The 144179-nt window shown below is 48.3% G+C and overlaps 1 protein-coding gene across 1 annotated transcript; it reads right to left on the bottom strand.

Annotated features, from left to right (window-relative positions):
* Nucleotides 1–15144: 15144 nt before the first annotated feature.
* On the bottom strand, nt 15145–111847 carry CLIC5 (CLIC family member 5). Its single transcript, XM_088467259.1, has 6 exons — nt 111521–111847; nt 58737–58846; nt 54922–55047; nt 43620–43726; nt 18941–19122; nt 15145–16771 (listed from the first exon to the last, which is right to left on the bottom strand). Exons 1-6 carry the CDS (start codon nt 111578–111580, stop codon nt 16604–16606), a joined length of 753 nt encoding a protein of 250 aa, XP_088323385.1. The 5' UTR covers nt 111581–111847; the 3' UTR covers nt 15145–16603.
* Nucleotides 111848–144179: the final 32332 nt, after the last annotated feature.

Below are 144179 nucleotides of genomic sequence, written 5' to 3' on the forward strand. Positions count from 1 at the left end.
GCCAGGCTGCCGTCGGGATTTGAATCGCCGGCTGCTTACCTACTACACCCGCCTTTAAACTGTAATATTCTAGTCAACTTTCTTTTTATCCTGTTATGAATATTGAGTATCATGACATGCTACTGTGCCTCCATATTTGTATTTCAAAATCTTCAATAAATTTTACTTGCATAAAAAAAACAACAAATAAAAAATTGTCTTTTCAGTAAATGTGCGATTTAGCCACAGAAACACATCGATGTTGATTGATTTGCATCAATTTTCCTCAATTTAAAATTGATTAAAATCGACTTTTATTTAAAAAAACAATCCTATTAGCAGCGTGACATCACCAGTGGACTGGGGCTTAGGGCCTGATTCATACCAGCTCGCGAGCGCATAGCGCTTGAAAGCGGGTCGATGGTGGCCGGTCCAAAAAAAAAATTGGGACGCCCTGATTCAGAGCGAGCGCATGCAAATAGCGTGCGCCTCTGAATCAGGCCCTTAGTACCTATCAGCAGGGTGCTCGGGTACTGGGCTGGATGCGCAGTGGATGTGCGAGTGACGTTTAGTCCACACAACAAGTAACTTGGACAGGTGGAAGGTTTATTAACTAATTAGATACAGGTGGCATTAGACTTAGGGTTTATCACAGGTACAGGTTGGATATCACAGATATGGTGCTGGATACAGCCTGGAGCTTCAGGTGTTGAAGTGCACTGGCTAGTATTAGTGCATATGCCCTGGTGGCGTGCAGTGATATGCTCCCTATGGTAAGCATTGGTGACACGTGTATTGGGACACATTATAGGGCTTTCTATAGCTCTATGGAGTGGAGAGTCTCGGGCGCGTACATACAGTATGTACCCAAATGGAGAATGATGCGAGATAAAGGTGCACATGTGTGAGAAGGTGTTCGGCGGTGAGGACAAAGGTGGGTGTTCTCCTGTCCCCGTCATCAGGTGGTCCGGTGGCGGACGACACTTTCTGTGGCGCTGTTGTGAGCGTTGTGTTCTCTGGCACTGATACAGACGAGCCTCAATCTGCAAGGATTTAGGCTTCTCCAATGGATCCGCGAGATTTTAAAATTGGTGCCAACCACAAGCCAGTTGCAGCTCACATTACCAGCAGCCAGCCAAGAGCGTCTGCAATGAGGGGCGTATTATATTAGATGCTGCAGAGCAAATCAGATCAAGCCGTTGGCAAAGAGGGACGGGGAAAGACCTACAGCAGAAGAGCTTCGGTGCCTGTGAAGAAGCCAGAAGACAGCGTGTTCAAGCTAGAAGATGACAGCCGCATTCATTGATGATTCGAAGGAGGCGGCAGAGTTTTGATGACAGCGCCAGGTAGGCAGGACTCAAGAGAAGCTGAGGTCCAGAGAGGCCTGCAGTGGTGGAAAGCTGTATGAAGCTCCTCACTGTGGCCTTCATACTTCCTCTCATACTGGTAAGAGGCCTTGGGCCACCACCACTTACACTTAACCCTCCCTAGATCCCAGGGTTGTTGGATGTTAGGCTCATGGGCATTAGTCAAGCCTCAGTCCTGTGGCTGTAAATAGGCAGGTGCTAAGCCTGAGCCCTTGGTGAGTGACTCTTGCTATTAGGCCCAGGTCATTCTATTCACAGTAGGCAGATGCCAGGCCTGAGTCCCAATAAAGTGAGTCTGGGCACTAGGCCCAGAACACAGTTATAAGTTAGGCGGGCACAAGGCTCATGCCCATAGTTATTAAGCCTGGGCAGTAGACCCAGGTCAACAAACAGTACCCCTGTTAGTAAGCCTGGGAAATGGCTTCACCGCCTGAACGGGTGGGATTCTATTGGGAGAGTTGAACACCAATGTTTGATTGTGCGGTTGATTGTGTTTGTCATGTCCGTTCTTTAATGTCACCACCAATTTCATTATGAATTGGTCAATAAAATTTGACATTATTTTAAAACGCCAGCACTGTGTTGTCTGTATCGTTATTTATTATTGTTATAGTATTTTGATTATTATGTTTAGCGTAGGGAACATGGAGGGGAATGCACGCAATACACCGCTAGTGAGTTTATAGCCCATGAGAACCTTTATGTTTGTACTGTCTCCTTCTGTCTTTCTTAACTTCTGGGTGGACAGTGGTCCTTGCTCTCCATTGCAAAGTCGAGTTTCCATCTAGTGTGACAGCACTCATAGGTTAAACTAGGGCCGAGAGTGCCAGGGATAATTTCCACTTAATCCCAAAATCTCTTTTTTTGTAAAATTCGGATCGGTGGGGTGTTGAGATTGTCTCAGAGGTAAGCCGGCACTCACGGATTGTCTAGTTTTCCAGGTCTGCTCGATTGTCTCCAGTGACTTGTCATTCCAGGTTATTCAAAATTAGATCAACAAAATAAACCCTAGCGCAAACCTAAGCCACCGATTTATGTATGTCCACCGAAATTAAATAGATGCAGCGCCCAGCTTGGCAATACTGTTTTGCCAAATGCACCAAAGAGCAAACAAGATAGATAAAGAGATATTCACCCAGGGAGCGCAATTAATACATTTATTAAAATATACAATTTAACATATAATTAATAATTAAATACAGAGAGCAAAATACACATAAATAAATAAGTAAAATCTATATATCTCCGGTACTAAAATATATATATAAAAACATAAGTCCATAAAGTCAACGCTGAGTAAAGCGCCTATGGCCCTCATTCAGAGCCACTCGCTATTTGCGGTCGTTCGTTCTAAAACAAGGGGTGGCTATTCAAATGAACCGTTCGCTGTTTGCGGTCTGTTCACGCCTCTATGTCTGAACGAGCGAACAAAACTTGCGTTCGTTTTTTTAAAAAATACGCCCCCTGGTTGCTCGCATCCTACGTCATGTCCACTATTTATTAGATTAATCGAGTACATCGACCAGGGTCTGAGCTGCTCGCTATACTTGTGGTTGGTTTTTGCTACCACAATTTTGCGAGCAGTACTGGCTATAAAATAACCCAGTGACGTGGTCAATGACGCTGCTGTTTTAAATATGCACACCCATAAAACGCCCGTTTTGACCTTTAAGCACGCCTGCGATCGGATCTCCACTCCCCGTTTTCAAGCACCTTCCCCTGTTACCACCCACATACGCCTCTTTCTGTCACTCAAATTATCAGGCATTCGCTATTTTGCGAGCACATGAATTTCGGCCGCACTGAGTTGTTCGCGCATGCGTATAACGATCCGTACGCATGCGCAGTTGGGCAAACATCGCTCGGAGCGAACGAGCAGCGACTTGCGTCCGGCTCTGAATCAGGGCCTATATCCTTAATTTCACTCCGCTGTTGGGATCAAGAAATTTGTCATACTGCCGAAAATTCAAACTCACCAGGTGCAAAGGTGCAAAGTGCTGTGTTGTAAATAAACTTGTTAATATGTCACGTAGCACTTGTCGGAAAGTAGAGGGAGGTAGCTTGGCTTCACTGTAATTATTAGTCTCTATGCTGTGCTCGACTTCCAAATTATAGGCTGTCAGTACTGGAAGGGAGAGTGGCGGACCACATGCATAATTGACCCGGCACTATGCTCAACTTCATGCAGTCTCGTATAATGCAATCAGCCAGAAAGAGGGGAGGGGTGATCAGATCCTCTCTTACCCTCCTTTTAGAAGCCAGCACTCTCGTATTATGCAGCCACGGCAGTCCCATTGTGGTAGGCATAGCGCTTGGTCTCACAGTGTTTTAAAGGACAAATCAGTTTCACCCTCTGATGCAACTGCCCCTGAACATTGGCAGAGAAACTGGTTAGGACTACTACCCTCCAGGATTCCAGCACCTGGTACCTTGTCAGGATACTAAACATATCCCCGAGAAAGTGTGTGTGTGCATGGCCAGAGTTTTGTACCTAGCTCAACCAAATTTGGCGTAGTGGTGCAGTTTGACCAGGGTTTGGTTTTTAGCTATGTTCAAAGTTTGTCAGGGCCATGGAGGTCTAGTTGATGCCCACCAAGTAGGCCGTGGAGTCTTTGATTTTAAATTTTGATTTATACAAGTTGCTCAGGATGTCTTCCAGTGCCTAAAACTGCACTGAAACTGCACTGAACGGAAGGCAGTGGGGGGCAGGCAGAGCTCCAACGGAAGAGCAGTGAGTCAGAGGTCAACTGTCAAACTGCACCTGCACTGACAGTTACTAATTTCCTCCAACTGTCACACTGTACCTGCACTGACAGTTACTCATTTCCTCCAAGCACATTTTCATATGCCATGCTCTGCAATATAAAAAATTAAGGCTGCAGATGTACTTCAAGGTCCATTCTTCAACCCGGGCAATGCCAGGTGTCCCAGCTAGTATAAATATATACACTCACGTAAATACTGTATACAGCCAAGGCCAAAAGTTTTGAGAATGACACAAGTATTGGTTTTTACAAAGTCTGCTGCTTCAGTTTTTATGATGGCAATTTGCAAATACTCTAGAATGTCATGAAGAGTGATCAGATGATTTGCAATTAATTGCAAAGTCCCTATTTGCCATGACAATGAACTTCGGGCCTGGTTCAGGTTGGTTCGCAAGGCTGCATTCGCACACACCCCGCTCGCTGCGAAAATATGCTAATGAATATAATCGCACGGCAAATGCAGCTCTATACCAAGACGCCCACCACTGTATAAAGCCACCCACTTCCCATGACATGCATCCGCAAGTCAGCAAAAACATTGATAACATCGAGTAACATCGGAACCATCCGCACAGTTGTGTTTGACTTGACCCTACCGCACAAACTTTCCATCGCCATCTAGACTTCTGCCAGTATATGCTATCACAGGGGCTTAATTATGCATGCCCCTGTAACAGCGTTTAAACGCCCAGGCACGCCTGCGTTTCTCTGACCACCTCCTATCACCACCCTCAAACGATCAATTCCTGGCAATCACTGTGTGAGGACTCTGCGTGCTCACTGCGATCGCTTCCCGATCGCAGTGGCCGGTTCATGCACGTGCACTGCATCTTATACACATGTGCAGAATGCAAACATCGGCTGGCTGCGTGCGAACGTAGCCTTGCGATCCAACCTGAATCAGGCCCTTAATCCCCAAAACAACTTTTCCACTGCATTTCAACACTGCCACAAAAGGACCAGCTGACATCAAATCAGTGATCTCTCTCGTTAACACAGGTGAGAGTGTTGACAAGGACAAGGCTGGAGATCACTCTGTCATGCTGATTGAGTTAGAATAACAGACTGGAAGCTTTAAAAGGAGGGTGGAGTTTGAAATTATTGTTCTTCCTCTGTTAACCATGGTTACCTGCAAGGAAACACGTGCAGTCATTTGGTGACAAACAATGCCTTTTCCAGCATGATGGAGCACCTTGCCATAAGGCAAAAGTGATCACTAAGTGGCTCGCAAAACATTGACATTTTGGGTCCATGGCCAGGAAATTCCCCAGACCTTAATCCCATTGAGAACTTGTGGTCAATCATCTGACAAAAAGGTCTAAAAACACTGAAGCAGCAGACTTTTTGAAAACCAATACTTGTGTCATTCTCAAAACTTTTGGCCATGGCTGTACATGCACTAGACACTGATACAAAACCACTAATGGGTTAAAACATATTTTTGCATTTATTTCCAGCCCGTCCTCTTTCAACAGCAACATATAGTAACTAACTACAGGTTGAGTCTCCTATATCCAAAATGCTCGGGACCAGGGGTATTTTGGATATCGGAATATTCCGTATTTTGGAATAATTGCATATTATATTAAAATGTCTAAGGTATAGGGCCCAAATCTAAACACAGAATGCATTTATGATTTATATACACCTTATGCACACAGCCTGCAGGTAATTTTATACAATATTTTCAATAATTTTGTGGCTCAAACAAAGTTTGTGTACATTGAACCATCAAAAATCAAAGTTTTCACTATCTCAGTCATGCTAAAAATATTCCGTATTTCGGAATATTCCGTATTTCGGAATATTTGGATATGGGATACTCAACCTGTACTATTTTTTTTAAATCAAAATCTGGCACAAAATCCTAGAAATAAAATGCATTTCATTGTGCTGCCCCCAAGTGGCAGAGCAGATGCAACTGCTCCTGTTCAGGAGGTAACAGCCCTAAGACTTGTATAGTCCCACATAGTATTCCTTCCATATTATAGGATCGCAGATCCCTCAGTTTCCCAGCATCCTGCATACTTTGCTGTTTACATTGCAACGTGGAGCGCTGCTAGCAGATCATTAGGCGACCGGCACCTCTGCTGTAGAAATGATTAGACAGTGATAGTTTAGACTGCAGATCTGGATGGAAGAAGGTAGGGTAGAGCAGAACAGACGTGTACGGCCTTTGTGTGTCAGCATTATACCTTGATACTGGCACACACAATGAATTCCACATGGAGGTGGCTTGTGATGAATAAGCTCATTCTCTTTCTCTCTCCCCGGCTACAGAATGTAAACCCAGGGCAAGAACAGGAATTGAGCTGGAGCCAAAAGAGTGGGCCAAGAGGCTACATATGGAACCAGCAAATCACAGAGCCGTGAAGGATGTTAGTGATTTAAAGTTATGTATAGCAAAGTCCAAATGCTGAAAAGAATTCACAAATGGGAAGGTAAGTAATGGAGAGCGGGACTGACAGAGAGAGCGCCTCTCTCCTTTCCTGCTGACTTGCAGCCAACTTTCTGTCTCTCCGACTTTTCTTGAGAACTGTTCAAATCTCAGCGTAAAACCTTTTTAACGTGAGAAAGAGAATTATTGTGTCAGCCTCACTTTTTCTAATTTATTTCAAAACCCATTTCTCTGAGCACTAATCTTCGGGGGGGGTAGGAGGGTTATCCAAGTTGCTTTCATTTTAATTATTGGGAGGCTCGTAAATTGAATCAAGTTGCTGAAATACGGTAAGTGATGTATACGTATGTTTTGAAAACAGACTCGCAAACTATACAGTAATAAGTGCGTGAATTCTCAGTCAGAATTGTTAGGAGGTCCTGTAGAGCAAGGGCCGATTTACAAACGAGAAATCGTTGGGGCCTCAGCTGCTCTGATTGTCAAGCGTCTGTACAGTCAATAACGGCAGAGCCGCATCGATGGCGGGGAGTCTGGTGCCTCTGCCAGGGGCACAAGGCCGATGGGGCGGTCTCTGTTACCACTACATCTGTCCGTCTTGGGAATCAGTAGGTAACACCGCCGTCCGCATGATTCAAATCCTGACAGCTAAAAAGTTAAGTATAACTAACCCTATTCTCCCCCTAACCATCCTTTAAGGGTGCCTAACCCTAACCTCCCCTCCTAGTGCCTAACCTTAACCACCTCTAAGTGCCTAAACCTAACCCCCGGGTCCCCGGAGCCTAACCCTAACCTCCGCCCGGGGGTGCCTAATCCCCAACCCCCCTTCCCTTAGCCCAAACCTAACCTCCCAGGGGGGGGTGCCTAACCCCAAGTTCACCCGGGAGCCCTAAAATCTAAGACCCCGTGGCTGTCCGCGCCCGGCTTTTCTTTGTTCGGTATGCCAGGCGTCGGGCTCCCGGCGTAGGTCTAATGACAGGCATTGGGATTTCAACCGCTGGGGGGTAGAGTAAGACTGCCCAGTGCGCTGCAGCACTGATTAACAATGGCCATCAGATACATCTCATTACAGGCGCACTGCCAAGAAATTGTAAGTTAAATATATTACAGATGTAACAGAAGTGCAACCTCGCGCTGGAAAGAAGCAGCTAATCTCAGAGCGCCAGGTTCCATCGCAGGGCGTCTTTTTTTGCACCTTTTCTGTCGAAAATATGCCTTTGTCGCATGCGACTACAAGGTACCAGGGGACTGCGCTGATTAATTTGATTTGCGACACTTACATATCTGTGTGAGACTGAGGTCCTGATTCAGAGCCGGACGCTCTTTCAGAGCGCTCGCTCTGAATCAGGACGGCATTTATTTTTTTTTTGAACCAGCCTCCTGTTAACCACCCACAGCTATAGCAAGCGTCCAGGTGATGGTCACGATGGTCTCGACCATCGGGCTTGCGATGAGACCCTTGTGGTAGGGTCTCGTCTGCCGCAAGCCCCAGTGAGCTTCCGGCTCTAATAGAGCCAGAAGCTCACCACTGACATCACTCGTGATGTCAGTGGGGCCGCCCCCAAACAGTAGGCGTTCCTTCGGGAACGCCTCCGTTTGGCAAACCACCCCCTAACCCGCCCACAAAACGGGGCGAGCTGTCGATAACATCGACAGCCGCCCCGTTTTGCTGCGAGCCCAGGAGCGACGGGACTGACGTCGCTCGCTGGGGCTCGCGCATGCGCACGCCAGAGCCGGCTCCAGCATGCGCATGTGCAGTGGGGGACCATTGACCCGCTTGCGAGCGCTGTGTCTTCTGGTGACACGAAAAAGACTCCCGGCGGTAGTAGAGTCACATGGGACTTGGCGGCTCACTCACACCAGGCGGCCGCATAGCATATTGAGGCTAGATGCTGGACGTGGTTGAAACAGGCTTGGCTGTGTCAAAGACTTCAGGGCTGCCAAGTCCTTTTGTTTCTTTTCCCCACTAGACCACCAGGGTTCTAGGTCCGATGGTATGTTAAGGCTTTATTACTGTGGCACCATAATGGGCAATAGGCCAGACACATCAAGGGTATTAGGCCCAGTATAACCATTAACCCTATAGGCACTGATTTAGGCACTATTAGGCAACAGTAAGCCAAGGCTGTAGAGGGCATTGGGCCCTAGAGATATTGTTTTGGCCCATGTTAGGTGGCACTAGGCCATGGCTCAGAGGTCCTGATTCAGAGCCGCTCGCTCTGACAGAGCGCTCGCTCTGAATCAGGGCCGGGCTATTTTTTTTTTTTGAACGGCCTCCTGGCCGCTCGCATAGCTGTGGGTGACTACCCACAGCTGTAGCGAGCGGCCAGGAAGATGGTCGCGATGGTCAAGACCATCGCGACCATCGGGCTTGCTTCGAGACCCTTGTGGTCGTTTCCGCAAGCCCCAGAGAGATTTCGGCTCTAACAGAGCCGAAATCTCTCCCACTGACATCACTCGTGATGTCAGTGGGGCCGGCCCCAGACAGAGGCGTTCACATGGGAACGCCTCCGTTTGGGCAGCCACTCCCCCGGCCCGCCCACCATCAACAGCACGCCTCCTTTTTTGGGGAGATCCGGAGCGACGGAGTGCCTCGCGCATGCGCACTGGCCCACCATCGACTCAGTTGCGAGTGCACAGCGCTTGCGACCAGGTCTAAATCAGGCCCAGAGGGCATTAGACCCTAAAGGTATTGTTTTGGCCACATAGGAGGCGGCATTAGGCCAAGCCATAATGGGCACTAGGCCCTATAGGATTGTATTAATTGTATGGTTATAAGCACCATTGGTTAGACAGTCAGGGCCCCACTAGGTAGGCTGTTGGCAAGTCCCTGCATCCCCTGCAGCCAGGCCCCCATTAAAGGTAGGCTGTTGGTAAGTCAATGAAAGACCCCACAGTCAGGCCTCATTAAAGATAGGCTGTTGGTAAGGTACCGGCTTGTGTATTAGATTCTGTAACTGTACTGTTGCAATGTTTGGTAACTGTTACTGTATTATAGTGTGAATGCTTTGTTGGGAAAGTCTAGGAGTAGTGTGTTAAGGGAGTGCACTACACCCAGCCTGTGATATTGTTGTTTTCCACAAGGTCAGCTAAACTTGGGCCTGAGGTGTGAATGAGTATCCAGGTTATTGTGGGTGGCACATGCTGGGGAGAAGAGGTCAGGGTATTGCAGCAGTGGGATTGGGCTGTTCCTTTGTGTTTATTTGCAGGTGCCGAAATCAGGATCATTCATCCATCCAGTGATCATGATTTGTGTTCCCTGTGTATCTGTGTGTTATCCCTTTCCCCTTCCCCATGGGCGTTTTCATTTGGGTTGTACCCCGGTGCACGGCCCTTAGGTGTAACCAATCTGAGGTTAAAAGTGCTAATGAAGACCATCCACTGACCCCAGAGCGCTTTCCTTCCCTTGCTGGTTCCAGGAGGAGGTCTACGTCCAACCTGCTTTCCAGGACCATCAACCAGAGCGCCATCGGCAGCTTGAAGGTGAGCGCCAGTGGCACGACTACACCTGCACAGCAGCCGGCTTCTGCACCGCCCCTTAGCCACTCCTCCACAGGGGAACCCATCACAAATATTGGGGCCCTTTTATGGCCACTAGGCAATGTTTACCCACACTACGGATTTGTTGAAATATGGAGCGTGCTACTGCGCTGCCTCCATGAATGGTCCTTAGTAGAAGCATTCTTCTGCCTAACCAAGATGGCCGCTGTTTGGCCTTCTGTACATGCGCGGTGCCATCTTTTCTCTGTGTATGAGCGTCGCAGTGGGAACTTTCTCCCCCATACCGCTCCACACACAGTCTCCTCTCTGAAACAATGTACTGTAGAAGTTATTTTCTGGTGATCACCATGGACGCATTTTGCATCCGATGCATCCCGCCACCGATAGTAAGCATAGCACCGGTTAGTAACGCCGTATGCTTGTACCATTGCGGCTAAGTTGCAAAGGACCGCTCTCCGCGAACATCGGAAATGCATAGAACTCTGAATCAGGCCCTACATGCGGCAGGTTGTCTAGTTTAAAGGGGTTCCGGACTGTAGATAGACAGTAATTAGATAGACAATGTATAGGTAGACACCAGATGTTAGACAGACAATAGGTCGACAGGTACAAAAGGTCGGCAGGGACAATAGGACGACACACTAAATGTTGACATGTAAGAAGGTCGACAGGTACAAATGGTTGACAGGGTCAAAAGGTCGAATTAAAATGGTTGACACAAAAATGGTCGACGTGCTCTTTTTTGTTAGGGTTAGGCACTTACTGGAGGGTTAGGGTTAGGCACTTACCAAGACGGTTAGGGTTAGGCACCAGGAGGGAGGGTTAGGCATTAGAAGGGATGGTTAGGGTCAGGCACCTACCCTGACAGTTAGGGTTACACCAGGAGCAAGGGTTAGGGTGTAGATTAGGGCAAAATAACTGAAAAAACTGTGTCAACCATTTTCATGTCGACCATTTGTACATGCCGACCTTCATACACGTCGACCTTTACTGTGTCGACCTATTGCCCCTGTCGACCTATTGTCTGTCTAATATCTGGTGTCTACCTATACACTGTCTATCTAATTACTGTCTATCTCTTATATCACACCCGTTTATACTGTAGAATGAATAAAAAGACAAACTGAAAATACAAAGTGTTCTGAAAAAAAAAACACAGTATAATTAGTGAGGGTACCGTATAAAAAAAAACAGTGATATTAATGTTGAGATGTGACCAGCGCAAATGTGAAAAAATGACCTCAGCGCAAGTGTGAGGAAACCCCCAGCAGTGATGGGGTCACACTAAAACCTCCTGCCAGGTTATAACCTGTCACGTTATAACCTCCTGCCATGTTATAAGTTCCTGCAACATTATAACCTCCTGCCATGATATAACTTCCTGCAACATTATAACCTCCTGCCTTGTTATAACTTCCTGCCACATTATAACCTCCTGCCATGTTATAACTTCCTGCCACGTTATAACCTCCTGCCATGTTATAACTTCCTGCCACGTTATAACCTCCTGCCATGTTATAACTTCCTGCCACATTATAACCTCCTGCCATGTTATAACTTCCTGCCACATTATAACCTCCTGCCACGTTATAAACTTCCTGCCACGTTATAACCTCCTGCCATGTTATAACCTCCTGCCACGTGGAGTGAAGCGGCCGTGCATAGCCACCAACGCCATCATTATGCCCGTTTCCATCTATCTGCCCTTCTGAGAAAGCCAGCGCTCTGCAGACCCATGTGCTGGAACTGAGGACACCTCTGTGCAAATACACAGCCCCAACAAAAGGGATTTTGTACTGTTGGTCTGTCCTTTGTAAGTGAGATTCACAGACACCACCAAATAGACCCCAGATTATGTAGCACAGTCCTGAACTTGTCATGTGCAGAGGATCATGACCTAGTAGATTTGGTGTTCCTCCGAAGTGGCGGATGTTACCTAGGGGCTGCCTAGCAGTGGCAGTGACTTCCCATTGGAAGCGCTCCATGCTAATCACAGAACAGGCAGTCCCAGAGGAGGTGTTTTGTCTCTCTAGGGCTGCCATAGCAGAGAGAGTGCTCCCGATGGGAAGCCAGTCCTCTGCTATTACCGCAGCCCTTACTAGCTTCTAGTGGCTGCAGCCGATGCACTCCTTAAAAGCCGGTACCTCTGTGTCTGCGCAGGTTGCAGGCTCTGCCTGATACATCCTGCTGTGCAAGTCCCTCTGGCGTCCTTCTATGAGACAACGCACCTGCCACTGGGGGCGCTGGGTGGGGGATCTGATTGATTCCTTCCCAGAGGGGCTTTGCAAATAGAAGCCCATAGGCTTCTAATAGGCAACGCCATCTAAAGATGGCATTGCCCACCGCATCCAAGCCCCGGAATATATCGCATTCCGGGGCTCGGTGCATATGAGAAATTTGGCCAAGCTCCTGAAAACTGCATTTTCGGGGGTTTGATCGCATTTCTGACATTGCTGCATCCCGCCCTGATCATCATCATGTGATTAATTATTATCCATATGTTACTGAATACGGCATTCACAGGCCCTATGGTGTATTCACTACATTGTATTACTGTGATCAGTCTAGTACATTATCATGCACTACCAATATATACTACACTATGGGGCATATTCAATAGGCTGCGAGAATAGCTCACCTGCGAGGTTTTTCCTGCAGGTGCGGGATTTTTGCTATTCTATTAGGTGCGTGTTTTTTTTTTTTTTTTAAAAAGCTCGAGGAGGTTTTTTTCCGCGCACATCCTGAGTAAGCGTGATTTTTCCTAAAATCGATGATTTTAGGTAAAATCACTGGGACTTGATCTGACACCCCCACGGCACCCCCCCCTGAGGACTAATTAAGCAATTGGAGGTATCCAATTACCTTAATTAGTCCTTAATTGCTTACTTCCTTCAGTGCTGTCTTCTTCATCCTGCGTCGGAAGCCGGCTATTCAGCAGCAGCCGTGTGTATGTCAGTGTGTGTGTGTATGTCAGTGTGTGTGGTGTATGTAAGTGTGTATGAGTGTGTGTGGTGTATGTCAGTGTGTGTGGTGTATGTCAGTGTGTGGTGTATGTCAGTGTGTGTGTGTATGAGTGTGTGTGGTGTATGTCAGTGTGTGTGGTGTATGTCAGTGTGTGTGTGTATGTCAGTGTGTGGTGTATGTCAGTGTGTGTGTGTATGTCAGTGTGTGGTGTATGTCAGTGTGTGTGGTGTATGTCAGTGTGTGTGTGTATGAGTGTGTGCGGTGTATGTCAGTGTGTGTGGTGTATGTCAGTGTGTGTGTGTATGTCAGTGTGTGTGGTGTATGTCAGTGTGTGGTGTATGTCAGTGTGTGTGTGTATGAGTGTGTGTGGTGTATGTCAGTGTGTGTGGTGTATGTCAGTGTGTGTGTGTATGAGTGTGTGTGGTGTATGTCAGTGTGTGTGTGTATGAGTGTGTGTGGTGTATGTCAGTGTGTGTGGTGTATGTCAGTGTGTGTGTGTATGAGTGTGTGTGGTGTATGTCAGTGTGTGTGGTGTATGTCAGTGTGTGGTGTATGTCAGTGTGTGTATGTCAGTGTGTGTGGTGTATGTCAGTGTGTGGTGTATGTCAGTGTGTGTGGTGTATGTCAGTGTGTGTGTGTATGTCAGTGTGTGTGTGTATGAGTGTGTGTGGTGTATGTTAGTGTGTGTGGTGTATGTCAGTGTGTATGAGTGTGTGTGTGTATGAGTGTGTGTGGTGTATGTTAGTGTGTGTGGTGTATGTAAGTGTGTATGAGTGTGTGTGTGCATGTCAGTGTGTGTGGTGTATGTCAGTGTGTGTGGTGTATGTCAGTGTGTATGAGTGTGTGTGTGTATGTCAGTGTGTGTGGTGTATGTCAGTGTGTGTGGTGTATGTAAGTGTGTATGAGTGTGTGTGGTGTATGTCAGTGTGTGTGGTGTATGTCAGTGTGTGTGGTGTATGTAAGTGTGTATGAGTGTGTGTGGTGTATGTCAGTGTGTGTGGTGTATGTCAGTGTGTGTGGTGTATGTCAGTGTGTATGAGTGTGTGTGTGTATGTCAGTGTGTGTGGTGTATGTCAGTGTGTGTGGTGTATGTAAGTGTGTATGAGTGCGTGTGTGCCCCACTGTCAGTGTGCCCACGCAGTGTTTGTGTGGCCCCACGGAATGGGCGCTGGGAGAACTACATCTCCAAGCGGCCCTTGTCCGTCCTACCAGCCCCTGGAGCCTCCCAGGAGCCCCTGGGACTCCCAACAGCCCCCTCTCCAGTAAGAAGAGAGAGGGGAGGCCACCGGGAGCCGCAGAGACCCCCGGCCAGGTAAGTGAAGATTTTTTTTAATTTTTAAATTACGCAGCGCGGGGTTTTGTCAACTGAAAACCCCGTGACTGGTATTTTTGGAATGGAATACTGCGGGTATCGGGAGCACGCATACCCGCGTTATTTCTAAATTGGGCGCAAGGTTTTTGCCTCGATAAATCTTGTTGATCTATTGGCTGACCACACCCCTCTGGTGACTGACCACACCCCTCTGGTGACTGACCACACCCCTAAAGCATGGGCCCCTACCACTGCAGTCTGCCATTGGGCCCTTAATGCCTCAGTCTGACATTGACTCTATTCTACACTTAAACCACATCTCCAGGAATCAGTATGAAATGATCAATGGAGGATACATATGTTTAAGTTGTTTTTGTAGCATGTTCCATAACATTTTTAAATAACTTGACACAATGCTCCTAAATGTTTGCTGGCACTTGCTTATCTCAGGCTGGCTGGATATTATCTTGACCTAAGAGTACAACTGCAGAAAAACTAGAGATGAGCTTTTCGGTTTTACTCGGATCTTAAAAATGGCATCATATTGGCTATCCGGTTGTCACCTGTTTTGGATATCCAATAAGAGAAATCCGAACTTGGCGATAAGAACCGAATAAAACCGAACCCGCACATCTCTAAAAAAACCCATCTAATTTCTTTAGAAAGCTCAAAGCAAATATATACGTATATTATATATATATATATATATATATATATATATATATATATATATATTTATTTATTTGTTCACATTCTAATGTAAGATATTTTTCTATTAATGTTTAGAAACCTCCGGGTTTATAATCTCCTAGATTGCTATTTTATTTCAAAACAAGTGCGACAAATCATAATATAACAATATTAGTTCAAAAGAATTTATTAGATGCTTGTATACTGCAATTTAGCCAAAAAGGCACAAAAAGCTTTAAGAACAGTAATTAGTGCCTACGAAAGGACTCTACAAGCCTCGCCGGTGCCAATACTTTTCTTTGTGTCGCAAAAACCTTGACATAATTCCACTAATATACACTGCGTACTCAAACCAGATATAGGACCTCATTCAGAGTCGGTCGTAAGCGGCCGCTCGGTCGTACGCCTAACGACTGAGAAACTGAAAAAGGAAGCGATCGCACGGCCGGTCGGTCGCAACCAAAGTGACGCCCATACATGAACAATGCTACCAATGAGTGATAGCAGCTAGCGATCGAGTCAGTCATTGTCAGTCGCTGTATGTTAATTTTCTTCTGATGGTTGCGGCCGCTTGTGTTGTGTGCAAATTACACCAAAAATTAACAAAAAACGCCTAGAATAAGCCATCCCCAAGAAATTTATTTATTCTTATTATTCGCTAATGCAAACGCAGCTGTATCAATTACATGCCAATTAGCAGTGTTATTAGCTACAACAAACGATTATTAGCTGCTTGCATTGTGTGGCACAAAATGGAAACATCACTCCGAACATCAATAACATTCGATAGTATCGATTGTACTCTGGGGCTTGAGAGAGCACATACCCAACCTCAAGCTGTACGATCAGCCAGGCCTCTAACCTGCTCGCAGAGTGACATTTTACTACTTCCGGCCTTCTATGTCGGTCGTAGCAGGTAATTTATGTACGCCCCTAAAACGCCCTCAAAACTGTGAGGAACGCCTGCGTTTTCAGACCACCACCCCCGTCATCCCCCACAAACGGCCTTTCATGTCAATCAACTCTCGGAAGCTACTTCCTGCTCGTAAGCTGTACGATCGACAGCATTTTGGATCGCAAGGTCTCGTACGCACATGCGCACAACTAACCGTACGCACGCGTGGTTTGGAAACATCGGATGCGTACGACCGAGCGGCCGCTTACAACCGACTCTGAATGAGGTCCATAGACCACTCTCCTAATATAGCAGGATGCTGCAAAATGAATATACTGCCAGTAGATATACAGAGTAGTCTAAAGAATCCTGTATGTTATATAATTACCTATGAAATAATACATTTTATAAATCACTATTAAAGGAATCTGCTTACATTATAAAAAATACTTTATATACGATAACAAGTATTGCCCTAAGAGGATTTGAATTTATTATAGAAATTAGGTGCGGTGGATCTTAGTATCATTGTCTTTCATTTCAATATGATTGAGGCAAATTCCTTTTAGGTTTTCCTCGGAAACTGATGATCGCAAGATGGCGATGCTGGCAAAACTGGGCACAGCGCAGGTGCGTCTGGATGCGTAGATGGTAACGTGGTTCTCCAATAGAGGATCCATCTTAAGGCAACAGTGACAGCAGTCTTTGGGGGGGAGAGAGCGCTTTAGACGGCGGTTAAGACTTGGAGAGTCTTCTTCCCACATCGGCATAGGCCAGTTCTGTCTCTTTGTCCGCGGCGCACGTGTTGGTGAACTCGTCTCTGGCGTACGCGTTTTTCAGGTAGCGCCACACCCCCGTCATATCCGCTGGGATTTCGTAGTTTTTGTATTTCTTTGCCACAACCTAATAAAGAAAACATATCAGTAATAGGTTATAAGCTTCACCGCAGTAATGTGGCAATCATACATGACGATGACTATGAGAGTGCCTGGTTATGCTTTTGTCAGGGGTTTTCTATCAGAGGAGAGGGCCTGTGTGCAATCTCCGTACCCCCCTTCCCGTCCCTTACTGCAAGGAATCATATCAGCGCAGAGCTGCCGAGTCTGGGCCTGACGCAAATACCGTCTAAACTGCGTCTGTGTACAAGCAAATGTGCGAAAATATGCAGATGTCACCAATGCTGGAATTTGTATTGAGACGCCCACCAGCTGCATTTGCAGAAACGAAACCATTGGATGCACATCGGTCAATAAGCCACCATCTGAGCAGGGACGTGCAGTCAGGGTAGGCAGAGCCTCCCCTGTCATACTCCCTGTCAGACTGCAGAGTTTTGATTATTAGAATAATACAAAGAAGATATTTATAACTTATAAACATCTTCTTTTTATTATTCTGATCGTTTTTTATAGGCAAAACTCACCAAAATTGCAGCACTCCCTGGAAATACAGGGAAAGACGAGAGATGAGGCAGTAAGAGCTCAGCCTCATCTCTGATTGATCAGACACTGCCTGGAGCTGGGGGCTGGACCACAAAGCAGCCAATAAGACACACAGAAAAATAACTTTTGGAGGCATGCCTCACTGTGAGGGGGTGTGCCTTGAACACTGATGGACACCGCTGACAATCAGGTGACCGATCCAGGAAGTAGTCAGGCACCGCAGCTCAAGACAGGGAATGTGTCACATGCCCAGCTGGCTTCCAATGACCTGACGGCCGCCTTGTATGCCCTGAAACACGCTACGGTATTGAGTTTCTAATATTTTTCCTAGCTGATCACATAAAAATCAAGGAGTGGCATTTGAATGCAGGGGTTGGTCCTAACCAAAATAAACTCACTAATGTGTAAAAATACGTTAATTGAAATAAGTGTTTAATTGCCTGTCCTATCCCTTTGGCGAAAGCAAACATATATAATAGCCCAAGACGGGTGAGGAGGATCTGTAAATTAGAGCATTAGTTATCCCAAACTGATATATTCAGCAGTAGCTTAGCTAGTGGCCATAGGACGCAGGGGGAGATGTATCAAACCTTTGAGAGAGACAAAGTGGAGAAGTTCCCCATAGCAACCAATCAGCTTCTAGCTGTCAATTTATACACTGTGGTAGAAAATAATAGCTAGAAGCTGATTGGTTGCCATGGTCAACTTTTCCACTTTCTCTCTCTCGAAGGTTTAATCCATCTCCCCTCCAGTGTGAGGAATGTTGTAGTTTGTCAGATTCATATACAGTAGAACAGACTCTCCTGTCACTGCACACAGCTGGGTATGCACTATACGATGTATCGTGCGATATTTCATTCCGACGTGGACCGGAACAATATATCTTTGACAGTGTATAGTGTGCATGCCCGATTCGGTATTCACGACGGTCGATCATCGCATCCTCCTATCTGCTCGTCAGATGGGACGATGCAATGAGCGTCGCAATGCAGTCACACACAGTATGTAACGATACATGGCGTCATCGCAGACCGGATCATGCAGTATGTACGGTGCACGCAGTGTATCGTTACATCGTATCTTACGGTGTATACCCAGCTTTGGTGATATTTCAGCTTGTAAACCCTATATAGACAGCGATCTATTTAGTTTTAAGTTTTGCAACATCCATTGTATCCAAGAAGCAGTGTAACATCAGGGGAACGATGAGGCGTGCAAAGTCCTTCATGCTGCCTATAAGGTCATTGAATTGTTTGGCTTTAAGTATTTTCTACAATGTGTTGAATCTATTTCGTTGTACATTTCTCCTCAGAGCCGAAACTAGACTTTTTGGTGCCCTGTGCCAGAAAGATCATTGGCGCCCCCCTCATTTTTCAAAGGGACATAATGCACCCAAAAAAGGGCCATGGCTTCATGGGGAAGGGCCAGGGAAGAGATAGAAGAGGCCAGGAGATGCTGGGGATGAAATAATAATGATTTATGATAATAAACAGAAATTTGACAGGCATAAACAGTGCCCCCTGACCTGTGGTGCCCTGTGTGATGGCACCGGCCGCACTACCCTAGCTACGGCCCTGTTTCTCCTCTCTAGAGAACCTGACAAGATTTCCCATCTGACCATCTCCGTACTTACTTTGACCACATGAAGTTTGGGTAGAAGGTTGCAGTCAGCCAGAGTCAACTCATCGCCGTCCAGGAATTTCCTCCTAGATACCTTTTCCTCCTCTCGACTGTTTGCGTCGATCTCCTCAGTGATAGGCGTGTTCAGATAATCATCCAGTTTCTTCAAGGCTTTCGTCAAGCTTTTCTCTAGCGCTGTGGGAGGAGTCAGAAGAAATGAGCAGCGTGAATCACCCGCTTTACAATTTCCCACACTTCAGGTCGTACTGCGTATGCGTCAAGTTACGTTACTAAACTCTGCCATTACAGTCCAGGTTTTGAGGATATCCATGCTTGAGTCCAGATGGTTTAATCAAATTGACTGAGGCACTAATTAAGCCACCTGTGCTCGAGCATGAATATCCTTAAACCGTGGAGCGTAATGGCGGAGTTTGGGAAACTCTGGGCCAAATAACAGGCAGGTGTAGCTACAGTAGCCATGAACAGGCGTCTCCTGCAGAATAGCCGTGGTCCTGGTCCTTCTCATGAAGCCATCTAATGAGATCTTTTACATGACAGTTCACCATATACATGAACGGACATTGGGCTATGCTGCTCCTGCATTGCCTGCATGGAAATATACAAATATCCGCTTGAATGCATCATCAATGCACTTACACCTACCCCAGAGGTTCCCAAAGTCCGCCATTACAGTCCACGTTTTAGGGATATCCAAGCTTGAGTCCAGATGGTTAAATCAAATGGATTAAGGTACTAATTAAGTCACCTGTGCTCAAGCATGGATATTACTAAAACGTGGACTGTAATGGCGGACTTTGGGAACCTCTGACCTACCCTATAGTACTGTGGGTGCAAAACATACACCCACAAACAGGAGCATCTGTGTTATTCAGCAATATATATTGCAAAGTTCAATTCTATTTAAATCCACTTAACATGTATAATAAAATATACAGCGCTATGATGTTTCATGAACAGTTTATTATGTCTAATCTTAGTGGGACTACAGATAACCCCTGCTTCAAAATGACCTGTACGCTCTATACAAGGAAAGCAACACACGTAATATGGAAACGTCGCTTATTTGAACTTGATCCATGAACCTTCCTGATAGTTCTGATAGGAACATCTTGTAGTACTGTTAATGCATTCAGATTAACAAGAGGTGGGCTTTATGTACAACTGTTTAATTTACAGCCTCCCATGAACATGTTGATTAAAGAGACGGTTATTGATGTCAATGATTGCACAGTATGAACAATGCGTGTTCTGTGATTTCACACGTGTGTACACAGGGGTTACCTGTAATTATCTACAATTAGGTGCAGCGGAGAATGTTGAAGTTGCACACATTTTTCTAGTCTCCTGGCACAGGCCTGCAATCATCTGCATGCGAATGGTTAGACGTACTTACCGATAGGAGCAGACAGGCCGTAAAGCAAACAAAATACTACGGGGGCACCTCCCAGGCACACAGGACTAAAATAACATGTTTCATGTCAGGGGAGGAGGGGGGTACATTTCCTCTCCTTATAGTTTTACAGGATCTCTCATTATTTGTATGAAAATATCAAGAGAGAAGGAAAACATTAAGAAACAGGCAAAAATATTTTCATAGCAACAAAAGTCAAATTTTTTTTCTTTTTTTTATAATAATTTCATATGCAGAATTCACCATTAGGTTAAGCTACCCCCCCAGCCTCCTGTCTTTTCAATAAAAACACCTCTTCAATGCCCTGCACATTGAAGAACTAAGGGAAGGTACGCGTGGCCCCCGTTCACGGCTGTTCTGCTATGAACGGGAGATAACACCTAACTTCCAATTACGGCAGTGGGACAGATCCCTCAAATCGGGATTCTGGGAGGGGGATGTAGTAATGAGACCGGTAGCTGGCATTACATACCCATTCCGCTGGGAGGTATGTACAGGTACAAGTCGTCTTATTTTGCTAATTAAGGGGACCATTTATCAAAGACTTTCATCATACGAAATGAGTGATAAATGTCACTGAGTATGATAAATGGTGCTTAACGCCTGAACAAATGGATCTCTGGCATATCTGCATATATTGCCTATGGTAGAAATTTGGCACAAATCAGGTCATGCCACAGTCACCAACATGCCGAGGTGCTGCAGTTACACCAACAGGCCCCATAATGAACCAATCAATGCTATTCATTATATTATACGCCATGGCAGCCATTTTTAGGCCACACTTGCGATATCAGCCCTTTTACGATATGGTGCAGTAACATTTGGCAGCCAGCTGATGTCGCTATACCGGATAGTTCCTGACCTATTCTAGTCTCTCACTGAAAGCACCCCATAAAGTCTTACACTCGTTGGTTGAAGTGCAGCACACCCTGTCTGTGCAGGCAATACAGAACAGAAACTACATTTGTATATAAACTTGTGCAAGTAATTATATTCACATTGATATATGTATACACAGAGCATTATAGGTGGCATGTACAATAAATCTATGGAACATGGCAAACGTATATGACATATGCAGTTATTAATCCCACATGTCCTCCCCTCCGAGTGTCTGGGACTGACGAGATGCAAGGCTTGGGATGCAGATTACACAGGGATTTCGGTCTGTTCAGGCTGCTCCCTGCCTCTGTGCAGGTGTCACATGCTGTGTGGATACAGGTTCACATCTGGACAACAGACCTTAGGCTCATGACCCTGTGAGCGCACATCTATACAGTTACAGGAAAGGGAAGGTACCTGCGGGTGTCTGGCAGAGCCCCAGCAGCCCGCGGCTATTTTACACCATGGTGCCAAGTTGCGGGCAGTGCTCACATTGGCAACTGCCCGCATTCTGTACCCATGATGACCCCGACGCCTAGGGCTTTAAAGGAGCACGCTGTACAGACAGCTATTCCTCCTCTTCTGATGTAAATGTGCAAGTGACCGTCCATCTTCTAAGGGGCGATAATATACAGTATTATGTGATTGCTAGCTTAGTGGGTTTCAGCTGTGGAGAATACTGTGGGAAAACGGTGGTGGTTCCTATGCCGCTGTGGGTGTGGGCAAAGCATTAAATAAACCAGCCAGTAGCCAAAGGATCTTTTCAGCCTCCCCTGTGTAGATGCTGATGAGGCAGAGGATAAATGAACAAGACGACTAGGCAGAACTACATGTACCAGGAGGAAGGCTGCAGGCTGTTACTGTAGATGCAGAACCTAATGTGCCCGCCCCAGTTCTATTGCACTAAGTACCAGCATTGCCCTACATGGAATCCTATATGAGGAGAGGCATTAGGCCACTGTCTAATGTAGGCTCAGTCACCTTATTACATTCGGCATCATGTTCTACAGTTTAACCAATGGAGTAAAAATGCTACATTGTGTCATTAACAGGGTCAGTCACCTTCAGGCTCAGTTATCATCAGTCTCCCAGTCACCATCGAGTTCCCAGATAACATAAATGCCCGAGACAACATAAGGGACCCAGACACCATCACAGTCAGTTATCACCAATGTCCCAGTCACATCAGGTTCAGATAAATAATCTAGTGTCCTAGTCACCAACAGGACCCAATCACTACCAGGGTCAGACAACTAATCACTGTCCCAGTCACTTCAGGCTCCTAGTTATCATCAGGATCACCCCAATAACTGTTACGACATTGCCATCTGCAGATGGTAGTAACATATTCATATATCGAAAAAAGTTTTAGTTTTGAATAATGATTTTTTAAAATTGAATAAAGGCTTTCAAATGGGATGCGGTCAATAACCCGACTGTCGGAATCCCAAAAAAGGTAAGTAGCAGGGCTGAGGGGAGGGTCAGGGTTAGGCACTATGGGGAGAGTTAGGTTAAGGGTGCAGGGGGGAGGGGGAGGTTAGGTTTAGGCACTAGAGGGAGAGGTTAGGGTCAGGCACCAGGGAGGGAGAGGGGGAGGATTAGAATACTGACTGACAAGTGTCGGTATCCTAAACCTGTCGGGATGCTGGCCTCGGGATTCTGACTGCCGGGATCCAGTACCCAACCCTTCCAAATATTTCTACATTTTTAAAATAAATGGAATTTACACCTATCAGAAAGGCGTGTTTGGAGCGCAAGCAGGGAATTCTGGCCAACTGAAAGCTCCATTACGTGCGCATATGGGGTACAGGTGATCTGAAACGGCAAAAGACCTACACAAAGAGGGAGTGAGAGAAACACAAAAACACTGGTGGGGGGAGGGCAGGCAAGAAGAGACAGTGAGGCGCCGCCAGCTGGACAGATATGTACACATAAAACATACATACACATACTGTATACAAAGTGTGTGTTGTGTGTGGGGAGGTGACAGAGGCATACATGGGGAGTCAGAGGGAGAGAGAAACACATAAAAACCTGAAACACCCTACGCTCTGCTTCCATTTGGGTTCTGCTAGGCAGCATCTAAATGAAGCGCTTCATGTACAAAGTCCTTAAAATCAATAGTAGTCTTGACCACAATCAAATTAATTCACATCAAAAGAATAGCTTTTTAATGTGAAGCAGCAGCCAGCCCTATACCTGCTGTCCCTGACACACAGTGCTTATGCTTAATAATAATATACCTACAGTGCTTAATATGGTCTGCAGCCAGGTGCCTAGGCCTTACCTGAAGCTGTCAGGACCATCGGAGGAGTACAGTGCAGTCACCGTGAGAGAGTCACCGGAGCAGAGGTCCATGGGAACTTGCTGGGAGGAGTTACACGCGGCCGCAGAGATTCGCCCATCGCTGTTGCTAAGAGGAGCAGCTCCCATCACTAACACAGCCCATTCGGAGCCCCTAAGAGACGGAGATAAAGATCTCCGTCTCAAACCCTCCCAAAAAATGGTCAGTTGCGGTGATGGATCGGTGGGCAAGGGAGGTTTCTAGGCAGAGCCGTAACTAGACTATTTGGTGCCCTGTGCCAGAGCTAGCATTGGCTCTCCCCCCCTTCCCATTTTTTAACTAAGGACTTAAGATGGTGCACCTGAAAAAGGGCCATGGCCTCATGGGGAAGGGCCAGGGAAGAGATAGGGGAGGCCAGGAGATGCTTTGGATAAAAGAAGAGGAAGCTACAAGTGAGAATGATAATATACAAGAAAATTGAGAGGCCCAAACAGCACCCCCTGCCCTGCGGTGCCCTGTGCCATGGCACTGGTCGCAATACCCAAGTTACAGCCCTGTTTCTAGGTACTCAGAAAGCCCCCCCTGTGTACGCTACTGACCCCCAGTAGCTGCTGTGCAAGCGTCATTTGAAATGATGGCCCCTTTAAAACATCAGCCAGATTCACCTGAATCTCGCCAGTGCCTACAAGTTGAAGGCTATTACACTTCTCAATGTTACCCGCCACCCCTATACACTAGTATGGGGGACAGGATTTCATCAAGCTCGGAAAACTGAACATTTGACTGCTGGAACTGACGCCATCTTTAGATGGCGCTAGCCCGCTGAGTCCCGTTACTTCCTATTAGAAGTAGATCTGGTTAGTGAAGAGAGATCCTTTTGCCTCTGCCTCTTCTGACACTAGGGGGTAAATTTACTAAGATTCAACTTGGTCCCGATTTGTCCCATTTTTCAACTCGGATAGGATAATTCAAAAACGTTCATTTTTTTCACTTAAAAAAATTGTGAATTTACCAAGATCCCGGTTTTGACAGGATCGTTTTGATTGATGGTATATTTGGTCGATCCTGTCCGTTTTGAAGTCCCGATTTAACCGCCCGAATTTCTCTCCCGAATAAGCAGGCTGCACATATCAGTGAAATATGGGCCTGATTCAGAGCCGGACGCTATTTGCGCTCGCTCGTTCAGAAAAAAGGGGTGGCTATTCAAATGAACCGTTCGCTCTTTGCGGTCTGTTCACGCCTCTATGTCTGAACGAGCGAACAAAACTTGCGGTCGTTTTTTGGGTAACTACGCCCCCTGGCCGCTCGCATCCTACGTCATGTCCGCTATGTATTAGATTAATCGAGTACATCGACCAGCGTATGAACTGCTCGCTATTCTTGTGGTTGGTTTTTACTACCGCTACCTTTAGAGCAGTTCTGACTATAAAATAACCCAGTGACGTGGTCAATGACGCTGCTGTATTAATTATGCACACCCATAAAACGCCCATTTTGACCTTTAAGCACGCCTGCGTTCGGATCTCCACTCCCCGTTTTCAAGCACCTTCCCCTGTTACCACCCACATACGCCTCCTCATGTCACTCAAAATAGCAGACATTCGCTATTTAGCGAACAAACGATTTTCGGCCGCACTGACTGGTTCGCGCATGCGTATTACGATCCGTACGCATGCGCAGTCGGCACGAACGAGTGGCTGCTTACGAGCGGCTCTGAATCAGGCCCTATGTGCAGACTGTTTTTTTTTTTTTTTTTAAGGGTTCCTTTTTTGTTAAAAAAATGATGTGAGGTCCCCCCCAAATGGTTAACCAGCACTGGACTTGCCAGCTTGTCCTGGTACCTAAAATTACAGGGAACAAAATGAGTAGGGTTCCACCATAATTTAGGTACCAGCACCAGGCTGCAGGGCCAGACCTGGTTTTAATTATAGAGGACAATAAATTTGTAGTGGTCTCCCTATAATTAAAACCAGCACCAGCGTTCATTGGCCGAGAGAGGTCAGCCAATGAACGGCTCCTCCTTTGAAGTCAATGGTGGGAACTGCAGAATGAACTTTAGTAACCTGCGGCTCTCCATTGACTTCAATGGAGGAGCCGTTCATTGGCTGGCTGAGATGGGGGCTAAACTCTCTCAGCCAATGAATGCTCAGATACGGCTCTATAAAGGCTGAAGCCACGTCTGGGCGTTTCATTCGGGAGATATCAACCATCCTGGTTGGTATCTGTTGCGTGGATCGCGATTTTAGTTTTTTTTGTTTTATGAAGACCTTGGATGCCTACTTTGGATAAGGGGACCAGTCCTGGTAATGTAGGTGTGTGTGTGTGTGTGTGTGTGTATGTGTATGTAATAAAACTGTACTTTCACGGTGTGTGTTGTGTGTTTTTTTTACACATTTCTTTACAGGTGAACTACAGGTACCAGTGGGCCCTTAATGCCCCGCATGCTGGTACTTGTGGTTCTCTAAGTACCAGCATGCGGGGGAGGCTTGCTGGGACCTGTAGTTCCACTGTAAAGAAAATGTTGATATTTCTATTTTTTACACACTACATACACTATCAACCCGCCACCCATCGCCCTACGGTGGCGGGGATAGCCCCAGGCTATCAGCCTAGGCCAGGGGTGCCCTGGAGATGGGTACCTCTTTATTGGGGGGTCCCCAACTCCCCAGGGATCCCTGGCCAGGGCTGACTAGCGGTCAGGACTGATGCTGCGGCTGGGTTGCCATGGTGAAAGGGCACCCCTGGCTGTGGCATCAGCCCCCCCGCTAGAAAGGGTCCGGTGCTGGTTTTAATTATAGGGGGACCCCTACGCAATTATTTTCCCCCTATAATTAAAACCAGGACTGTCCCTGCAGCCTGGTGCTGGTACCTAATTTACGGTGGAACCCTACTCGTTTTGTTCCCCGTAATTTTAGGTACCAGGACGAGCTGGCAAGTCCGTGGCTGATTAGCCTTTTGGGGGGGGACCTCACGTCATTTTTTTTTATTAATTAACCCTTAGAACACACTTGCCATTCAAAAACATACACAAATCAAACTGATTTGTGCATGCTCGATTGCAACTCGCAGCTGAGGAGATGGTGCATTTAATAAAACTTCTATTGAGTCCCCGATTTGAGTGTAAAACGGGCAACTTTAGCAAAACGATTAATGGTAAATACCCAATTTGTATAAAAATAAGTGAAAGTACTTCCGAATTGAGGTGATGGTGATATCATTTCTATTGTTCAAAACGGACGAATTTGCGGCATTAAACCACCTGATTTCAACCTGAAAAAATGAAGAAATCACCCGACTTTAATGATAGTAAATTCCCGATTTGCAAAAAAGTGATATCACCTGAAAATGTAATTCGAGACCATCACTGATCTTAGTAAATTTACCCCTAGTTACTCACATCCATCACCTTAACTCACACGTGCGCAGTAACGCTGCTGCCACGGTAAACTTTCACTACTTGTGACAGGGCTAGGGATACACACACATACAAAGATAGTGCCCGAGTCAGGGATGGGCACAGGGCCACTGAAGCTGCGTCTAAGGATGCAGCCACTGGTTTCGGCACATCTAGAAAACAGCGCTGACATGCTTTAGTTTCTGAGATGTTCCGTGTCGCTGCCCCTTCCCCACCCAGAAAAAGCCTCAGCATGACAATCAAGCTGCGCCTTAGGGGGCTCTGCGACCATTGTTACAGACACTTATCTGCACAAGCGCAAGTACAGATCCCGCGCAGATCGCCAAACATCGGAGTTGTACGTAAAGCATCATATTTGCGCAACACTCTAAATCAGACCCATAGTGCCACTTTCTTTGATTCTTCGCTGAATGCTGCATCCTAAAATAATAAATATTTCTATAACAACGGCAATGCTCGTTATCTGCAAATGAATCCGCGACGGGCGGACGGGGCTCTAAATAGCAAAGTTGCCTGTACGTATACACAGCTGTATTCCAGGTAGAGGAGTGCTTCTCGCTCCTTCCTAAGGTCCCCTGAGGTCAGTGGTATTTAAATGTATTTTTTCCACATGTGCTGATGGCCAGATTAGGGCACCAGACCCAGCGTCAGGAACGTGAACTCCTCGCTGAGGAATAGGATTAACTGTCTGAGTTATATAAACATTGACAAAACGCCTATCAGAATGTAACGCTGCAGCCAGAAAAATGTGCATTTGCACGACGCTTTCTTTCCAGATCCAGGAAAAGACACATTCAATCCAGGACAGAAATTAAGTCGGAGTCATTGACCCAACGCCAAGCAAGTGCCAGTGTTGATCCCATAACATCTGGAACAATAACATGTGACAGCTGCCGGAGAGATGATCAAACTCTCCCGAGACAGCTTCATGTACGTCCGTAACCCCTTCTCTAATTCAGGTATACAAAGTGCGCACATACGCTAAGATGGAGGGGCTCATTCTCATCACACCTTTTAGGGAGGCTAGTAAAGATCGGGATTCTAGGGTGTGCCATCTATGTATCCAAATAACGTGCAGCTGCATGCCGCCCTAGGTGGCAGGAAAACGATAGGTGAGTGAGAACACATATGTGTCACATTAAAATAATGAGCAGTAGACAGTACCGTTCATTCCTGCGCACTCCGTCACTTACCAACGCCGCACGCCACCTTCATTCATGATCCCTTATAGTAGGCCAGTCACCTGGTACATTTTTGTAATGGGCCTATTCAATATTAGGGGCCTGACGTGGACGCCTTGCAGATCCCTCTGCCGCCTCCGCACTGTGACACCGGCGGCTGTGTGCTGCAGGTCAGTAACGCGGCTACTTATTATCACAGCAGCTGTCCCCGCACCAAAGCATGACTGACTCGCTCCAGTAGTTAAGTATCCACTCGTGGCGAGTTGGACACTTAATCATGGGGGGCCATCCGGCACCCGATGATGAATAGACCCCCTCAGACCCATAGGCAATGATTAATCCTATGTACTCTGCCACGTACCACGTCCCACCTTCATACACAATGATCTCCCTAAGGGAAAATATTTACCAAACAGTTTTCAGTGTTTTGTTGGGGTTTTTTTAGGGGGAGGGGACCCCGCAAATACTAAGTATCCCCAAGTTTTAATAATGGGGCGGGGGACAGCAACAGATATCTCCGATATATGATGCTGTCCCTCCATTTTTGTTCACAGATTACATTTTCCATGAGATCCCTCCCCAGTACTCACTGCTTACACATGTGCGGCCTGGAGACCCTGTAAGTAGCCATGCTGGTCCTACACTCACCTAGTTATTGTACCTTCATACACACACCTGGTAGCCCTCATACACACACCTGGTAACCCTCATACACACACCTGGTAACCCTCATACACTCACCTGGTAACCCTCATACACTCACCTGGTTACCTTCATACACACACCTGGTAACCCTCATACACTCACCTGGTTACCTTCATACACACACCTGGTTACCTTCATACACACACCTAGTTACCTTCATACACACACCTGGTAACCCTCATACACACTCCTGGTAACCCTCATACACTCACCTGGTTACCTTCATACACACCTGGTTACCTTCATACACTCACCTGGTTACCTACATACATCCACTTGGTTACCTTCATACACTCACCTGGTAACCCTCATACACACACCTAGTTACCTTCATACACTCACCTGGTTACCTTCATACACACACCTGGTAACCCTCATACACACACCTAGTTACCTTCATACACACACCTGGTAACCCTCATACACACTCCTGGTAACCCTCATACACACACCTGGTTACCTTCATACACTCACCTGGTAACCTTCATACACACACCTGGTATCCCTCATACACTCACCTGGTTACCTTCATACACACACCTGGTAACCCTCATACACACACCTGGTAACCCTCATACACTCACCTGGTAACCCTCATACACTCACCTGGTAACCCTCATACACACACCTAGTTACCTTCATACACACACCTGGTAACCCTCATACACACTCCTGGTAACCCTCATACACTCACCTGGTTACCTTCATACACACACCTGGTTACCTTCATACACTCACCTGGTTACCTTCATACACACACCTGGTTACCTTCATACACTCACCTGGTAACCCTCATACACACACCTAGTTACCTTCATACACTCACCTGGTTACCTTCATACACACACCTGGTAACCCTCACACACACACCTAGTTACCTTCATACACTCACCTGGTAACCCTCATACACACACCTAGTTACCTTCATACACTCACCTGGTTACCTTCATACACACACCTGGTAACCCTCATACACACACCTAGTTACCTTCATACACACACCTGGTAACCCTCATACACACTCCTGGTAACCCTCATACACACACCTGGTTACCTTCATACACTCACCTGGTTACCTTCATACACACACCTGGAAACCCTCATACACACACCTGGTAACCCTCATACACTCACCTGGTAACCCTCATACACTCACCTGGTAACCTTCATACACACACCTGGTAACCCTCATACACTCACCTGGTAACTCTCATACACTCACCTGGTAACCCTCATACACTCACCTGGTTACCTTCATACACACACCTGGTTACCTTCATACACACACCTAGTTACCTTCATACACACACCTGGTAACCCTCATACACACTCCTGGTAACCCTGGTAACCCTCATACACTCACCTGGTTACCTTCATACACACACCTGGTTACCTTCATACACTCACCTGGTTACCTTCATACACACACCTGGTAGCCCTCATACACACACCTGGTAACCCTCATACACACACCTGGTAACCCTCATACACTCACCTGGTAACCCTCATACACTCACCTGGTTACCTTCATACACACACCTGGTAACCCTCATACACTCACCTGGTTACCTTCATACACACACCTGGTTACCTTCATACACACACCTAGTTACCTTCATACACACACCTGGTAACCCTCATACACACTCCTGGTAACCCTCATACACTCACCTGGTTACCTTCATACACACCTGGTTACCTTCATACACTCACCTGGTTACCTACATACATCCACTTGGTTACCTTCATACACTCACCTGGTAACCCTCATACACACACCTAGTTACCTTCATACACTCACCTGGTTACCTTCATACACACACCTGGTAACCCTCATACACACACCTGGTTACCTTCATACACACACCTGGTAACCCTCATACACACTCCTGGTAACCCTCATACACACACCTGGTTACCTTCATACACTCACCTGGTAACCTTCATACACACACCTGGTATCCCTCATACACTCACCTGGTTACCTTCATACACACACCTGGTAACCCTCATACACACACCTGGTAACCCTCATACACTCACCTGGTAACCCTCATACACTCACCTGGTAACCCTCATACACACACCTAGTTACCTTCATACACACACCTGGTAACCCTCATACACACTCCTGGTAACCCTCATACACTCACCTGGTTACCTTCATACACACACCTGGTTACCTTCATACACTCACCTGGTTACCTTCATACACACACCTGGTTACCTTCATACACTCACCTGGTAACCCTCATACACACACCTAGTTACCTTCATACACTCACCTGGTTACCTTCATACACACACCTGGTAACCCTCACACACACACCTAGTTACCTTCATACACTCACCTGGTAACCCTCATACACACACCTAGTTACCTTCATACACTCACCTGGTTACCTTCATACACACACCTGGTAACCCTCATACACACACCTAGTTACCTTCATACACACACCTGGTAACCCTCATACACACTCCTGGTAACCCTCATACACACACCTGGTTACCTTCATACACTCCCCTCATACACACTCCTGGTAACCCTCATACACACACCTGATTACCTTCATACACTCACCTGGTTACCTTCATACACACACCTGGTAACCCTCATACACTCACCTGGTTACCTTCATACACTCACCTGGTTACCTTCATACACACACCTGGTAACCCTCATACACACACCTAGTTACCTGCATACACACACCTGGTAACCCTCATACACACTCCTGGTAACCCTCATACACACACCTGGTTACCTTCATACACTCAGCTGGTTACCTTCATACATTCACCTGGTAACCCTCATACACACACCTGATAACCCTCATACACACACCTGGTTACCTTCATACACTCACCTGGTTACCTTCATACACTCACCTGGTAACCCTCATACACACACCTGGTTACCTTCATACACTCACCTGGTTACCTTCATACACACACCTGGTATCCCTCATACACTCACCTGGTTACCTTCATACACACACCTGGTAACCTTCATACACACACCTGGTAACCCTCATACACTCACCTGGTAACCCTCATACACTCACCTGGTAACCTTCATACACACACCTGGTAACCCTCATACACTCACCTGGTAACTCTCATACACTCACCTGGTAACCCTCATACACTCACCTGGTTACCTTCATACACACACCTGGTTACCTTCATACACTCACCTGGTTACCTTCATACACACACCTGGTTACCTTCATACACTCACCTGGTAACCCTCATACACACACCTAGTTACCTTCATACACTCACCTGGTTACCTTCATACACACACCTGGTAACCCTCATACACACACCTAGTTACCTTCATACACTCACCTGGTAACCCTCATACACACACCTAGTTACCTTCATACACTCACCTGGTTACCTTCATACACACACCTGGTAATCCTCATACACACACCTAGTTACCTTCATACACACACCTGGTAACCCTCATACACACTCCTGGTAACCCTCATACACACACCTGGTTACCTTCATACACTCACCTGGTTACCTTCATACACACACCTGGTAACCCTCATACACTCACCTGGTTACCTTCATACACTCACCTGGTTACCTTCATACACACACCTGGTAACCCTCATACACACACCTAGTTACCTGCATACACACACCTGGTAACCCTCATACACACTCCTGGTAACCCTCATACACACACCTGGTTACCTTCATACACTCAGCTGGTTACCTTCATACACTCACCTGGTAACCCTCATACACACACCTGGTAACCCTCATACACACACCTGGTTACCTTCATACACTCACCTGGTAACCCTCATACACTCACCTGGTAACCCTCATACACACACCTGGTAACCCTCATACACACACCTGGTAACCCTCATACACACACCTGGTTACCTTCATACACGCACCTGGTTACCTTCATACACCTACCTGGTTACCATCATATACTCACCTGGTTAGATAGATAGATAGATAGATAGAGAATTTTATATGGCGCCACAAGTGTTCCCCAACGCCTTAAAAAGTACATAAACAAATTGTAGACAAGTCACTTACAGAACAATACAATACAGGACCGGGACATGGATAATATACATTGCTACATTAGCAACCATAACACCCAGATAAGCAACAGAGCATAATCAACCAAGTGTTAGGTGCCCTAGTGGTGAGTAAGAAGTTGATGAAACTAAATAGGGAGAAGCACAAGAGGGTAGAGGGCCCTGCTCGTAAGAGCTTACATTCTAACAAACAGGTTTGACAAAGATGGGGTAGATAGAGAGGAAGGAGCATGTAGCAGGGAGTTAGAATGATAGCTGGAAGGCTTTGATGAGGTAGTGGGTCTTGAGAGCCTGTTTGAAGGATTGCAAAGAGGTGGAGAATCTGATGGGGAGTGGGAGAAAGTTCCAGAGGTGGGGAGCAGTGTGGGCAAAATCTTGGAGGCGGAAGTGGGAGGAAGTAATCAGCTGGCATGAAAGGCGGCGTGCATTAGTTGAAGGAAGAGAGCGGAGAGGAGAGTGAAGGGAGATGAGATCAAAGATGTATATAGAAGATTGGGTGAGGACTTTTTAAGCAAGTTCTAAAAGGGAAAGGGAGCCAGTGGAGGGCTTGTAGGAGAGGGGAGGCAGATAAGCCGTGCAGCAGCATTAAGGATAGACTGGAGAGGAGAGAGATGGGATTTGGGGAGGCCAGATAGGAGGAGGTTACAGTCGTCCAATCTGGAGATGACCAGTGAGTGTATGAGTGTTTTAGTAGCATCCTGCGTGAAATAGGGTCTGATCTTAGAAATATTTTCGAGATGGAAACGACAGGACTGTGAAAGGTTCTGGATATGTGGTTTGAAGGAGAGGGAAGAGTCCAGGATAACTCCAAGACAGCACACTTTGGGGCTAGATGGGATAATTGTGCCATCAATTAATAAAGAAATAGTGGAAAATTAGGTTATGTGGGAGGGTGGGAAAATTATCAGCTCTGTCTTAGACATATTAAGTTTAAGAAATCGCTGGGACATCCAGGAAGAGATAGCAGAGAGACAGTTGGAGATACCAGTCAGAAGAGAGGGGGAGAGATCAGGGAAGGAAAGGTAGATTTGACTATCATCAGCATAGTGATGATGTTGGAGGTCAAAAGAGCTGATGAGTTCACCTAGAGAGGAAGTATAGAGGGAGAATAGGAGAGGTCCAAGAACAGAACCTTGGGGAACACCTACTGTAAGAGGCTGTGGGGGGGAAGAGGAGTCAAGAGTGGAAACTGAGAAATATCGGTCAGAGAGGTAGGACGACATCCAGAAGAGGGCAGTGTCACATAGACCAAGGGAGTGAAGGATATACAGCAGGAGAGGGTGGTCCACAGTGTCAAAAGCAGCAGAGAGATCAAGGAGAATGAGAAGAGAGTAGTGGCCTTTGGATTTGCAACAAGGAGGTCGTTGCTGACTTTCGTGAGGGTAGTGTCAGTAGAGTGGAGAGAACGGAAGCCGGACTGAAAAGGGTCAAGGAGGAGTGGGAGGAAAGAACAGCGGTAAGGCGGTTGTAGACAATCCGCTCAAGGAGTTTGGAGGCAAAAGGAAGAAGAGAGATGAGTCGGTAGTTAGAAAGAAGGTTAGGATCTAGGGTAGATTTTTTAAGAATGGGGAAGACAAGGGCATGCTTGAATGCAGAAGGAACAGTGCCTGATGAGAGGGAGAGGTTAATGAGGTGGGTAAGATGGGAGCAGGCAGGAAGAGAGAGGAAGCAGAGGAGGCGGGAGGGGAGAGGATCAAGGAGGGAGGTGGAAGGGGGGAGGACCAGATGAGGGCCATGACTTCCTCTCCAGATACAGGGAAGAAGGATCTTAGAGTTGGTAAAGTTGATGGGGAGGGGTGATCTGGGAAAGGAGGTGGAGAGCTGGGGGACTGGTTGGATATGATGTCCTGATGCATGGAATCAATTTTAGATGTAAAGTATGTAGCAAAGTCAAGGGCAGAGAGCATGGAGGGGAGACGAGAAGGGGTGGGCGAAGGAGGGAGTTAAAAGTGTTCAAGAGATGCTGGGGATTAGAGGACTGAGAGGAGATGAGGATCTTGAAATATGACTGTTTAGAGAGGGAGAGAGCAGCACTATAGGATGAGAGTATACATTTGAAATGGAGAAAATCTGCCTTAGAGTGTGATCTTCTCCACTGTCGCTCAGCGGTTCGAGAACACTTTTGCAGGTATCTGGTGCATTTGGAATGCCAGGGTTGAGGAGTAGATCTGCGAGTGTGAGTAGTGATCGCTGGAGCGACAGAGTCCAGAGCAGAAGTAAGGGAGGCATTGTATAGGGAAGTAACTTGGTCAGGGCAGGAGAGAGAGAGTATAGGGGAGAGAGAGAAGTGAGTCAAGCAGGGAAGAAAAGGTAACTGTCGATAGCGTCAATGTGACGCTTAGTGATGGTGGCTTTTGGAGGTAGAGGAGGGGTTGGATAGACTGACAGGTTAAAAGAGAGAAGGTTGGATTATAGAGGGAAGGTCTGAGGAGAGAAAGTGAGGGAGCCAGGAAGCAAAGTTTTCAAGGAACTTAGAGGGAGGGCCAGGGGGACGGTAAATGACAGCTACTAGGAGGTGTACTGGGTGGAAGAGGTGTATAGCATGGACTTCAATTGTAGAGAATGTAAGGGATGGTTCAGAGGGAATGGGTTGGTATGAGTAACTAGGGGATAGAAGGACCCCAACACCACCACCATGGCGACCCCCAGGTCGTGGGGTGTGGGAAAAGGTAAGGCCCCCCAGAGGAGAGAGCTGCAGGAGATGTGGTGTCAGAGGGTAAAATCAGGGTTTCAGTAATGGCTAGGAGATTCAGGGAGTTGGACCAGTTTATTACAGGGGTTGGGACCAGTTTATTACAGATTGACCTGGCATTCCAGAGGGCACAGAATAGAGGGACGAAGTTTTTTGGAGAGATGTGAATGAGATTATCGGGGTTGCTGTAGCGTGGAGGTGAGATTGATTTGGGGGACCGAGATGAATAGAGTGTAGCGATGGTGTAGGCTCCTGTGCAAGGAGGGGACCTTGTAGAAGGTGGGCAGGGAGGGAGATTATTGAGATGTGGATGGAGGTGGGGTGAAGTGACATGGAGAGGGGGGTGGGAGGAGGGATTAGCAGTGAGGTAACCCCGGTGAAGTATAAGAGAATGAAAGTGGAGTAATGGGAGATGATGGTGAGGAAGGCAGACAAAGTAGGGGAGATAAAGGAAGAGGAAGTGGAGGAGACCAGGGGGAAAGGATAAAGGTTGAAGCAAGGGGCAGGACAAAAGATTAGGTAGACACTGAGTGAAGGGGGGAGTTGAAGAAAACATGGTCATGGTAAGGATGAGGTAACTAGGGGAATAAAAAGTAGAAAGTAGGAATGAAGAAAGAAAGTAAGAGAGAGCGCAGATTTCCAGAAATGTAAGTAAGAGTACAGTGTGGGAGAAATGTGTCTGCACAACAAAGGTTTATTATTGAGTATAATCAAAGTGGAGATTTGGTGGGAGCAGAAGTTGAATAATAAAGTAGACAGTGGTAGGAGCTAGATGATATAAGATTAGGCAAAGGAGATAAGGTAAAAGTACATTATTATAGAGGTAAACTGACATAACACAGATACAGTATACATTAGGATTATATGTAAAGCACAGAGCCAGCAGCAATAGTAGGAAGGGAAGCACCAGGTTTATGCAGCGACCAAACAGGGAGTTCAGCGATGAAAGTCCTGGTTATGTATCCTCAGGATCTAGTAGTAAGGAGACTGTGACCTCACAATTGTTCATGTCCAATTAATGGTTGGGTTGTTGTTTGTTTATAGACCGGTGAGTTTTCTTCTGTTTCACTTCTGTTGAACGCTGATAGAACGCCACTAATCGATTTCAAATGTAATTGGCACTTTTAAATATGGCACTTATGAGATAGCGGACTCCACAGATAGATGGATAGATAGATAGATAGATAGATAGATAGATAGATAGATAGATAGATATGAGATAGAGATACTAGAGAGCTGTGTATGTTCTGCCCACAAGCTACACTACAGTATGTCACCACTGGAAGCTGCTGGCATGAATGTGCTCTATTTGTTTATCTTGCTTTAATCAATGTATAATGAATGGAAAAGTCAGCAGACACGGGGAGCCGTGTTGCTCAGCGGAAGGGAGCTTTCATTCTCCGCTATGATATTTTTCAATATACTTCCTGATCCATTAATTACTGTCAGACCTGCCAAAGATTACCAAATTGCCGGGACCGCCCCAGGTTCTGTACATTTTTCTTCCCCTGAAAGTTTTATGTACTTAGAAATCTCCGTATTTAAGGCCTGATTCACTACGGAACGCAAGTGCTACTGTAATTCATTGCGATCACTATACCGTCGCAGCACAACATAAGGACGCCCACCTTACCTTACACATATCCGTAATGTTTACCAAGACTGCGAAACCATCGGTAACATGGAGTACCATCGCAGCTTGCACAAGCTCTGACCTTAGTCAAGAATTGCTAACCTCATTGCACTCTATGAATCCTCAAGCTGGTATGGCATCGCAGTGGATAATTTATGCACGCCCCTGCAACGGTGTTCAAACGCACTGGAACGCCTGCGTTTCCCCAACCACTCCCCCGTCACCACCCACAAACGGTACTTCCTGTCAATCAGTCTGCGTAGTCACTGTGATCGCAGTCCCGATCGCAGTGGCTGGTTCAGGCATACACAGAATGAAACAATTGGCCGGTTGCGTGCGTATTAGCAACTGCGTTCCTTGCTTAATCAGGCCCTTAGTCCATACCGACCTATTGTGCTATACCTGTAATTCTCACTATCTGTTCTTATGATTTATAATGTATACGTTAATATATTGGAAAGTAGAGTATTAAACATACCAAAATATACACTTAGGGCCTCATTCAGAGGCGGTCGGAGGATGCAAGCGGTCGCTCAGAAACTGGGCGGCCACTTGCATCCTGACCGGCCACCTCTGTTGCAGTCGTTAGGCTGTGGGTTAACACCCACAGCTCTAACGACCGCTCGGGTGATGGTCGTGATGGTCAGAGAACATCGCGACCATCGGTGCTTACGACGAGACCCTAGGGTAGGGTCTCACTTGTCGTAAGCCCCGGAGAGCTTCTGTCACATCACTAGTGATGTCAGTGGGGCCTCCCCCAAACGGCAGGCGTTCCCATGGGAACGCCTCCGTTTGGGCTGCCACCCCCTCGGCCCGCCTTCCAAACGGGGCGAGCTGTCAATCAACATCGACAGCTCGCCCCCTTTGGAAAGAGACCCGCTACGACCGGCGCTGTCGGTCGTAGCGGGTCTCACGCATGCGCACAAGGGAGCCGACTCCCTCATGCGCATGCGCACTGGCAAAACATCGAGGCGGCCGTGCGGTCGTAGACCGTACGGCCGCCTCTGAATAAGGTCCTTAGTGTGATGGGGAGTATGGTACGATGGCAGTTGTGGTGCCCCAAGTGCTATCCACGTTGTAACGCTTGGGGTAGGCAACGTGTGGCACTCTAGCTGTTGTGGAACTACACATACCAGCATGCCCAGCCACAGTTTTGCTGCAGGTTTTCAGTGACCTATTCATCAATGGGGTACTGCCGAAGCCAGAGCGGCTATCAACATTCTCTGGGGTGTCTCGGCAATAACACCTACTTAATAAGTATGGCAACAACAGCAAGTTAATGAAAATAAATGCTATTTAAAAATAGCATCTTATTTATTGGTGAATAGTTATTAAACCAACGATAATCCCAAATGATCGATCGCAAATGTCCAATGTTTCTGGGGACTGCGCATTTGCTGCGATGTCACTGAGACCCCGGTCGCAGTAGCCTGGGTGCGTCAGCCTGATTGACAGACTGCGGCCGTTTGACGGCGAAATGGACAAGGTGACGGTGTCCGATTGCCCTGTTTTGTCATCAATATATTTTTATTAGGGTTTTGTTCGGATGCCCCTGTGTTGAGGCCAGGGTCTGCTTCTTCCAATGGAGATTTCCTGGCCCCATAGAGGAGTTCCGGTGGCCAGTCTGAGTAAGCTTACTCAGATGGACGATGATTGTCTAAGGATGCAGCACTCTGATCTGCAATGGCGGCAGGGGACATCTTTTGCCTTCAGACGCCCCCTGCGGCAGTAGCATTCACCTCTGAACCAGGCCCTATGTAAATTATTCTGTGCGGAAAAAAAAACAGCAACCTGAGCAGCAATAGTGCAATTGTTATTGCAGTCACCAGTGGTGCACTGCTGCCCTCTAGTGTCCTAAGTCATATCTGCAGTATAGTCTGTTGTAAGATATTCTCTTGAAATTCTACAGCATTGTATTGTACAAATCAGGGCCGGCTTGAGGCATGTTCGACCAGTGCGATCGAACAGAGGCGCCACCCCATAGAGGGCGCACCCATCCCAACATCCCGATTTCAGCGGGACACTCCCACTTTTCGGGCACTGTCCCGCTGTTCCACCCGTGGGCTGCAGTGTGAACCTGCGTTCAGCAGTGCGCTAGCTAAATAAGGCCCTGTGTATCCTGGCAATATAGAAAAATGGCACAATAAGAAATGTAATTATTAATAATTATAATCAAGGGGCAATTTATTTAACTGTTAATTGGTGTTAAAATGCATTAATGAGGGGGGGCAACATTTATTATTTAATGATGTGGGCACCACTTATAGAGCAATAAAATAATAAAATATTGCCACCTTCATAAATATTATTTAATATTGACTGTGTGCAACCTATGAACCAGTGATGTCATTGTCCTGTACAGGAGTAACCCAGGCACATACAGTATACTACTACTGGGCTGCACAGACATTAGCATTACTGTCTCACAGCACTGAGGTTGCGTGGGTTTACTCCAGGTAATCCGGTTTCCTCCCACACTCCAGAAATATACTGGTAGGTTACTTGGCTCCCATCAAAAATTAACCCTGGTGTGTAAGTATGTGCATCTACATGTGGTAGGGAATATAGATTGTAAGCTCCACTGAGGCAGGGACTGATGTGAATGGCCAAATATTCTCTGTAAAGCGCTGCGGAATATGTTTGCGCTATATAAATAACTGGTGATAAATAAATAAATAATGTTCTCTCCTGGTGTAACCCAGGCACATACACTACTGTTCTCTCCTGGTGTAACCCAGGCACATACACTACTGTTCTCTCCCGGTGTAACCCAGGCACATACACTACTGTTCTCTCCTGGTGTAACCCAGGCACATATACTACTGTTCTCTCCTGGTGTAACCCAGGCACATACACTACTGTTCTCTCTTGGTGTAACCCAGGCACATACACTACTGTTCTCTCTTGGTGTAACCCAGGCAGATATACTACTGTTCTCTCCTGGTGTAACCCAGGCACATATACTACTGTTCTCTCCTGGTGTAACCCAGGCACATACACTACTGTTCTCTCCTGGTGTAACCCAGGCACATATACTACTGTTCTCTCCTGGTGTAACCCAGGCACATACACTACTGTTCTCTCCTGGTGTAACCCAGGCGCATACACTACTGTTCTCTCCTGGTGTAACCCAGGCACATATACTACTGTTCTCTCCTGGTGTAACCCAGGCACATACACTACTGTTCTCTCCTGGTGTAACCCAGGTACATATACTACTGTTCTCTCCTGGTGTAACCCAGGCGCATACACTACTGTTCTCTCCTGGTGTAACCCAGGCACATATACTACTGATCTCTCCCGGTGTAAACCAGGCACATACACTACGGTTCTCTCCTGGTGTAACCCAGGCACATACACTACTGTTCTCTCCTGGTGTAACCCAGGCGCATATACTACTGTTCTCTCCTGGTGTAACCCAGGCGCATATACTACTGTTCTCTCCTGGTGTAACCCAGGCACATATACTACCAGGGCCGTAGCTAGGGTAGTGCCATCGCACAGGGCACCACAGGTCATGGGGCGCTGTTTGGGCCTGTCAAATTTCTGTATATTATCATTCTTGCTTGTAGCTTCCTCTTATTTCATAACCAGCAGCTCCTGGCTTCTCCTATCTCTTCCCTGGACCCAGGGCCAGATTAACAATGGGGCGGATGGAGCTACAGCTCCAGGCCTCCACATAAAAATAGGCCCATTGTCATGACAACATGATGTTGACTGGCCATCTGCTCTCCACACAGTCGGCCATAAATCATTAGTAGTAAAATTGTATTTCTATTTACCACACAAAATGAAGCATTTGTTTTTCTTTTACATATTTATGGAGACATTGGGGCTGAGAGTATAGGGGTGTACACGCCCACATGGCACTGGTCACACCCACACAGGACTGATCACACCTACTCTACTTCTCATAATAGGCCATTGGTCATTTTCAGCTCCAGGCCCATGTGGCCCTCAATCCGGCCCTGCCTGGACCTTGAAGCCATGAGCCTTTTTTTGGTGCATTATGTCCCTTTGAAAAATGAGGGGGGCGCCAATGCTCTTTCTGGCACAGGGCACCAAAAAGTCTAGTTACGGCTCTGTATACTACTGTTCTCTCCTGGGGGGTATATTTACTAATGTGAGAGTTTTTAGAAGTGGACATGTTGCCCATAGCAACCAATCAGATTTACTTAACATTTAACTAGCACCTTTTAGAAGAGAATAGCTAGAATCTGATTGGTTGTTATGGGCAACATCTCTACTTCTAAAAACTCTCACTTTGTAAATACATCCCTTGGAGTCAGCCAGGCACATACAGGGTCGGGATGCATCAAGGGGAAAATGTGGTCAAACCCCGAAAATACGGGTTTGACCGCATTTCTCATATGCACCAAGCCCTGACTTGGTTTCGGTGGGTAACGCCATCTTCCTGATGGCGTTACCCATAGAGGGCTTCTATCGGGAGTGAACTGAGAGAGGGATCCAATCGAATCCCTGCCAGCACCCCCCACGACGAGTGCGTACTTCTGTGCAGGCGCAGAAGGACGTTGGAGGGGCTTCTGGGTCATAGACCCGGAAGTCCCTCCATCGTAAAGGGCCACTCTTACCAACAGAACGGTCCTTTCGCGGGGATTGACGTGCATACCGGCATTCATGCGATGACCGAAGGAATGCATCGCGTCGTGAGTGCTGATCCGGAATGCATCTATATGGGCAGCTGTGCAAGCTACACGTAGTGCCCCTATTTTACAGGGAACATTTTACATTAGTGATTTTAAGGCAAAATTTGTCCAACTATACTTGAGAACCAGCATGTAGTATTAACTAGAAGAAAGACTCAGCTCCTTATTGCCATCTGGTGACTATAAATAGTACTGCAGCACTTGGATTTATCCCCAAATGTACATCTTTGAAGTTTGTGGGGATTAAAGTTACATGAATGGCTGTACCCCCCAAAAAAAGTGCCTATGATATTGCAAACATTCCTGGCTATAACCTCAGTTTATTTAATGTGCAGCAGCAAACAGCCGGCCAACAGGATGAATGCACCATATATAGGGGTACTAATTACACAGGCTCGGGCTTGTTGGAGGGGCCGGAGGGGGCCTGGGTCTGCCCTCCCCTCCCCCTCTTATCTATCAGCAGCAGCCACTCCCTCCAGCCCAGCACATGCTGCAGTGGGGTGCTGAGCAGCGGTCTCCTCTGCCTGTGTGGGCGTGGGGGAGGGAGAAGCGATCACACTCGCGCATCCCTCCACCCCTTCCGGATTTGCCCCTGGACGAGGGGCTCATGGCACCCCCCTGTCCAACACACAGGCTCTGCAAATATCTGTAGGGGCCGCACTGCGCACCCGCTAAAATCCCTTAGTGATGCCGCTCACAGAGAGGGTTTCTTTGCAGAGTGAGAATCATTTCCAAGCGCAGATTCTTCCTAAGCAGAGAACCAGTCACAACGACCCAGATTACCCGTTCACACTGCATATTTCAACCTGGACCTTTCACATTGCACAGCAACCTGGGTGGCTGCAGCGCGTTCACGCAAAATAACCAGGGTTATGGTTGTAAGTGTGAAAGGGGTATTAGTGAGACTGTGACACGGACATACTGGCACCACATATAACAGCGGGAGTGCCACTGTGCCACCTCCGCTGGCCGCACTACCTCACTGCCATCACTGCATGCACCATATTAACCCGCTCCTGGCTGGATCGGTCTCCCTTTGCACGTTCCTGCATTGACCCCGCGTGGTCTCACATCTTGTTGCTCTACCTCGGTAATAAAACAATCCTTGGTTACGCTATTCACCATGTGGACTGACCTCCATCACACACCACTGACGCCCATCAACACAGGTTCTGCCAATATTCATTATTGTGCTTTATAATCTATTTTGATCATGCGTGAATATAGCTCGTCTTTCTGTGTGTGACTTGCTGCCAGCATTACATCCCTTCTAACGGACATTATAGACAGGCGGCTTCCTGCTGGCTCTCGGTGTAACGGGGAAGGATTCCTTGCAGACAGATTGTGACAGAGCCTGTTCCTGAGGAAAGGGTGTGATCTGACATTCTGGTATAGTTTAATTTCCACAAACAGTTTATTTTCCAAAATGATAAAAGCCTTCCAGGAAACATTACAGTGCTCCCTCTATATAAGAGGGCTTCCACCTTCAGGTTCCATTTACTGATCTGTGCACACCCTCCTGCAACTTGCACTTTTCTACTGATAGCATTGACGTACACCTGAGGGGACACAAATTACACCCCTGAAGGAGAATAACAGCTTTATTTACTTGTTACATAAATATAGATGAACAACACAGGGGTCTGTAAGATAGGATTTTTTTTATCATTTAACTCCCTGTGTTGTACATACACTATAGACAATCTCTCCTTTACTTACCAGAGTTATCCTGCTGTTTAGTGTTCTTGATGTATGCTGAGAATTTGGAGAAAATGTCGATTCCGGCTGCGTTTGACTCGCGGTGCTTTGCGGCGAGCTTCGGGTATCTGGTAGGGAGACATAAGATTATCAGCAAAGTTATGTGTTTGTAAAAGCAATATACTGTATGTTACACTCATATAGTGGCTCATGCTGTGCTGGGCGAAATGCGCGTCTACAATGCAAGTGTGGAACGCGCCCCGAATAAAAGGCTCATGTTACTCATTACGCAGAGCTGATACAATATGGGTCCAGCTCAGAATTGGTAGCACAGGCGCCTGCTGTACTCTTGGAGTGCGCGGTAGTATGTGCGCCCGGTTTACACCAGGCGATGCGGCTTCACAGTGATGGTCGTCAATTCTAAAAATGACAGCACACAATTCACACACAATATAGTACGGCTGGACAGTGATATGAGTACCTAATAAAATCGCTTTCCCCATGCAAAAGGAAATGAGACCGAAACGCAAATACAAAATTTGTTTTTATTGACTTCTCATGAACATACACAATACAGTATGTGAATTTATATGATCATTTGAAAATATACGGGATTGCTGCGGAATGATTCCTGCTAGTCTCGCTGTAGTGATGTGTCTAGATCACAGCGTCAACATCGCTAAAGTATTAGCGGAACCACCGATCGTCATGATCATCAACGGTTCACATTTTGCACCATGGATTGACCCTCACACAAGTGATCCATCTCCAAACAGGCACATCTGCTTGTGGCCAGCGTGGGGCGCACTGGTGTGAACACGACCCTTATGCATCCTTGCCTACACTCCCGGGCTATCCGGGAGACTCACAATTCTCAGGTGAATGCCCCCGACGCCGGAAAAATGGGCAGGTTTCCTGGTGACCGCCCTAGACCAGCCTCTTTTTGAGTGAAGTGGGCAGCCCGGGTAGCTGGATGACGTGATTTGCATTAAATGACGTCATCGTGACCTCGGTAATTGCGGTATTGTATAGTGAGGATGGGGCCAAGACCATGTGATTGCGGTGTCACCGCCCACTTGACTGCACCACGCCCCCCTCCAGCTTCGCCGACCTGATAAGTTGTCAACTAGGCTCTTACTATACTTTGGCCAAACTTACATTCCCTCCTGGAATTTGTGTGTTTTTTTCTTGACAACTGGAGAGGAGCCCAGACCAGCATATGCCTAGGACACCATGGGGACTGGACTAGGCATATAATAATTACACAGTGACTTCCAATATTCAGATTATTTTTATTATACATTTCACTGCATTGAGGGACAATTCCTGCAGCCGGGTCCTTGGCAAATACTCTCTTAGCAAATCCCTGTAGTTGCCCAGAACACTTTTCTCTAGGGAGCAGCTTACAAGATGGCTGCGTGGACGGGACGAATGGGAATGCGGCAGCACAGGGCGATTTCTCACCTGGGAAGCACAAACTGTGAGGGCGAGACATTTCTTCTCCACGGTTACTTTGTCCTGACAAATGTTACTATAATAATAGCCTGAGAATCTAGGTAAAGAGACAAACACAATAGCTGGATACGATTATGTGATGTCAGTGGCCCTGTCCTCTGTCTCCGCAGGTGTGTCGTTCATACAGGTTAACCAATCACTGGACGGACAGGATTCTTTACCTTCCCTTATACTGCAGCTGACAGGTCGGTGTTTTCTCTCTGATACATTTGTTGTTGCTTTTTATTCCAATTTATTTACTAGGTTTTGTTTCCGTGGACAGCGGACATCTGAATTCCCAGCAGCCAGCGGGAAGGGGGGCGCTGCGCATGGCGTAGATGGGACAGACCATCAGTTATTATATAGATTCTGAACTGGTAATGAGGATAAGTCTGATGGTAACATTTGCAGCACATTTCCACTTTGATCAAAACTTTTTAGAAGCCGAGTGACAGCTGCCACGCTGACCTCAATGGTGATCGGCAATAGTGCAATAAAATGCCAGGCAATGATAGGCAACCAGATACACTAGTATATAGCTTTACACATCCGAGCAGGCACCGGTGTCCACACTGAATTAGTCCGTATGCACTTCTTTACTGTGGTGATGAAGGTGGGACATAGGGCCTGATTCAGACCCGCTCGCGAGCGCACAGCGCTCGCAAGCGGGTCGATGGTCCCCCACTGCGCATGCCGGAGCCGGCTCCGGGGGGCACATGCTCGAGACCCGGCCAGCGACGGGCGCTCCGTCGCTACGGGTCTCGCACCAAAGCGGGGCTGCTGTCGATTGTGATTGACAGCTTGCCCCATTTTGGAGGCGGGCAAGGAGGGGTGGCTGGCAAAATGGAGGCGTTCCCGAAGGAACGCCTGCCGTTGGGGGCGGCCCTACTGACATCACGAGTGATGTCAGTGGGTGAGCTTCCGGCTCTATGCTTGCGGGAACGAGATCCTACCACAAGGGTCTCGTCGCAAGCCCCGATGGTCGTGACCATCGTGACCATCACCTGGCCGCTCGCTAAAGCTGTGGGTGGTCACCCACATCTCAGCGAGCGGCCAGGAGGCCGTCTTTAAAAAAACAAACAGGGATGCCCTGATTCAGAGCGAGCTCTCTCAAATAGCGTCCGGCTCTGAATCAGGCCCATAGAGCACATATGAAACCGGCTCCACTATCTATGGCCCGGCCACTCTCTCGCTATGTTACACCATTACGTTTTTCCTTCCAATAGTGCTTCATACAAATCTGACAGTAAGACACTGGGCTCTTTAACTGCGGTGTTGGGAAATTATGGCTGTGGCAAAAATTTAAATTTACCTTTTTTGGACATGTTTCTGTGCCCCCATAACATGGGCACATTGGACCTCATTCAGAGTCGGTCGAAGCGGCCGCACGGTCGTACGCCAAAAGGGGCCATATATGCAAATGATTCCCTCGCAAGTTGCGTCCCTAAGTTCGGATCGGTAGTTGGCCGACCAAGGGGAGGAAGCGGTCGGAAGACAAAAAAATACGCCCCCTTCTCGTACGCATTACACGTCATCTCCGGGCATATAAGGATTAATCGAGACCATTGGCAACCATTGGAACTGGTTGTAGAGCTTAAGGTTGACCATACCCTCTCTTAAGCTCTACGATCATGTCAGTGTAAAAACCTCCCATGTCACATGTGCCATGACGCTACTTTGTTAATTATGCACTCCCATAATCCGTATGCACTTCCATAATCCGTATGCACTCCCATAATCCGTATGCACTCCCATAATCCAGATGCACTCCCATAAACCGTATGCACTCCCATAATCCGTATGCACTCCCACAAAACGCCGTTCGCATAATTAGGCACGCCTGCGTTTGGATCTCCACTCCCCCGTTTTCAAGCACCTTCCCCTGTTACCACCCACAAACGCCTCCATCTGTCACTCAAACTACCGACCTGGCTGTGTTCAAGGAGAGAGAAATTTCTGATCGTAGCGGCAAGTTTGCGCACGCGCATTGCGAACTTTACGCATGCGCAGTATAGCCAACATCGGTGGCGTACGACCGTGCGGCCGCTTCGACCGACTCTGAATGAGGTCCATTGTGTCTGCAGGAAGGCAGGATGCAAGGGATCTACATTGGGTGGAGAATAAATTGAATGGAGATAAAGGGCCTGATTCAGACCCGCTCGCAAGCGCAGGACGCTCGCAAGCGGGTCGATGGTCCACAGCTATGCGAGCGTCCAAGAGGGCGCTCCATATTCAGGTAAGAGGGCCCTGATTCAGAGCGAGCTCTCTGGTCAGAGCGTCCGGCTCTGAATCAGGCCCAAAGTCCCAACCAGTCAGCTCCTTACTGCCATGTCACAGGCTGTGTTTGAAAAATGACAGTTAGGAGCTGCTTGGTTGGGACTTTGAACCTTATTCAGAGTCAGTCACGAGCGCCGATGTGCTCGTAACCGACTTGATGGTTAGGCCTGCACACGCGCAGCGGCCACACTGCACATGCGCAAGCCCCGGATCGACAGCTGCCCCCGTTTGGTAGGCGGGCTGGGGGGGTGGTTTCCAAAACGGAGGCGTTCCTTTACAAACGCCTACCGTTTTGTGGGCGGCCGCACTGACATCATCACTGATGATGTCAGTGGGGAGCTTCCTGCTCCATCAGAGCAGAAAGCTCCCTGCGGCTTACGAGTGCCCAGTCCCAACCTTAGGGTCTGGTCGTAAGCCCTGATGGTCGGTCGTTAAGCTGTGGGTGGTAAATCACAGCTTAACGATCGACAAGGAGGCGGCCGTTCAGGATGCAAGCGGCTGCCCTGATTCAGTGCGACCGCTTGCATCTAACGACCGCCTCTGAATGAGGGCCATTATCTCCATCCAAGGCTTAGTAAATAGACCTCTTTGTAACATACTGCTCACCAGGCACATGGTATAAATATGTGTATACATATACAGGTGAGTGTGCACGTGTCCCATAATGTATGACACCTCTACCAATCTCGCCCTCAATTCATTTCCCCACCACAGTTCTCCCTCTACCTCCATTTCTCTTCCCCACCACCGCACCATCCCCTTCAATTTACTCTCCCACCCACCATCCCGTTATTAATTTCTCCCATACAGACTTTAAGGTGGACACTCACTTGCCCAGCACCTGATGCAACGGCCGATGGTGCAGATGAACGACAAATTGGGCACTTGGGTACACACTGCATGATCCGGTGACCGATATGGAATTCAGTGGCACCACTGACCTTGCCGGCGTCGGCAACTGGGTCACTGCGTCGTCCGTGCATGCGTGACCTCACTGTTGGCTAGCGGGGTCACGCACAGTGAGTACATACTAGACGATGTGCCCCGATTTGTCGTCCCGATCCGCGGGATCGGAGGCCATACCGTCTAGTGTGTACCCTGCGCTAGATTCTCTAGGTAGCCACTTAGTCTGTCTGTATGATTGTAGGACCTCTAATAAAATTCAGGTAACACCATAATGGGACTCGAAGAATACTTGCCCTGCACCTCCAGTTCGTGTGTGACCCTTATCTGACATAACTATTAATAGACTTAAAGGAAAGAAACCCCCCAGGGGCTGGGATACCATGCAACATGGCTTTACCAATCTATTGCCTGTGAACAAAGCACGTCCTATCGTTATATTATTCCAATAAGCAGATAGACTGTGATTAGGGCAGAGAAAGTAAAGCAGATTCTGTCCGCTCATCGGAGTCAGCTGTGCATGGCCACAGGTGTGACTACAAAGGGCTCCGCGTGTTCTAGACATCTCAGCGAGGATGAAAGGCGGTCACACAATAAGACGGCAGACAATAAAAGGGACATACCGCCATGAGGATGTGCGACAACAAGTGTCAATCTAGTGAATCACGCTGAAAAGGAACAAAGGAAGACTGACGAGATATCGCATCCAGTAGCGTGATAATGGGAATACATAGTCTGGTTACTATCTAAGAATATAAATCACCAATGTGACATACAGAGGGAGATGTTACCATAGAGAGCAGCTGCAGAAATCTGTAACTCACTAATAAATTATAACGTGCATAGATCCTGGATAAAAGCACATTTATATAAAACAAGAGTAGACACCAAAAAAACAAAAAAAGACATATAAACAGCACTAACAAATGGAATAATAAATCTAAATGACCAATAAAGTATTATGGGCTTTGATGTTCCATCAATCTTTATAAAAACATATACACGTACTGTGCATGAATAAATGTGCTTAGAAAGATACTGTATGCATACTGTAGGGTAAGAAATAATAATAAGAAACAATAATTGTACCACCAAGGGATAAGATAAAAACAGGGGTAACGCCTTCTAATGAGAGATTGTAGCGGTACAAATCCAATTAAATGCTATCAAATAATAGTATTAAAAATTAAATAAATTAATACATAATATTTACAATACAAATGCTTAATTAGTATACGTATGACTAAATTCTTGTAGACCTGAGATCGAATGTACGGCGGTCGGCGAAGAGTATCTTGCGTGTTTTCCCACTGCACATACTCTAATAGCAGATGCAAGTACGGGCGAGGCAAAGTCATGCGTATATAGGGCCTGATTCAGAGCCGCTCGTAAGCGGCCGCTCGTTCGTTCCGAGCGATGTTTGCACAACTGCGCATGCGTACGGTTTGTAATACGCATGCGCGAACCAGTCAGTGCGGCCGAAAATCGTTTGTTCGCTAAATAGCGAGTGCCTGCTGTTTTGAGTGACAGGAGGAGGCGTATGTGGGTGGTAACGGGGGAAGGTGCTTGAAAACGGGGAGTGGAGATCAGAACGCAGGCGTGCTTAAAGGTCAAAACGAGCGTTTTAAGGGTGTGCATAATTAATACAGCAGCGTCATTGACCACGTCACTGGGTTATTTTATAGGCAGAACTGCTCGCAAGATTGCGGTAGGAAAAACCAACCCCAAGAATAGCGAGCAGTTCATACGCTGGTCGATGTACTCGATTAATCTAATAAATAGCGGACATGACGTAGGATGCGAGCGGCCAGGGGGCGTAGTTTCCCAAAAAACGACTGCAAGTTTTGTTCGCTCGTTCAGACCTAGAGGCGTGAACAGACCGCAAAGAGCGAACGGTTCATTTGAATAGCCACCCCTATTTTCTGAACGAGCGAGCGCAAATAGCGTCCGGCTCTGAATGAGGGCCTTAGATCGCTTAGAAAGATACTGTATGCATACTGTAGGGTAAGAAATAATAATAAGAAACAATAATTGCACCACCAAGGGATAAGATAAAAACAGGGGTAACGCCTTCTAATGAGAGATTGTAGCGATACAAATCCAATTAAATGCTATCAAATAATAGTATTAAAAATTAAATAAATTAATACATAATATTTACAACACAAATGCTTAATTAGTATACGTATGACTAAATTCTTGTAGACCAGAGATTGAATGTACGGTGGTCGGCGAAGAGTATCTTGCGTGTTTTCCCACTGCACATACTCTAATAGCAGAAGCAAGTACGGGCGAGGCAAAGTCATGCGTATATAGGCCCTCATTCAGAGCCGTACGCTCTGAGCAGAGCGCACGCTCTGAATGAGGGCCGGGCTCCATTTTCATGGAGCGTCCTCCTGGATGCTCGTATAGCTGTGGGTCACCACCCACAGGCTATACGAGCATGCATTGCGATGGTCGCGATGGTCGAGACCATCGCGACCATCGCATTTGCGAGCCGGAGCCTGCGGTTGAGGTTTTCAACCGCAAGCTCCGGAGTGATTTTGGCTCTATCAGAGCCAAAATCACTCCCACTGACATCACTAGTGATGTCAGTGGGCCGGCTTTTGACGGGAGGCGTTCCCGTGGGAATGCCCCCGTCAGGGAGGCACGCCCCCGGCACGCCCACCAAAGGGGGCGTGCTGTCAATCAACATTGACAGCACACCCCCTTTGATCGGACACAACGAGCGAAGGACTTTCCTTCGCTCGTCGCGTCTGGCGCATGCGCACGACGGAGCTCCCTCCGTCGTGCGCATGCTCAGTCCATAACATCGACCCACTTGCGAGCGGACAGCCGCTCGCGAGTGGGTCTGAATCAGGCCCATAGATCGCATATACACATAGGCCTTAAAAAGGTGCACCTGGGCGATAACGGCCCTTCTTACATTGGCAGAGTTCACCGAGGGCATGCTGACGGGACTGTGGGCTATGGTATCATCGGTGGTTGACATCAACGGTATAAAACCATCGGTTGGCAACCATCGATGGTTATCCCTGCTTTAATAATTGCCATACAGTGAGCCAATCAAAGAGTGGAGGTGGGGCTTCGCTACTCATGTCGGGGGAGTAGCTATGCTCCGTTTCCCAGCTCATTCGGGAAAAAAATAAAAAACATTGCGTTGCTCTGTACTATTGATGGCAGAGAACCATTGGATCTCCGCCATTGGTGTCAAAACCATCGCCCATCAGTGGTTAACCATCGATGTTTGTTGAACATCAATGGTCGATGGCCATCCCTAGCTGGGAGGCAGGTAGAGAATGCTACCTGGCCGCTCTGATTATATGCAATTCACAATCGGAGCGGTCAGAGAGCACCTTCCTCTGCCTGCCTATGCACACTCCATGTAGCGTGCGGTTTCTCACTCTATGCATGGCGCTGCCGGCTGAGAGGCTCACCGGACGCTCCGATTGCGGATTACACACGATCAGAGCAGCACTTGTTCCCCTATGTAAGCATTCCCCAGCACTTTACCAGCATAGTGCCCCCTGTTTCCCAGCAGTTACATCACATGTTGGCTTGAATCTACGTCAACTGGTCCGAAGCAAGTGATTGGATGAGAGGTGCAAAATGCGAAGGCGGGGGTATCACTCAGTGATACTTCAGTACAAAGTGACCTGCGGGTATCAGGCATATACCAACTGCCCAGTGGGCCCATACATTAAAATGGCCCCTGTTCCGGAGCTGCTGACCGCCATGCGGAAATCTGTAGAAATTCCTAGCTGATTTTTAGCAGTTGTTTTATAGCTGCTGATAATAATGTGTGGATTAATATATGTTATTGTGTCGTTATTAGGCTCCGAGGTCAATGACCTAATGTTAAAAGTTATTCGGTTCTCTGATGTCATTTTATTGTTTTACTAGTTATTGCACTGGGCGCTATATAACAAAAAAAAACAGGGTTACTCTATGTCTATAACCTTGTTCTACTGAGAAACCCAGGACCTTATTCAGAGTCGGTCGCGAGCGCTGAGTGCTCGCAACCGACTCGATGTTGGTCCACAGGGCATGCGCACAACGGAGCCGGCTCCGTCGTGCGCATGCGCGAGCCCCCGCTAACGACGGGTGATCTGTCGTTAGCGGGCTCGAAGCAGACGGAGCGAGCTGTCGATGTTGATTGACAGTTCGCTCCGTTTGCTGGGCGGGCAGGGGGCGTGCCTGCCCAAACGGAGGCGTTCCCGCCGGAACGCTAGCCGTCTGGGGACGGCCCCACTGACATCATCAGTGATGTCAGTGGGGAGCTTCCTGCTGAAACACAGCAGGAAGCTCCCTGGAGCTTAAGGTTGACGAGACCCTACCCTAGGGTCTCATCGTAAGCCCCGATGGTCGCGATGGTCTTGACCATCGCGACCATCTCCCTTAGCGGTCGTTAGAGCTTTGGGTGTTAACCCACAGCCTAACTACCGACATGGAGGCGGCCGTTCAGGATGCAAGCGGCCGCCCTGTTTCTGAACGACCGCTTGCATCCTACGACCGCCTCTGAATGAGGCCCCCAGTGTGGTCTAGTTACAGTATGAGAGCTCTAAGGTACAGAGGAAGCCAGCCCAGGAGCGAGCCTCCCCCCCTGACTGACCATCCCGGTGACTGGTTACATAAGTGGTTCCCAAACTCGGCCCTCAAGGAGAGTGATCTGCGCTGTGTTCTCACATCTGCCGGGTCCCCATAGTAACGGAGGCGCACAGACATCATTTGTTCGTCTCCCTCTCCATCCTCCACACTATAAGAACGTGCCCCCTGCGTGTCTCTGTGAGAGACTGTGCCCGAGACACTGCCACCACTGCAGGTGCGGGATACAGAAACCGCGCGCCATCCGCATTAACTCCTGGCTACATTTGTACATACTGTATGTTTCTGCAATGTGCTTCATTAACCCTGCGTTGTCTCACATTCTGAGCTCTACCTGGTTAATAAATCAATCCCTGGTGAAGCTATTCCTGATGTGGACTGACTTCCATCACACGACACTGACATGGGCGGTTACGGGATGGCTGCGCTCAGGATCTCGGCGCCGGCCTCCCAACAGGGTTAGGATACCGATACCTGTCAGTCAGTATCCTGAACTTTCCACACTCTCAGGGCCTGATTCAGAGCCGCTCGTAAGCGGCCGCTCGTTCGCTCCGAGCGATGTTCACACATCTGTGCATGCGCCAACCAGTGAGTGCGGTCGGAAATCGTGTGTTCGCAAAATAGCGAGTGCCTGCTAATTTGAGTGACAGGATGAGGCGTTTGTGGGTGGTAACAGGGGAAGGTGCTTGAAAACGGGGAGTGGAGATCCGAACGCAGGCGTGTCAAACAGTCAAAACGGGCGTTTTAAGGGTGTGCATAATTAACAAAGCAGCGTCATCGACCACGTCACTTGGTTGTTTCTTAGCCTGAACTGTTCGCATGATTGCGGTAGGAAAATCCAACCACAAGCACTGCGAGCACTTCAGACGCCTTTCGATGTACTCGATTAATCAAATAAATAGCGGAGATGACGTATGATGCGAGCGGCCAGGGGGCGTCTTTACAAAATAGCGAGCGCATGTTTCGTTCGCTCGCTCAGACATAGAGGCGTCAACAGACCGCAAAGAGCGAGCGCTCAATTTAAATAGCCGGCCCCTTTTTCTGAACGAGCGAGCGCAAATAGCGTCCGGCTCTGAATCAGGCCCTCAATACCCCTAACCCTTCCTGCCCGGTGCCTAAACCTAACCTCCCCCGTTAGTGCCTAACCCCTAACTCTCCCGCTAGTGCCTAACCTTAACCCTCCCCTAACCCTGCTACTTACCTTCGGGGTCCCTATGGTCGTGATGCCACGGCCAGTATTTTGACAAATGTCCGTCAGCATTCTGAACGCCGGAATCCCCACAGTCGGGATTATGACCGCATCCCCACTGGCACCAGTCCATCATACAGTAGGTTCTGACAATATTTAAGGTTATCCATGTGGCTTAATTAGCACCTTAATCGGTTTGAAAAGTACCCGAAGCCGGCATCCCGACAGGGTTAGGATACCGACACCTGTTGGTTGGTATCCATTCCCTCTCCCTACCCTTAACCCTCCCTGCCTGTAGCCTAACCTCCCCTCTAGTGCCTAAACCTAACCCTCCCCACCCCCTAGCCTCCCCCAACCCCCTCCCCCCCCAGCAGCCTAAACCTAACCCTCCCCTAGTGCCTAAGCCTAACCCACCCTGCAGTCTAAACCTAACCTTCCCCTCCCACAGCCTAAACCTAACCCCTCCCTAGTGCCTAACCCCAGTACTTACCTTTGGAATCCCGGCAGTCAGGATGTTGACCGCATCCGAAATATACTGATGTCTATAAACCAGGTGAAGAGGCTTTAACAATTTTTAAAGCCTGAAATTAACTTCTATTTAGATAACCAATTCTTATAGTGCCACTTTCCCGGCTTTGTCAGTACTGCATGTGATGCAACACTTTTGCTACAGAAACCTCAATGTCCATCCAGAACATTTTTATCAGCAGCAGCAAAACTAAAACAAAACAAACAAGCAAAATAATCAGATAAATGTACAATAAGCTGTGTTCTCTCTCTCTGCAGGCTGCGACTGCTGGACTACAACCCCCATCGTCCCCCCTCATCTGACAGGTTTGTGCCTAGTACACTTACTTTGGTGGTGCCAGCGACTCCTCAAGGAACTCCTCTATCTTGTTCACGTCTGTCTTGACCTCCCCGTTATACGTCAGAAAGGGCGGGTGAGTGCCCGGGGCGAGGTTGTGAAGGTCCGCTGGCTTTCTGTAATGGTAGAGAGGAAGGTCATCAGTGTCGGGATTGTCATTCAGCACATTTCTACATTGTGTATCACTGCAATTTTTATTTGAAGAGGGATATGTATCAAGCATAGCAAATAGTGGAGAATTTACCCATAGTGACCAATTAGCTACTAGCTAGCATTTAGGAAGTACATTCTGTAAAATGATAGGTAGAAGCTGATTGGCTGCTAAGAGCACCTTCTCTACTTGTCCACGTCTCCACTCTTCAAAAGGTTTCATACATCTCTCCCAAAGACTTTTATATTTGTTATATAGCAGTTATAAGATGCATAGATCCATGTTAAATAAGACAGTTTACAATTATATTAATAATTCTTAAGGAATATATTTATAGGGGAACTCCAGACATATGCTAATCTAAATCCTACACTCCACGCTTACACCATAAGACTAGGCGCAGAGGCTGTACACCATAAGACTAGGCGCAGAGACTGTACACCATAAGACTAGGCGCAGAGACTGTACACCATAAGACTAGGCGCAGAGGCTGTACACCATAAGACTAGGCGCAGAGACTGTACACCATAAGACTAGGTACAGAGCCAGTACACCATAAGACTAGGCACAGAGCCTGTACACCATAAGACTAGGTGCAGAGACTGTACACCATAAGACAAGGCGCAGAGACTGTACACCATAAGACTAGGGGCAGAGGCTGTACACCATAAGACTAGTCGCAGAGCCTGTACACCATAAGACTAGGTACAGAGCCAGTACACCATAAGACTAGGCACAGAGCCTGTACACCATAAGACTAGGTGCAGAGACTGTACACCATAAGACAAGGCGCAGAGACTGTACACCATAAGACTAGGGGCAGAGGCTGTACACCATAAGACTAGTCGCAGAGCCTGTACACCATAAGACTAGGTGCAGAGACTGTACACCATAAGACAAGGCGCAGAGACTGTACACCATAAGACCAGGTGCAGAGACTGTACACCATAAGACTAGGCGCAGAGACTATACACCATAAGACTAGGCGCAGAGACTGTACACCATAAGACTAGGCGCAGAGCCAGTACACCATAAGACTAGGCACAGAGCCTGTACACCATAAGACTAGGTGCAGAGACTGCACACCATAAGACAAGGCGCAGAGACTGTACACCATAAGACTAGGGGCAGAGGCTGTACACCATAAGACTAGACGCAGAGCCTGTACACCATAAGACTAGGCGCAGAGACTGTACACCATAAGACTAGGCGCAGAGGCTGTATACCATAAGACTATGTGCAGAGACTGTACACCATAAGACTAGGCACAGAGCCTGTACACCATAAGACTAGGCGCAGAGACTGTACACCATAAGACTAGGCGCAGAGGCTGTACTCCATAAGACTAGGCGTAGAGACTGTACACCATAAGACTAGGCACAGAGCCTGTACACCATAAGACTAGGCGCAGAGACTGTACACCATAAGACTAGGCGCAGAGCCTGTACACCATAAGACTAGGCGCAGAGCCTGTACACCATAAGACTAGGCGCAGAGACTGTACACCATAACACTAGACGCAGAGCCTGTACACCATAAGACTAGGCACAGAGCCTGTACACCATAACACTAGACGCAGAGCCTGTACACCATAACACTAGACGCAGAGCCTGTACACCATAAGACTAGGCGCAGAGCCTGTACACCATAACACTAGGCGCAGAGCCTGTACACCATAAGACTAGGCGCAGAGACTGTACACCATAAGACTAGGCGCAGAGACTGTACACCATAAGACTAGGCGCAGAGACTGTACACCATAACACTAGACGCAGAGCCTGTACACCATAAGACTAGGCGCAGAGCCTGTACACCATAACACTAGACGCAGAGCCTGTACACCATAAGACTAGGCGCAGAGCCTGTACACCATAACACTAGGCGCAGAGCCTGTACACCATAAGACTAGGCGCAGAGCCTGTACACCATAAGACTAGGCGCAGAGCCTGTACACCATAACACTAGGCGCAGAGCCTGTACACCATAAGACTAGACGCAGAGCCTGTACACCATAAGACTAGACGCAGAGCCTGTACACCATAAGACTAGACGCAGAGCCTGTACACCATAAGACTAGGCGCAGAGACTGTACACCATAAGACTAGGCGCAGAGGCTGTACACCATAAGACTAGGCGCAGAGGCTGTACACCATAAGACTAGCCGCAGAGCCTGTACACCATAAGACTAGGCGCAGAGACTGTACACCATAAGACTAGGCGCAGAGGCTGTACACCATAAGACTAGGCGCAGAGGCTGTACACCATAAGACTAGGCGCAGAGCCTGTACACCATAAGACTAGGCGCAGAGCCTGTACACCATAACACTAGGCGCAGAGCCTGTACACCATAACACTAGGCGCAGAGCCTGTACACCATAAGACTAGGCGCAGAGCCTGTACACCATAAGACTAGGCGCAGAGCCTGTACACCATAAGACTAGGCGCAGAGCCTGTACACCATAAGACTAGGCTCAGAGCCTGTACACCATAAGACTAGACACAGAGCCTGTACACCATAAGACTAGGCGCAGAGACTGTACACCATAAGACTAGGCGCAGAGACTGTACACCATAACACTAGACGCAGAGCCTGTACACCATAACACTAGGCGCATAGACTGTACACCATGAGACTAGGCGCAGAGGCTGTACACCATAAGACTAGGCGCAGAGGCTGTACACCATAAGACTAGGCGCAGAGGCTGTACACCATAAGACTAGGCGCAGAGACTGTACACCATAACACTAGACGCAGAGCCTGTACACCATAAGACTAGGCGCAGAGACTGTACACCATAAGACTAGGCGCAGAGACTGTACACCATAAGACTAGGCGCAGAGACTGTACACCATAAGACTAGGTGCAGAGACTGTACACCATAAGACAAGGCGCAGAGACTGTACACCATAAGACTAGGGGCAGAGGCTGTACACCATAAGACTAGTCGCAGAGCCTGTACACCATAAGACTAGGCGCAGAGACTGTACACCATAAGACTAGGCGCAGAGGCTGTACACCATAAGACTAGGCGCAGAGGCTGTACACCATAAGACTAGGCGCAGAGCCTGTACACCATAAGACTAGGCGCAGAGACTGTACACCATAACACTAGACGCAGAGACTGTACACCATAAGACTAGGCGCAGAGGCTGTACTCCATAAGACTAGGCGCAGAGACTGTACACCATAAGACTAGGCGCAGAGACTGTACACCATAAGACTAGGCACAGAGACTGTACACCATAAGACTAGGCACAGAGACTGTACACCATAACACTAGGCGCAGAGGCTGTACACCATAAGACTAGGCACAGAGACTGTACACCATAAGACTAGGCACAGAGACTGTACACCATAAGACTAGGCACAGAGACAGATCCATAAAACTAGACTCCGTAAGGCTTTATAGAACTATACAGATACCAGATACAGATACAGACTAGGTATAATGTGTTTCCTTTTCCTCCCTCTGAGCACAGTGTGGCCGGTCCCCATGTAGGAGACACAGAACAGTAAACACTGACAAGCATCCCCCTCCAATCATCTGCTATTTATTACTCACTTATAATCCTGGACGTGTCATACTACTGGCTGAGCTGCACCTGCCGTGTGTTATTACTATGTACTTAGAAGCTCCCCTGGCTGATCCTTACCTCTTCAGGTCAACTGTGGTTACATTGAAGACAACTCCTTTCAGCCACAGGATCATAAATAGGCGCTGAGAGAAGGGACAGTTTCCTATGCTCTCTCCATCACTTCCAGCCTGAAAAACAAGAGAGGCCCATCAGTAACCCTGCAGTGCGCTGAATACATAGTAACGTTCTCATTACATCCTGAGGATCACACTGACATCCTGATGCATACCTAGTCACACATACTGTATATTGTTACCGGTCCCCAACTGCTGCTGAACGTTAGGGGCCATTCTAAGATTTTAGATTTGTGTCCCTGGTTCCTGAAATAATGACAATTGTTCTGTTCTGAGCAATTACTTAGTGTATGGAGGGTCTGTGTTGAGATACTACGGTTACTGGAGAGGCAGAGGCTTGGCTGTAGCTCGTGGAGGGACTATAGTGCATGCAGGGACTAGAGCATGGAGGGACTGTAGTGCATGCAGTGACTAGAGCATGGAGGGACTGTAGTGCATGCAGTGACTAGAGCATGGAGGGACTGTAGCAAATGGAGAGACTGTAGTGCATGGAGGGACTGTAGAGCATGGAGGGAATGTAGAGCATGGAGGGACTGTAGTGCATGGAGGGACTGTAGTGCATGGAGGGACTAGAGCATGGAGGAACTAGAGCATGGAGGGACTGTAGTGCATGCAGGGACTAGAGCATGGAGGAACTAGAGCATGGAGGGACTGTAGTGCATGCAGGGACTAGAGCATGGAGGGACTGTAGAGCATGGAGGGACTGTAGCAAATGGAGTGACTGTAAAGCATGGAGTGACTGTAGTGCATGCAGGGACTAGAGCATGGAGGGACTGTAGCAAATGGAGGGACTGTAGTGCATGGAGGGACTGTAGCAAATGGAAGGACTGTAGCAAATGGAGTGATTGTAGTGCATAGAGGGACTGTAGTGCATGGAGGGACTAGTGAATGGAGAGAATGTAGTGCATGGAGGGACTGTAGCGCATGGAGGGACTGTAGCGCATGGAGGGACTGTAGTGCATGGAGGGACTGTAGTGCATGGAAGGACTAGTGAATGGAGAGAATGTAGTGCATGGAGGGACTAGTGAATGGAGAGAATGTAGTGCATGGAGGGACTAGTGAATGGAGAGACTGTAGTGCATGGAGGGACTAGTGAATGGAGAGACTGTAGTGCATGGAGGGACTGTAGCACATGGAGGGACTGTAGTGAATGGAGGGACTGTAGTGCATAAAGGAATTTACACAGGCAATATATTTAGAGGCCTCTATATTAGCGTGTTCTAGGTAATCCCAAATTGTAAGCAGCAGAGATCTGCATGTACAGTAAGTACTGGGCATCAATACACATTGCAGGGAGGGATAATATTGATGTCATACATCTGTATTCAGTGCTCAGCCCATTTCCCTCTATGATATCCCAGTATCCCGTTAATCCACACCCGTGCCCCTCGCGCCAAAAAAGAGACCCAGGGGGACGGCATCACTAAAGGCACAGGGAGAGCTATTATGAGACCTTAACATGTCACATTTGTTTTTCCTGTTTATACTATCCTTCGCTCCTTTACCAGTCCTACCCATTCCGGTCTCTACATATGATGGCAGCACACGAAGGGAGCAGATGTCAGGAGGTAACTTCTACAGGAACAAGACCAAACATAACACACAACTTAATCCAAGTTAATAAGGCTTCTGGCATCCGCTTGATGCTAGAACCGAGTGGGCTAAAGGACCTCGGATGTCACAACCATGTGACCCGCAACGGGGAAGGGGCAAGGCCGGTGGGCTAGCAGTTTTACTATCCACATACACATCTATTGGGAAGAGTAACCTGTGGTGAGTGAAGGGGAGTGAGCCACCTTGCCCTGAACTTGCTCCACCCTCTGCCATCGCCGGTTCTTTAGTCTACTTGAATGAAGACCTAACCATGACTATATATTGGGTATGATTAAAAAAAGGTGAAGAATACTCTTACATACTACAAAAACAATCCGGGACTTGGTCTTGGCAGTTCTGGGTCAATTAGGGGAAAGGTGGGGGGGTGTTGAGGCAACTCCATGACTCCATGGCCATGTGCCCTCCAGAAATAAAATGAAAAAACACTATGCATGGCATCGTGATGCCGCACCAACAGTTGCAAAGGGCAACATTTATGCCACTCAGGAGCTGACCTGGGCCCCCAAAAAGTCCAGGCCAGAGTACCCTACCTCTCCCCTCCTCTCTGTCTTTAGAAGCACAGCCAGGGTCCAAAAACTACTTTTCTGATAGGACCAATCATTTCTATTGCTTACCATAAGATCAGACATCACTGTTTTTGGTTCCTCCTCTTACAGTGAAATCACAGCATGTGCGATTAGCTTTTCAAAGAACAATGCAGGTAAACAATGGCCGATAGCGAGATCGATCACAAGATTGCATGCAGTATCAACCTTCTTAAATTTCCTCACAGTCTGGGAACTTTTACGAAACACTTTTGTGAATGACGTAAGGAGGTATATTTACTAAGGATTGGGGTTTTTTAAAACGGTAGCTCTGAGGGCTGGGTTTTAAAAGGGCAATAGTAATACACACACAAACAAACAGGCTTGTTTTGCCCTTTTAAATCTAGCCCGGCTTTGAAAAACTGATGTACTCCAAGATCTTTTTCTATTTTGGGCAGATCCTATGTGTAGTTGGGTTGCCCTTTAGATTTCACCCCCCCTCAAAGTGCGGTCTGTAATGTACTGGAGCTGACACAGGAGCTCCATAGCGGGAGACCACCTACATGCTCGCTGATTTGCAACCTCACAGAGAATGGTGCTAGTGATGTGTTGAAAGTTAACCTTGCTGTGAAACACAAACCACAGCTAAATTATTCATTGAAATTCCATTGCTAGAACTTGCAAAAGGAATACCTGCTACCACTAGCAGTTTGTTATGGTACGGCCTTCATTTTACATGCATACAATCAGTCACATACATTAAATATCATCATGCAACAATGTGTGTTTAGCCAAACAGAACTGCAGAGGGACATCTAACCTGAGAAGCGCACCGGGGACTAATTGCAGAAATGAATGCAGCCTGGACCTAAGATAAACTGAGCTGCCACCGATAAACAAGGCTTTGCAGATTTGTGCTAGGAATGTTTAGAACTAAACAATGTTTTGCGACCAATGTTAAATACATCGGTACTACCTATGTTATCCTTCAATGTCCTATCCCTACAGGGGGGGTACAGGGAATCCACGGTGCCCCAGGAATCTCAGGAGTCCATGTGTGCCCCTTGCCTGTGCCACCCGCTGCTGTTTTCAGCTGGGCAGCACTGCCAGAGAGAGCCTGGAGGCGCAATAAAGGTATAGGTGTGTCCACACGCAGCGCACTTTGCATTATGACGTTGCACCGCTTATTTGGAGAAGAGCCGAGCTGTCAGCGTAGAGGACCAGCATCCTTAGCAGGTAAGTGTGGGCTGCTTGGCTGGAGAGACACAAGTCGGATGGGGGTGGGGGAAGAAACTGAAGACACTGGGCTGGGGAGACACAGGAAGATGGGGCTGAGAGACACCGGGGGATGGGATATGGTTGAGAAACACAGGGGGATGAGCTAAGGTTGAGAGACACAGAGGGGGTTGAGGCTGAGAGTCACAGGGGGAGGTTGAGGCTGAGACACAGCAGGTGAGGCTGAGGCTGGGGAGACACGGGGATGAGCCAATGGCCAACTGGCCATTACCTACCGAGGAGGATGGAGAGCCCTAAAACATGATTGTGGCGGGACCCAAGATTTCTGTTGCTGGCCCTGCAAAATAGAAATGCCCCAAGGCTAGCAAGTAGATGGCAAAAACTCCAGAGGCGTGTTGTGAAAAAGTGTAAACATCATATTAAAAGTTCATCCTGGTACAACTTTACATCCACTCCATTCATGAAATAAAACACATCAGCTTTTCTCCTATAATGCTGCTTGTTGTAGTCTTAAGCGATGGCTTCAATTAAACATGAGAATTATAAAACATTGGGACTGTTGTTTTTTCTTTTTATAAAGGGGCCTATTTATCAAATAATATTTTCGGGATGTTCCCCCAAAAAACCCAATAAGTCATAAATAAAGAGATCCGGTCAAGATGCCGGTGGACAGGATACCGGACGTCAGGATACCGACTTTGGAATCCCACGGCAGTCAGAATGCCGATGCTGGCATCTCGAGGGTAAGTATGCGGGTTAGGGTTAGGGAGCTTACCTTATAGCAGGCTTGCCTACCCTCCCGATTTGGCCGGGAGCCTCCCGATTTTCGGGTGCCGCTCCCGGCCCCCCGGAAAGGCAGGCAAGCCTCCCGGAAGCTTGCGATCCTCCCAACCTCCCCCCTGAAAAAAATGGAAACCCCCGCAGCGGGGGGCCCGGTGACGCGATTCGAGAATAACAGCATTGTGAAGAGGGGGCGGAGTCACGATGACGCAATCGTGCGTCCCCACCCCCGTCCCCAGTGTGCCACCAAATGGCCGCCCCCACCCCGGCTCTGCCCCCAATGGCCGGCCCCGCCCCCTGCCATTAGCCGACAATCAGCTCCCTCCCGGAAGGCTGGAGCTGATTGTCGGCAAGTATGCCTTATAGTATGGGGACTATAGTGTCGGGATGCCGCTGTCGATATTCTGACCAGCGGGCATCCAAACCGCGGGATCCCCCCTTCCACACACCAAGGATCACCCTAAATATACCCAACCCTTTATTTCAATAATCTTGGTCCGCAAAATTAAACACCAATTTCGTACTGCTCGATTAAATTAGGGGGATGTAGTTATAATCCCAGGTGTCGGGATGCTTTTTTAAAAAATGTTATTAAAAGATGACGAATATGCGCGTAGAAGGTCTATTCCCCTGAAATAGGACTTGATTTTACTCATCCTAGGGTAGTGGTGGAAACTGGAAACCACATCTAGGGATATATTTACTAAAGTTAGAGATTTTAGAAGTGGAGATGTTGCCCATAGCAACCACTAAGATTCTACTTAACATTTAACTAGCACCTTCTAGAAGATAATAGCTAGAATGTGATTGGTTGCTAAGGGCAACATCTCCACTTCTAAAAACTCTCACTTTAGTAAATATACCCCTTAGTATAATTCTGTAAGTAGGAAGCCACAGAATCTTCACAGGCACATTTTATATGGGAAAAAAAGCAGCCATTATGTACCCCGATCAGTAGTCACTAGCAGGGCTGTATCTAGGGATCCAAGCGCCCCTGGCAATGTAATGGACTGACGCCCCCCTAGCCCCCCCATGCAGTGCCCCCAGTAGTAGTCCCCCAGTAGTAATCCCCCCTATGCTGCATTGCCCCCAGTAGTAGTCTCCCCTATATTGTGCCCCCAGTAGTAGTCCCCCCTATATAGTGGCCCCTGATAGTAGTCCCCCCAATGCTGCATTGCCCCCAGCAGTAGTCCCCCCAATGCTGCATCCAGCCGGCTCCCTCCTCGGACGATGCAGCAGCAAATGAGAGTCTGTCTGACTCTCATTGGCTGGGTGCTATTACAAACACACAGCTGCCGCTGGCGGCTGCGTGTTTGTAAACTGTGTAGGGCAGACCGCTATCACTGCGGTCTGCCCTACATTTGTCGGGCCGGGGGACTTGTCCACCCCTTGGCTGCTGGTGGCACTGCCGGGCGGCACCCCCCCCATTGGTCGGCGCCCCTGGCGAGTGCCATCCTGGCCAATGGGTAGATACGCCCCTGGTCACTAGTGCCTACTGATCAGGGTACAATTCACTAGTTATTTAAGTGAGGCATAATTACCCATAATTGTATTGCTTGCCCTATAGTCACTCACTTTAATTATTGCGACAATGACATATTTAAATATATGTGAGCTGTGTACCTTCCACCTACACGCCACATGCCTCAGTGATGCTACTAGTGAACTAACAGGTTCCCAGGAGAGCAGACCACCCCCTGCCACCAGCTTCTCTTTCTTGAGAAGTAGGCGGGGTCCGGGGAATTGGTTATTGAGTGGATGGATCACCACCCTAGCCCTCCACCCACTGTAGCAAAATTAATTTTGGGTGAGGGAAGGGGTGTATGGTGATGCATCATGACACCACCTGCTTTTGTGTCTTTGGGTAGGGATGGCCATCGAATGGTTCACTATCGATAGTCTCCATCGATGTTACCATCTGTGATTTACAGTTTTGGCAGGAACTATCAATGAAGAACCAGCAATAGTTTGAACCATCGATAGGCATTGGTGATGTTATTGAGTGGATGGATTGCCACCATAGCCCCCCTTACTGTAGCATGATGAATTGTGTGTGGGGGGTGGTGGTGATGCATCCTGATACCGCCTGCTCTTGTCCCTTGGATCGAATTGGATCGAATTTTGACCAGCGATAGTCTCCACCGATACTACAACCTTTAAATAACAGCGATGGCAGGAAACCATCAATGAAAAACCAGCAATGGTTTGAACCATCGATAGACATCGCTACTGAGTTTGATGGGAAGTCAGTGGCCCAGTCATGTAGGGCTAAGCGGCATGACATCACTGAATCTCTGCCATTGCAGCCTATTCCACTGATAAACACTACTGATATCTTCGGCTAACATGGGCCGAGCTTAGCTGTAGCCTCTCACAGAGCTTTCAGAATGCTGTGAATAGCAAGTGTCCTACATGTATCCCCTCAGAACGATCAAGAAGCCAAAAATTCATAAACACACCCAGAAACGGAGCATCTAGCAGGCAGATAGGAGACTGCAATTTCCTCCCCTGATATTCAATCTCGTGTGTTTGAATTAAGCTTCCCATTCAGCCAGCAAAGGCAAAATGAAAGCAGTAACACAATACGCCACTGAGCACACAGAGAGGACTAGGCATCCAGAATATACACAGCAACAATGGAAATCATGTGGCCAGGAGTTTGTAACGCTGGGCTTTTATCTGTTACCATTGTTTGTCTGCAGACAATGTACAGGTACTGTAACAACTTGCTGCATTATGATTACATGCATTGTTACCAGAATACTGAGACCAGACGTAACCTAAATATGTATTTCATATGCTGCAATAGAGACTAAGGAGCGTATTCATCATCCCTTCATTTATACAAAAGCAGGTGAAAATTAACATTTTCATATACTTTTGTATAAATCAGGGCCGATCATCATGTTCCGAAAAAGCATTTTTTTGGTAACTTGTTGGTGTTACTGTACGTCATCCTGAGATAGCGTTCAGTACCCGATATCTTCACAGACTGCCGTTTACACAGCAGTCTGTGAAGATATACAAGGCAGCCACTGCAGCCAGCAGAGGGATCTATTCAGATCCTCCCGTCCAGGCTCCACGATGCCCCTCCAGTTAGGGAGAGGAGACGGGTGAGCGGAAGCGAGGAAGGGGGGAGAGGACACAGCGGACACCGGGGAAAGGATGCAGAGGTTGGGAAACTGTAGCAGGGGGAGGAGAGAGGACACCGGGAGTTTGGTTGGCAAGTAACCACACACAGCAGCGGGGTTAGCGGGTGGCAATGGCAACTCGCTCCCTTCGCGGCTAATTGGATTGATCCCTTAGGAGGAGATGAACTAAGCCTTGGAGAAAGATAAAGTGAAGAGAGATAAAGTACCAACCAATCAGCTCCTATCATTTTTTTTTCAAACAGCCTGTAAAGTGACAGTTAGGAGCTGACTGGTTGGTACTTTATCTCTATCCAAGGCTTAGTACATCTTCCCCTTATAAACCTATATCCTGCCTAATACTAGGAGAATTCTAGAAGCACTTTGAGGAGACCCTTTGTACTGTATTTAGGAAAGTTTCTAGGTTATTGTAAGTTCCTGAATTAAAACAGTATAAACATGGGAATTTCAGCGAGTTTTATGGCAGATTGTCAACGATTCTTGGCCTGAATCAGTGGTGCGCGTAGTGTCGATGCCGCACGCGATCAGTCCTTATTTTCTGTCTACCCGTGTCCGAGTCGCACTGGGCGTGCATCCCGATGGTTACCGCTCTGAAGGCGGTATCTACTACACGATATAAATGGACGATTGAACGATAATGACATTGTTATCGTTCATCGTCCGCATTATGGTGCAGTGAATATGCCGGCAATGACCAGCGATACGCGCTCCTGCTGGTCGCTGTCGGAATCTTTCATCGCCTGAACATACTGCCCAACCTGCCGATATCGTCAGGTTGTGCAGGTCCGGAGATGAGGGAGGGTACCTGCACTGCACGACATATCGTTCAGTGTGGGCACATTATCCACTGCACAGTATAATGAGCAATGATGAAGATGTCGTTATCGTTCATTAATCGTGTAGTGGATATGCCCCTTAAGAAGTGGATTGAAATTGCACAGATAGTGATGCAGGAGTTTCATGTTGGGAGACCACCAGCAGTCGTTGCTGCGCCCCCCTCCCTCCTCGCTGTGGACCTCATGACACCGATCCATTCTGTATGTTTTTATATACTGTAAAAAAAATAAAAAATTTGCAGATACTAAAAATATACAAAATTTCACGCAACATTCCCCTAACTTGCACGGATAATTTAAGCTATATGATAGAGTTAATTAAAGTGATGGATTTAAAGTGTTAGAAAGTGTGACTGTAACCGTTGCAGGTCTGTACACTCCACCGGGCGCCTCGTCACTTTTTGTAGTGGGGGATCCTGAGGGCAGAACATTATGTTTGTGCTTACATGCAAATTGCTTTCAACGCTAAATGGCCCACAGTATTCAACAACACCCCCCACCCAGCATGTGGGCCTAAAGGTCCCCATACATCTTCGACGGAACGCCGCGATGTTCCGATCCGCCGGTTGGAAATGCCGACCGGCGGCCATCGACGTTCCGCGATCCGTCGCAGGATCGGTGAAATTTTGCATGTTAAATTTCATCGATGTGGCAATCACAATTAATTTTTGATCGTGATCGGCATATCTGTGAAATCCAACATGTTGGATTTCGCCGACCCTGCGATGCGGGGTTGCAGGATCGCTACATTGCGGCGATCCATCGCAGATGTATGGGGGCCTTACACCCAGCACATCCGGTACTGTCCATCCACCATGTGTCCATTAGGAGAAAAGGTAGGAATCCAGCAGATATTTTTGAGTGATGAAGGAGGTGTATTGTCTAACCAGCTGGAAATGTTTAATCTGGCTGAATGCCTGACACGCTAATGAAACAATTAATTAGCACAAGACTCCCCAACACAGTAATAGAGCGAGGAATTTATTTGTAATATTTTTCTAGTGGGATGTGTTTTCCAGGGAAGTATTCTCCTATAACTTGTCCTTGTAACATCTGCCTAGAGCAAGTATGGTATTAGTAATCCAGTTTTCTCTCCCATTTTTAAGACAATATTATAGTTAAGTACATTAATGTCCTCAAGAGACTAAGGGGCCTCTGATGATTAAGTATTGTTCTCGCTGCAAGGAATACCTAAGTATCCAACTCGCATCGGGGGGTAGTTTACACCGTAGCGATTCATCATTGCTCCGATGCAGGGACAGTTGCTCCGAAAAGCAGCCGTCCCCTCGGTTAGTATTGCAGATACAAACGAGGTCACGCATGCGCACAACCGCCAGGGAGTCCGTGAGAAGGCGGCGGAGGGATCCGCGCGGATCCCTCTTCGCATCCCTAGAACTTCTTCTTGCCATAGGAAGGAGCGGGGCGACGAGAGCAAGTGCCTATCTGACGATGGCGCTTGTTCTTGTGAGCTGGGCTGCCATCAGGGGGGTCTGCCGGGCCTGTAGTCCTGGGTACAGAGAGAGTGGGGGCCTGGCCAGGTGGCAATGGTGCAGAGCCAGATATGCCTCGGTACCCGGAAACACAGCGCCGCCTGCGTAAGTGCACTAGTGCAGCACTTCAAAAATGTCACCAGCCGCGAACACATCACAGCTCGCGGACCAGCAGCCAATCAGGAGTGGCTTCTCCTGATTGGCTGCCGGTCCGCGAGTTGTGATTGGCTCGCGGACGCTGCCACTGGCGCTATCTAGCTGGCTGCCGTGCCGATGCATATTTGAACTGCTGCGGCACTGCCACGTAGGCCCCCGCTCTCTCAGGACCAGCTGAAGTCTGGTAAGTAGTAGTACATAGGCTAGCTGCATTAGGAGAACCTTTCACTGCGTGTCCGCCCCGCCAAGTCCAGACATCCTTCCCTGCCCTGTGCCTCTCCCCTACTCCAGCCCCCCCCCCCATTAAGGTTCAGCCTTCCCTGCCCTATGCTCAACCCCGGGCCCCACAATTTCTGGTGGCAGCCCTGCTTGTGAGCAAACGCCAAAAAACTTTCAGTTTTCTGAATATCACAGAGTCCTATCGGATGAATGGCCTGGTAACTAAAATATGAGGAAACTAGTGTTTCTGCATGGTTATCGGCCCATTTAGTGATGATGAGTAGGCCCCTTAACATGTTGAGGTATCATAGGAAGCCCTACAATGCAGTTAGGTCCTGATTCAGCATGGATCGCTATTCTTATACGCACGCAACGCAGTTGCTAATATCAGCGGTGATATATAAATGTTTGCATTCGCATTGCGATCACAGCCTAACATGAGGACGCCCATTTCCCCTTACTCATGTCCGTATACTTTGGCAACACTGCTAAATAATTGGTAAATAACATCGGACCCATATACACAGTTAAGGCAGGTCAGACCTCACTCAGGAATTTCTTACCTCAGTGTACGATATGAGGCCTCAGGCTATGTATGGTATCGCAGTGGCTAATTTGTGCACGCCCCCTGCAATGGCGTGCGAACGCACTGGCCGTGCGTTCGCCCGACCACCCCCCTGTCACCACCCACAAACGGCACTTCCTTTCAACCACTCTGCCATGGGTTCGAGTTTCCTCTGCGATCGCAGCCTCTAGTTTGCGTACGCAAAATAATTGTCAGATTGCGTGCGTTTAAGCAACTGGGATCCTTGCTAAATCAGGCCCTTAGTTCCTTTCAGACACTCTATTGGGGTCTCTACAGATGAGTTTGTTTTTATCATCTTTGATGTACTCATTTTTAATTCCTTATTGTTTTTGTGCTAAAATAATTTTTTTTTTTAGAGGCATGTCTCTCTCTTTTATATAGATATAATGGAAATGACGTCACTACATAACAAAAACCACTTGCTGATCATCACAAAGATGTATATACACATGTACAGTATATTGGAGCCGTCATCATGAGTTGGTGTCCTCGCCATAGCATTAAAACCACCTGCCTAATATAGTGTAGGTCCCTCTCATGCCACCTAAACAGCTCTGACCTGTTGGGGAATGGGCTCCACAAGACCTCTGAAGGTGTCCTGTGGTATCTGGAACCAAGACGTTAGCAGCAGATCCTTTAAGTACTGTATGTTGTGAGGTGGGGCCTCCATGTCTCGGACTTGCTTTTCCAGCACATCCCACAGATGCTTGATCTGATTGACATCTGGGGAATTTGGAGGCCCAGTCAACACCTTGAACTCTTTGTCACATTCCTCAAACCATTCCTGAGCATTTTCTGCTGTGTGGCAGCATGGTGGTGCTCCATGAAATGCCTTACAACCGGCTGATCTTGGTCTTTGCAAACACCATCCTAATGGCAGATCGGTGTAGGCCCATGCTTTCATGAACACATTTTGTTTTATGCGTTAAAACATGTCTGGTAAAATATCTTCTGCCAGAATGAGCATGCACAAAGGAACTGCTAGTTTCTAAATACCTGCAAGTAGTGCCGTTTACACCGCAGTAATAACCATGTTGGAAATGCCCGGGAACCAAGGGTCCAACCTTGAAAGATCATTAAGTACGACCCAGTCTCTGATATTTCTCGCTCTTCTATATCATGGTATAAGGATGGTATATGTCAACGCTGGTAGTTCTGGGTCTTCCGCCACTACCAGCCAAAAGATTGGTAACTGTCTTGGCAGTCCAAGAGCTATAGACAGTCAGTGGAAGGTTGAGGACACATATCTGCAATCTTCCCTTGGAAGCAAACACAACCCTGCTGAAGTTGATGTGGATAAAACATGTAGGGTGAAAATGCAGGAATGCCTTCAGCCAGGAGTCAGTACTGTGGCAAGCTCCCACCCTCTAGTGGGGTGAGATAGGAAGTGGATACCATCTTGCCATAGTGGAATCATATTGCATGCTTACAGAGCATGTTAAGTAAGAGTTGAGGTGAATGAATGAAGCACGCCATGAGCGCGGCGTAAATTTCACTGCCAGGAGAGGCTGCAGGCAGCCCGGCAGCCGCCAGAGTGCTGGGTTCAACCCCGGCGTGGCACGCGGTCACACACCGCAAAATGTCATACAGCAGTTGACATGGTTTTGCGAGGCCACACCCCCTTTGGCTTGTGCGAGAAGTCCCACATCGGACTATGAAAATGTTGGGAGGTGTGACTTAGGTTCTTAGGGCCTGATTCAGAGCCACTCGTAAGCGGCAGCTCGTTCGCTCCGAGCGATGTTTGCCCAACTGCGCATGCGTACGGATCATTATACGCATGCACGAACCAGTCAGTGCGGCCGAAATTCATGTGTTCGCAAAATAGCGAATGCCTGCTATTTTGAGTGACAGAATGAGGCGTATGTGGGTGGTAACAGGGGAAGGTGCTTGAAAACGGGGAGTGGAAATCCGATCGCAGGCGTGCTTAAGGGTCAAAACGGGCGTTTTAAGGGAGTGCATAATTAATCCAGCAGCGTCATTGACCACGTCACTTGTTTTTTTTTAACTCAGAACTGCTCGCAAAATAGTGGTTGAAAAAACCAGCCCCAAGAATAGCGAGCAGTTCATACGCTGGTCGATGTACTCGATTAATCTAATAAATATCGGACATGACGTATGGTGCGAGCGGCCAGGGGGCGTATTTTTCAAGTTTACGTTCGCATGTTTTGCTCGATCGTTCAGACTTAGAGGCGTGAACAGTCCGCAAAGTGCGAACGGTTCATTTGAATAGCCACCCCTTTTTAGAAAATGAACGACCGCAAATAGCGAACGGCTCTGAATGAGGGCCTTAGTTATTATCACACACAATGTACTGGATCATTACACAAAATCACCAACGGTTTGGGTCGTCACCGCATTCTGAGCCTGATTCAGCAAGGAACACAGGGCCTGATTCAGAGCCGGACGCTCTGACCAGAGCGCTCGCTCTGAATCAGTGCCCTCCTCCCTAAAAATGTAGTCTCTCTGCCGCAAGCCCAGGAGTGATTTTGGCTCTATCAGAGCCAAAATCACTCCCACTGACATCATTACTGATGTCAGTGAGGCTGGACTCAGGCGGTAGGCGTTCCCATGGGAACGCCTCCGTCTGGCAGCCACGCCCACCAAAGGGGGCGTGCTGTCAGTCACCATCGAGAGCACGCCCCCTTTGGTGCGAGACCCCGAGCGACGTATTCCTCGACGCTCGCCGGGTCTCGCGCATGCGCACGACGGAGCTCCCTCCGTCGTGCGCATGCGCATTCGGCAAACATCGACCCGCTTGCGAGCGCCCTTTGCTCGCGAGCGGGTCTGAATGACCCCCACAGTTTCTTATACGCATGCAATCGGTGGATTGTTGCGTTCTGAGCAAGCATATGCATCACAGTGTGCGTGGGCTAACTCGCCACTGCGATCAAGACAGCCTTCGCAGAGGATACGCAAACCCATGTCAGAGTGAATGGCAGGAAGTGCTGTTTGTGGGTGGTAACGGGGGGTAGTCGGGTGAATGCAGGCGTGCCAGTGTGTTTCAACGGCGTTGCAGGGGCGTGCATAAATTAGACACTGCGATACCTGAGGCCTCATAGCGTGCGCTGAAGTAAGCAATTCCTGAGTAAGGTCTGGGCTTCATTAACTGTCCGATGTTACCGATGGTTTCTCTATGTTGGATGTGAGTAAGGACAAGTGGGTGTCATTATGTCAGGCTGCAATTGCAATGGAAACATTTAAATATCACCGCTGATATTAACAACTGCGCTGCGTGCGTATAAGCAGAATAGCGATCTGTAGTGAATCAGGCCCGCTTTCATCAGAGAGACAGTAACTTATAAAACGAATATTTTCTTCAACCTCCATCCTGGCGAACAATTACTATTTAAGATAAATAAATCTCCAATAATATAACCTTGATACTGGCTAAAAATCATTGGGGGAGATGTACGAAGCCCAGAAACGGGATCAGCGCACGTAATGTGCGCTGATACCGCTTCTCCCCGATGTATGATCGGGGGTCTGGGCGGTAAATGACAGGGGCGCTGAGCGCCGACGGCAGGGCCATGTACGAACGCTCATAACGCATGACCGTTCAGCCGGTTGTAGCTGTCGTTATCGACAGCTACAGCCTGGCGTTAGCCTATCCCCACAGCAGGGACAGCGCTGTCCCTGCTGCAGCGGCTGCCGGCTCCAGGGCACCACGCGGGGATCTCGCGATCTCGCGGGGATCAGTGGAGCCGGCCGGGAGAGAGACACAGCGCATCAGCACTAGGCTGATGCGCTGCTGTCTCTAGCGGGTAGCGCCGGAGGGGGGAGTTAACGCTCCCCCTCTCCGGCCGTTGAGATGTTTATACATCTCATCGGTAGTGCTTCCTGCTTCGCCTCGGTAAAGAGGCGAAGCGGGAAGCGTTATAGCGGCACGGTAAGTGCCGCTATAATACATCTACCCCATTATCTGCAGAGCAATACAAAAGGGTGGATGTACTAAACCTTGGATAGAGATAAAGGGGAGATAGATAAAGTACCAACTAATCAGCTCCTACCCTGTAACTGTCACTTTACAAGCTGTGATTGAAAAATGAGGAGCTGATTGGCTTAGTACATCTCCCTCCATACTGAACATTGATAAATGACTGCCTTATTCCAGTAGAGCTATTTGTGTCCGTGCTATTTCTGTCTATACAATGGAAGACAGACAGTACAGTGCGGTAAGTGAGCAGAAATTGTGGTGACAGGACACAGAGCAGATAGTCCAGGACACAGAGCAGTAACTCGTGTTATCATCGTCTGGCCCCAGCCGCTCAGCGCTACCTGTCCTTTCCTTTTCTATTTGGAGAGTGGTGTCTTGTAGCGCAGCTATGTGATGACACACTGTAACCAGACGTGCTGCTCCTGCGGGAACATTTAAGGTGCTAAAGCGACGTGACTTCATGTGACACCGAAAGGTTACATGTGTCATCTATCAAGGGAGACCAAGAATAGCCACCACCACGTCAGCTGGGGGGAGGGCATGGGGTCTGCTGCTGCCACTGTGACGCTGCCTGTGTAATGATGCCAGGAAGTGTTACAAGTCTTGACAGTAAAACGTTGAATCTTCACTCTCAACCCGAAGGTTCTCAGCCGCTCAGCCTGTGACAGGAGACAAGCGGCTGCATTTAAAGGAAAACAGTCATCCAAATGCTATTTATAAATATTTTGGAGGCGATACAGAGTGGAGCATACGCTTGTTTGCAGAGCTCGTGTGTTCTCGCATTGTGCATGTTCCCGTGCTTAGGGGTCTATTTACTAAGCCTTGGAGGGAGATAAAATGAAGGGAGATAAAGTACCAGTCAACCAGCTCCTAACTGTCATTTTTCAAACACACAGCCTGTGACATGGCAGTTAGGAGCTGATTGGCCTGTACTTTATCACCATCCACTTTATCTACATCTAAGGCTTAGTACATAGACCCCACAGCCTGTGACATGGCAGTTAGGAGCTGATTGGCTAGTACTTTGGGCTCGATTCAGACCCGTTCGTTAGATGCGTTCACACGCAGCGAAAGTATGCAAATCCACAATTGCACGGCAAGGCATTAGCACGCCCGCTATATCTTAGCATGCGATAACAGTGTGTATGCAGACGCCCACCAGTCTGTCTTAAGACGCCCACTTATGCACATCATCTCCATCATGTGTATGCAACCATCGGTAACATCGAGTACCATCGGAATCGTTCGCAGTACTTGTGGCTGACCATACCCTACCGCAAGCACTGCGAGTGATTCAGTGTGATTTTTAACCAGGTGACGTGTACTATGAAGCTGCATCTTAATTATGTACGCCTCTGAAACAGCGTTAAGACGCTCAGGCACGCCTGCGTTCGCACCACCACTCCCCCAGTTCCATCGACCGTCCCGTCACCACCCACAAACGGCTTGTCCTGTCACTCTAGCTAGCGAGTTAGCTATGCGCAGCAAGCGAACGCTTTCCGATTGCATGGACTAGTTCACGCACGCACACTGCGATGCGTACCCATGCGCAGATTGCAAACATTGGCAGGCTGCGTCCAAAACGCAGTCTACCGAGAAGGTCTGAATCGGGCTTTTTATCTCCATCAACTTTATCTCCATCTAAGGCTTAGTACATAGACCACACAGCCTGTGACATGGCAGTTAGAAGCTGGTTGGCTGGTACTGTATCTCCACTCAAGGCTTAGTAAATAGACCCCTAGTATAAAACAATGCTGATTGCACACTGGAGGGACGAACTGGTAGGGACGTTTTAAAGGGGAGGGGGCCCGTGCGCAGTGTCAGAGTACCCCCTCCCACCCCTCATCCTGGCAAATGACAAATGATACACACTAAAGAAAAAATGGTGCCAACGCCATTTTTGCAGGAGGTTTCTTCTGAATTGGCCACAGCTGCCATGCAGAGTAAGTATATTGAATAGAGAGTGGGCACTGCACAACCTGGACCCGTTATAGATACACCACTCAGGGTTGGACTGGCCCACAGGGGTACAGGGGAATCCCCCCGAAGGGCCCCACTGCCTGTGGGCCCACCCCCTCCTTTAGGGATCAGGTTCAAGACTGTGCACTTGAATTTACATTATACATATATTACACCATAGTCCTGTGCAGTATAATGGAGTTTGTACAATGCATTGCTGTTACATTATCATGCATGCACCAGCAGTATTCACTATACATACACATTTTAAGTAACCCAGTCCATGCACTCTCTAATGGTTAGCCAAGCCTCTGTGGAGGCTAGTCACACCTCCTTTAGAGGCTGGTCACACCCCTAATTATGGGCCCCTATCACTGTATTCTCCCCGTGGGCTCTTCATGCCCCAGTCCGACACTGACACCACTGGTAACTGGGTGGTAGCTGAGCATTAGATAGGCAAAGCTCAGAGAGGGTGTGACGGTGGGCTATGCAGTGGTTACGGAAGGTAAATACACCTGTTCCCAGTATCATTTGCACCGAGTATTGGCTTCTGCAAACATGAACTGGTGATAATGACGAGTGTCCATTGCAAGCATACTGAGAGGAGCACTGTCACCGACGCGTAGATCTGCATAAAAGGATGTACACAGCTGTACAATGATAGCGGGGCACGTCAACACAATAAAAACTATCCAATGCACAACAATCCTACAAATTAGATTCTGGTGACAGATTTCTTTCCACTTGGCCCCCGGTCACTGTTGCCCTCGGTGAGACGGAAGAGGCTGTGCTGCAGTCTGCACAATGTACACAGTATTGGCTGCTGGTGCTTTGGGTGAAAGTGACAGTGAATGTTCCCCCGGCTGATACGCCTCTCTCCACTTCCTCCGATAGTCCTGGCTCTACTCTCTGGATGATTCGTTCTACTCATTTCCTTTTAAAATCTGAGCAAAAATACCGATCCCACTGTCAGAGGCGCTTGTCATTCAGCTCCCTGAGTGTATATTCACCAGCTCTGTAATCTCTACCCATTGTTATGTTATCTTCAGAAAAACTGTGCCGAGCTGCGATTAGCTGCCCGATATTAGCTACACTGCAGAGGGGGCCATGTCGCCATGAATGGCATCATCGCAGCCCCGCGTCTGTTGCATTGTGCCACTCTATACCCACCGGCTCTGCTGCCCCCTCCGCCAAGATGGGGCAGCCAGGTCGGCAGAGAGGATGTTTGCGGCCGGTACAGAGGACGTGGTGGCACGATCGCGTCATTGGGACCTCCCCGCTCACTATACAGTGCTGAGTAAACAGGTATTGAATAGCGGTGGACAGGGCTACAATGTAATCGACCCCCCCCCCCCCCCTGCTCCGTAAGTGGGCGGCCGTGGGCGAGTGTGAGCGTGTGGAGGAGGGTGCGGGAGTCTTGCCCATATTTCCGGGTGGCCCGGCAGCGCCACCCATTTTTCAGGAGCCTCCCGGTCATTCTGGGAGAGTGGGCAAGTATGTGCCATGCTCTGCAGGAGGCGGTGCCACAAGGACGCAATTCCCGACAATTGCGTCATCACAGTCCTGTCCACTTCACTGCAGATGTGGACAGGATGTGGGAGGGGTGTCTCCTTAGCAGGCAAGTGTACCCCATGGCCAAAGATGGCGTCCCCAGGCCTACAGTATTACACAAATTAGGCCCAATATACAGTGGCACAGAGAGGGAGGTGCTGAGGGTACAGATTACCCGAGTTCCACTCACGGCCTGTCTGAGGGACTTGCCAGCCATCACGTCTCACCCTCCTCCCTCTCTGCAGTCCTCGCACCCCCTCCGCAGCCGTCCACCTTGAGGGCAGTCCGGGAGGGACGATGACCCAATTTGCCCTGAATTTCATCAACGTTGCTTTGCCCCCTGCTTCACAATGCTGATAATCAGGGCATTGTGAAGTGGGGGCAGGGCCAAAATGACAATCGCACGACCCCCACTCTGCCCCCATGCCACATCACGTCCCAGCCACGCCCCCTCCTATGCCACATCATCCCCCCCACTATGCCAACCTGGATGGCCCCTACCTGGAGGTGGTAGCTGGAATGTCGGCAGCTATGGCTGAATATTAACCTAACAGTAGTGGAAATGCATCCTTCTTTCATAAAGTACTGTAGTTGGATAATGCTGAGAGCTATTTATCACGGGTATGTTTCTTTTTTAAGCAACCTGTTAAAGGGGACAAAATAGAGAAATAGTTTTGCTAAGGAAATATACTGTACACCTGTCCTCAAATCTCGTCACATAGCCCCGTTTGATGAGCCATAAAAAAAATGTGACAAAATCGTGCCATGCGTCTTTTTCGCTAGTGATTTCGCACTACTAATGCGATAAAAGCACATGGTACGCCTAACCTGTACACCACTAGTGGATTTGCGTGCTATAGATGTGCGCAAAAGGCTATAGATGTGCACAAAAGACGCTAATCCGAAAAAAAAAGAAAAGAGATGACAGACCGGACACCGATATAACCGAGCAACACCATCACCCCGCCACTCAGCATTGCGCACATTTCAATTTACACAGCCACAATTGCGAGTAAAGTCCCGAGTACACTACAAGTCTGTTGGCGCGTGGCTGCGGTGGGAAAAAGACGTTGTGCGTTGCAAAATAAACGCTAAAATTCGAAAGCACAAAACCAGCTATATATTACACTGCATCCAAGTCGCGCCAAGCGTCTCGCGTCATATAGTGCTACGTGCATAATGAGGACACATCTACAAATGTATTTATCCTTTAGTTTTCTAAGTGTTTGTTACAGGTTTTCTTTTGGTGTAAACACAGTATTGGGTATAAGAAATGCCTCCTGCGATACCACCATGAATAGCAGAAGTGTGACCGTCCCAGAAATGTTTGCTGCTCATAACCCTTCGTGGCCCCGGAGGCTGGCCAGTGTTATTCTTCTCCGCAGTGTGAGACTTTGCTTTGTAATTCTGGGTGGCGTTGTGGCTGCAGATCACGGGTTACTAGGGAGAGAGCCTATTCACTGATGAACCACCACACAGAAGGTACTGGCCGATAAGAAAGGCTGAGCTATCCTTCCCCTGTGTCACTATGCAGGAGGCTGTGCTCCATCTCACTACACACGTCTGGCTCTCTCTATATACACGTCTGCTTCTACTAGATTAGAGAGCATCGCTCCATGTATATTATTACTATGACGTACCATATTTGCTTAGACAGCTTGTCCAAACCTGACTATGGGCCTGATTCAGAGAAGGACGCAATGCCGATATTTACGCAGATTGATCGATTGTTCGCCATTGCGCATGCGTGTTAGCCGCACTGCGCACGTGCAGCGATTGTATTTAAAATATGCTCACACGGAGGATTCGCTCGCAAAGTGAGTGACAGGTCAGTGTTTGGGGGAGGTAACGGGGGCGTGGCTATAGTAACGCAGCGGCGTCGGACCGTTTAAACACTGCGTCCTTGCTCGCAGGAGAGCCCTCTGCGTGTCTGGAGAGCCACTACGTCAGCTTATACTTACACAGACGGCTGATGATGGCCGCCTGATCTGCGTTCCATGCTCCCGGGTTTGTGCGCGAGCAGCGGATGGGAGATGCCGTCAGTGGGCGCCTCTAAGCACTGGGCGATGAGTGGGTCATTAGCGTATTTTTGCTATTGCGATCCGTGAGAGTTCCTACGATGGCATTTGCGTACATCTCTGTATCAGGCCCTATGTGCACGTACATTAAATTATCTCCATATAAAGGTCTAGCAGCAGACGTTCTATTATTTTTTTGCATTAAGTGTGACCACTATTCCCGGAAATGGTCAGGTCCACTAGTACCTGGGCCCTGCAAATCAATCTGTGGGGCCAATGTATAATTGGCCACACTTCCCCCTCTAATTATTTGTTGGGGGGGATTTAGCAATAATTCTTTGCAGGGTCAAGTGCTCCAATAAGAGCCCAACCGTGTGAAAAGTAGAAGTAGTCACAGCCACCAATATCACTGTACTTCCAGGTCCTCTGACGGCTTTCTCAGTGCACGTGCCTTGTCATGGTACTGTGCATGCACAAGCATTAACTTTCGGAGAAATATGTAGCCAACCCGAGCCGTAACTAGACATTTTGGTACCCTATGCAGAATATATATATATATAGTATTTCAACACCTGATCTACTCTCAAGGCTGGCTCTGTATTGGCTGTATGGCATAAAATAAATAGGCAGATTTTACATGGCAGGGAAACAGAAGTAAATCTACATGAGAGGAGACCAAACTCATGGAACCTAATAATCTCCTATTATTACAACATAAAGGGCTGCTGTGACCTTTCCCAAGTTCTCTGCCCTCTTCCCCTGGCACACGCACGTCACCTGAGCTTACCTGCATGGTGTACAGCAGGGGTGGCCAAACTCGGTCCTCGAGATCTACCAACAGTTCACGTTTTCCAGGTCTCCTCACAGAATCACAAGTGAAATAATTAGCTCCACATGTGGATCTTTTCAAAATGTGTCAGTGAGTAATGACTACACCTGTGCACCTGCTGGGTGACCTGGAAAACGTGACCTGTTGGTAGATCTTGAGTTTGGCCACCCCTGGTGTACAGCAATACTGCAGGACCAGGGGAGGACTTATACTTCTCCAACTCTGGGTCATCCTTCCTGGGGACTTCTCTGGGATTTCTTGCACCCCCTGTCTGTACTGTTGCTGTGGGCTCTGTTAAGTCTGTGGCTTATATTTTAATAAGGGTTTCTTAGTAACTTGGACACAGTGAGTGAGCATGCTTCTTTACTGAAACACTGCAGAAAACCCAAGACAAAAACTAGAGATTCATACGCCAACTAATACAAACAAATAATAAGCTCCATTGTAACCTTCCACCAGAATACATACACAGCAATGAGAACTATATACACCACAGGCTCCGCAGGGGCAGTGCTCTCCCCAGCTTGCGACATCCCGCCCCTGGTGTTCTTGCTGTTCAGCCGCATGAGTCAGGTGACACTGTCTAACCTAACTCAGCAAGCCGTCCGCCCACAGGGACAGAGCGCGAGCAGGAGACACACAGGGCCAGGGGAGGGACAAATGGAGCTCTGCACCAATAAGAGGAGTCAGTGTCCGGGGAACCGGTATGATTTACCGCCGGACGCAAGTCCAGCGGTTGGAATCCCGACAGCGGCTGCCCGACATGGGTGAAAATCCCGATCGTCCCTAAGGTAAGTATAGACTAACCTAATTCCCTCCCCTAACCCTCCGTTAGGGGTGCCTAACCCTAACCTTCCCCCCAGTGCCTAAACCTAACCCCCCCTTCCCCACCGCCTAAATCTAAGTCCCCCGGGGGGTGCCTAACCCTCCCTCCCTAACCTCCCTGGGGGATGCCTAACCCTAAGTCCCCCCCGACAGCCCTAAACCTAACCCTCCCCACACCCCGGACTGCCCTCCCCGCACCCGGCGTCCCTTCGATCGGGATGCCGGGCCCCGGTCTCCCGGCGTCGGTAAAATGACAGGCGTCTAGATTTAGACGCCTGTCATTTAACCCTCGGCGGGATAAAGCAGTTTGGAAGCCGGCTGTCGGGATTAGGTCCGCCGGCTTCCCGACTGCATACCGTGCCCGGGGTGCGCGGGGACTGAGGGGTATATTTACTAAAGTGAGAGTTTTTAGAATTGGAGATGTTGCCCATAGCAACCAATCAGATTCTAGCTATTATCTTCTAGAAGGTGTTAGTTAAATGTTAAGTAGAATCTGATTGGTTGCTATGGGCAACATCTCCATTTCTGAAAACTGTCACTTTAGTAAATATACCCCTGAGTGAGTACAAGTGGCTCAATGTCGCTGACTGTAGCGGGTCTAGCTGCGGCACCATCCTCAGTGTGCCTTAAGCAGCCCCGTAATGGACCGGCCCTGCTGCCTCTGTACGCCCAACAGAGAGTGTGTCGAGTGCGGGAGCTATGGGGGAGGCGGAGCTATAATTGACACAGACAGGCAGAGCGGCAATGAAAGTGTCGGGCGTACCACTACTGATATATACAGAAGTGGGCACCTGGCAAAATAGAGATTGCGGTGGGCGGCTGGTTCCGGTTGCTACACCCTAGTTACGGCCCTGATGCCATCTGAAGAGAAATGATGACTCAGTTCTATGAATACACAATTTTCCATTACTGATGCAGAACTCATTAATTTATAAATGCATACAGTACTTATCATTGTCCTCTCCGGGAGAAGCCCAATAAAGGAGATACAAGTGGGCAGTGATGGGGGCGGAGCCAGACTATTGTGTCATTAGACCCCACCCCTTATGATGAAATGCCGCAAATTGTGCATATATGAGTAAGGGGTGGGGCCAAATTACGTGATTATCATAGAATTGCGTTATTAAACCCCACCCCCTCCCATCAGGCACGTTTCTCCCCATCTGCCCACCACTAGAAAGTGGGCAGGATACAGGAGAAGCACCTTCTCTTTCAGGGGTGCGGGGGGCTTCCCTGAATATTCGGGAGCCTCCCGCAGATTCAGGGGGAGAGTAGGCAAGTATGGAGTATATGTACTCTCTCTATCCATCACTGTGCATTATAGCGGGCTCTGCGCTGCATTGTAAGTTGTGCTTGTACCTCACAGGGGGGTCACTTAATAACCAGGTGAAATGCCGGTGAACATTTTAGAACGTGACGTCGTATGCAGCGGAGCAATGTTTTAAGTCTCCACATGCGTCTAAGTTGCACCGCGCACGTGTCCCTATATTGGGCCTGATTCAGACCTGTACGCTAATGCATTCGCAGCCATGATCCTGTACACAGCTGCTGTGCGTATATATGATAATGCACGCAGCCGCCTGGAAAGGTATCAAGACGCCCAACGTCGGCTTTGCAGATCCGAGCAAGTGCGTACAAACGCAGCGTTGGTTGCAGATCCTTCCATAACTGACCATCTGAGTAACCCCAAGGTCGCGTAGAATGGCGTAGACACTTGTTCAATGCTTTCTGTGAACGAGACCACAACTGTACACTGAGACACATCCTGAAAACAGAAGCGACACGCCTGTGTCTTTGCTCCCACTCCCCGGTCCCTGACTGTCAATCACCTTGCGCAGAAATCCTCACTGCGAGTGACATTGCTGAGGTAGCTCGGTGCGGAGGCATGTACAGCTCGTTTACGGCGTAAATATCGGCATTGCGTACCTCTCTGATTCAGGCCCTTTGAACGTACCAAATGGCAGTACAGACTTGGTAGCACCGTAGGGTGTACCTGGGTGCTGACTGGGAGGTAATGCGTCTGTGTCCTACTTTGATCAGGCCCCATGATGTGACTTCTCTTTACCATTATGCATTTTTTTTATGGAGACAGCTATTAGTACAACAACACCATAGGCAAACGCAGGGGGGGGGGGTTCCGTCTACCTGGAAACCCCCCTCCCCATCCCACACCATGACCACAATAGAAACAGTAATATAATAGAATGTCACTAGTGCTGCATGTTCTTCTCAGTATCACAAATGAAATAATTAGCACCACCTGTGGATCTTTTAACATGTATCAGCCAGTAATAAATAATCTGTGCACCAACTAGAAGATCTGGAAAACATGCACTGTTAGAGATGCACTGCTATAGAGCCCAATATGTACATATACAGTATGTCCAGGGCAGTGCTAGGTTCTTCTGCTGCTCCTCCAGGCTCCCGGACTTGCTCCAATAGTATGGAATGGTGCCCCCATCTAAAATAAATACGTTCAGCTCAGGCAGGATCAGGGCCGGATTTACTGCTAGGCATCCTAGGCGGACGTCTAGCACCCAGTGGGTCCCAAGGGGCCAGTGGCCGGGCCCCCCCCCCCCCCCTGCAATCCGGCCCTGGAGAGAGCAGTGGCATAGCTACGGAGGGTACAGGGGGTGCGGTTGCTATGGGGCCCGGCAGCTTAAGGGACCCATCGGCCCAGTTATCGCAACCCCTGCACCCTCCATCTCCCATAGTTCCAAGGAGCGGGCGCTGGGGACGGATGACAGCAGGCACTGGAGCGGAGTTTAAGGTAAGTATTGTGTTTTTTTGTGTGTATGTGTGTGCGCAGGGGGCCTCACTACTGGGGGCATCATATGGGGGCATTATATGCCCCCTGTAATGCCCCCACTATAGGGGGCATTACAGGGACCTTACTACTGGGGCAATATATGGGGTCACTACAGCGGACTTACTACTGTGGGCATCAAATGGGGCACTACAGGGGCCTTACTGCTGGGGGCAATATTGAGAGCATTGCAACTGGGGGCACTACAGGGGCCCTTACTACCGGGGGCACTTCAAGGAGCATTACTACTGGGGCACTGCAGGGACCTTACTACTGGGGGCACTATTGGGAATACTACAACTGGAGGCACTACAGGGGCCTTTACTACTGGGGGCACTACCAGGGCATTACTACTGGGGGCACTACAGGGGCCCTTACTACTGGGGGCATTGCATAAGGGACACTACTACAGGGGGGATTGCATTAGGGGCACTAGTGTAGGGGGCATTGCATGAGGGGAGGGGGGGTCTATGCTGAGATGGGAGAGGGGTCAGTGGAAGAGCGGGTCTGTGCTATGAGGGAAGGAGGGGGGTTCTGTGCTGAGAGGGGTCAGTGATGTGAGGAAAAGGGGGTCTGTCCTATGAGGGGAGGGGGGTTCTGTGCTGAGAGGGGTTAGGGCTAGGCTGCTGGGGGTGGAAGGTTAGGGTTAGGCTAGGAGGGTTAGGTTTATGCTGCGGGGAGGGAGGGTTAGGTTCAGGGGTAGGGTTAGGATACTTACCAGCAGGTATTGGTATCCTAACCTTGTCATGATGCCGGCGTCTGGATTATGAGTGCTGGCATACCGCACCCAACCCATACATAGCCGACATTTAAAGGCCGCAGCAGACATTTTCTTAATGGTGCTGTACAGGGGAATGAATCAGAAATTAAATTATAGTGCTATGGAATGTTTGAGGGAGGGGACCACAAAACTGCTATCTTGCCTAGGGTCCCATGAGATCTAAATCCGGCTCTGGGCAGGATGGCCTACTGGCGCATCTAATGGCTTACTGTGATCACTGGTCCTGTATATGCTGTAATTAATACACACAATACACTTTGTAGGACGCTTCTTAAAGCTGGTTAAGTGCTAATTCTGTCCTCTTCGTTGACAGGTCACATTGGCTCTAAAATTAAGCATTTGGAAACCCCCCTCTGGAAATCCTGCGTTTGCCACTGAACACGTGCCAGGACATGTGCTAAAATGACCTTCATTATAAGTGTACAGATGGGATAAACTAGACAGGGTTATAGTGAAAGCATGTATTATTATTATGCACAAGTGAACCAATGTCACAGGGAACATAAAATGTAAATCAGAGGCCGGCCTGATATCCTTTACTGTCATGCTCTATATAAGACGAGGCACAAAAATGTATCGGAATTCACTCCCTTGTCACGCAGAGCATCTATTCAAATGAACCATGAAAGTGTGCAATGAGGCAAGCACTTTTATATATGTACTGTGCCCTAAAGCAGCAGTATATCCATCTGACAAATAATAGAGCCTATAGTAAATAAATGAGCTCTATAGGGACCACTGTTTAAAACTGCATCAAAAAGTACTAATGTGAAGTCACTTGTATCAGACATCCTCTAGTGACTTTACACCCCTTTTTGCACTGCCTAAAAACCCCGGGTAATTACTGTGTCTACCGGGACACATCTCAGTGGAAACGGCTATAAGGAAAATATCCCGGGTCTACTGGCCCAGGATTTCTTCCCAGGTATCGTGCAGGGTTTTTAGCAGGTAAAACCCAGTAACACTGCAGTGGAAACTGCTCTCACCCAGGGTTTTTGATCTAGGTAATTGCAAAAGCCGCTGATGGGTCCTTCCAGGGTGCTGGCTGCTGATGGCATCACCCAGAGACCAGAGGAGACGCCTGAATAAATAAATAATAAAAAAAAACTAATAATAATAATAAATAATAAAGGATGTCATTAAATATGTCATTAAAATAAATAACAATTAAATAAAAATACTAATTATTAAATAAATAATAAACAAACTAATAATAAAATAATAAAGGATGCCTATAAAAGTGGATGTCGTTAAAAATTACCTGAATAAAGGCCATTTTTAAATGACATCCACAGGTTTTGCTGGGATTACCCGGATTCAGTGGAAACGGAGGCGACCCGGGAAAACCCGGGACGAGGGTGCAGTGAAAACGGGGTCTATGACAGGTACGACCCGGGTGATAAAATCCCGGGACAGACCCGGGTGATAAAATCACGGGACAGACCCGGGTGATAAAATCACGGGACAGACCCGGGATTTTGGTGGAAAAGGGGTATAAGAGGCCCTAAACTATTAGTCCCAACCCACAAACGCCCCCTGCACTAACTCCATGCTTTGGCCGGTAGCCTCCCGATTTTTGGGTGCCGCTCCCAGCCCCCAGAAAAGCAGGCAAGCCTCCCGACATTCCCCAACCCTCCCGACCTTCCCCCAGAATACACTAGAAATCCCCACACCTGCAGGGGGGGGCGGTGATTTGCATCATCGTGGCCCCGCCCCCTGCTTCACAGTGCCGAAAATTACGACATTGTGAAGAGGGGGCTGGGCCACTATGACGCGACCATGCAGCCCCACCCTCAGCTCCGCCCCCAACGTGTCACAGCTCTCCGGACACGCCCCCGCTGTTAGCCGACAATCAGCTCCCTCCCGGAAGGAGGATCATGGATCATAGTCAGCAGTAGTATGCGTCGTGCGGGGGGGGGCGTGTCTAGATTCCCAATGAACATATCTATTGGCACTCAGGTTTTTTCTTAAGCATATTACACACACATACATATACTCGTACATACATATACATACACACACCATACTTGCCGACATTCAGCTCCCTCCTTCTGGGAGGGAGCTGAATGCCTGCATACAGCAGGGGGTGTCGCCGAGCAATAGGTCCGTATTGGGAGCGGGGCCGCACGAACGCGTCATCGTGGCCCCGCCCCCTCCACACAATGCTGAAAATAAAGGCATTGTGAAGCAGGGGCCGGAGCTACAATGATGCGATTCAGCGTGAATCGCGTCATTGGGCCTCCCCGCTGTGGGAGTTTCTAGCAGTAGTCCGGGGGGGGGGGGGGGGCAGACTGGCAGCCGGGAGGGTTGCCTGCCTTTCCAGGGGTCGGGAGTGGCACCCGATATTCGGGAGGCTCCCGTCCAAATCGGGAGGGTAGGCAAGCCTGACACACACACACACCGTACAAAAGTATTCTGAGAAAGGAAAGGAACTGAAAAAAAATATAATATACTGATTCATTAAAATAAAACAGAAAAAATATAGGCGAGAACATACTATATATGCAAATAAGCTACACTATTTGAAATCAACCATATTATAGTAAACAGGAGAAACATCAGGAAACCTGCTAGAAAGAAATAGATTTTACAGCATACTTTATATGACACCAATAAATCATGTCACAAGTTACAGTGTGTTCCAAGAGCAGCCAGCATTTGAGAAATACAGACTGTCATGGCCTAACAGGTCCCATTAATGGATATTATTAGTATGCCGGGCATCTGCCTCCCACAGCTGGTACCAGCATTAGTGTAATGGGCATCCCCTCCTGCTATCAAGCAGACTATAGTCAGGGCCGTTTCTAGGGCCGGGCGACCCATGCAATCGCACGGGGCGCTCCTCCTCCGACCCCTGCTGTAGAAAGCCTGTGAACTGCCGGGCGCCTGCTGAGATTCAGTTACCAGCGGGCGCCCGGCAGGGCAGAGCAGAGCAGCAGCCGGAGACGGAAGCTCCGGCTTCCGGCTCCCCCAGTGTGCACTATGGGAAAGACGTCATGACTCATGACGTCTTTCCCATAGTGCAGAGGAGCAGCCAAGCGGAGCGGACGCCGGAGCGGGGCTTATGGTAAGTATTAGTGTTTTTTTTTTTGTGTGTGTGCACGCGGCTTTTACTAGGGACAATACTTGGAGGGGGGGGCATGTCTGCTGGGGGAGGCACTACTACTGGCGGCACTCGGGCACTACTACTGGGGACATTACTCTGGGGGCACTTCTGCTGGAGGAAACACTACCACTGGGGGCACCTGCAGGGCCGGATTACTAATGGGGCGGGTGGAGCTGCAGCTCCAAGCCCACTATGAAAATAGGCCCACAGTATCCCCGGCAGTGCACTGCAGACAGCGCTGACAGGAAAAAAAAAATCCGTTTACAGTGCCTGCACTGTACTGAATCCGACAGCACGCTGTCTGCACTGCAGTGTGTGAGGATCAGTACAGTACTTCCTAAACACGGGCGGATGATTCACCCCTCTCCCATGCCAACATCGGCAGTCTGAAGCTCCGCCCCGAGACAGCTTAAGCTCCGCCCCTAGGCACCCAACTATCCTTCTTGCAGTCAAAGCTCCGCCTCCTTACTCCCAAAGCTCCGCCCCCAGGTCCTGCTTAAGCAACCCAGCCTGTGTCCCCTGGTTCACTAGAAGCTAGAGTCCCCGCTGAAGCCCTGCCCTTTCACCCCCCCACCAGCCATTCCTGGAAACTGGCTTGACAACTGGGAGCTGGTCCTGAAAATTATGAGATTAGGGTGGAGCGCAGAGGCTGAACTGACTTGCACAGGATGGAAGATAGTTGTCACCAGCTGAAAAACAGCATGCATAACCAGGTCAGTTCAATGTCTGCCACCTATAATGTATTGTATGTGTTTATTTATGTATATAATCTATATATATGTGTGTGAGTGTATGTATGCATGGGTACATATGTGTACATGTATGTACAGAATATACTGTATGTATAAATGTATGTGTACATATATAAATATATATATATGGGGCTGCTGCCAGGGCTGCCAAGAGTCGGGCCGTGTGAAGGGAGTGTGCTCTAATAGCAGTAGGCATGGCCATACCCCATTAAGAAAAAATAAAATAAAAAAACATTGTTGGCGCTGCGCACTGGGGGTGCTGTGAGCCCCTTACCCCAGCGCATGTCCGGCGGGGGGATGGGGCGGGCGCGCGCTCACAGGATGTTGGCTCACACCCACAGGCAGAGGAGACTGGCAAGCAATCTCCCTTTGCAGCCCAGCACACAGCAGCGTGTGCTGGGCTGCTCAGCAGTCAGGAAGGAGGGGGGCGGTGTCGTACTCGGGTACCTGCCCCCTTTCCCCCCCTTGGCTCCCCTGGGTGCTACATCACCTTCAGGCAGCTATGTTGGCCTCCTACTCTGGCTCTGCTTCACTAAAGCAGTGTATATCTGTGTTGACACGTTGGCTGCGATGCACACAGTATGGAGCAGTGGTGTTTCTAGAGAGGAGGGGGCCCACGTGCAGTCTCCAACACAGGCCCCCTAATCTCCGTCCAGTGGCCAGCTGCGCACTGAGTGGTGCGCGACCAGCGCCGCACTTATAGACTCTGGGCCTGATTCAGACCTGGTCGCTCTGACACAGCGCTTGCTCTGAATCAGGGCCGGGTTTTTTTTTTTTTAGAACTGCCTCCTGGCCACCCGCATAGCTGTGGGTGCCCACCCACAGCTACAGCGAGCGGCCATGATGATGGTCGCGATGGTCAAGACCATTGCGACCATCGGGCTTGCGACGAGACCCTTGTGGTAGGGTTTCGTTCATCGCAAGCCCCAGAGAGCCGGGGCTCGTGATGTCAGTGGGGCCGCTCCCAAACGGTAAACGTTCCCTCAGGAATGCCTCCGTTTGGGCAGCCACCCCTCCGGCCCACCCACCAAGCGGGGCGAGCTGTCACTCCACAGCTCGCCCCCTTTGGTGCAAGATCCGGAGCGACAGATTGCCCGTCGCTAGCTGGGTCTCTCGCATGCGCACGACGGAGCCGGCTCCGTCGTGCGCATGCGCTGTGGGCCGCCATCGACCCGGTTGCGAGCGCTCAGCGCTTGCGACCGGGTCTGAATCAGGCCCTCTGGGCACTAGAGTGTACCCAGAGTCTATAGCGCATACACAGGTCACCGGGAAAATGGCCGTGGCACGGACTCCAGAGCCGACATGGGACTCCGGAGAGGTTCGTTTTATGGGTGCAGGGTATGCGGTGCGGCCCGCACACCCTGCCCCCATTATAGATATTACCCTGGCATGGAGGGAGGTAGGAGTGAAGGATGGGGGAGATAGGAGGATGCAGGGCTGTGCTGTATTATAGATATAGGGCCTAATTCATGGTCAGATGCAGATGAGGGATTCCACACAGTTTTTCGATCAGAAAACTGCGGATTCACAGGATCCATTCTGCATATGTGCAGAACAAGTTCTGCGATATCGCTCACAGATCCCCCAAGGGATCTGATTTACATGCTGCGGCATTTGGGAAGGTGGAGTGTGGTCATGGCGGTCACTGTAACACTCTCTGCTTTATATGCTTTATATATATATATATATATATATGTATATATATATACACACAGTCAGGTGCATTAATATTGGGAGATTGACAGAATTTTCATATTTTGGCCTCTATTCACCACCACAATGGCTTTGAAATGAAACAAACAAGATGTGCTTTAACTGCAGACTTTCAGATTTAATTTGAGGGTAATTACATTCAAATCAGGTGAACGGTGTAGGAATTACAACGGTTTCTATATGTGCCTCCCACTTTTTAAGGGGCCAATAGTAATGGGACAAACTAAACAATCCTAAATCTAACTTTCACTTTTTAATACTTTTTTAGCAAATTCTTTGCAGGCAATTACAGCCTGAAGTCTTGAATGCATAGACATCACCAGACGCTGGGTTTCATCCCTGGTGATGCTCTGCCAGGCCTCTACTGCAAATGTCTTCAGTTCCTGCTTGTTCTTGGGGCATTTTCCCTTCAGCTTTGTCTTCATCAAGTGAAATGCATGCTCAATCGGATTCAGGTCAGGGGCCATTGCATAACATTCCACTTTTTAGCCTTAAAAAAGTCTTTGGTTGCTTTTGCAGTATGCTTCGGGTCATTGTCCATCTGCATTGTGAAGTGCCGTTTAATGAGTTCTGAAGCATTTGACTGAATAAGAGCATATAATATTGCCCGAAGCACTTCAGAATTCATTTTGCTGCTTTTGTCAGCAGTCACATCATCAATAAATACAAGGGAACCAGTTCCATTGGCAGCCATACATGCCCACACCATGATACTGCGGTGGTGTTTTGGATCATGAGCAGTTACTTTCCTTTTCCATAATCTTCTCTTCCCATCACTCTGGTACAAGTTGATCTTTGTCTCATCTGTCCATAGGATGTTGTTCCAAAACTGTAATGGCTTTTTTAGATGTTTGGCAAACTCTAATCTGGTCTTCCTGTTTTTGTGGCTCACCAATGGTTTACATCTTGTGGTGAACCCTCTATATTCACTCTTGTGAAGTCTTCTCTTGATTGTTGACTTTCACACATATACACCTACCTCCTGGAGAGTGTTCTTGATTTGGCCAACTGTTGTGAAGGGGTTTTTCTTCAACAGGGAAATAGTTCTTCTGTCATCTACCACAGTTGTTTTCCGTGGTCTTCCCGGTCTTTTGGTGTTGCTGAGCTCTCCGGTGCATTCTTTTTTTTTTAAGAATGTTCCAAACAGTTGATTTGGCCACACTAATGTTTTTGCTATCTCTGATGGGTTTGTTTTGATTTTTCAGCCTAATGATGGCTTGCTTCACTGATAGTGACAGCTCCTTGGATCTCATATTGAGAGTCAACAGCAACTGATTCCAAATGCAAATGTCACACCTAGACTGAACTCCAGACCTTTTACCTGCTTAATTGATAATGAAATAACGAGGGAATAGCCCACACATGTCCATGAAATAGCTTTTGAGTTGATAGTCCCATTACTTTTGGCCCCTTAACAAGTGGGAGGCACATATAGAAACCGTTGTAATTCCTACACCGTTCACCTGATTTGGATGTAATTACCCTCAAATTAAATCTGAAAGTCTGCAGTTAAAGCACATCTTGTTTGTTGCATTTCAAAGCCATTGTGGTGGTGAGTAGAGGCCAAAATATGAAAATTCAGTCAATGTCCCAATATTTATGCACCTGACTGCATATATATATAATATAATATATATATTCTTAGTGTGTATTGTATACCTTGACAAAGGGTCATCACGGCCCCGAACGTTGGATTTATGTGAATACATATCGTTAACTACTACAAACCCATAGTGCCGCTGTTTTTCTTATCGGATGCTACAGTTTCACGGAGGGCACCCGGGTCCAGTTTCCCATTCGGTGGAGTGCCGGGCTATTCGTTCAGTATATATATATATATATATATATATATAAAATATAATTCCTCTGTCTCTCACACAAGCACATCTAATAAAAAAGATCATATAACTGCTCCTGCAGGTAATAGTATAATTGATTTTGAATTTCTTCTCAGAGTGCGGATGTACAAAAGTATTCCCCATCTCCAAATATGCATCCGTGACACCTTACACACCCTTTCTTGCATGATAGAAAATTTGTATTTTCCCCCACCTTCCAGGGAGAGAGATTTTTATGGGCCACCACATCACCAATATTTTGATGACGTCCGCAGCAAGGTAACAACCTCAAATCTACCAGGTTGTTATCCTGCTACAGACGCAGTAAAAGTTAACCATTGTCACCATGGTCCATCGTTGCCATTATTTTTTTAAAACAACAGCTAAATAGACAGTTCATTTATTAATTTACTGCAGTGGTTAGGAATATGGGATGGACACTTATAGAAGTATGCCAATATCAGTGAACAATTTAGATATATTTTCTTTTCTTGTTAATCTAAACTATTGTAGCAGTCCAGGAAAGGTAGACCATACAGTTCACACTCTTTCACAATATTTTTTTCTTGTAATAGTGGAACTATTAAGTGGGTGAAGTTAAATGCCACCTATGCCCTCCATGGAGATAGTCACACACACTGTGTAGACCACATCCACACACTATGCATGCCCCACATCATTAGTCCCACTGCCACAGCACTTGTCACACTCCCCCTGCAGCGGCACACAATAGGCCCTTCATAAATTTCAGCTCCAGGCCCATGTGGACCTTAATCTGGCACTGGGCACCTGGGCACTACTACTGGGGACATCACTGTTGGGGACATTACTAATGTGGACATGACTACAGGGGGCACAAGACTATAGGGGGCACTACTAATGGGGTCATGGCATAGGGGGCACCACTCCGGGGGGCACTACTACTGGGTGCACTGCACTACCACTGTGGGCACTGCATAAGGGGCATAAATACAGGGGGCACGTGTGGTTTTAAAACATAGTTTGTGGTTCTGGCTTTTCCAATATATTTTATGTGGAAGTGGTTTGTTGCAGTGTAATCCCTAAGTGGCCTTTTCAGTGTATTTTATGTGGATCTGGCTTATTACAGTGTATTTTATGTGGACCTGGCTTATTACAGTGTATTTTATGTGGACCTGGCTTATTACAGTGTATTTTATGTGGATCTGGCTTGTATCTTCAATGTGCTGGGCTCGACCCCCAACCTTACTAAAAATGGGTGTGATACAAGGTCATACTTCTGCAAATATCACACCAAAGGCATGCACACACAAGTGCGGCGTGGGTTTGTGACAGCTAGGCCACACCCCAATTTGATGTCTGTCTTTCTTTTAACTACATATATTTTTCAGCGCTTTGCCTCTGACAGGTTAGCCACCCCTGGGCTCACTAGTCACAGCAGCTGACATTCTGTGGTCTTTCAAGACAACGCTCCCTTACTGTGGTACCACACCCCCCATGATTAGGCCACGCCCACAATATTCTGCTTCTTGAGGGAAGGGGGGGGGGGGCGCATTTTGACTGCTCGCACTGGGAGCCTCAGACCCTAGAAACTGCCCTGACTATAGTATATAGGGGAATATCACTGAGCAAGCCGGGATCATATGAGCAAGCCTGCGAGATGGTGCAGGACCTGTGCTACTTTAACATGAGAAGGAAGTAACCCTGCTGCTGTATACATTGTAACTGATCACCAGCCCATGGCTGGACGATGGGCACCAGGAGGAAGTCACTCGCCTCTCCTTAAGGCACACATCCACTTGCCGATAATACTGAGCGATTGCACGATTACGACATCGTAATCGTGCAATCACTCAGTAACCGTGCACAAATCGTGCACTTTTATGTCGGAAACGAACAGCGATGTGCGCTCCCGCTGGTCGTTTCCGACATCAATCGTTGGCCGACCATGCCGTACAACCTGACGATAACAGCTGAATGTTCAGGATAGGCACAGCACAGACTTCACGAATACAATGTCTAAATCGTGCAGTTGTTTTTTGGTCTGCAAGTGGATGTGTGCCCTTAGACTAGGAATGCTGCAAAGCTTGGTCTCTTCCAGATACTGAGGCCCTCGTTTATCAACGATAAATAACCCCTTTAGCGCTCGCTGACGGGGCTATGCCATACTTGCCTACCTTAAGCTTGTCCTCCCCGGGAGAAGCCTGGGGAGGACAAGCAGGTGGGCTGTGACGGAGGCGGGCCCTGACGAGTCTCGTTGTTAAGCCCCACCCCATTCGCGGCAAATTGGCACAATTGGCTTAAATTGAAATAGTGGGTGGGGCTAAATGACGCGATTAATGGAGAATGGCGTCATTAAGCCCCGCCCCCTACACAGGGACCCGCGATCGCAGCGGAAATTCTCCCCAATCTGCCCACTTCCCTAGGAAGTAGGCAGAATGCTGGAGAAATGCCTACCCTTCTGGGGGTGCGGGGGGGTTACCCAAAAACGTAAACCAGGAGGGTAGGCATGTATGGGCTATGCCAAGTTACTGGATTTAACAAACAGGTTGTTTGTCAAGCAAATGCTGGCCCCTCTGCCTGCACTAGAGACCCGGCGGCGCCTTTCCGACTTCAGCAAAGCTTTCCAGGCACTGCCGGGTCCCTGTGTCATGCACATGCGCCATACTTGCCTACCCTCCCGATTTGGTCGGAAGCCTCCCGAAAATCGGGTGCCGCTCCCGGCCTCCAGGGAAGGCAGGGAATCCGGGCAGCTGCCGACCCCTCGCCCCCCCGCAATTACATGAGGAACCCCGGCAGCGAGGGGCCCAGTGACGCGATTCACACCAAATTGGGTCATTTTGGCCCCGCCTCCTGCTGCATAATTCCGGGATTATCAGCATTGTGTGGCGGAGGCGGGGCCAAAATGATGTGCCCATGTGGCCACGCCCCCGCTCCACCCTAGCCACGCCCCCGATTTTGCCGAGCTTGCTGTCCCCTCCCGGAAGGGGTTGCCAAAATGTCAGCATCTCTGACATGCGCTGATGGACCATCGCGCATGCGCATAACACCAGAGCCCTGTCGCTGGCAGAGTTAGGCAGCCAGCAGCCCAGCAGAGGACGAGGAAGTGCCGTTTGTGGGTGGTGACTGGGGGGTGGTCGTGCGACTCAACGCCGTTTCAGGCGGCGTGCATAAATTATCCACTGCGTAGCCATGCGCAGTGTCAGGTCTCATAGCGTGTGTGGCTGTTAGCAATTTGTGAGTAAGCTCACAGCTCATGCGAGTGGCCTGGCGATGGTAGCGATTATCGCGCCCATCGGGCTTGCGACGAGATCCTGTGGTAGGGTCTCGGCTCCCGCAAGCCTGAGTGGACTTCCTGCTCTAATAGAGCAGGAAGTCCACTACTGACATCACGAGTGATGTCAGTAGGGCCGCCCACAAATGCCAGGCGTTCCTTCAGGAACGCCTCCGTTTGACCAGTCAACATCGACAGCCGCCCCTTTTGTAGCGAGCCCCGGAGCGACTGAACATCAGTCGCTTGCTGGGGCTCGCGCAGGCGTACGCCGGAGGTGGCTCATGTGCAGGGGCCAAACATCGACCCACTTGCGAGCGATATGCACTCGCGAGCGGGTCTGCATCAGGCCCAAAGTATAAACCAATCAGCTCCTAACTGCCATGCTACAGGCTGTGTTTGAAAAATGTCTTAGGAGCTCATTGGTTGGTACTTTATATCCCTCCACTAAATCTCCCCAACTATTTGCAAACTAGACCTTTGCAAAAGTTTATTTATCCTTTAATGACTTACAGTAGGGCGGGATGTACTAAGCATCACATTTGTCATGCCGTGCATACTGCCCATTATCAGGTACAGGTATGTACCTAGAAAATCACAAGGACAGCTCTGCCGGTAAGAGCCGTCCTTAGCGATAGAGGGGACTAACGGGTTTATGACCCAGAAATCTCCCTGACGTCCTTCTGCACATGCGCAGAAGGAAGCAATCGCCGCAGGGGAGCTGGGAGAGATCCAATTGTATATAAATACGCAAAACTGCATTTTTCAGGTGTTTTACCGCATTTCTGCCCTTAGTACATCCCGCCCATAACCTTTAAGCATGATTTACTATCTATACCGTGAAATTCAGGGTTGCCGACAATCTGGCTGCCTCTTCCAGGAGGCAGCCATATTGTCAGAGCAGGGGGGCGTGATGTGAATTTGGGGGCGGGACGGGGAGAGGGGACTGCACGAACAAGTCATCGCGGCCACGCCCCCGCTACAAAATGCAGAGATTCTAGGCATTTTGCAGCCGGGGGCGGGGCCACAATGACGCGATTCAGTGCAAAATCATGTCATCGGCTCCCATTGGTCGGCCAATTACAAGGGGGAGCGAACGGCAAGGGGGTGCGGGGGCGTGGCGTCGGCCAGGAGACTTGCCCACACTTCCGGGGGGGCCGGGATAGACGTCTGATTTTCAGGACCATCCCGGGAGACTAGGCAAGTATGGTGCATTTCTATATATTTAATAGGTAGCGTAAGTTAATTACATTATTCTTATACCATTGTGTGAACATTCAACATAGACATGTGAGAGAGGCCCAGTCATATAAATTGCTCTAACACTTAGGTATTACAGGGCAGAACACGTTGGAATAATCTATTTGTAGATTATGAATCAAAGAGAAGGAATTACAGTGATTACACAGGCAGAGGAGCCACATAACAGCAATGTGAGACTGTGGGGCCGCCTTATAGGTAGCAAGAACCTCACTCAGAGATGTCTCAATAAATATGTTCCTGAAACCGATGAGGTCACGTGAAATATCGGCAGCTGCTATTTATGTAATTACGCCAGAAGCAGAAGTAAATGGTTTACATAGGGTCCTATTCAGCAAGGAACGCAGTTACTAATATGCACGCAATCAGCCGATTATTACGCACTGCACATGCGTACACATCGCAGTGCGCTAACCAGCCACTGCGATCGGGACTGCGATCGCAGAGGCTACGCGGACCCATTGCATAGTGATTGACAGGAAGTGCCGTTTGTGGGTGGTGACGGGGGGGTGGTCGTGTGAACGCAGGCGTGCCAATGCGTCTCAATGCCATTTCAGGGGCGTGCATATATTATCCACTGCATGCCCATAGGCAGTGTGAGGTCTCATAGCGTGCGTGGCTGTTAGCAATTTCTGAGCAAGGTCAGGGCTTGTGCAAGTGTGTGTACGGGTCTGATGGTACTCGATTGTACCGATGGTTTCATTATTCTGCAAAGTATTACGGATGTGAGTAAGGGGAAGTGGGCGTCCTTATGTTAGGCTGCGATCGCAATGCGAATGCAATTATTTGCATATCACCGCTGATATTAGCAGCTGCGTTGCGTGCGTATTAGCAGAATAGCGATCCAAGCTGAATCAGGCCTATAGTCCCCTATTTATCAATTAACACAATTTTCCCTGGTTAACTACAATTTCTCGGCCAGATTTATCAAAAATGATAACAGTTTCCAGAATCACTATCAATAAGCTTCTGGGCACTGTCCCGGGTTTCCCACAAAACTAGGCTGTCAGGAAGGGGGGGGGGGTCTGAAGATCCCTCGCTGGCAATACTGTAGCCTACCAGCCTTAGTGGCTGAGGGGATATAAGCTACGGGGGCCATACTCCCAAACCCTACGCATTCCGCAGCTTGGTAAATTACTGCAGTTCGCCGCCTCCATAGATAATGATTGGGTGGGCGGTACTGGGTGGTATTTTGATTAAAGGAGGCACCTGCTACATACTTGCCTACTTTTGAAAAAGCATTTCAGGGAGATTGTAAAAGCAACACCAATGAGCACACTTTACAGTAAACGTGTACTGCTACATCTGAGGGGCGTGTCATACATGTGATGGGCGTGTACTGCTACATCTGAGGGGCGTGTCATACATGTGATGGGCGTGTACTGCTACATCTGAGGGGCGTGTCATACATGTGATGGGTGTGTACTGCTACATCTGAGGGGCGTGTCATACATGTGATGGGCGTGTACTGCTACATCTGAGGGGCGTGTCATACATGTGATGGGCGAGTACTGCTACATCTGGGGGGCGTGTCATACATGTGATGGGCGTGTACTGCTACATCTGAGGGGCGTGTCATACATGTGATGGGCGTGTACTGCTACATCTGGGGGGCGTGTCATACATGTGATGGGCGAGTACTGCTACATCTGGGGGGCGTGTCATACATGTGATGGGCGTGTACTGCTACATCTGAGGGGCGTGTCATACATGTGATGGGGCGTGTCATACATGTGATGGGCGTGTACTGCTACATCTGAGGGGCATGTCATACATGTGATGGGCGTGTACTGCTACATCTGAGGGGCGTGTCATACATGTGATGGGCGTGTACTGCTACATCTGAGGGGCATGTCATACATGTGATGGGCGTGTACTGCTACATCTGAGGGGCGTGTCATACATGTGATGGGCGTGTACTGCTACATCTGGGGGGCGTGTCATACATGTGATGGGCGAGTACTGCTACATCTGGGGGGCGTGTCATACATGTGATGGGCGTGTACTGCTACATCTGAGGGGCGTGTCATACATGTGATGGGGCGTGTCATACATGTGATGGGCGTGTACTGCTACATCTGAGGGGCATGTCATACATGTGATGGGCGTGTACTGCTACATCTGAGGGGCGTGTCATACATGTGATGGGCATGTACTGCTACATCTGAGGGGCGTGTCATACATGTGATGGGCGTGTACTGCTACATCTGGGGGCGTGTCATACATGTGATGGGCGAGTACTGCTACATCTGGGGGGCGTGTCATACATGTGATGGGCGTGTACTGCTACATCTGAGGGGCGTGTCATACATGTGATGGGGCGTGTCATACATGTGATGGGCGTGTACTGCTACATCTGAGGGGCATGTCATACATGTGATGGGCGTGTACTGCTACATCTGAGGGGCGTGTCATACATGTGATGGGCGTGTACTGCTACATCTGAGGGGCGTGTCATAACACTGACTTAGGCCCTCATTCAGAGCCGGACGCTATTTGCGGTTGTTCGTTCAGAAAAAAGGGGTGGCTATTCAAATGAACCGTTCGCTCTTTGCGGTCTGTTCACGCCACTATGTCTGAACGAGCTAACAAAACTTGCGGTCGTAATTTTGAAAGATACGCCCCCTGGCCGCTCGCATCATACGTCATGTCCGCCATTTAATAGATTAATCGAGAACATCGGACAGCATATGAACTGCTCGCTATTCTTATTATTGGTTTTTCCTACCGCTATCTTGCGAGCAGTTCTGACTATAAAACAACCAAGTGACGTGCTCAATGACGCTGCTGTATTAATTATGCACACCCTTAAAACGCCCGTTTTGACCTTTAAGCACGCCTGCGTTCGGATCTCCACTCCCCGTTTCCAAGCACCTGCCCCTGTTACCACCCACATACGCCTCCTCCTGTCACTCAAAGTAGCAGGCATTCGCTATTTAGTGAACAAACGATTTTCGGCCGCACTGACTGGTTCGCGCATGCGTATTACAATCCGTACGCATGCGCAGATGAGCGAACATCGCTCATAACGAACGAGTGGCCGCTTACGAGCGGCTCTGAATGAGGTCCTTACATCCAAATGTAAACAAGCCCCAAAGCAGTTAGTAAGATCTATTTGTTGATGAAAACACACTGATACTTTACAGAAGATGCATTTAGACATAGGGATCATTATGCCTTATAATCAATGCAGGGAAATTATACTAATCATCCCATTTGAATGAATATCTCTCTCTTTTTTTATAATATAACAGCTTCATAATGGGGGTAAAGTGCAATCAGGGAGATTGCTGGACTCTTCAGGGTCAGTGAGATTGCTGCTAATTCAGGGAGTCTCCCTGACAATCAGGTAGAGTTAGCGAGTACAGTATGACCGGCAATATCTCTTGCTTTAGCTTATTGCTCACACACATCTGATCCCAGGTGTTCTAAACTTACAGTTTCAAGGGGAAGTTGTACGTACACTACACATACAGCATATTACAGGGGCATCAATATTATGATTACCGCACATCAGTGATTGCTTTGGAACTTTCTGCCGTTCCTGTCAACTGACAATTGTATATATATATATATATATATATATATATATATACATACATATACATATACACACATACAGTCAGGTCCATAAATATTGGGACATTGACAGAATTTTCAGATTTTGGCCTCAAGTCACCACCACAATGGTTTTGTAATGAAACAAACAAGATGTGCTTTAACTGCAGACTTTCAGATTTAATTTGAGGGTAATTACATCCAAATCGGGTGAACGGTGTAGGAATTACAACAGTTTCAATATGTGCCTCCCACTTTTAAGGGGCCAAAAGTAATGGGACTATCAACTCAAAAGCTATTTCATGGACAGGTGTGAGCTATTCCCTCGTCATTTCATTATCAATTAAGCAGGTAAAAGGTCTGGAGTTGATTCTAGGTGTGACATTTGCATTTGGAATCAGTTGCTGTCAACTCTCAATATGAGATCCAAAGAGCTGTCACTATCAGTGAAGCAAGCCATCATTAGGCTGAAAAATCAAAACAAACCCATCAGAGAGATAGCAAAAATATTAGGTGTGGCCAAATCAACTGTTTGGAACATTCTTAAAAAGAAAGAATGCACCGGAGAGCTCAGCAACACCAAAAGACCCGGAAGACCACGGAAAACAACTGTGGTGGATGACAAAAGAATTATTTCCCTGGTGAAGAAAAACCCCTTCACAACAGTTGGCCAAATCAAGAACACTCTCCAGGTCAACAATCAAGAGAAGACTTCACAAGAGTGAATATAGAGGGTTCACCACAAGATGCAAACCATTGGTGAGCCACAAAAACAGGAAGACCAGATTAGAGTTTGCCAAACAACATCTAAAAAAGCCATTACAGTTCTGGAACAACATCCTATTGACAGATGAGACAAAGATCAACTTGTACCAGAGTGATGGGAAGAGAAGAGAAGGAAAGGAACTGCTCATGATCCAAAACATACCACCTCATCAGTGAAGCATGGTGGTGGTAGTGTCATGGCGTGGGCGTGGGCATGTATGGCTGCCAATGGAACTGGTTCCCTTGTATTTATTGATGATGTGACTGCTGACAAAAGCAGCAGAATGAATTCTGAAGTGCTTTGGGCAATATTATATGCTCATATTCAGTCAAATGCTTCAGAACTCATTGGACGGCGCTTCACTGTGCAGATGGACAATGACCCGAAGCATACTGCAAAAGCAACCAAAGAGTTTTTTAAGGCTAAAAAGTGGAAAGTTATGCAATGGCCAAGTCAATCCCCTGACCTGAATCCGATTGAGCATGCATTTCACTTGATGAAGACAAAACTGAAGGGAAAATGCCCCAAGAACAAGCAGGAACTGAAGACATTTGCAGTAGAGGCCTGGCAGAGCATCACCAGGGATGAAACCCAGCGTCTGGTGATGTCTATGCGTTCCAGACTTCAGGCTGTAATTGCCTGCAAAGGATTTGCAACAAAGTATTAAAAAGTGAAAGTTAGATTTAGGATTGTTTAGTTTGTCCCATTACTATTGGCCCCTTAAAAAGTGGGAGGCACATATAGAAACCGTTGTAATTCCTACACCGTTCACCTGATTTGGATGTAATTACCCTCAAATTAAATCTGAAAGTCTGCAGCTAAATCACATCTTGTTTGTTTCATTTCAAAGCCATTGTGGTGGTGAATAGAGGCCAAAATATGAAAATTCTGTCAATGTCCCAATATTTATGCACCTGGCTGTATATGTATGTGTGTATATATAATCCAGGCTGCAACTAGATGTGATGCAATCTCTACCGTACCTCACAATCTTCCCCTTTATTATACATCACATCCCCCTGGGTTTCACTTTCTATTCAGTCAGCTGCACAGGGGGATTTTCAGGGCAGCTTGAGGTCGTGTTGTTTTTATATTATATATCGGAAATAGGCACAAGATGAGTGATGGCTGGTGATTGGCATGGAGGCGATGGGCACACGCTGCTGTGTGCTGGGCTGCACTGGGAGACTGATTACAGTTGCTAAGAAGCTGCCACAGCAGTCTCCTATCCTGTGGGGGGAGCGATCAAGCTGATCGTGCCCCCCACTGGTTATGTACCAGGCTGAGGGGGCTCAGAGCGCCCCCCTCATCAGCGCGCTGCAAAACTAGTTTTCCTCTCAAAGGGGACTCGGCCATGCCTCCCGCGATTAGGCCACGCCCCACTTTTACCCAGGCCCGCCGCGGCTCTTGGCGGGCCTGGATGCTCCCTTAGTTCACCTGCTCCTGTCGTACCCCGCATGCAGAGCATAGCAAAGTGGGTCACAGGGAGGACTGGCCACCACCAGGGATCAGCTAATAGTGTCTTTTGATTTTAACTTTATGGGGGAAATCCAATTAATCCAATTATACTGTGCAGCTAATGACCCACGCCAGCAAATTCGGGGTTTATCCCACGCTTTAAACCACATTGCTGAAACCTTTCCTCGTAGCTTCAGGAGCTGTGAGGAAAAGTCAGCGAGAAAATTTACCCTCTGCGGTTTACCGCGCGGGGAATACCCATTGATGCTGCATTTTACGTGGAATCAATCGTTTAGCGCTTTAACCCCTGGTTTACCGTGCTGGGAAAATGCTATGTTATTGAATGTCATTTCCACGTGTGGTGCAGTCAATTAGCTGCGTGGCATATACCGCCGCTCCGCAGCTAATTGAATTCCCCCCCTATGGCCGACGCATGTGCTTTAGGTTACTGTGCACATGGCATTTTGGGATGCAGAACCGGCAGTTGTGCCGGCAATCACGCAGCGACGGCGCTATATCACTGCCGGCAGGCCAGGAAAGGCAGCAGCAAATTATTTCCACACGGGAGCATAATGTTGACATAACGTTGACATGGTGAACATGTAGACCACCTAGCGAAAACCACAAGGTCGACTTGCAGCATGACGACCCTGATGCAATGGTGATCATGGGAGAGATGCATTAAGCAGTGTTTAAGAGCAGAGAAGTGATAAGTGGAGAAGTTGCCCATAGCAACCAATCAACTTCTACCTATCATTTTTTTAGTATGTACTTAATAAATGCTACCTCAAAGCTGATTGGTTGCTATGGGCAGCTTCTTCACTCGTACACTTCTCCACACTTTCCATTGCTTAATACATATCCCCCTGAGACGACAAGCAATTTTAGTCGACAACGCTAACCATGATCCTAACACTAGTGCTAAACTTAACCCTAATCCTCACCAATTATCCGCCGGTATTCGGCACAGCCATCCAGCCGGCATCACTACAGTATTACCGCACTTACACCTACCACAAGCCAGGTGCACCGCTGAAACAGCATATACACTACCTATGATGCAACTCTACCTACACGCTCACAACACGCCCAGGAGATGGCGCTCTCTTGTGCATACACCCAACTGCCACCCAGTGTCGCCCACTCATTGACAGAGAGAAATAACAGAGGCTCGTCTGAATTGCTCAGAACTGGCAAAGTTGTGTATGTTCGCTACGGCGCATGCACTGCAGAGTCTGCGAAAAGTCGCTGCTGCATTCAGTCCTGTGTGCGACCAGAATCAGGCCCGTTATCTCTTACGTCCAGCGCCGCACAGCCCTTATGGGCATGAAAAACACCCTCACTGAACTGTGCCCACTTCCGGCTTTTTGGTCGTAAGTGTAGATGTGCTGAAAGCACGTATGGCTCTGCGCACATTTCTGAGCTTGGATGCTTGCAGGACGCGCTCCGCAGAGGGCGTGCGTGTAACTTTGCTATCAGCCCCAATGTTTGCATCCTATAATAGGCACAAATCTGTCTAGGAAACCACCCCATGCCCCTGATCACCACACCCCAGTCCTGCTCCTGGCACAGAGGGCTCGATTCAGACCCGCTCGCTAGAATGCATTCGCACGCAGCCTGCCGATGTTTGCATTCTGCGCTTGCGTACGCATAGCAGTACACGTGCGTGAACCAGTCCATGTGATCGCCCCTTGTGCATAGACGCCTTGCTAGCTTGAGTGACAGGAAGAGGCGTTTGTGGGCGGTGACAGGGGTTGGTCGAAGGAAACGGGGGAGTGGTCGTGTGAACGCAGGCGTGTCTGAGCGTCCTAACGCCGTTTCAGAGGCATGCATAATTAAGACGCAGCGTCATAGTACACGTCACTTGGCTGAATTACAAACTGAAGCACTCGCAGTGCTTGCGGTAGGGTATGGTCTGCCACAAGTGCTGCCTATGCATCCGATGGTTCTCGATGTTACCGATGGTTGCATACACTTCCTGGAGGTGACATGTATTGCGAAGGGAAAGTGGGCGTCTTAAGACTGGCTGGTGGGCGTCTACATACACTCCGCGATCGCACGCCATGACATAGTGGGCGTGCTAATGCCTTGCTGTGCGATTGCGGGATTTGCATACTTTTGCTGCGTGCAAATGCATCTAGCAAGGGTCTGAATCGGGCCCAGAGTGTGGTAAGAATAAGCTGGCGTGCAGTGGGCAGCACATGCCCAGGGGTTTGATCCTGCTGACATACAGAGCTGCCCCTGATCTACATGCGCTGGTGGATAGGAAAATACAGTGATAACTGCTATCTCCCTGGTCACAGACATTCCCCAAGCTGATGTGCTGGGTGTGACCAGACCAAACAGCCGCACAGAATACAAAGTTACAGGAAGGATTCTACAGAATCGTCTCAGTCTTGCATTCTCCATTGTCACACCAGCACAGTAATTGTCACACCAGCACAGTAATGATCCATGACCATTTGTGCAGGGGGTGTAGCTGGGTTTGTGGTTCCAGCTCTCCGCTCATAAATAGCAATTGCACCTTCACACCTGAACGCCACCTGCGTTATTACTGCTCATATACACAAATATTTATTATCGTTATATATTAAATGGTTATTGCCCAACAACGCGTAATCCCACTTAAAGGTGAAGTATTTACATGAAAACATGGAGCGTCATTTAATTTATGTGCATATTTATTTCTCCTGGATGAGAGGTTCCTAACCTCTGTGCCAAGTAATGTCCGTGCTTCAGCCTTGCACATGACCCATTGTTCTGTCTCTCATTAATAATGCACCCTCTTTTCACTGTTCTCTACAAATTAGGATATAGCTGACAAACGTGTAATGCAGGGTCAGTAGGCGGCTTGTGCTAAGTAATAATATAAACGCATAATTAGTTTATTAGCTGTAACACAAAGTGCAGCGAGAAGGGGAACGTTTCGGGGACAGAGGCCCTGATTCAGAGCCGGACGCTCTGACAGAGCGTTCGCTCTGAATCAGGGCCGGGCTATTTTTTTTTTTTTTTAGACCGGCCTCCTGGCCGCTCGCATAGCTGTTGGTGACCACCCACAGCTATAGTGAGCGGCCAGGAAGATGGTCGCGATGGTCAAGACCATCGGGCTTGCGATGAGAGACGAAATCTCTCCCACTGACATCACTGGGAACGCCTCCGCTTGGGCAGCCACTCCCCTGGCCTGCCCACCAAAGGGGGCGTGCTGTCACTCAACATCGACAGCACGCCCCCTTTGGTATGAGACCCGGGTCTCGCGCATGCGCACGACGGAGCCGGCTCCGTCGTGCGCATGCGCTCTGGGCCACCATCGACCCGGATGCGAGCGCTCAGCGCTTGCGACCGGGTCTGAATCAGGCCCAGAGTTTACATAACTATAGTGACCCACGTGTTACAGGTCCCAACCAGAGGTTTAGGTCCCCTGTCCTAGGCTGGGCTGTACGGGTAATACAGCTCTGAGGAGAAGCTGTCTCTTGTGAAACCTTATTTGCATTTTGCAGTTCTGGAACACAAATACCGCGGGGCGGGCACACATGTACTCCTGGGGACACCTGCTACATTTATCTCCCTTACACCAGAGTGCCCAGGGCAGCTTGCTGTCCATAAGACACATGTGGCCTCATAAGAAATGCCATGCCCCCCATTTTCGACATGCGGGGGGAGCTGCTATGCATGCCTTAAGTCTGTCTATTCAGTGAATAGATGCCGTGCGCATGTGCATTGAATGTATACACCGATTGCTCTGCTAAGCAGAGAAGCAGGTGAATGGGGACCTCCCAACCTCCCCCCACTGCAGTCCATGGGTGGGATGACGGGTCAGTGCCCGGAAACCTGCTACTATCCCACCAAGATCTGGATGGTTGGGAGGTATGGCTGAAGCGTCTTTGGCCGAAGTTGTCACTGCAGATTTATGCTAGTATCAGCCCTTCCCCTGGTGTACAGCCCTGTGTCTGTCTGTGCAAGGATTGAGTGTGCCCTCCAATGTAAGCGATTAACCTCCGAGTTCGCAAACATTTATTGATATGACACTCCCATAACACGCCCATCTCCATGCGTCTAAATAGCCACCTCCCAGTCACCGCACAGGCACGGCCAATACATTTTCAATACTATTGCGACTCTGCAGCCACACGGTGGGACACATACAATGTGCAGCTTTTTAGCGAGTTGAAAAACAGTAAATATTGGCAAAATCTGTATTTAGCGAAAGTCCCATAGAAAAAAAGCATTGGCAAAAAACAGGGATGATCGGTGAAAAAATGCACTTTTTTTTTGCCAATCGTGGCTAATTGCACACTGGCCTTTATCTAATACCACATATGTTCATTACAAGTTTATTGATTTGCAAAGGTTGGGGGTTCAAATACTGTAACTGAAATAGAGGAAAATCACTGAGAACCACTGATCTAGAAGAGGGATGAACATCAGAAACTAATGGTTTTTCCTTTTGATATCGTGCTTGTGATGGTTTCTACCTTGCTGGTTTCTGTTGACCATCCAATGGTTCATTCATCTGCGGACACCCGGAAAGCTCTGTACACAACACAGTTCCATTGCGCATGGACGAAATCCCAGCCTCTACCGCGCTTGCGTACTGTTGAACCATCAACGGCTCAACCATCGGCTAGTTTACTTGCGATGGCTACATAACATTGTAAGCCAAATTGCCACAACTATTCGATGACCATCCCTAATCTAGATAAGGGTCCAAAGACGGAGCAGAATGAGGGCGATCCTTGCTTTTTAGAGTGAAAATGAAGCAGAAACTTTTCCCAATCTCAGCAAATGATTGTGAATAATAAAAAACAAGGAAAAGGAAAAAGGACTGGAAAACAGAGATAACAAGTTGGCTCGTCTTCCCCTGGAGAAGTGCTGATTGGAACGGTCAGTATAAGTCATGCGTGTTATCTGTTCTGTGTTCCCGCGCTGGTCCTCAGTTATGGAGCAGGATCTCGGTGTTGTACCCTTGTAAATCATAGATTTGGCAATAACATGCAGCGCTAATCTGTGGCAGTACACATTCTGGTGCCTGAAGTGGAAACTGAATCACAGAGCACCATATACTGTATATTTATGTACAGTTTCCAGCTGTCCGTCCCTAATTTCCAGAGATTTATTAAAATGTGCCCTAGTAAGTTTTTGTCCCTGAAAATGTCATCATACTTTTTTTATAACTTTGACCAACGTTGTTTAGGAACAGTTAAACAAAGGTCTTAAGCATTTCCATTAAATTGGATTACTGAGATTCTGTACTCACTCTTGAGCAGGTTCGTTTACTCATCGCCAGGAGGAGCTCGTATCCATGATACATGTCAAAACAGAATGCACATTTTTGGACCAATAAAGCCATACTTGCCGACACTCTGACTACCAGGTCAGCAAATTAGGGAGGGGTGGGGGCATAGGGCTTGGCCGAGATAATTACCCAGCATTAGGGATGGAGTGGGGGAGCGTTACCATGCAATAGCGTCATCATTGCCCCACCGCCCCCACACAATATGGAGATTACTGGCTTTGTGAAGCAGGGACGGGACCATCATGACGCGATTCAGTGCGAATAGCTTTGTCGCCAACACTCCCCTGCTGCAGGGGTGTGTGTGGTGGGATAAAGGGGACTTACTGTCCTTTCCGGGTGGCTGGGAGCGCCAACCAAAAGGCACTAGCTATTCTCTCCATGACAATAGCCACATCCATGACAAAGGACACACCCCTTATGTAGACCACACACACACTACACTGGTCACATGCCCATATCACTATCCACGCCGTCACAGCGTTTTATAAATTAGGTATATGACCTTCATAAATTTCATCTACGGGCCCATGTGGGCATTAGTCTTGCACTGACCATTGAACATCGATAGTTATCAACCATCGATGGCTAACTACCGATGGCCAATGGTTTTGCCATTGATGATAGAGATTCAACAGTCCTCTGCCATTGATGGCAGTCTAGGACCCGATGGCTTAGCCATGCCCCCCAGCAAGAGGTGGCCATCGAGAGGTGCAAACCATCGATAGTTCACCAAAGATGGTTTAAGGCCTGATTCAGACCCGCTCGCAAGTGGGTCGATGTTTGCCCCCTGCGAATGCGCCGCGTCCGGCGTGCGCATGCACGAGCCCCAGCGAGCAATTGAAGTTCAGTCGCTCCGGGACTCGCTACAAGATGGGGCGGCTGTCGATGTTGATTGACAGCTCGCCCCATTTTGTAGGCGGGTAGGGGGGGTGGTTGAGCAAACGCACGCGTTCCCGAAGGAACGCCTGGCATTTGTGGGCGCCCCTACTGACATCACTCGTGATGTCAGTAGTGGACTTCCTGCTCTATTAGAGCAGGAAGTCCACTCGGGCTTGCGGGAGCCGAGACCCTACCACAGGGTCTCGTCGCAAGCCCGATGGTCGCGATAATCGCGACCATCACCAGGCCGCTCGCACAAGCTGTGGGTGGTCACCCACAGCTTTGCGAGCGGGCTGGAGGCGGAAAAAAAACAAACAAAAAAAAAAACGCCCTGATTCAGAGTGAGCACTCGCTAGCAGCGAGCGGCTCTGAATCAGGCCCTTAGTGCCGTCATATGTAACCATCAGACCACCGATGGCCATCCCGATTTTAAAGTGGCAATCATTTAAAAGGCAGAAAGGGTTAAATGATTGCCACTTTAGATCATCGGCCAGAATCGCAGAGACCTTGCCAAAGCCTGTAAGTAGCAGGCTATTACATTTACCGCATTGTAGGGTTCTTTAAAGTAAAGGTATCTGTGAAATACCGTACTGCATGAGGTGGTGACGGGAAATGCCTTAGGGCCTGATTCAGAGCCGGACGCTCTGACCAGAGCGCTCGCTCTAAATCAGGGCCCACCTCCATGAAAATGGAGCGACCTCCTGGCCGCTTGCATAGCTGTGGGTGACCACCCACAGCATATGCGAGCGGCCAAAAAGATGGTCGCGATGGTCTTGACCATCGCGACCATCGGACTTGCGACGGAGACCCTGCGGTAGGGTCTCCCTGCCACAAGCCCTGGAGTGATTTTGGCTCTATCAGAGCCAAAATCACTCCCACTGACATCACTTGTGATGTCAGTGGGGCCGGCTTCAGACGGTAAGCGTTCCCATGGGAACGCCTCCGTCTGGCCACCACGCCCCCGGCATGCCCAAAGGGGGCGTGCTGTCAATCAACATCGACAGCACGCCCCCTTTGGTGCGAGACCCGGAGCGATGGAAAGTCCGTCGCTCCCCGGGTCTCGCGCATGCGCACGACGGAGCTCCCTCCGTCGTGCGCATGCGCAGTGGGGAACATCGACCCACTTGCGACTGTACTGCCGCTCGCGAGTGGGTCTGAATGACCCCCTTAGGACAATACTGTATACTGTAAAACTTGATTGGACGATGCCTTTCTTACAAGAAGTGGTATCTGTGTTCTGTATAAGTATTCGGTAAGTCCTCACCTGGCATAATAGGTGCAGTTCTGATCATGGGTTGGGTACTGCATCCCAACAGTCACAATTCCAATGGTCAGAATACCGACAGCGACATCTCGGTGGTCTAAATCCACAGATTTTAGTAAGTATTATAACCCCAATCCTAACCCTCCCCTTCCGCAGCCTAATCCTAACCTTCCCCCTAGTGCCTAAGCCTAACCATATGTTCTGCATACAGACTGCCCGATTCGTCGTGACTGACGTCGCAACTGGGCCGTCATTTACATGCGCCCACCCAGTTGGGCTTTCATTCTGACAATCAGTTTGTGACCATGCACTCAGTAAGTTTGCCAATACTGCAGAATGTGAGACCAGCATTATACACATACTGGCATTTAATGCTTGCCGATCCAGGAAAGTAAGGTCCCGGTGAGAGGTGAGGGTCACGGCAAATTGCATCACCATGGACTGCTGTGCTTGCACCATTGAGCAGTGAGTGGCAGGGCCGCAATGACACAATTCACCGGAATTCATGTCATCAAGCGCACGAATCAGGACCCGGACCGATGGTGGACTCTCTCGGGAGTGCGAGACAGCTGCCCAAAACTGTCCAAGTGTGGAAATATGGCGAATAAAGCCAGAAATACATTCTATACCATATCCGAGACAGAAGATATTGTCATCTGTGGAGTTGGTTTATGCTTTGGCCTGTTTCTGGTTACACAGAATGGTATTGTCAGAAGTGAAAGACTGAAGTTAGCAGAATTATATCAGTCAGCTATGTGTCTACATAGGGCAGCATAGAACCCATCCCAGACCAGGTACACAGCTGCTAAAAAGGCTTATACCACTATTTAGACAGTTTTGGATCTCTACTAGCCAAAAATTAGGTGACTCGGTCACATGATACCATATCACATGATTGCTCATGTGGATAACACAACCAGCAAATGGGTAGACGTAGCTGTTTTTTTTGTCATAGATCTCATACACGAGGGCTTTCAGTGTTTCATAGTTAGAGCTGGATCTTACTAGTAGGTGTGACAGCATTACCTGCCGGCGCAGTATGGCAATTAGTGCAACATGATGTCCACCATGCATGCAATAGGCAGAAAAAAGATTCTCAAATATTCAACCTGACAGTTCAATAGGAACTAATGTCATCATGGAGGCACTCGGTGCCTCATGCCTTAAGCTGGGTACACGCTGGCACGACCGGCAATCGGACCGATGTTCAGGGCGATTTGCCTTCCCTCTGGACATCACATGATTGACAGTACACATTACCGGATTTAATGAGCGATGGAACGATCACTCATTTTGTCCCTCATTAATATGTATGGCACCATATGCTATATCATGTGATTAGACGTGCAGCACGGTCAACCACACGATATCGCATGCGACCGCGGGTGCGCGCAAATTGGGAAAACACACTGCACGATTTGTTGTTCCGATTTGCTCAAATCAGGCAGATATCGATCCATTGTGTACCCGGCTTTAGTGGTGTCACTGGTTCCAAGTGAACTAATAGGCAGAATATTGGTTCCGCCAACACAATGGCTGCCTCCATAATGTATAGGTGCCAGGTATAGTTTAAGGTGACAATCTTACCTGTGCCATTTGCTATGCGGCATGCACAGTGCAACATTTTAGAAACAGTGTTTACACTTAGTACTACCAGTACGGTAAATACAATTACGTAACCAAACTCCACAGTCACTCACAGCTTAAAGGCACTGACAAGTTATATACCGTCTGCGGTAACAAGTTCCTGACTCACTGCGTCCACCAATCAGCACGTGGTTTAAAGCCATTTGAAAATTAAATACTGTAACCATGGTCATGTAATATGTCAAAAACGTAAACCATATGATCTACTTCTAGCACAAATGCAGAATATTTTCAGGGGCCAAATAAGTTCATTCACAAGTTAAATAAATAATGTAGCAAAAGAATTATTGTGACGCGTTAAGTGTTTAAACAACCTATGTACAGTACACATACAGGTGTCCTAGCAAAGATGTACACATTTCTACAGCGAGCCTAACAATCAGCAAACCAGTCTTACCCCTTCCAGACACCTGCCAGTAGCTCTGACGTTTAACTTGCCATTAAAAAGGAATAATTCCCGGGACATAAAACAGCCACGAAAGCTAAATACAAAGCCACAAAAGGGTCGCCACAGAGGTACGAGGCACTCAACAAAAATGCTCAAATACCGTATTGGTCGATTGCAGATTTTTTCCCCAATGGATCAGCCAAAAACATCTGCAATATTCTTCTACGTTTACCTGGTGATGCCACGGCCCCGCAAGGACTTACCTTTACAAATAGTTCAATTTCGGGGTCCTTTTCTCCGTTAGAAGGAGCACCGTCTGTCATTTTGTTAAAAATAAAAATGATAACTTTTTCTCCCCAATGTTTTTTTTTTTTTTATTCTTTCAAAAAAAAAAAAAAAAGTTGCAGCAGCTCAAGTCCCAGCAAGAATTAGTCCTCTCAGTACATGAGCTTAGGGGCAATGGGGATCTATTGCTCTCAGCGAAGCATCCTCTGTCCCAGCTAGAGGCGATGCAACTAAACAGGCTGCAGGAAAACAGTCATGTCCCCGGCTGGTTATTGTATCCTCTCTCCTGTCAGTGATCTGTTCACACTGACAGACCAAAATAGCCCAGAGCTAAAAGGAGCTGGGTGTGGTGTAGGGGACTGGGGACGGTCAGACTACACCTATGGCATTGCCTGTGTGACTGGCTGCCCCTCCCAGAGCAGTGTGACTGACAGACGTGACACCATGCTGCTATTTACTGCGTAACTGGGTACATGCTGACTCCACAGCACACAATGATATCTGGAAGCACCTTAGGAATATTTCTATATAAATATTACATTTATTATTTATACTGATTATATATACTGTAAATATATATATCGTATGCCAGTTGCTGATGTGTCCACATGCACCTTTGCTCAAATCATGCCAACTAGCCCTGTGTGGAGCACCAGGGACTTTGCAACTTATGAGTAATAAACGTCCCACCGGAGACTCCTTTAAATTTGCATCTTGTTTGCATCATTAATACGACAAAAGAACACAGGTACCCTGAATACGGACGCTGGCACTTCCTGTACTTCTGTGTGCAACTCAGTTGCTAATCTGGGTAAAAAGCCAAAAGACAAAGGTCCGATACGAGTGGCCTGCGCCATGCCTTGTGCCATGTGTGGTAATGCTTAATCTGTGACTTTATGAGAAACCGAAAGATTGCATAAGAAAAGAGGTGTTAAACCTCTAGGATGTGGGCCGTCAGGAGCGGGTTTTCAATAGGAACTTTATATAATGGGCTTGAAGTGTGGGCTTAACCCTCTTTGTTCCAGATTTCCCTCCCTCCCCTTTAAATTTTGTATGTGGTGGGTTTGTCTTGGGTGGCGGGAAAGAACGGCAGGTCACCAGTCCGGGTGCAATTATGATTTAGGCGCGCTCCCTTCGTTGACTGGTAGTTGGCTGTACCAACCTAACGGGGGGCAGTATCACCACTTAAACGGGTGGGAAGTCAAGATGGGGGTGAACGTTACCTTTTGTTGAGGATATGATTTACATGGTTATGTGTATGCACTCTGGGCGATCTACGCCTGCTATGCCTTTTGTTGTTTGTGTGTGGGCATAGCAGATTTGGCTGATTTCTGGCCGTCCTTTCTTTGCCACCATACAACCTTAAGTAAATAATAAATAATAATATTTTATTTTGCTCCAATAAATCGCCATCAAGTTATCTGCCAAATCCACGTCTCAGTGTCTTTATTTTAAGTTAAGTTTTGATAAGTGGTTTGCACACATGACAACACCTCATCCGATAGAAGGTTTAACCAATCTCTTTGTAACAAAAGTGCTAACCTCTTGTGCGAATTAGATACAAAATACAGGAAAGAGTACAAATTGCTACCCGTAGCGTCTAATCTGTGGGTAGTGTATCACGCCACATGGTGCAAAAATTGACTGGGTGAATGAGGACACTTCTGTACTCTATAGAATTCACAGACGTATAGCATTCTGCGGACACGTAAGGTTATAACGGCATTTCTCCAAAAATCCAAGCAATGAGTTTCCGTGAATATAGAAATTGGTCTACACGCCTATTGTTTGGATAGATATGGATATAATCAGCGCTATTTTTCAGCAGGAACAAGCAGGAACTCAGGCCAAATTCAGACCCGCTCGCACGTAGCCTGCCGATGTTTGTAATGTGCGCATGTGTATAAGTCGCAGTGCGTGTGCGCGAACTAGTCCATGAAATTGTGACGTGTTCGCTCGTCGGGCATAGCCAGCTCGCTAGATTGAGTGACAGGACGAGCCGTTTATGGGTGGTGACGGGATGGTCAATGAAAATGGGTGTGGTGGTGCGAACGCAGGCGTCTTAACGCCATTTCAGAGGCGTGCATAATTAAGACGCAGCATCATAATACACGTCACATGGCTGAATTACACACAGAACAACTTGCAGTGCTTGCGGTAGGGTATGGTCAGCCACAAGTGCTGCGTTCGCTTCCGATGGTACTCGATGTTACTGATTGTTGCATACACATCCTGGAGATGACGTGTATAAGTGGGCGTCTTAAGGCAAGCTGGTGGGCGTCTAGATGCACACTGCGATCGCACGCCAAGACATAGAGGGCATGCTAATGCCTTTCCTGTGCGATCAGGGGTGTAGAGAGCCCTGCCGGACCCGAGTGAAGAGGGGGGCGTGACCTAATCGCGAGAGTCGTGACCACGCCCCCTTGAGCAACAAACAAAACAAACTTCCGCAGCGCCGCGAAGTGCGCTGGGGATCGGGGCGCTGATGAGCCCCTCAGCCCGGCATAAAGCGATCAGTGTGATCGCTCCCCCCCACAAGCATAGGAGACTGCTGTGGCTGCTGCTAAGTGGTGCTGCACGCTGGGGAGGGTGGCGCTGTGAGCCCCTCAGCCCGGCGCAAAGTGAAGAGGGGGGCTTGACATAATTGCGGGAGGTGTGGCCACGCCCCCTTGAGCAAAAAAACAACAAAACACACTTCTGCAGCACCGCGAAGCGCGCTGGGGAGGGGGCGCTTTGAAGCCCCTCAGGCAGGCGTAAAGCCAGGGGGACCGCGATCAGTGTGATCGCTCCCCCCCACAGGCATAGGAGACTGCATATGAACGGCACACATGGTCAGGTCACTCCTTCTGCAACGTTTCGAGGTTTATTACCTCGTCTTCAGGCAGTGTACGAAAGATAAATGACATAAATCTTACCTATTTATAGCCACCTCGTGAAAGTCAGACGCTAACCCCAGTAGCTCCACCCACAGTTCCTGAACCTATTTTTCAAGAAAAATAGCCCTGGTTATAATCATATATACTGTATGGATGTAAAAAAGTATGCTAGGATCAGCTGGGAGTTATAGGTCCATATCAGGAGCAGTTGCCCACCTTGCTGCAGAACATAAAGATTTAGGGGTCTATTTACTAAGCAGTGTTATGAGACTGTGGGCTCTATTTACTACAATCCGCATTGGTAATGCAGATTGTAGTGTGATATTACCGAGTGAATTCGCATTGGGAATACAGCTATGGGAAATGCGATCTGCTTTACTAAAAATAAGTAATACTTAGGGCTTGGAGTAGAATTTTACGAATTCTACTCCAATTGCCCTGTAATGACTATAGGTGATACTAAAATAATGTGAAAAGGGTGTGAAAACACCCTTTTTCACATTATTTTAGTAAAAATAATGTTGATAAATAGAGCCCACAGAGTGAAAAGTGATGTCTGTGATAAGGTACCAGCCAATCAGCTCCCAACTGTCATCTCACAGGCTGTGTTTGAAAAATGACAATTGGGAGATGATTAGCTGTCACATATCACTGACATCACTTTTCACTCTGTCTCCTAACACTGCTTAGTAACTCATACATGCCTACCCTCCCGGTTTTCGCGGGAGGCTCCCGATTTTTCGGGTAACCCCCCGCACCCCCGGAAGGGTAGGCATTTCTCCCGCATTCTGCCCACTTCCTAGTGAAGTGGGCAGAATTAGGAGACTACCCGCGGCAATCGCGGGTCTCCGTGAAGGGGGCGGGGCTTAAGCTGTGATTCTGCATGAATCACAGCATTTGGCCCCGCCCCTATGTAAATTGTGCCCAATCGCGGCAATTTTACCGCGAGGGGGCGGGGCTTAATGACGCAAATCGTCAAGCCCCGCCCCCGTCGGCCCCCTGCTGCTTCTCTTACCCGGGCTTCTCCCGGGAAGAGAATATAAAATGTAGGCAACCCTGTAGTAACTAGACCCCTTAGTTGCTGTTGCTCTATAGAACATACAATAATATGATAGCAGTGTCACCAATAGAACAAGCTTTTTATTATGATAGGAGTGTTATCTTCATTACTACCCTGGAAGTGGATGGTTTATGATTTATATGACCATAAACCAGCCAGTGATGTAAATGAAGGTATATATAAATGTAAAAGACGCAATAACTGCTGCATTCCCTGCACATTGCAGTTTATGAGTGTGAGAACACCAGTCAACAAAGAAGGGTAGTGCATGCTTGCCTACTTTTGGAAAAGCATTTCAGGGAGATTGTGAAAGCAACCCCTATGATTGTGGCGTTAAAGTGGGCGTGTACCGCTACATCTGAGAGGCGTGTCATACATGTGATGGGCGTGTACTGCTACATCTGGGAGGCGTGTCATAAAATTGATTTACATCCAAACGTAAATGAGCCCCAAAGCAGTTAGTAAGATCTATTTGTTGATGAAAACACACTGATACTTCTCAGAAAATGCCTGTAGCCATAGGGATCATTGTGCCTTATAACCAATGATACTAATGATCCCATTTAAAAGTATATATCTCTGGGTTTTTGTTATATAACAGTTACATAATGGGGGTAAGGTGCAACCAGGGAGATTGATAGACTAATCAGGGAGACAGAGAGATTGCTGCTATTTCAGGGAGTCTCCCTGACAATCAGGGAGAGTTGGCAAGTATGGGGTAATGTCTAATGTAACCAGGCTACCACTGAGCGTATAACTGCGAGTGTGCATCTCATTGGTGGTAATGATAAAGTCCCACAGGCACCACACTGAGCACCGTGGACAATGGTGGGGAAACATATCACCAGCAGATAAAATTATGCCGTAAGGATCTGATTTAGGGGTGGAAGCAGCGCAAATGTTTGTGCAGTTGAGCAATTATTTGCATACTTGCCTATCCTTCCGATTCGGCCGGGAGCCTCCCGAAAATTGGGTGCTGCTCCTGGCCCCCCGGAAAGGCAGGCAAGCCTCCCGGTCCCCAGCGACCTGTCCGCCCCCCACGGCACTTACAGTATAAATCCGGGCAGTGGAGGGGCCGGTGATGCGACTCCTGCTGAATCGCATCACCGTGGCCCCGCCCCCTGCGGCACAATGCCATTAATAACTGCATTGTGAAGAGGGGGCGGAGCCGCGATCGCGATGTCATGCCCACATGCTCCGCCCCCAAATACGTGTCATCAACAGGCCATGCCCCCTTTTTACAGCGACCCGCCCCGCCAAAAAAGCCCGACAGCTAACTTCCGGAAGAAGGGAGTGAAATGTCGGTAAGTATGATTATTTGCCAATGCCCATGCGCAAAAATCCTGAAAACCCCCAATGGTGCATGCGTCACCCCGAGTGTATGGCTTTGTACGCTGTTGCATATGGAATCGCAGGCATTAGAGCTGGTGGCACAAGACCATGGGCGTTCCTGGGAGGTAGCCTGAAGTGAATGCATACCAAGGCCGTCTCATAGGCGTGTTATGGGAGTGACATAGGCCTGTTAAGGGAGTGACATAGGCCTGTTACAGGAGTGACACGGGCCTGTTACGGGAGTGACACGGGCCTGTTACGGGAGAGTGACACGGGCCTGTTACGGGAGAGTGACACGGGCCTGTTACGGGAGAGTGACACGGGCCTGTTACGGGAGAGTGACATGGGCCTGTTACGGGAGTGACTCGGGCCTGTTACGGGAGAGTGACACGGGCCTGTTACGGGAGTGACTTGGGCATGTTACGGGAGTGACATAGGCGTGTTATGGGAGTGACATAGGCTGCCTCATAGGTTAGTACACAAGAGGAAGGCTGAAAATAGCATTTGCATATTACTGCCGCTGTGGCTCCGCACAAATACACTATACATGTGGTTCATGTACTTTTGGGTACAAGTGAGTAAGACTTCCAAGGAATTACAGTATGTCTGTGTATACTGTATATGTTTTCCTTCAATACGTTTAATATAATTGAGAATAAAAGTTAATTTAAATGAAAACAATAAAACAATAAAACAGGCTTATGTAATATAAACATTATATCGTAATTGTCCATAAACAATGGTGTAGGTACATATGTGGGTGTTTTTTTATTCTGTATATTTATTATTTGAAACCAAAGAGGACAGAAATAACAAATTTTTATATTCAGTTCCAGGGATCACACATATAATTGAACTCTGGTATAAAGACCCTTATATAATAAATGCACTAAATGTTAATAAAAAGGTATATTGCACATACAGTTAGGTACACAGGACCTGATTCAGACCCGTTTGCTAGGATGCGTTCGCTCGTAGCTGGCTGATTTTTGCGTTGTGCGCATGCATCACAGCGCACGTGCTCAAACCAGTGCGATAGATCAGGAAGCGTTCGCTCTCTGCGCATAGACAGCCCAGCAGAGTGAGTGACAGGAGAGGCTGTTTGTGGGTGGTGACAGGGGCTGGCCATTAACAACGGTGCGAACGCAGGCGTGCCTGAGCGTCTCAACGCCATTTCAGGGGAGTGCATAATTAAGAGGCAGCGTCATAGTAAACGTCAGCTGGCTGGATTTTACACTGAGTGCTCGCGGTGCTTGCGGCAGGTTATGGTCAACCACAAGCGCTGCACTCACATCCGATGGTACCCGATGTACCCATGGATGCATACACTTCCTGGAGATGACGTGCGCAAGTGGGCGTCTTAAGACTGGCTGGTGGGCGTTTGCATACACAATGCGATAGCACGCCAAGACATCGGGGGCGTGCTAATGCCTTGCAGTGCGATCACCTGCCTTCCCAAATTTGCATACGCATCGAGCTAGCGAACGCATCTAGTGAGCGGGTCTGAATGAGGCCCACAGTTTCATCTTCTTTTGACATTATTGGATGTCTTGTGTGTAGATGAAATTATGTTAATTTGTTTTTTTAAATCCACTTATAAAGGAACACTTATAACGGAGCACTTATAACGGAGCACTTATAACGGAACAGTAAGATCCTGCTATCATTCAGTAGCCTCTTCTGAGCAATGAACAGCCCTCACTGGGTCTCATTATTCTGTACACGTCCAACTCCTTGATCTTTAATAAACGGTATAAATGAAAAATTATGTTTATCCCCTCCCAGCACCTGATTCGGAAGATGCTGCATTAGATCATGTTGTCTTTATACTAAAGATGAGCTGCTCGTTTTGCTGAAAACTGAACACACCCGAACTTTTGGGTTCCGAGTTGAACCGGGTCTCAGCTCGGAACACTTTTGGGGTTGCGAGTGTATCTAATAAATGATAGCGAGTAGTTATGTTAAGTTTGATACATTTCCCCCAGATGTACAGTACATTATGCCCATGCCTGCCTGTGTATCGTTGCCTCGTGCCTCCCATGCTGTGATACTATGTATTCGTATGGTCAGGGCTGCATAGCGGTGCTCAGTAATTGCACGCTAACTGCACGCATTGCTCATGTTCATGAGGTTGAGCGATTATGTGAAACTGCGCATGCGTGAAAAATTCAGAAAACCTCTACGCCACATGCGTTGCCCTGAGTGCACGCACCAATGAGCAGCTGCGTAGGGACCACTGATAACAACACTGGCGTGGGAAAACCATGGGCGTGCCAGGGTGGTGACTGGGTGGTAACCTATAGTGAACACAAAAAATCCTCTGCGTGGGCGTGTCAGTGATTGCGGCAGCGTTCTCAGACGCAAAGCTGCAGCCACAGAGTCCATGTTTAAAAGGATTTCAGATGGACCTGCCCCTGCCATAACCAGTGCACGCGATGGTGCAAAGTCTTGAAACATTGGCGGTGTTGTACCCTGCAGCACCATTGAAACTGTACGTATCAGTGCTTGCACACTCAGGTGCACGCTAGTACACAAGGGAAAGGCTGAAACTAAATTTGCATATTATCACCACCGTAACTCCACAAATATGCGCACCATGTAACTGCGTGCAACTCTGCATCAAGCCCACAATGCCTCTGCTCTCAGGACAACTTACCCATAATTACCTCCTTTCCATACCTCTCTAGCATACCAGAGATGCAGAGTCCAGATCTAAGAAGAGGTGGACGTGACTTCATGGAGCCATTAGCATCACCACATTAGCTGAGCAATGTGTATGATCACACATCTCTCTCTCCAACTCTAGGCTGTGGAGGGTGGGGTATGATTCATACTTTCTATTTTTTTTTTATATTTTTATATTTTTTTTATTCTCTCTCTCTCTCTCTCTCTCTCTCTCTCTCTCTCTCTCTCTCTCTCTCTCTCTCTCTCTCTCTCATGATTAGACCCATTGGGGTCTAATCATGAAAAGTCCTTTATCAGTAGTAATAATAATAAAAATAACAGGGCTTTTCACTGCTTCGTCCTATTCACAGAAGGGGTACCGTAGAGAAATGTAAAGGCCCCCAAACATGGAGCAATATAGCAGCCAATCCGACGGATTGGAACGATATCGCAGCCATCTCGTTCTGTGTGTGGGCATGATATTGTCCTCTGCGCGCTCCCGTGGGATCGTCCGCCGCTCTTCCAGATCTTTCTGCATGCACAAGAGATCTGGAGAATCGCCGAACGATCCCATGTTGGTCTATGCGGGGTGGTATGTTCAGATTAATGAAGTCACCTGGCATATGTCGGGTCACTTCAGACTACTGGTTGCTCATCGACTCTCTTCAACGGAACTGCCCGGCGCCCGCTCTGCCCTGTGCCCCCTTGGTCTTACCACCATTGCTGTAGTTAGGTGACCCAGCATATACATATGTCGGGTCATCCCCTCCTGCCTGCCTCAGCCATTGCCCCCTCGCTCTGCCCCTACCTAATCACCCCCCACCATGCCTCCAAGATGACCCGGCGCAGACCTGAAAGGGAAAAATAAGCGATTTCAATAGAAAAGACAGGACAGCCAGACCGTGGTTTAACGCTTCTCTGACAGGTAAGGGTAAATGAATTGCTACTTACTGTAGCTAAGCTATACATCACACTGCTGCGATCTATAGTGAAAAGTAGCAATTATGTATCACATATCTTCATGCATAGACCCCATCGTCACTAAATAGAAGAAACAGAACTTGTCACATGTATTATGTGTATATAACGATAAACGTCTCACTTTTCTTCATAATGACCAATTAGTAGAGGCCCAGTGCTCCTGATGCCCCTTTATATACCAGTCCAGTGCACCCTCATGCCCCTTTATATACCAGTCCAGTGCACCCTCATGCCCCTTTATATACCAGTCCAGTGCACCCTCATGCCCCTATATATGCCAGCCCTGTAACCCTTATATACTTTATATGCCAGACCAGTGCACCCTCATACTCCTATATATGCCAACCCTGTACCCCCTCATATCCCTTTATTTGCCTTCCCATGCCCCTGTATATGCCTAAGAGCACCCTCATACACTTACATGCCTGCCCAAAACCCCTTTCATGCCATTATGTGTCATGCCAGAGCCCTTTCATGCCCCCTTTACATAACAGAGCCTCATCATGCCCTCATGTCTGCCCAGGGCCCTCTTATGCCCTAATATTAAGCCCCCTTTTTTTTACCAGAGCCCCCTCATGCACAGCAGCCCATTGCCCCTTTATATGCCAAAGAGCTCTCATACCCATCTCTCATACCAGCTCTCATACCCATCGCCCTTTGTATGCCAGAGTCCCCTCATTCCCAGCAAAGCAGCCTATTGCCCCTTTATATGCCAGAGTCCCCTCATTGCCAGCAAAGCAGCCTATTGCCCCTTTATATTCCAGAGCTCCTCATGCCCTCATATGCCCCTCGCATGCCCAGGGTCAGAGCTAACCTTTCTGAGTTCTCATACGCTGGTGGGCAGCAGTGGAGTTCCTATATGTGCTGACTTTGTTCTCCTCCCTCTGGATGCACAGCAGCTGGTGGAGGAGTGACTGGCCAAATCCTGGCTATCTGCTGCTGGCTGGAGGAGGTGGACCACTGATGAAGAGGAGCTGGTGCTGGCCCTGGAATCATCATCCGACATAGGGAGGAGGAGATACCCGAAGTTTTTGAAAAAGCTCCTCTCCACATCTCCTGGCTCACCTCTGCTTCCAAGCACACCAGCTCCACTGCCCGCGGCCAAAAGGAACTTTCTGTAGGTGGGCCGCGGGGCAGGTTGGAGGCAGAGAAGAAGAGAGGGTCGGTCCAGCTGGTGATGCACTCATCCGGAATGAGCAAAGCGCTGAACTCCAGCCAGCGTTGCTGAATTCCAGGTTTGTCCAGAGAAATCCCGGACGGGTGGTAACCCTACCAATTAAAACTAACGCCTACAGGATATTTTTTGTGAATTTCAAAATGATGTTAATTTACATGGGCATGATGGGGTTATACTAACGTAGGCTAATCACAGTAAGGGCGCATTCGTGCAATTCTGGACACATGCAGACTACAAAATGAGCAGATATACGCCTGGGAAGTCCATATTGTCTACGGGTGGACAGGTACAGGTGCAAGTAGCAGACAAAGATAATGACAGCTGCCAGCACTAGCTTCCCATAGACACAGATTATTATTTTGTGTTTAAGCAATTTTTATATTTTTGAGTATGTACAGTAGGGCGCTGTTATTGCTGTCTAGGAGACTTTTGTAGTTTATTCAATGTCTAATAGTGAATAGGTTTGTTGTACATAAAAAAAATGGTTTACAACAGGGGAACAAGTGGGACATAAATGTCTGTGACGTGTGCCTGGCGTAAAACAGACGCATATGCTACTTATGCCAACTAGCACGCCACTCCAACTCCGCAAATCGGTAGTAATATGCCATTTTTATGTGAAATTGTCTTAGTTTTAGAGTAATTTACACGCATTTTGTGACCAACTCTGTATCAGCTTCCAGCAACAATAGTACACAGCGTGGCAGACAATGGTATGGCAGACCAGTACAAATGTCTTCTGCAACTACAATATGCCACGTGGCAGACATGATATGGCAGACCAGTATGACTGTCTCCTGTAGACATAGTACGTGTTGTGGCAGACCAGTTAGATTGTCTCTTGCAGTAATTGTACACGGTGTGGCAGATCAGTTAGATTGTCTCTTGCTGTAATAGTACACGGTGTGGCAGACAGATTGTACCAGTAAGATTGACCATAACGAAGGTTTTGTGCAAAAAAAAATTTTTTATGCACACATTGTATCCTGAATGTGATTTAGACAATAATGTTACAATCCTACACACAGTACAGCACATACAGTACTAGATATTGTGCTAGACTCGAGGAAAACAATGCATCCTGCTGAATCTAAGAACTTTTCCTACATCAGTTGTGTTGTTGGTGATCGGCAATACTCACAATTTCCTTTTCTGTAAAGTCGGGTACACACTAGATGATACGTTGTCCGATCCGGCAGATCGGACGAAATATTGTCCACATCAGTGAGTGTGTACCCGCTATGACGCTGACAATGCGTGCACCCGCACGTGCATGCAGGTATGACGGGCAATATGGTCAGCTGGGGTCATGCTGCCGAATGCAGCACGGCCCCTGCTGTCGCGTATGCGCTTGCCGATGCTGGGAACCCCACCGGGTCCCGCCGCACGATAGATCGGCTGGGTACACATTGTTAAATGTGTACCCAGCACAACTCTCTAACAGGGATGCAGAGACAATGAGGAAACCTGAGGCAGCTGTCTAAGGCATCATATATTTTTGGGGCAGAAAACATACAGTAAGGATCAATGTAAACAGAGTTAGTGTTCTCACAGCAAAAGTCTATAGGGAACACGCCTTGGTATATCTGATAATGATTAAAACCAAATTGTAATGCCATAAGCCAGTGGTTCCCCAACTTTCTCAGTTCTAGGAACCTTTAGGGTCTCCATAATGTTTTCAAGGCACCCCTAAGCCAAAATAATTACACAGCATTTTTACAGTAGTTGGGTCAAAATAACATAATAAGTATTTATAAAAGAAAGAGAAAAACTCCATTGCCTCCTCTGTCTCTCTTCCATTGCCTCCTCTGTCTCTCTCACATTGCCCCCTCTGTCTCTCTCCCATTGTCTCCTCTGTCTCTCTCCCATTGCCTCCTCTGTCTCTCTCCCATTGCCCCCACTGTCGCTCTCCCATTGCCCCCTCTGTCTCTCTCCCATTGCCCCCTCTGTCTCTCTCCCATTGCCCCCTCTGTCTCTCTCCCATTGCCCCCTCTGTCTCTCTCCCATTGCCTCCTCTGTCTCTCTCCCATTGCCTCCTCTGTCTCTCTCCCATTGCCTCGACTGTCGCTCTCCCATTGCCCCCTCTGTCTCTCTCCCATTGCCCCCTCTGTCTCTCTCCCATTGCCTCCTCTGTCTCTCTCCCATTGCCCCCTCTGTCTCTCTCCCATTGCCCCCTCTGTCTCTCTCCCATTGCCTCCTCTGTCTCTCTCCCATTGCCTCCACTGTCTCTCTCCCACTGCCTCCACTGTCTCTCTCCCATTGCCTCCTCTGTCTCTCTCCCATTGCCTCCTCTGTCTCTCTCCCATTGCCCCCTGTGTCTCTCTCACATTGCCCCCTGTGTCTCTCTCCCTTTGACACCACCAAGGTTCTCCATTTGTCCCCTACCCTCCAACGTGACCCGTTCCATCAGGTACACAATGCTCTGCTCCTGGACTTCCCACCTAATTTATAATTGCAGCCACATGTGTTGAGCTTGGTAACTGATGAGAAGGGTGATTCAATACAGGTGGCTGCAATCATACATTAAGCAGGAAGTCTGGGAGCAGAGGATTTTGTACCTAATGTAACGGGTCATGTTGGAGGGTCTGTTCTCCCCTCCATGCCTCTCCATTTGCCCTCTCCATGTCCCCCCTTACTTACCTTCAGTTGTGATCATCAGCGCTTTCGTCTGATCTCCCACAGCGCACTACATTGTAGAACCCCATTCAGCATCAGGATTCACTGGGGGGGGATGTAAGAAGCTCAGAAGCGGTATCAGCGCACGTTATGTGCGCTGATACCGCTTCTACCCGATGTATGATCGGGGGTTTGGCGGTAAATTTGCCCCTGTCATTATCGGCGTTGCTATCTGCACAATAGCAGCGCCGATAGCCTGGGCCATGTATGAACGGTCAGATCATCTGATCATTCAGCCCACTGTAGCTGTCGCTAATCGACAGCAACAGCCTGGTACTGCCCTATCCCCACAGCAGGGACAGCGCTGCCGGCTGCACGCGGGGATCTCGCGATACTTGCGAAATACCTCGCATGCTCAGTTGAGCCGGCCTGGACTGAGACAGCGCATCAGCACTAGGCTGATGCGCTGCTGTCTCTAGCGGGAAGCGCCGCAGGGGGGGGGAAGTGGAGTTATCGTTCCGGCCGATGAGATGTTTATAAATCAGTGCCGCTATAATACATCTACCCCACTGCCTGACGCTTGATAGTGACAGCTCTCCCCCTGCTTTTCACAACCTCCCCCCACCACTCCGCTACGTGCCCCCAACCTCTATTGGACTCATGCAAAAAAAATAATATTTTACACAAAAAAAAATACACTGGTCGACCCCTTTAGGCCACCGGCCGCCGCGGCACTCAGTTTGGGAAACTAAGGGCCTGATTCAGAACCGCTCGTAAGCGGCAGTACGCTCGTTCCGAGCGATGTTCGCACATCTGCGCATGCGTACGGTTTTTAGTACGCATGCGCGAACCAGTCAGTATGGCCGAAAATCATTTGTTCGCTATATAGCGAGTGCCTGCTATTTTGAGTGACAGGAGGAGGCGTATGTGGGTGGTAACAGGGGAAGGTGCTTGAAAACGGGGAGTGGAGATCAGAACGCAGGCGTGCTTAAAGGTCAAAGCGGGCGTTTTATGGGTGTGCATAATTAATACAACAGCGTCATTGACCACGTCACTTGGTTGTTTTATAGCCAGAACTGCTCGCAATATAGTGGTAGGAAAAACCAACCACAAGAATAGCGAGCAGTTCATACGCTGGTCGATGTACTCCATTAATCTAATAAATAGCGGACATGACGTATGATGCGAGCGGCCAGGGGGATGTTTTTGTCAAATAAACGAGCGCATGTTTTGTTCGCTCGTTCAGACATGGAGGCGGCAACAGACCGCAAGGAGCGTACGGTTCATTTGAATAGCCACCCTCTTTTTCTGAACGAGCGAGCGCTAATTGCGAGCAGCTCTGAATGAGGGCCTAAGGGCCTGATTCAGACCCACTCGCAAGCGGCTGTCCGCTCGCAAGTGGGTCGATGTTGTGCACTGAGCATGCGCACGACGGCGGAAGCTCCGTCGTGCGCATGCGCGAGACGCGATGAGCGAAGGACTTTCCTTCGCTCGTTGTGTCTGATCAAAGGGGGCGTGCTGTCGATGTTGATTGACAGCACGCCCCCTTTGGTGGGCGTGCCGGGGGCGTGCCTCCCTGACGGGGGCGTTCCCAAGGGAACGCCTACCATCAGAAGCCGGCCCACTGACATCACTAGTGATGTCAGTGGGAGTGATTTTGGCTCTGATAGAGCCAAAATCACTCCGGGCCTTGCGGTTGAAAAACTCAACCGCAGGCTCCGGCTCGCAGTGGCGATGGTTGCGATGGTCAAGACCATCGCGGCCATCAAACTGCACGCTCATATAGGCTGTGGGTGGTGACTCACAGCTATACGAGCGTCCAGGAGGACGCTCCATAATTATGGAGGGCGGCCCTCATTCAGAGCGTGCGCTCTGCTCAGAGCGTACGGCTCTGAATGAGGGCCTAAGGCCCTCATTCACAGCCGCTCGCTAGCGGCAGTATGCTCGTTCCGAGCGATGTTCGCACATCTGCGCATGCGTATGGTTTTTAGTACGCATGCGCGAACCAGTCAGTGTGGCCGAAAATCGTTTGTACGCTATATAGCGAGTGCCTGCTATTTTGAGTGACAGGAGGAGGCGTATGTGGGTGGTAACAGGGGAAGGTGCTTGAAAACGGGGGAGTGGAATTCGAACGCAGGTGTGCTTAAAGGTCAAAACGGGTGTTTTAAGGGAGTGCATAATTAATACAGCAGCGTCATTGACCACGTCACTGGGTTATTTTATAGCCAGAACTGCTCGCAAAATAGCGGTTGAAAAAACCAACCACAAGAATAGCGAGCAGTTCATACGCTGTACGATGTACTCGATTAATCTAATAAATAGCGGACATGACGTATGGTGCGAGCGGCCAGGGGGCGTTTTTATCAAATAAACGAGCAAATGTTTTGCTCGCTCGTTCAGACTTAGAGGTGTGAACAGACTGCAATGTGCGAACGGATCATTTGAATAGCCACCCCTTGTTTTTGAACGAACGACCGCAAATAGCGAACGGCTCTGAATCAGGCCCTAAGTCTTTGTAGTGTACAGTCAAACCACACCCAGATGAGCCCAAGCCACACCCAGAGCCCAGAATCACCCAGCTGCACACACCCACATCCTTATGGGATGCTCTCACCAAAGCAGGGACTGAGGGAAGCCTCCCCGTCAGAGATTAGCATGCTGGGTAACATGGCCTCTCACAGGTTAATGTTGCTGACATGCACTAGTTACCAGTTGCTGGCTGCACCCGTCTCTGGACAGAGAGCTAAGATGCATTCAGTAATTAATGACATTTTTCTAACAATAGGACTTATGACCCAGACCAGCTCCCCAGCAAGGTCACAAACAATGAAGCAAAAATCTTATTTGAAAATTGAAAGTATTGCAGTAGCTTCATAACATTCACCTGATACATTGTCCAGGTTACATGCATGATTTTACTATACATTAGAGACAGGTCATCCATCCGGTGGCTCCCAAGTGAACATACAAGTGAGCATATCATATTGAAGCATGGCATACCAGCCCAGGCATGCTGGGACTTCTAGTTTGCTAGATCTGAGCTACATACACAGTTATGTGTGACCACATCCTAAGCACAAAACCAAGTGATGTCAGACAGTGATCCAGGAACAACTTGGAGAGGAGTTTGCTGGTCAACGAAGAATTATATACATGGATACAGTATATAAACTCCACGCCCTCCAGAGCAATTTAATTGCTGCATGAAGGTGATGCACCTTCTTCCACTGGACCTGTCTTCCCTTAAACCAGCTATGAATATACCACTCACACCACAATGCAGGCTGTCACACATGCAGAGTCACACTGATAGCAGGCTGTCACACATGCAGAGTCACACTGACAGCAGGCTGTCACACATGCAGAGTCACACTGACAGCAGGCTGTCACACATGCAGAGTCACACTGACATCAGGCTGTCACACATGCAGAGTCACACTGACATCAGGCTGTCACACATGCAGAGTCACACTGACTGCAGGCTGTCACACATGCAGAGTCACACTGAGAGCAGGCTGTCACACATGCAGAGTCACACTGATAGCAGGCTGTCACACATGCAGAGTCGCACTGTCTGCAGGCTGTCACACATGCAGAGTCACACTGACAGCAGGCTGTCACACATGCAGAGTCACACTGACAGCAGGCTGTCACACATGCAGAGTCACACTGACAGCAGGCTGTCACACATGCAGAGTCACATTGACAGCAGGCTGTCACACATGCAGAGTCACACTGACAGCAGGCTGTCACACATGCAGAGTCACACTGACTGCAGGCTGTCACACATGCAGAGTCACACTGACAGCAGGCTGTCACACATGCAGAGTCACACTGACTGCAGGCTGTCACACATGCAGAGTCACACTGACAGCAGGCTGTCACACATGCAGAGTCACACTGACAGCAGGCTGTCACACATGCAGAGTCGCACTGTCTGCAGGCTGTCACACATGCAGAGTCACACTGACAGCAGGCTGTCACACATGCAGAGTCACGCTGACAGCAGGCTGTCACACATGCAGAGTCACACTGACAGCAGGCTGTCACACATGCAGAGTCACACTGACAGCAGGCTGTCACACATGCAGAGTCACACTGACAGCAGGCTGTCACACATGCAGAGTCACACTGACATCAGGCTGTCACACATGCAGAGTCACACTGACAGCAGGCTGTCACACATGCAGAGTCACACTGACTGCAGGCTGTCACACATGCAGAGTCACACTGACTGCAGGCTGTCACACATGCAGAGTCACACTGACAGCAGGCTGTCACACATGCAATGTCACACTGACTGCAGGCTGTCACACATGCAGAGTCACACTGACTGCAGGCTGTCACACATGCAGAGTCACACTGACTGCAGGCTGTCACACATGCAGAGTCACACTGACTGCAGGCTGTCACACATGCAGAGTCACACTGACAGCAGGCTGTCACACATGCAAAGTCACACTGACTGCAGGCTGTCACACATGCAAAGTCACACTGACTGCAGGCTGTCACACATGCAGAGTCACACTGACTGCAGGCTGTCACACATGCAGAGTCACACTGACTGCACGCTGTCACACATGCAGAGTCACACTGACTGCACGCTGTCACACATGCAGAGTCACACTGACTGCAGGCTGTCACACATGCAGAGTCACACTGACTGCACGCTGTCACACATGCAGAGTCACACTGACTGCAGGCTGTCACACATGCAGAGTCACACTGACTGCAGGCTGTCACACATGCAGTCACACTGACAGCAGGCTGTCACACATGCAGAGACACACTGATAACAGAATATCATACATGCAGAGACACACTGACAACAGAATATCATACATGCAGAGTCGTACTGTCTGCAGTCTGTCACACATGCAGTCACACTGATAGCAGAATATCACACATGCAGAGTCACACTGACAGCAGGCTGTCACACATGCAGTCACACTGACAGCAGGCTGTCACACATGCAGAGTCACACTGACAGCAGGCTGTCACACATGCAGTCACACTGACAGCAGGCTGTCACACATGCAGAGTCACACTGACAGCAGGCTGTCACACATGCAGAGTCACACTGACAGCAGGCTGTCACACATGCAGAGTCACACTGACAGCAGGCTGTCATACATGCAGAGTCACACTGACTGCAGGCTGTCACACATGCAGAGACACACTGATAACAGAATATCATACATGCAGAGACACATTGACAGCAGAATATCACACATGCAGAGTCATACTGATAGCAGAATATCATACATGCAGAGACACACTGACAGCAGAATATCACACATGCAGAGTCATACTAACAGCAGGCTCACACACATGCAGAGACACACTGATAGCAGAATATCACACATGCAGAGTCACACTGATAGCAGAATATCACACATGCAGAGTCACACTGATAGCAGAATATCACACATGCAGAGTCACACTGATAGCAGAATATCATACATGCAGAGTCACACTGACAGCAGAATATCACACATGCAGAGTCGTACTAACAGCAGTCTCACACACATGCAAAGTCACACTGACAGCAGAACATCACACATGCAGAGTCACACTCACAGCACACACGCATAGATTGGGTCCCACAATATGTCCCCCCTTCCTGTTACCTTACAGGCTGGGTAGTGGTTACCCTGCAGCAGCTCCTCCTCTCCTATCTCCCAGATAAAGGCAGCAATCAGGGGCCAGGCAGTACTCTGTGCTGTGAAGCCCCGCACCCCTGCTTGGAATAGCCTTCTCTGTATACACGGTAGCTCGGAATCAGCTCCAATAGCTGCTATTAATGGAGGAGGGGAGGTGGATCTGCTGCTATTCCCCTGTAGGCTCCACTGGTAACAAGTTTTATGTTCTGGGGAGCACTCGATCCACCTGCTGCTCACCCCCTGGCTACTCCTTGGGTTAAACCAGTGATTCTCATAATCTGTCCTCAGCACCTCACACAGGTCACGTTTTCCAGGTCACCCAGCAGGAGCACAGGTGTACTCATCACTCACTGACACGTTTTAAAAGATCCACAGGTGGAGATAATTATTTCACTTGCGATTCTGTGAGGAGACCTGGAAAACATGCACTGTTTGGGGTCCTGAGGACCGAGTTTGAGAACCTGTGGGTTAAACTGTGGAACTCATTAAAGCAGTGGTTCTCAAACTCGGTCCTCAGGACCCCATACAGTTCACATTTTCCAGGTCTCCCAGGAGTATTCATTACTCACAGACACATTTTAAAAGATCCACAGGTGGAGATAATTATTTCACTTGCGATTCTATGAGGAGACCTGGAAAACACGCACTGTTTGGGGTCCTGAGGACCGAGATTGAGAACCTGTGCATTAAATCAACTCAGCTGCTTTTTGCAGTTCTGGAACATCGCTAGTTTTTCACCCGGTCCTCAGGGGTTGAGCTACCGTTATAGGCAAAAATGTGCTCAACCGAACATGGCCGCTAATTGAATGGCCACCATAGGATATACCAATTTATTGGATATAGAGGACATTATTTATAAGTTTAATATATTCAAGGAATTATCCCATCTTTTGTTGTCTCAGGAAGGAACTACATGCAACTATGTAAGCAAGCCGGCATCAGAAAATCATTGAGTATAGCCGTCTGAGGCAATATTTTCTGTGCAGCAATATAGAGTTTGTATATACATATATGTGTTTTTAAAGTGTTTGAGTAATATATCAAGATGAACATTGCAAAAAATAGGTTTTTACAGCAAGGGGAAAGGTTAGCAGTGAGATAAATGGTTAAGACATTTTTCTGTCACTTAAGCCGGGTACACACTGGAGCGATGCCGGAACGATTTGCCGTTTCGTAACAACATATCGCCTACATTGCTCAGTGTGTCCACATGATTGTGCAATCTCACTGTCGCTAATGACAGCCGACAGGTTTGATGTGCTGCACATCAAACCTACAATAGTGGTATCGCTGGCCCAGTGCATTGCTAATGACATAACGCTGATTGTTACGTCATTCATTAAAGTCGTTGAGTATGGACGCACAATCACGAATGCCCGTCGCTCCAGTGTGTACCCAGCCTCAAAAAGCAACATTGCACAATGTGTTGCAGTAACTGCTGTATTCCACCAGAGGGCACTGCTTTCCATGATACAGGAGCAACATTAAATTCCCACTTTCTGAAAATGTGTATAGAGCTGGCATTTGTATGGGGGACTTTTTACTGCTGTATTGAGCTGTTCTGCTGCCATTTTAATGAAAAAGTAAAAAACAACAATAATAATATGCTCCAGAGAGGCAGTAATTTGGGAATATATTACTCATTAGACAGGCACTCACTACCTTCAGGTTTGTTATACAGATCAGATAACGCAGTAAACAGGAATAAAATATCTTACATTAGCACATTTCCAGCTTTATTATTTTAGTGCTGAAAGTCCATTTTTACTCTAGTTTTCAAAGAAGTGTAAATGTGTAAATGAAATAAATGACTCATTAGTTTATTCTGCTGAATTACCGGCAACCTTTGCTCTCTGTGGATATGCACATCACAAATTAGTAGTTTGCCATCTCCTGTGCTAACCTGTTCTTAACTAACATATTTTTATGACTTTTTATGTAAACATTTTGGGGCCTGATAATTTAGCATAAGAATGTTGGGTAAGCACAATGTTCCTTTAATAAATCATTATGGCATATAAACCTGTTGGTGGTAATACTACTATCGCCAGTGGTAACCCCTGCTGGTGGTAATACTGTTATTGCCAGAGGTAATCCCTGCTGGTGGCAATACTGCTATTGCCAGAGGTAACCCCTGCTGGTGGTAATACTGCTATTGCCAGAGGTAACCCCTGCTGGTGGTAATACTGCTATCGCCAGAGGTAACCCCTGCTGGTGGTAATACTGCTATTGCCAGAGGTAACCCCTGCTGGTGGTAATACTGCAATTGCCAGAGGTAACCCTTGCTGGTGGTAATACTGCTATTGCCAGAGGTAACCCCTGCTGGTGGTAATACTGCTATCGTTAGAGGTAACACCTGCTGGTGGTAATACTGCTATCGCCAGAGGTAACCCCTGCTGGTGGTAATACTGCTATTGCCAGAGGTAACCCCTGCTGGTGGTAATACTGCAATCGCCAGAAGTAACCCCTGCTGGTGGTAATACTGCTATCGTTAGAGGTAACCCCTGCTGGTGGTAATACTGCTATCGTTAGAGGTAACCCCTGCTGGTGGTAATACTGCTATCGTTAGAGGTAACACCTGCTGGTGGTAATACTGCTATCGCCAGAGGTAACCCCTGCTGGTGGTAATACTGCTATCGCCAGAGATAACCCCTGCTGGTGGTAATACTGCTATCGCCAGAGGTAACCCCTGCTGGTGGTAATACTGCTATCGTTAGAGGTAACCCCTGCTGGTGGTAATACTGCTATCGTTAGAGGTAACACCTGCTGGTGGTAAGATTGCCTTTGCATGGGGAGGCCTATGTAACAAATGCTATTGCATAACCTATACCACCGCAGTTACTAAAAATAATTTTTAAAAATTGCTCTAAGGGGCTGTTTGCAGCATGTAATGTTTAAGCTCTTTCTCCAGGTGAATTGGGTGCCCGCTGCTGTGATGCAATGCTGCGGGTGACTCTCCCTATCTTACCCTGAACCTTGTTGGACGTGGAGTCACTCGTCTGGACTTTCCTCCGGCGCCGGTATTTACTTGCCGTCGCTCTGCAGCTGATGGACACTAACATTAAAGCAAATACCGGCGCCGGAGGGAAGTCCAGGCGAGTTCTCCACGTCCAACAAGGTTCAGGGTAAGATAGGGAGAGTCACCCGCAGCATTGCATCACAGCAGCGGGCACCCAATTCACCCGGAGAAAGAGCTTAAACATTACATCTAGCAATTTTTCTAGCTCTATTTATTATTTAGTCTTATTTGCATCTTACTTATTTTATTTACTTGATCAATTTTATTTATTTCATTATTTTATTGGTACTGTTATTTTTAATTTAAATTTATTTCATTTGCTTTTTTCTTTTCTTTTTACGGTGGTGGTTTCTGTCACATTATGATACATATACAGACAATATCTTATACACAGCATTACATACACATACTATTAATAGATCCCATAGTTACACATTAAAATACATCATTATTCATTAAGCGCTTCCCACATACTGTATTAATATTCGCTTCCTATTGAAAATAAGAAGCACGGAAACAGCGAAATAACCCAAGGTGCGCTACTATTATTATTATTACTTGATCCCTTTTAACACAGCGTGGTGCAATATTTCCAGCATCATTTGCCGTAGCAATGTGAAGTCTAGTCCTGACCATCGGTGGGCTTCTAGGGCCTGACTCTGAGTGGAACGCTGCAGCGTCCGTGCCTGCGACTTTTGCCGGTCTTGCATCTGCGACTTTATGCTAATACCGCGGCAAGCCCTTCCCTGGTGTACAGCGTGCGTCCGCCTGTGCAAGGCCTGAGAAGCCCACTTTCAGTGTCTTTAGATGCTGAAATATCGCTTGATGCGTCTTTAAACGCCACCATCGGTCGCGCCATCGAAACTTGCAGCAGCCCCATGCTAGATGCAGATTCTCCGTCAAAGTCTAGCCTCCAATGTGTCCGATTGTGCATCTGAGTCTGCAGCCACTTCAGCGACACGCAGACAACACGCCCTTAACACGCCCATAAGACGGACCATATTTGTGCATCTGAATAGCCACCTCCCAGCCGGCAGCCACAGAGACGGATGAAGGGGTTGGGGGCACAGAAGACACGGTCCCCTGGGCCATTCCGTCTCAGGGGGCCACCCATGCTATAATCACAGCTGCAGGGCAGAGCAGGAGCTGCACTGCGAGCAGGAGAAGAGAAGATGGAGGAGGAGTTTGTAATCCCCGCTTTGTTTTTTTTTATGTTTAAACATTGGTTTTATTGAAAGTAGCAATAAATCTAAAGGTTTATTTTATTGATTGCTTTCATTTTTATTCCCGTGATCAGGTGGGTAGGGGCCCCGATGCATTGCTTTGCCCAGGGCCTACACTGATGTTAAGACGGCTCCGCATGTAACCTTGATTTACTGCTGAAACTCTGCTAACTGGGCCAACTTACGGCAGCCAAACATTCCCACGTAGACTTTATCAGTTAGTGCAGCAATTATTATGAGTCAGCATCGCTTCAGAAAATATTCACAGATTAAATAAGAACAAATACTGCATAAATAAACACATCACTAGCATTACATCGTGTAGCAACTATCGGGTTTTAATCACTAAAAATGTATTGTACAATCTGAGAGGTCAGCCTGCGACAATGCTAACATTACAGCATAATTCCATAGTGCACTGCGGGGTTCTGCTGCTGTTTGTCGCTGCGTACAGAGGAGGCAGTGCGCAATTTCAGCCCTGACCAATAATCCTGACACTGAAGCCCAGGGGCGGATATGGGGCCCAGAATTGTAGGGGCCTGTTGGGGTTTGGCTTTAAACCGAGCCCCATCAAATATATTGGAAACTTCTGATCATTTTGATGCATGCCACTGACACTACCACAAGTCAGTGAGGTTCTGTGCGATGGCTTTGCCCAAGGCCAAATCTCGCCCCGAAACGCACTATTTCATGGAAATATACAACCAGCCAAGTTCCGTCCGACTCAGAATAACATCTTCGCATGCCTTGTCTGCTAAAACTCGCCTTTGCGCCTATGAACAGAGGGCCTGATTCAGAGCAAGCGCTCGCTTGCTCTGAATCAGGGCGGGCGCTTGTTTTTTTTAGATGCGGCCTCTTGGCCGCTCGCATAGCAGTGGGTTACCACCCACCGCTATTGCGAGTGACCATGATGATGGTCAAGACCATTGCGACCATCGGGCTTGCGACGAGACCCTTGGGGTAGGGTCTCGTGATGTCAGTGGGGCCGCCCACAAACGGCAGTGTTCGCATGGGAATGCTGAGCTGTCGATCAACATCGACAGCTGCCCCTTTTGTAGCTCCGGGGCTCGCGCACGCCGCGCGTGTGCACTGGGCCACCATCGACCCGCTTGCGAGCGCAATGCGCATTTGAGCGGGTCTGAATCAGGCCCAGAGATCCCTTGTGTGCTACCCAGTATATCAGGAACACCCCGATATATAGTCTATTCATTCACAAGCATCCAATGTCTGAATATTGCTTGTACGGCGCCTTAGTGATATAACTGAACCCTCATGAATTAATACAGTGTTTTTTTGTGAATGTTAAAATTATAATGCCGACACTGTTAAAATGATTGACATCGCATTTCTTACAACCGTGTCGGCATTCTCCTGTCAACATAGGTCCTGATTCATTGCGGATCGCAACTGTGAATGCAATAGTGATTACGCACACAGTCTCGCTGCGAAGACATGCTAATCTGCGATGCTATGCCATCGCAGCACAACATAAGGACGCCCACCTTACCTTACACACATCCGTAATCCTTAGCAAGACTGCGAAACCATTGGTAACATCGAGTACCATCGCAGCCTCACACACACTTGCACAAGCTCTGACCTTACTCAGGAATTGCTAACCTCATCGCATGCAGTGAGTACTTGAGCTGCGTAGGGCATCGGAGTGGCTAATTTATGCACGCCCCTGCAACAGCATTCAAACACCCTGGCAAGCCTGCGTTTCGCTGACCACCCCCGTTTCCACCTCCAAAAAGTACTTCCTGTCAATCACTCTGCGATCGGTCTGCGCAGTCCCGATCGCATTGGCTGGTTCGAGCATATGCACCGCGATGCATGCGCAAAACACAACAATCGGCCGATTGCGTGCATAATCGCAGTTGCGATCCTTGCTGAATCAGGCCCATAATGCGGTCGACATGAATCTCTTAAAAATAATGGCGCAGCAATGTTGAACAGTAATGAGTGAGCATGTAGGGTTCAGATATTGGTAAATTACCGATGGCATCAACAACGTATATGTGCCCAGTGCAGTGTTTCCCAAAGCCGGCCTTTATAGCCTACTCACAGTCCAGGTACTAAGGATATCTATGCATGAGCACAGGTGGCTTACTTATTACCTCAGTCAGTATGATTTATCCACCTGTGCCGAAGCAGGGCTATCCCTAATGCCTGGATTGTGAGTGGGCCATGAGGAACGGCTTTGGGAAACACTGGCTCAGAGTCTGGAGAAGTTACAGAATATTTCCATTACGAAGCTAAGAGGAGCGGGTACAGATTACCCAGGTTTCAGTAGGGACCCGGGAGTGGAGGGGAAATGTAACCGCACCCACGGTGATGTCGTGACTGCCAGGGACGTGCAGTGAGGTCAATGGCTGGGGAGGCACACATGTATAAAAACACAAACCTCTGGAGCATGACAGGGAGTACTATAGGGGAGCGAGCATGACAGGGAGTACTATAGGGGAGGGAGCATGACAGGGAGTACTATAAGGGAGGGAGCATGACAGGGAGTACTATAGGGGAGGGAGCATGATGGGGAGTACTATAGGGGAGGGAGCATGACAGGGAGTACTATAGGGGAGGGAGCATGATGGGGAGTACTATAGGGGAGGGAGCATGACAGGGAGTACTATAGGGGAGGGAGCATGACAGGTAGTACTATAGGGGAGGGAGCATGACCAGGAGTACTATAGGAGAGGGAGTATGACAGGTACAGTAGTACTATAGGGGAGGGAGTATGACGGGGAGTACTATAGAGGAGGGAGCATGACGGGGAGTACTATAGGGGAGGGAGCATGACAGGGAGTACTATAGGGGAGGGAGCATGACAGGGAGTACTATAGGGGAGGGAGCATGACAGGGAGTACTATAGGGGAGGGAGCATGACAGAGAGTACTATAGGGGAGGGAGCATGACAGGGAGTACTATAGGGGAGGGAGTATGACAGGGAGTACTATAGGGGAGGGAGCATGACAGAGAGTACTATAGGGGAGGGAGCATGACAGGGAGTACTATAGGGGAGGGAGCATGACAGGGAGTACTATAGGAGAGGGAGTATGACAGGGAGTACTATAGGGGAGGGAGCATGACAGGAGTACTATAGGGGAGGGAGCATGACAGGGAGTACTATAGGGGAGGGAGCATGACAGGGAGTACTATAGGGGAGGAAGCATGACAGGGAGTACTATAGGGGAGGGAGCATGACAGAGAGTACTATAGGGGAGGGAGCATGACAGGGAGTACTATAGGGCAGGGAGCATGACAGGGAGTACTATAGGGGAGGGAGCATGACAGGGAGTACTATAGGGGAGGGAGCATGACAGGGAGTACTATAGGGGAGGGAGTATGACAGGGAGTACTATAGGGGAGGGAGCATGACAGGGAGTACTATAGGGGAGGGAGCATGACAGGGAGTACTATAGGGGAGGGAGCATGACGGATGAAGGGGTTGGGGGCACAGAAGACACGGTCCCCTGGGCCATTCCGTCTCAGGGGGCCACCCATGCTATAATCACAGCTGCAGGGCAGAGCAGGAGCTGCACTGCGAGCAGGAGAAGAGAAGATGGAGGAGGAGTTTGTAATCCCCGCTTTGTTTTTTTTTATGTTTAAACATTGGTTTTATTGAAAGTAGCAATAAATCTAAAGGTTTATTTTATTGATTGCTTTCATTTTTATTCCCGTGATCAGGTGGGTAGGGGCCCCGATGCATTGCTTTGCCCAGGGCCTACACTGATGTTAAGACGGCTCCGCATGTAACCTTGATTTACTGCTGAAACTCTGCTAACTGGGCCAACTTACGGCAGCCAAACATTCCCACGTAGACTTTATCAGTTAGTGCAGCAATTATTATGAGTCAGCATCGCTTCAGAAAATATTCACAGATTAAATAAGAACAAATACTGCATAAATAAACACATCACTAGCATTACATCGTGTAGCAACTATCGGGTTTTAATCACTAAAAATGTATTGTACAATCTGAGAGGTCAGCCTGCGACAATGCTAACATTACAGCATAATTCCATAGTGCACTGCGGGGTTCTGCTGCTGTTTGTCGCTGCGTACAGAGGAGGCAGTGCGCAATTTCAGCCCTGACCAATAATCCTGACACTGAAGCCCAGGGGCGGATATGGGGCCCAGAATTGTAGGGGCCTGTTGGGGTTTGGCTTTAAACCGAGCCCCATCAAATATATTGGAAACTTCTGATCATTTTGATGCGTGCCACTGACACTACCACAAGTCAGTGAGGTTCTGTGCGATGGCTTTGCCCAAGGCCAAATCTCGCCCCGAAACGCACTATTTCATGGAAATATACAACCAGCCAAGTTCCGTCCGACTCAGAATAACATCTTCGCATGCCTTGTCTGCTAAAACTCGCCTTTGCGCCTATGAACAGAGGGCCTGATTCAGAGCAAGCGCTCGCTTGCTCTGAATCAGGGCGGGCGCTTGTTTTTTTTAGATGCGGCCTCTTGGCCGCTCGCATAGCAGTGGGTTACCACCCACCGCTATTGCGAGTGACCATGATGATGGTCAAGACCATTGCGACCATCGGGCTTGCGACGAGACCCTTGGGGTAGGGTCTCGTGATGTCAGTGGGGCCGCCCACAAACGGCAGTGTTCGCATGGGAATGCTGAGCTGTCGATCAACATCGACAGCTGCCCCTTTTGTAGCTCCGGGGCTCGCGCACGCCGCGCGTGTGCACTGGGCCACCATCGACCCGCTTGCGAGCGCAATGCGCATTTGAGCGGGTCTGAATCAGGCCCAGAGATCCCTTGTGTGCTACCCAGTATATCAGGAACACCCCGATATATAGTCTATTCATTCACAAGCATCCAATGTCTGAATATTGCTTGTACGGCGCCTTAGTGATATAACTGAACCCTCATGAATTAATACAGTGTTTTTTTGTGAATGTTAAAATTATAATGCCGACACTGTTAAAATGATTGACATCGCATTTCTTACAACCGTGTCGGCATTCTCCTGTCAACATAGGTCCTGATTCATTGCGGATCGCAACTGTGAATGCAATAGTGATTACGCACACAGTCTCGCTGCGAAGACATGCTAATCTGCGATGCTATGCCATCGCAGCACAACATAAGGACGCCCACCTTACCTTACACACATCCGTAATCCTTAGCAAGACTGCGAAACCATTGGTAACATCGAGTACCATCGCAGCCTCACACACACTTGCACAAGCTCTGACCTTACTCAGGAATTGCTAACCTCATCGCATGCAGTGAGTACTTGAGCTGCGTAGGGCATCGGAGTGGCTAATTTATGCACGCCCCTGCAACAGCATTCAAACACCCTGGCAAGCCTGCGTTTCGCTGACCACCCCCGTTTCCACCTCCAAAAAGTACTTCCTGTCAATCACTCTGCGATCGGTCTGCGCAGTCCCGATCGCATTGGCTGGTTCGAGCATATGCACCGCGATGCATGCGCAAAACACAACAATCGGCCGATTGCGTGCATAATCGCAGTTGCGATGTTGAACAGTAATGAGTGAGCATGTAGGGTTCAGATATTGGTAAATTACCGATGGCATCAACAACGTATATGTGCCCAGTGCAGTGTTTCCCAAAGCCGGCCTTTATAGCCTACTCACAGTCCAGGTACTAAGGATATCTATGCATGAGCACAGGTGGCTTACTTATTACCTCAGTCAGTATGATTTATCCACCTGTGCCGAAGCAGGGCTATCCCTAATGCCTGGATTGTGAGTGGGCCATGAGGAACGGCTTTGGGAAACACTGGCTCAGAGTCTGGAGAAGTTACAGAATATTTCCATTACGAAGCTAAGAGGAGCGGGTACAGATTACCCAGGTTTCAGTAGGGACCCGGGAGTGGAGGGGAAATGTAACCGCACCCACGGTGATGTCGTGACTGCCAGGGACGTGCAGTGAGGTCAATGGCTGGGGAGGCACACATGTATAAAAACACAAACCTCTGGAGCATGACAGGGAGTACTATAGGGGAGCGAGCATGACAGGGAGTACTATAGGGGAGGGAGCATGACAGGGAGTACTATAAGGGAGGGAGCATGACAGGGAGTACTATAGGGGAGGGAGCATGATGGGGAGTACTATAGGGGAGGGAGCATGACAGGGAGTACTATAGGGGAGGGAGCATGATGGGGAGTACTATAGGGGAGGGAGCATGACAGGGAGTACTATAGGGGAGGGAGCATGACAGGTAGTACTATAGGGGAGGGAGCATGACCAGGAGTACTATAGGAGAGGGAGTATGACAGGTACAGTAGTACTATAGGGGAGGGAGTATGACGGGGAGTACTATAGAGGAGGGAGCATGACGGGGAGTACTATAGGGGAGGGAGCATGACAGGGAGTACTATAGGGGAGGGAGCATGACAGGGAGTACTATAGGGGAGGGAGCATGACAGGGAGTACTATAGGGGAGGGAGCATGACAGAGAGTACTATAGGGGAGGGAGCATGACAGGGAGTACTATAGGGGAGGGAGTATGACAGGGAGTACTATAGGGGAGGGAGCATGACAGAGAGTACTATAGGGGAGGGAGCATGACAGGGAGTACTATAGGGGAGGGAGCATGACAGGGAGTACTATAGGAGAGGGAGTATGACAGGGAGTACTATAGGGGAGGGAGCATGACAGGAGTACTATAGGGGAGGGAGCATGACAGGGAGTACTATAGGGGAGGGAGCATGACAGGGAGTACTATAGGGGAGGAAGCATGACAGGGAGTACTATAGGGGAGGGAGCATGACAGAGAGTACTATAGGGGAGGGAGCATGACAGGGAGTACTATAGGGCAGGGAGCATGACAGGGAGTACTATAGGGGAGGGAGCATGACAGGGAGTACTATAGGGGAGGGAGCATGACAGGGAGTACTATAGGGGAGGGAGTATGACAGGGAGTACTATAGGGGAGGGAGCATGACAGGGAGTACTATAGGGGAGGGAGCATGACAGGGAGTACTATAGGGGAGGGAGCATGACAGGGAGTACTATAGGGGAGGGAGCATGACAGGGAGTACTATAGGGGAGGGAGCATGACAGGGAGTACTATAGGGGAGGGAGCAAGACAGGGAGTACTATAGGGGAGGGTGTATGACAGGGAGTACTATAGGGGAGGGAGCAAGACAGGGAGTACTATAGGGGAGGGAGTAGGACAGGGAGCATGATAGGAGAGGGAGCAAGACAGGGAGTACTATAGGAGAGGGAGTATGACAGGGAGTACTATAGGGGAGGGAGCATGACAGGAGTACTATAGGGGAGGGAGCATGACAGGGAGTACTATAGGGGAGGGAGCATGACAGGGAGTACTATAGGGGAGGGAGTATGACAGGGAGTACTATAGGGGAGGGAGCATGACAGGGAGTACTATAGGGGAAGGAGTATGACAGGGAGTACTATAGGGGAGGGAGTATGACAGGGAGTACTATAGGGGAGGGAGCATGACAGGGAGTACTATAGGGGAAGGAGTATGACAGGGAGTACTATAGGGGAGGGAGTATGACAGGGAGTACTATAGGGGAGGGAGCATGACAGGGAGTACTATAGGGGAGGGAGCATGACAGGGAGTACTATAGGGGAGGGAGCATGACAGGGAGTACTATAGGGGAGGGAGTGTGACAGGGAGTACTATAGGGCAGGGAGCATGACAGGGAGTACTATAGGGCAGGGAGCATGACAGGGAGTACTATAGGGGAGGGAGCATGACAGGGAGTACTATAGGGGAGGGAGTGTGACAGGGAGTACTATAGGGGAGGGAGCATGACAGGGAGTACTATAGGGGAGGGAGTGTGACAGGGAGTACTATAGGGGAGGGAGCATGACAGGGAGTACTATAGGGGAGGGAGTGTGACAGGGAGTACTATAGGGGAGGGAGTGTGACAGGGGAGGCTCTGGCGTAGTTGTGGCCTCTCCCCCTGCCCATTCTTTTGCATTGTAATTGTTGAATATTGCTGGATAAAGCCAAGAAAATAAAAGTAGGTGTTAAGAATTGACTGACTTGACTGGGAAATGGAGAGGTGGGACAATACACCACCAAGCCCCAAAGCAAAATTTAGGTAGTCATGGGCAGATTTAGGAGTCAACTAGAGCTCATATGTTAAGTGTTTTACTATGGCACAAGAGGTCTGGTGTTCAAGTCCCACACATTGCAGTGCTGGGTATTCTGTGTTTTAAATAAAAAAATATAATTACTAAGGTGTATATACAGTTCGCTCCCCATTCTCTATTGATCGAAGGAGTTCTCAAGCGCACCCGGCGGCACAGGGTGAGAGAAGGTGATCTTAGACTGACTGTGCTAGGGAAGCAAACACTCCAGTTGCCACCCCTGGCTCTGATGCAGGGGGGGAAGCAAATGGGAAATCCACTACTGGGCCCAGCGATGTTGCTATAGTAGAGCATGTAGGGAGCCAGGTAAGGAATATTGCTCTGGGCTCAGAGCTGTAGTTTAAAGTGTTCCTAAAGAATGACCCCACACCCACATCTAGAAGGGTTCTCCCAATCCCAGAGAGGTAGTTATACTGGCCCCTGATTGGTATACAATAATAGGTAATCCTGCTGGGATCAACCTGACAGCGAGAATTGTGACTCATTGCTGTATTGTGATCACACAATAAGTCTGCCACCACACAAGACACACACACACATCTGTATCAGCCACTGGAATAATAATTATTCCTATAATAATGGAAGGCTAGGCACCTTCCAGATACAGCTGCGTGTTACATCCCCTATCCTCTATCCCAAGTGAGCGCAGTATACACTAACTCAACTTTTTATTACATCTCCCACCCTGCTGGAGTTTGTTCCTTAAAGTTATTTACAAAAAGGGACGGAATTGTGGGAGCACACTTACCTGTGCACAAAATGACATTCGCTTGTTGTTCTTAGCTGTGAATGTGTATATAATACAATGACTCATACTTCCGCTATCAGGACTTATCTCCGAACAAATATTCATGCTAATACACACAGAACAGCCGGCAAACCACAGCAGCGACTCTTCTCTCTTCATTCAGTCTACCTGACATATATTTATATCAGTATGAATAATAGCGCTGAGCACTTTCACCTCTCCCTCCTTCCACATGCAAGATGGAACATAGGGCCTGATTCAGAGCCGGTCGCTCTGACAGAGCACACGCTCTGAATCAGGGGCGGTCTTTTTTTTTTTTTTTTTTAAGAACGACCTCCTGGCCGTTCGCATAGCTGTGGGTGGTCATCAAGACTATCACGACCATCGGGTTTGCGACGAGACCCTTGTGGTAGGGTCTCGTTGCTGCAAGCCCCAGAGAGATTTCGGCTCTAACAGAGCCGGAATCTCTCCACTGACATCACTTGTGATGTCAGTGGGGCTGCCCCCAGACTTTTGGCGTTCTCATGGGAACGCCTCCGTCTGGGCAGCCAACCCCCCCGGCCCGCCCACCAAAGGGGGCGTGCTGTCACTCAACATCAACAGCACGCCCACTTTGGTGCGAGACCCGGAGCGACGGATTGCCCGTCGCTATCTGGGTCTCGCGCATGCGTACGACGGAGCTGGCTCCGTCGTGCGCATGCGCTCTGGGCCGCCATCGACCCGGTTGCGAGCGCTCAGCGCTTGCGACCGGGTCTGAGTCAGGCCCATAGAACGTAAACTGGAAGTCTGTGCACATAAACATCGTAGAAAGTAGACAACGGAGCATGGACGCAGACCCTTCAACACGACCCCATCCACCAGGTACAATATGCTCTGCTCCTGTACATCCCACTTAATTATGGTTGCAGTCACCTGTGTTTAATCACAATTCTCATCAATTAACTAGATCGACACAGGCTACTGCAATCATAAATGAATTAGGTGGGTGTGTCCAGGAGCAGCCTTGTGTCCCTGCTGGAAGGGGTCATGTTGGAGGGTCTGCGGACACAGCATGGATTTGAAAAAGTCCTGCCCCTTATATTTAGCACAGCTTGGGACTATTGATGTGTGTATCAGTGTACCCCAGAGAAACATAATGCTGGGTCTGTGAGAACACCACGAGGAAGGTG

Source organism: Taudactylus pleione, unplaced genomic scaffold, assembly GCF_031769625.1.
Source record: "Taudactylus pleione unplaced genomic scaffold, aTauple2 ptg000070l, whole genome shotgun sequence".
Taxonomy (NCBI): domain Eukaryota; kingdom Metazoa; phylum Chordata; class Amphibia; order Anura; family Myobatrachidae; genus Taudactylus; species Taudactylus pleione.

Excerpts from the sequence above, each read along its gene's own strand:
- CLIC5 (XM_088467259.1), bottom strand. The coding sequence starts at position 111,580 with ATGACAGACGGTGCTCCTTCTAACGGAGAAAAGGACCCCGAAATTGAA. Across the intron at positions 43,727-54,921 it reads GAGTCGCTGGCACCACCAAA|ATACCCGAAGCTCGCCGCAA; the intron begins GTAAGTGTACTA and ends TCTCCCTACCAG. Across the intron at positions 16,772-18,940 it reads CCAAACTTCATGTGGTCAAA|GTTGTGGCAAAGAAATACAA; the intron begins GTAAGTACGGAG and ends TTTCTTTATTAG.